The following is a 144,179-nucleotide window of genomic DNA, read 5'->3' as shown; positions in this document are numbered from 1 at the left end:
TACTTTGGGTTGTAGGCGGTTCTGCATTTTAAATGCATTTTGAAGTTCTGTGAGTACATTGTGTGGCATAGCAGAGCTTAGTAGCTGCAGAAGAATCTGGTTGTGTGGGAAAGATAGATCATAATGACTGTCCCACTGGGTTACAGAAAACACGGGTCCTGGGAACACATTCTCAGAACTTTAGAATTATTCAGCTCAGGACTATGTGGTTGGTGCTAAAAAGCCCCACCTGTCATTAAGGGGAAGAAGAAGAAGAAGAAGAAGAAGAAGAAGAAGAAGAAGAAGAAGAAGAAGAAGAAGAAGAAGAAGAAGAAGAAGAAGATTATTCATACATGTTTGAATATATTTGTTTAATCTTTGTGCTTTAGTCTGGCATTAGCATTTGAGAGGACTACAGAAGTAGTATATGTCACTTTTAGAATATCATGTAGCAACTAAGAGCTGCTCAAGACTGTAAAGTACCGGTAATAGAAAATGTGTTCTCTTATAAGTCTTTATGGATCCCTATGTAGCAAAAACACTGTTATCCACTCACAAGAGGGAGGTATCACTAGCTATGGAGAATCACCTTGGAAAACTGAGGGAAAACTCCAAGAGGGCTTCAAAACAACCTAATGAGGATTCAACTTTCAAAACCTTCGGAAACCAAGGAGCTGCTTCCAATTGGCTGCAGGAAGCTCCTGCAGCCAATCAGAAGTCATGCCAGACGTTCAGGTTCCAAAGAACGTTCACAAACCAAGACACTCACTTCCGGGTTTGCGGCGTTCGGAAGCCAAAACGTTCGACTTGCAAGGCGTTCATCAACCAAGGTATGACTGTACATAGTTCTCTTTATGGAATCAATGAACAGCTTTCTCCCTAACTGGAAAAAGTCCAGGTAGCATAATACTATGTGGATACAGTGGTGGCAAAGGAGAAATATCTTTCTGTCATCATCATCACCATTTCCAACGGGCTTCCTAGGAATTCTGGGCACAGATCCGTACCACGAGCCCTCTGTCTTTCTTACTGCAATCACACTGGGCGAACTGCATCTGAAGGCAGCCTCTGTCATTGCTCTCATTATTTTTAATACATCTAATGCTAGAAGGAGTCATATCTGTGGTCTGAACACATGAACAATGAGCTTTGCAGTTATTCATTTTTGCAAGAATATTTCTATTAATTCATTCTTCTCCTCCTAACAAAATACACTGAATTCAAATTTTGGGGGAAAGGAAAAAAATGGTCAATGTGTTCATATCACATTTCTAGGACTCCTTCTGGACACTCAAGGTCTTTCTGCTTTGGTTCCTGGCTAGCAATTTGGCAGAAGCCATCTGTTTCCATGGAGACTGGGCACACACCTTGCTATTCTTATCTCTATGTGTGGCTGAATAGTTCAATAATTTGTAACTTTGACTATTTCATTGGAACAGCAAAAATAATAATGCACACACGCAAAAATGCCACTCTCTCCTGCAAAGCCTTTTTCTGCAACATCTGAGGTCTCTGCTTTCACATTTATAACCTTTATTTAGCATCAGCAAACTGCTATGTTGTACAGAATGAAGACAGGAGCCAGGGCTGGTTTACATTAGTCTTGCTGCTTGGATATTGTTCTGCTATATGACTCCTATATGTCATTATATATTTTGATAGTAAAATGTGTGGGGCTATGAGATTTTCCTTGGCCAAGGGGGTAGTCTTTCCATTCAAGCCAATAGCACTTTATTCCCCATTGTTTGCAAATGCAACTAATTAACATTTCCAGAAACAGTTTGACAAGTTCTTACTTGTTGCATCCTGATAACAGTGTATTTTTGTGTCTCCCAACTAACCTTCCAATTCCATGTGTGTCACATTGTGGGTCTGTGATTCTAGAATATAGAGTCAAACAATCTTTTAAATGAAAAACATGGGCTAACCACGACTTTCTGTCATTCATTCTTAAGAGCTAGGATTTATTCAATTTTTACCTACTTGGTAAAAAAGTTACATTGAAGTGAAATGTGCATGACATCACTAATAAGCTATGAATGAAAAAGTGGCACATGCTTTCTAATGACTTTCTAACTTACCATTCATTCATAAGGATCACACAGAAGCTTAGTCAGGCTTTTCTGATGAGATAAAGTGTTATAAAATAAAGGGCGTATCACAAAATATACATATTAATAATATTCCTTAATACCTATATAGATCTAGGTAACCTCCCCATGAAGGAATGACAACTTTTCAGTAACATTATCAGTAACCTTCTCATACTGACCTAAAAAAAAGTTATGCCGCCAGTTGAAAAATCATCTCTCCTGTTCTAGCAGCTTAACAAATGAAATAGGAAGCTTCAGCATAACTGTCATGCCATGGGATCTTTGCCTCACTTCTGAAAATAGGTTAGATATTAGGGATTAGGGGAACCCGGCCAGATGGGCGGGGTATAAATAATAAATTATTATTATTATTATTATTATTATTATTATTATTATTATTTGTTGGTATTGCAAAGAAAATTTGACATTAGCAACAATCTTCCAAAGCCTTGGGCAAGATGACAAACTCACGAACCAAACATTCCACAAGCAAAATGGCTACTTTTCTGAATGATGTGCATGTTAAGGCAGATGTTAAAATATATCCAATAGAAGAAGTTGTTGCCTATCTTCTGCAATTAAGTGAGTGCATACAGAGGTGTACCTAGGCTCCCTTGCACCCTTGGGAATCACTGTCTCTTGTCTCTCTGACTTTCGCACCCCCCTGGGCCTGCACCTTTGATGGAGCCCAACCTGGCCAATGTCTAGGTATGCCTCTGAGCAGTGCCATAGCGTGGGTTGCCAGGGGCCAGGGGGCTATGTGGAGGGGGGCGGCAGGAAAATGGACAGTGTAACATTCGACTGCCTAATAGCGTCCACATCACCCAGAAGATTGCAGTGGCAGAGATAAAGAAGAGAAGAGTTGTTCCATTGTCTGAAGAGGTCATTTCCAGGTTCTAATGGAAAAACCATTTTCAACGGAGCCCAGTTATGGAAGTCCACAGCTGTATTGAGGCAGCACTGGGTGTTAAAATTTTGTGCCCCTAACAATTTTGTGCCCGGAGCAACCACCCCTGTGCTACGCCCATGCTACGCCCCTGCCTGTGCACACAGATTAGCTACAGTTTTTGTGGTTGGCCCAGAAACTCTTTGTATTCAGCTTCTTGCCTAGGGTTTGCTGCCAGCTCAGGTTTTTCCATGTGTAAATCTGCACACACTGACCAAACTGTTTCCGCTGACACTAAATATTGTTATGGTGGCCATTTTATACTTTCTCAGTCAAAACTCTCTGACCTTCCGCCATCTCTCTATATCTGTCAGCCCATTAGCCTATATTTATAAGTCAGGGAGAGCTAATAATGAATAATAATGTTCATGAGCTGGCCTATCAAAATGTGGCCTTCTGAGTCCTCCTGTCCAGCATATAAACTAGCAGGTCCAGCTGTGAAGTAGTAATGCCAATGGACAACTTGGAGATAACTGTAGGAGTCTAACTGACAGTTGCCAGTGTTTCTGAACTTTTTCATTGCCATCTGCCATTATGGGGCACCATCTTGTATCCAATCCCATGCAAGCCCTGCTGTCATTGGAAAACGATACCAATCCAAATGTTAAGCATAAAGAGTTGGTCTTCTTTCTTGTGACTGCAGCGAGACACATGGTTGCTTCCAACTGGGAGGGGGAAAAGCCTTTCCCACCACAGAAACTTTGACCCAGTACAATATAGCACTTATGGAATGCTTAACTCACCATTGGAGGGCGATAAGAGGAATAACAAAGGAAGATGGGGTTTGGCTCTGTATGGGCTTGATTTAGATCGTTTATCAGCAAGAGTACAGTAATCTCCTTTCTGTCTCAGTTGCTGCAGCCACTGTGGAGAAATTATCTTAATGCTTGAGATTGAAGTATACCCTGCGGGTGTGAGCTGAATCTGTAATGCAAAAAGATTTTCCAAGTTTGCTTTGATGCCATGCAGAGGACTGCACGCAAGATTTAACATCTGTACAGGTATTTGTCTTGGAAGACAACTGTGTTTGGTAATTGTTTTTTAAAATTTCAATAAAGTTTGTAAAGAGAAAAAATAATAATAACTGACATTTGGCAGACTGCCCACCTCAAGGCTGGAATGCAAAGTAACAGGCTTCATAGAAAAAAAAATTCCTTCAGTAGCACCTTAAAGACCAACTAAGTTTTTATTTTGGTATGAGCTTTCGTGTGCATGCACACGTCTTCAGATACTAAAGGTCTTTAAGGTGCTACTGAAGGAATTTTTTTTCTATTTTGCTTCGACTCAGACCAACACGGCTACCTACCTGTAACAGGCTTCACTTTGAGATAAACTTTTAGCCTCTTGCTGTCGCTCATTTCTTGCTCAGCCTCACCAGGGCAGCTTACAGCAGCGCAAAAAATGCAAAATTAAAATCTTTTAGAACTATTTACAATTAAAGAACATGGAAGGTGCAACACACACACAGGCCAAGGTAAACATATTCAGCGTGTGATGAAAGCTATACAATGGTGCCAAGATGCACCTCTGTGGAGAGGGAATTTCACAGCTTAGGGATTGCCACAGAGAATGCTCTCTACTGAGCCACCACTCCCTGAATTTCTAAGATACCGCTAAATTAAAATGAAATATTTGTCAGGAAGCCCAAGAAGCTCCACAGGTGGGTATTGAAAAACAGGTGGGTATGGAGATATAGGTAAGAAAAATATATATGAGGGAAGGGAAAGTTTTTTGGGGGAGGGGGGTCTTCCTTAAAACTGTAGAGTTTGAGAACTCTCTGTGAGATCTTGACCTTCACCGTACTGAAATCAAATGCTCATTTCTAATAAAATATACCTGTACAATGTTTTTTTCAGACAAGACACAGCAGGTAGGTTATATAAATAGTTGAGCCCTGAAGGGAAGGAGGAGAAAGAACATAATGAGCAAACATTCAGGAATAAAATAAACTTGAATTTTCTTCTCAGAAAAGGGCTGTGCTCATATGCCAGTGGTTTTCTCTTCCTGAACAGAAAGCTGGTGAGATTTGATTAATCATATTTCTATCCTGTCCTTCCAAGAGGGAACTGAAGGTGATTTGCATAGGATTGCCACAGCCTTGTGAGATCGGCTACGATGAACGAGAATCTGACTTGCTCAAAGCCTCTGCTGCGTTTCACAGCTAATGGGAGATTTAGTTTCTGTGTCCAGGGCAGCTGCCTACCAGCTCCATCTGGTACGCAGGCTGAGACCCTACCTGCCTGCAGACTGTCTCGCCAGAATGGTGCATGCTTTAGTTATCTCCCGCTTGGACTACTGCAATGTGTTCTACGTGGGGCTACCTTTGAAGGTGACCCGGAAACTACAACTAATCCAGAATGCGGCAGCTAGACTGGTGACTGGGAGCGGCCGCCAAGACCACATAACACCGGTCTTGAAAGATCTACATTGGATCCCAGTACGTTTCCGAGCACAATTCAAAGTGTTGGTGCTGACCTTTAAATCCCTAAATGGCCTCGGTCCAGTATCCCCGAAGGAGCGTCTCCACCCCCATCATTCTGCCAGCACTTTTCGGTGCCCATAGATGGGCAAAGCGACACCGGAAGTTGCGTCTACGCAACATCCGGTGTCACACGGCTGCCGATCCCGGATTTTGCAGTCCAGGACTTGGCAGGTATGCGTGACTCTGGACTGTATCCTGACTGCTGACCACGGACTGTGTTTCCTGATCTTTGGACTTTGCTTGTGGCCTCTGGACGTGGAATTTCGTCTTGGCACACTATCTGTCTGCCAGGTAGTCCAGGGGATCAGGACATGAAATTCACCCCCAAATTTACCTCCAGGGTGGAAGTTCTCACTAGACCCATTGAAAGCCTTTCTCCCAGGTCTAAGAAGAGCTTGTGGTGCCAGGAGATTTTCATCAGCACCAAAAAAGGGTTAACTTCCCTCTCCCTAGGCTCCTTGTCTTGCTTGGAGCCCTGCCTGCCCCCTCCATGGCAGCTATTTAACCTTCAAAAACGTGCATGGCAATTGCTTGCACACAATTAACATCACTTCTAGTATAGTTCTCAGTTGGAGCATCATAACACATATTGGCATAAGTAAGAGAGAGAATGTTTTCTTGCTCCACTCAGTGCTGTAATGCTATGCATCTTCTCACGGAACATGGCTGTTGATAAGGCGTGTTCACGGAGAGAGGCCCTTTCAGAAGTGCCTCGGGAGAGCATGAATTTCTACTACATTATTTCCCAGGAATTAACTGCCTCGGAGGAACAACTTGTCCATTACTCAACTGTCACGGGATTTTTGATTTAGGAGACGACATTTTCCACCTCTTTCCCACAATTACAGCTGCTCTGCTGGCTGGTTGGGCAACAAGCGTGATAACAGCTATTGGAATGGGGGGGTGGAATATAAAGAATGACCTAGCAACACAATAAATTCCGAAGCACAGACATAGGGTTACTTGGTCGTTGCTAGCCCACAGGCTCTGCCTGTCACTAAGGGATCAGAGGCGATGTTTGAATGTGTGGCCTGTTTCTTTGATTTCCCCAGTTCCCCAAATCACAGAGGGTTAAGCAGTGGGAAAAACCACCCCTGGCAAAAATTTTCATTTGGTGCGACTCAATAATCCTACCTGCTACCTGCCAGGGGATGTTGGCAGGGTAGGGTCATAATTACTAATGATGGAAAGGGAGGGGAGAGAGAGATAGTAGCTCAATGGACAGCAAGCACCAGCTTTGCCTGCCAAGCTTCTAGTAGGGTCATCATTAGAGTTAGGCCTGGGGGACTCCAAGCCCTGAATCTTGGGTCCTGATGCCTTTATCTCCTGCAGATCAGCTGCGTGGTCTGTGCAAGTGTGTTTCAAGCAACTGAACTGTTGTGCAATGGAGAGCACAGCCTTGTAAGTCTCGAAGAAGGCCACCAGCTTAACGTGAAAAGAGAGGTCCAAAAAGGTGTGGGATGTAACATAAGCAGTCAAATACAACATTTCCTGTTTGCCCAGAGTGGACATGCAGGGGAATGTTGGTCCAGCCAGTTGAACTCCCTGTTACACCTGGTCTGGAGCATCCTTCCTTTGTATGTGACCAGGTAGGTGGGCGTGACCTAATAAAGGTCCGGTCATGCAGCCATCTCCCTCTCTCTTGACTCTTCTTCCTCGTGATGCCATGCTCTCTTGATACGGATGTATTTTGCTCTCTGCTGGCTCTCAGCCACCAGGACATGGGCTCATTCCCATATGGGATGAACTCAAACCCTCTTCTGTAACTCTAAGCTGAAGAATGCCTTCAGGGACCCAGCTGTGAACTGAATGTGAGTAAACTTCTTATTACTTCTAAAAGAAGCTTCTTGTGTCTTTATTCTCTCTAGGAGGGATAAAAGGAGACTTACCAGGAACCAAACCAAATCTGAACAAAGCCAGATTGGATTGCTTAAGTAAAGAGATTCTAACGAATCTGCAACTAGCTTCCTGCTGTGTAAAAGGGGGGATGTATTCTGCTGTATGAATAAACTCACTAGCGTGAGTTAGGAAGGATAATATTTAATCAATATATCCTCTCCTGCTACCCACATTCCCCCAAAAGGTACCACGCCTTAAAGAGATGAGAGGAGATGGTCAGGCCAGGCTGGGCCACGAATAACCACCATGGGACCACTGTTTCCTTGCTCAATTCCTGCTCTCTCTCTCTCTCTCTCTCTCTCTCTCTCTCTCTCTCTCTCTCTCTCTCTCTCTCTCTCTCTCTCTGAGCTGAAACTTCCTCATGCTCAAAACAAAACACTGAGGCTCCTTTTTGGGAATCTTAGTGAGCAGAAGGGAGACAACTTTTCATAAGCAGCTGCAAGAAGTGGATTTTAACAGCACTTTTGTTGACTCCTGCACATCCGCAGGGAGTCTCACTAAGGGTAAACCACCAGTATGTATGCCCTATGACATACATAAAATTGGGGTACCCCAGGGTCCCCGATGGGGTTGTGGCATGGCCCTAGCCCACATCCAGGCTTCGGACAGCACCCATACCTCCAGATCCCTTTAACAGGATACCCTTATCAAGGAGGGGCAGACGGAGGCTACAACCTCCTCTCCCATAAACAAAGGTTTACCCAATGCCTAACCTCACAAAGTTGTGACGAATGCCACAAGGTAAGTAAAAACCAAATGGCTGGTGCCAATTTGCCAAGTGGAAAAATTCCTACCCGGCCCCATCAATATGGCGGCCAACATATGCCCAGAGCAAGGTCGCTGTCATAGCAACGCATAAAAAGAGGGCGGGTGGGCTGGGGGATCCGGCGAGGAGGCAAAAGGCTGCGCTGCAGTTTAAGCAGACTGGGGCCACGCCCCTGGCTGTGCCGATTGGACAGCTGGGGGTGTGACACGGCCGGGAGTCCCCATGATACGGGCAGCATCCCTCCACTCTCCAGCTGGGTCACTGGAAGGTCCCAGATGGCTGGCCGCAACACCGTCCACCAGGGAAGATGAGCGGACTTTCCCAGTAATCAGGTATGTAAGCAGCATCTCTCTTCTTTCAGTTAACCCTTCTCCTCCTCGACTCACGGCTGAAGTAGCTAATCCCAGAAATTCTGACTTTCCCTTTCTCCACATTGTGTTCTTAGCCAGTGTGCCATAGCCTAGCTCTCTAGCCTTTAATTTTTCTGCTACTTCTTCCTCATCCTTGCTTCCTCCCTGCTTAGATCCCTCTCTAATGCTACACCCTTTATCCTCCAAACAGTTAAGTTGCTTTCCTTCTCCAGTGGGGCTGCCCTGCCCACCTCTTGTCTTTTTGACTAACCTCTGCAGCTGAGAGTGTAAGTGGAAATGCAGCGCCAGTCACTCCTGCAAAGGTAGATTCTTATGTTCACTCAGCCTTTCTGGAGAGTGTCTTTTCAATCATTCCTCCGTGCATTCTGGCCTTGCTGCTGCAAACGAACCATCAATATTCACCCAGCCTCAGCCAGATAAATATTCGTTTAGTGCAGACTCTTAATAGAGAAGGTGTGTGTATATATGTGTGTGTGTGTATAGTTTGTGGTGGAAGACAGAAGCTGCTTTATGCCACTGTAATCTCGGCTGGCTCCAGTTATTTTATGTCTGGTTTTAAAGTGGAACGGTGTAGAGAGGGAGGTTTGAAAGTAAATCAGATTTATATAGTTTGAGACAATGGAAACACATGGACAATTCGCACCGCCACTTCTGATGGAATAAATTCCTCACCGGAAAACTTTAACTTCATTTTCATTTCGGGGAAGAGAAGCGGAACAAATTGAGTGGGATCTCACCTAAAAATTGTCAAGACAAAATGCTAGCTTGGCTAGGCTCTCTCCTGTATTGTAGCTTTAGCAATTTCTTACCGGGGGGCAGGGGTGGGGGGGCAGTGGTGTATTTCATTCAAATGCTTACCCCCAAGGGAAAGGAGGCAGCAAGCCGTGTGCAGATCTCCGCCTTTCAACAGAAAACACAAATACGCTCTCAGAATTCCTGTTTAGGCATTCTAATGCTGTGTAGAGCACCTAGCTGTAGACTTAGCTCAGGGGTAGGCAACCTAAGGCCTGTGGGCCAAATGCGGCCCAATCGCCTTCTCAATCCGGCCTGCGGATGGTCCGGGAATCAGCATGTTTTTACAGGAGTAGAATATGTGCTTTTATTTAAAATGCATCCCTGGGTTATTTGTGGGGCATAGGAATTCGTTCATCCCAGCCCCCCCCCAAAATAGTCCGGCCCACCACATGGCTAAAAAAGGTTGCTGACCCCTTAGCTGATAACATTTTACTACTTGAGGCTGCAATTGTGTGCACATGTCCAGCACAATCCTACAGTCCCTCAGGTAACATAATGTCCCCTAGAGACCTCCCTGGTTTCAGAAGCCTTCTGGCTACTGTGGGAAGGCCCACTGTTGTGGGTGGGGCATTCCTGGGGTGGATCAGGGGAGGTTTCAGATTTCTGGGATCCAAACCCATCCTACTCCCAACACACACACCCCATGAAAACCCCGAAAGCTCCCCACCTCATTCCCCGTGAACAAGAGAAAATACACCTTAAAGCTCTAGCATTTCATGTGAACAGGACAGATCCTCCCAGTGCCCCAATTTTCCAGGGGCAGTCCTGGATTTACAGAAGCCGTCCCGGTTTCTGATTTGACCCTGGAAGGCTCTGCTTTTCCTTAGAGCACCCCTATTTTCATCTGAGAAAAGTTGGCGCGCTATACTAAAGGTAAAGGTAAAGGACCCCTGGATGGTCAAGTCCAGTCAAAGGTGACTATGGCGTTGTGGCGCTCATCTCGCTTTCAGGCCGAGGGAGCCGGCGTTTGTCCAAAGACAGCTCTCTGGATCATGTGGCCAGCATGACTAAAGCACTTCTGGCGCAACGGAACACCGTGACAGAATCCAGAGTGCACAGAAATGCTGTTTACCTTCCCACCACAGCGGCACCTCTTTATCTACTTGCACTGGCGTGCTTTCGAACTGCTAGGTTGGCAGGAGCTGGGACAGAGCAACGGGAGCTCGCTCCATCGCAGGGATTCAAACCGCCAACCTTCCGATCGGCAAGCCCAAGAGGCTCAGTGGTTTAGACCACAGTGCCACCAATGTCCCTGTGCTATACTGTGCTGGTACCAGGAAAGCCAGGTACACTTGCCATGGGCTTTGGAGGGCTGAGCTGGCCAGGTGTGGGTCTCCAGGCACTGGCCACTTTTCAGATTGAGTTTATAACTTTATTCTAACAAGACTCTCGCCCCAGGCCTCAGGCAAGCTCTGCATGGCCCGGCCTATGAGCACGAGCCCTACAGGGCTTTGGATTGGGCGATTTGCCCATCACAACTGCTCCCTACTCCAGCCTTGTAGGATTACTCTGTTACACCGTGGAAGGAAGCTCTGTTGAACTCAGCACATCCGCGGGATTGTGTTGTCTGTCTACCACCTCATGCAGTCCAATTTGCTCCAAAACCTAAGCGATCATTTCCCACCGTGGTCCCATTCATCATCTTACAGTCACAGGGCTGACAGACAATTTGATGTGGTAAAATTACTATGAAACAGGCCATTTTGTCCTCTCTGTTCTGTAACAGAACTGTCTCGGAAACAAACATGTTTATTATCATAAACATAGAGAGCAAAAGTCAGTGCGATTAGCAAGGAAGATTTCTCTCCCCCGTCTCTGTGTACCAGCCTCACTGATTTTACCACAAGGGGAAAATATTTTGGCTCGCTCCGCAGACTGGCATTTTTCTTTTTTAACCAAAATGCAAAAGGAAGTAAATAAATATATATATAAGCAAAATCAAAACATCGCTATCATGCGTTTCTCATAAAACTCAGTGACTTACCACAGCCCTCGCAGAAAAACAACGCCATGTCATGCACTGTACATAAATACAATTTTACAGCAGCAAAAACTGAGCATGAATCTGTTCCACAAGGCCATAACACATTTTCCCCTCAGCCGGTAAAGGCTTTAAATTGTAGAATGATATCAGAGTTGTTTGTATGTAGATAATAAATAGCATTTGCTTCCATATAACATTTGGCGCTCAGGGAAAAGCAGAGAGCGAGCGAGCGAGTGAGACATATTTCTAGCTTAAAAACACTTTTAGCACTAACACATTTCTGATGTTTTCTCACAACATTCAATATGCTCAATAGAGAAGCCAATTGAGCTTTAAAGAGGGCTTTGAAGACAATTTAGACTGGTGCTCAGATGTAGCAGGAAAATGAAATTGCCCTGAAATAAAAAACCTATTTACATTGGCTTCAACAATGGGGCCGGCGAAGAAGAAGTATTTTTTATATATTAAGAAGTCACCCATCAACGGGATTGTCTTCATCTTCATTTCCGTTGCCCCTAACAACCACCAGACAACATGAACATGACCTATATTTTCCTATCGAAATTGCTTCCCTCTGTTTGTTGCTCCCAGATTGTCCATGTGTGCTGGGTTGTGGCCGCTGATTTCTGCTGGAAGTGGAACCGCTAACCACCAAGCACAATAATGAAAGTAGACCTTTTGCGGGGTGGGGGGTGGGTGGGCAGGGAAAGGTACATATGATAGTAGCATAGAATCATAAAATCACAGGAATGTAGAGTTGGGAGGGACTTTGAGGGTCATCTAGTCCAACCCCCTGCAATGCAGGAATCTCAACAAGATGGCCATCCAACCTCTGCTTAAAAACCTCCAAGGAAAGAGAGTCCACCACCTCTTGTCTGTTCCAATGTCGAACAGTTCTTATTGTCAGCAGGTGATTCCTGATGTTTAGTCAGAATCTCCTTTTTCGTAACTTGATTCATTTGGTTTGAGTCCTAGCCTCTGGTGTAGGAAAAAACAAGCTTGCTCCATCTTCCATGTGACAACCCTCCAGATATTTGTTTTTTTTTAAAAAAATATTTTTATTAATTTTCCAATTAAAACCAATTATATCACATTCAATATTTCAAATTATACACCCTCCAGATATTTGAAGATGGCTATCATATCAACTACCGGTGCTGAAGAAAGTGAAATTGACCAATTCTATGAAGACCTACAACACCTTCTAGAAATGACACCAAAGAAGGATGTTCTTCTCATTACAGGGGATTGGAATGCTAAAGTAGGGAATCAAGAGATAAAAGGAACAACTGGCAAGTTTGGCCTTGGAGTTCAAAATGAAGCAGGGCAAAGGCTAATAGAGTTCTGTCAAGAGAACAAGCTGGTCATCACAAACACTCTCTTCCAACAACACAAGAGACGACTCTACACATGGATATCACCAAATGGGCAGCATCGAAATCAGATTGATTATATTCTCTGCAGCCAAAGATGGAGAAGCTCTATACAGTCAGCAAAAACAAGACCTGGAGCTGACTGTAACTCAGATCATCAGCTTCTTATCGCAAAAATCCAGCTTAAACTGAAGAAAGTAGGAAAAACTGCTGGGCCAGTAAGATACAATCTGAATCAAATCCCTTATGAATACATAGTGGAAGTGAGGAACAGGTTTAAGGATTTAGATTTGGTGGACAGAGTGCCTGAAGAACTATGGATGGAGGCTCGTAACATTATACAGGAGGCAGCAACGAAAACCATCCCAAGGAAAAGGAAATGCAAGAAAGCAAAATGGCTATCCAACGAGGCCTTACAAATAGCGGAGGAGAGGAGGCAAGCAAAATGCAAGGGAGATAGGGAAAGATACAGGAAACTGAATGCAGATTTCCAAAAAACAGCAAGGAGAGACAAGAGGGTCTTCTTAAATGAGCAATGCAAAGAAATAGAGGAAAACAATAGAATGGGGAAAACCAGAGATCTGTTCAAGAAAATTGGAGATATGAAAGGAACATTTCGTACAAATATTACCATAATCAAGGACAAAAGTGGTAAGGACCTAACAGAAGCAAAAGACATCAAGAAGAGGTGGCAAGAATACACAGAGGAATTATACCAGAAAGATATGGAGGTCTCGTACACCCCAGGTAGTGTGGTTGCTGACCTTGAACCAGACATCTTGGAGAGTGAAGTCAAATGGGCCTTAGAAAGCACTGCTAATAACAAGGCCAGTGGAAGTGATGATATTCCAGCTGAACTATTTAAAATTTTAAAAGATGATGCTGTTAAGGTGCTACACCCAATATGCCAGCAAGTTTGGAAAACTCAGCAATGGCCAGAGGATTGGAGAAGATCAGTCTACATCCCAATTCCAAAGAAGGGCAGTGCCAAAGAATGCTCCAACTACCGCACAATTGCGCTCATTTCACACGCTAGCAAGGTTATGCTTAAAATTCTACAAGGCAGGCTTAGGCAGTATGTGGACCGAGAACTCCCAGAAGTGCAAGCTGGATTTCGAAAAGGCAGAGGAACCAGAGACCAAATAGCAAACATGCGCTGGATTATGGAGAAAGCTAGAGAGTTCCAGAAAAACGTCTACTTCTGCTTCATTGACTATGCAAAAGCCTTTGACTGTGTCGACCACAGCAAACTATGGCAAGTTCTTAAAGAAATGGGAGTGCCTGATCACCTCATCTGTCTCCTGAGAAATCTCTATGTGGGACAAGAAGCTACAGTTAGAACTGGATATGGAACAACTGATTGGTTCAAAATTGGGAAAGGAGTACGACAAGGTTGTATATTGTCTCCCTGCTTATTTAACTTATATGCAGAATTCATCATGCGAAAGGCTGGACTAGATGAATCCCAAGCAGGAATTAAGATTGCCGGAAGAAATATCAACAACCTCAGATATGCAGATGACACAACCTTGATGGCAGAAAGCGAGGAGGAATTAAAGAACCTTTTAATGAGGGTGAAAGAGGAGAGCGCAAAATATGGTCTGAAGCTCAACATCAAAAAAACCAAGATCATGGCCACTGGTCCCATCACCTCCTGGCAAATAGAAGGGGAAGAAATGGAGGCAGTGAGAGATTTTACTTTCTTGGGCTCCTTGATCACTGCAGATGGTGACAGCAGTCACGAAATTAAAAGACGCCTGCTTCTTGGGAGAAAAGCAATGACAAACCTAGACAGCATCTTAAAAAGCAGAGACATCACCTTGCCGACAAAGGTCCGTATAGTTAAAGCTATGGTTTTCCCAGTAGTGATGTATGGAAGTGAGAGCTGGACCATCAAGAAGGCTGATCGCCGAAGAATTGATGCTTTTGAATTATGGTGCTGGAGGAGACTCTTGAGAGTCCCATGGACTGCTAGAAGATCAAACCTATCCATTCTTAAGGAAATCAGCCCTGAGTGCTCCCTGGAAGGACAGATCGTGAAGCTGAGGCTCCAATACTTTGGCCACCTCATGAGAAGAGAAGAATCCTTGGAAAAGACCCTGATGTTGGGAAAGATTGAGGGCACTAGGAGAAGGGGACGACAGAGGACAAGATGGTTGGACAGTGTTCTCGAAGCTACGAACATGAGTTTGACCAAACTACGGGAGGCAGTGCAAGACAGGAGTGCCTGGCGTGCTATGGTCCATGGGGTCACGAAGAGTCGGACACGACTAAACGACTAAACAACAACAACAAATCATATCTCCTCTTTACCAGGCTAAACATACCCAAGTCCTTCAACCATTCCTCATAAGACTTGGCTTCCAGACACTTGATCACCATGGTCACCCTCTTCCGCACAAAGATTATAGACAGAGGATCTGAGATCACACCCACAAGCTCATTTAGTCCCAATTGTTACTTGTTGGATAGCATAAAAAGGAGTCTCTTTAATTCTGCTATTGAACATCAAAGCTTTAAATTAGGCTAACATTCTGTCGATGGCCATCTGTGGAATGTGAAAGCGTACATTACTAGCATTTTGATTTGAAAGAATTATCCCACAACTTGGCTCCTACACTTGCTAAAAAGGTTTTAGGTACCTCTAGTTAAATACTTCAGTATTTTGAAAGATGGAAGGAACTTTATTTGACAAGTGGATAATTATACAAGTAAAAGAAGTAAATTATTTGACAGTAGTTTCTGCTAGTTTGAAGGCCTGTACCAGATCTATTTTAATAACAATAATTTTAATAATAATGTTATTATTTATATCCCACCCATCTTTTTGGGTTTGGGTGTAGCTCATCAGGCCCTGGAGATTTGCATTCATTTAAAGTAGCTATGTGTCTCCTTACCATCCCTTCTCTAGCTTTGGCTTTCACACCCTCCTTGCATCATTCATTTCTGTTATCACGAGGTTGAGCACTGCTTTCCTTTTGGACGAAGACAGAGACAAAGTAGGCATTGAGCAGTTCTGCCTTTTCACTGTCACCCAAAAGCATTTCTCCGTCTACTCCACGCAAGGGACCTACTATTTTGTATTTGTATTGTATTTTAATATTTTGTTGGAAACCATCCAGAGTGGCTGGGGAAACCCAGCAAGATGGGCGGGGTCTGAATAATAATAATAATTACTATACTTGATCTTCCTCTTCCTTTGAATGTAGCCAAAGAAACCTTTCTTATTATTTTCAACCTCTCTTGCAAGCTTTGGCCCACCTGACTTTCTCCCTGCAACTGTTGGCTACTCCTGTATACTTTTCCTTCTTTCTTCCATTTCTTATGCATGCATTTCTTACACCTCAGTTCATTTGTAAATGCCAAAGTGCATGTCCAATGACACTCAGTTGTCCCTTATAGAATCATAGAGTTGGAAGAGACCACAAGGGCCATCCAGTCCAACCCCCTGCCAAGCAGGAAACACCATCAAAGCATTCTTGACATATGCTTGTCAAGCCTCTGCTTAAAGACCTCCAAAGAAGGAGACTCCACCACACTCCTTGGTAGCAAATTCCTTGCCTCTATATAATGAAACCCAAGAGGACTTGATCACTTCCTCCAAAGGTTCCTTGTACAGTGGTACCTTGGTTTACGAACTTAATCCATTCCAGAAGTCTGTTCTTAAACCAAAGCATACTTAAACCAAGGCGTGCTTTCCCACAGCAGCGGGGGACTCAATTTACAAAGGGAACACTTATCAGGAAGCGAGACATGTTCTTCTTCCAAGGCAAAGTTCACAAACCAAAACACCTACTTCCGGGTTTGCAGCATTCTTAATCAAAGTTGTTCATAAACTAAGCTGTTCTTAGACCAAGGTACCACTGTACTTTCATTTCATCACTAAGTTCCTCCCTGTTGGTGAGGCACAGGTCTAAGAGAGATGACCTCCCTTTTTGTTTCTTCCAGTCCCTTGGAAATGAATTTTTCAGCGAGGCCATTGAGGAATTTGTTGGACTTTTAACATTCACAGCAGAGTTTGAGTTCCAACATTTATTGGGGTAGCATATGAAAGGAACGATTCGTTTTCAAGCGGCCATTTTTTGATAGCAAGTGCTTACCTTTCATTTGCATTTCAGATGATTGCTTATGTAAATATTATGCCATCCCTCAATTTTCAGTTACCTGTGTGTGTGTGTGTCGATACTCAAGGTGAAGTGACTGCTCATTTCCAAGGCTGCCTAATTGATTGCATCTTATAAAGTACAGGAAATAGCTGATTAGAAGTTTTTTCACATTTCCCTGAGGATTTGAATGAGAACTTTCAGTCCAGACTCGCTAGAGTCAGTTGCCAGGACCCAAAAACCATGCAACTAGTTGTGCGAGCCCAAAAGGAGCTTTACATCATGTTTTTCCTGAACAGTATACTTGGCAAGCTGCTTTTGAAACTGAGAATTTCAAAAAAAAAAAAAAAAGTTTGCAATGCGGCACAGTGGCAGGCTATTAAAACAATTCTACAGGGCTGGAGGATCCTCATGTGAATCTAGAGTAGTTCTTTGGATCCCAGCCAACATGTAATATGATTAATGTGCTCCTTTATAGCCCAACAGGGCTGTGTGGGTTTGGAAGCTTACATACAGAGATCACTTTCACACCAATCAGTACCAGCCCAAGAGAGCTTTGGGGCTACTTTTGGATGTGAAGTTGTTACGGTAGTTATTTTTACCTGACCTAAATGTTGATGTATGCAGAATGAACTGTTGTTTTCATTGTTATTTTGTAGTGACATGATACTTTCTATTGCATATTGTTATGGGACAACATCTAGAAATGTCCCTAGGTGCCATTGTATTGTGCTTCCCAAGGAAGCTACTAAGGCAGCAATGAGCGATCACTGTGGTCTTGCAAGGAATCCATTTGTTAAGTCACTGAGCTATGAACATCCTCATCAAAATTGCCCTCCCTGATGCTTCTGCCACTTGCATTGGAAGAAATTTGCCATTAGAGCTGATGGCAACCCCCCCCCCCCATTTTTTATTTGGAAATTAGAGGCCCAGGGCCCAGTCTGGATCGCAACTACAGTAGTACCTCGGGTTACAAACACGATCCGTTCTGGGTCGCAGTTCGTAACCCGAAAAGTTCGTAACCCGAACCGCCATTTTGTGCAAAGCGGCCGAAAATACTTCCGGGTTTGCGCAGTTTGTAACCCGAGGTGTTTGTAACCCGAGGTACGACTGTACAGGAAAGGCAAAGAGTTAACCCCCGCCCCCGTCCTCAGTCCTATGCAAGGGTCCCAATTCAGATTTCTGTTTCCCTTCCTTCTCCCCCGCCACAGCCCACACTGGCAATTTGTTGAAGGAAAAGTTTGCACTCAGGAGCAAACTATGACTGTGTATACAGCAGCAGCAGCAGCAGCAACAACTGTTGTTGTGTACACAACTGTTGTTCTTCTTCTTGTTGTTAAAAGTCCGCCCATCTGGCTGGGTTTCCCCAGCCACTCTGGGAGGCTTCCAACAAAATATTAAAAATACATTAAAATGTGAGTCATTAAAAACTTCCCTAAACAGGGCTGCCTTCAGATGTCTTCTAAACGTCAGATAGTTGTTTTATTTCTTTGCCATCTGATGGGAGGGCGTTCCACAGGGTGGGTGCCACTACCGAGAAGGCCCTCTGCCTGGTTCCCTGTAACCTCACTTCTCGCAATGAGGAAACCGCCAGAAGGCCCTCAGTGTCCGGGCTGAATGATGGGGGTGGAGATGCTCCTTCAGGTATACTGGGCTGAGGCTGTTTAGGTCAGCACCAACACTTTGAATTGTGCTCAGAAATGTACTGGGAGCCAAGGTAGGTCTTTCAAGACCGGTGTTACATGGTCTCGCCAGCCGCTCCCAATACATTTACATTTAAAGCACCTTTAAGCACCCCCTGAATCCTGGGAACTGCCATTTACTTCTCACAGAGCTATAATTCCCAACACTCTTAGCAAACTACCGTTCCTGGAATTCTGTAGAAGGGGGAAATGTATTTTGGTTGTATGCTAGATGTGCAGGCTATATGGGAAACGCCACGTACAGCTTTTGAGAAGTTTCGGTATCTAGCACAGACCTGGAAGTTATATACCGGTACAGTGCATATTTTCCTTTAGAGCAATTTCCCCTGCTGCTTCGGAGTTACAGGTGTGAAGGTGTCAAGACCAGAAGCTCTGTAAACAGAGAACTGAGAGAATCTTTTTGAAAGGCGTTCCCTGTGGCAAGACGTGATTGGACTTACAGAATGATCAAACATGCTCGACCGCTCTGACACTGTGCCTTTTGCAAGTAAATAAAGAAATCTCCCTCGGAATGGATCGGTATTTTACAATTTCCACAAGAGGATTAAACCGACGCAAGGCAAATACCCTGAGAAATGATGCTAAGGCAGCTTCTGCTTCCATCTTGCAAGCATCACTTGGCAATAAATACCGGTAGCAACAGGTTTTTTCTCATTTCTGGAACTGTGATTTGGCATTCGGATTCTTTTTTTTTACGGTGCATTCTGTACGTCAGGTGGATTATTTGTGGAATTTAGGCCCGGATGCTAAATTCTTTTCCTGATGAAAATGTCTAAATCCCATTAAAGCCAGCTGCCCACTAGGTGAAATTATGTGCAGATATTAAAAGGACAAATATGCCCCTTAAGCTTTCGGTAATGTGTTGGTGCCTGAAAGCCCATCAAAAGGAAAATGCTCTGCATTTAGGCTGGCTGCCGTTCATAATATTTGTAGTCGTAATCAAATGTCCTTTACTGTGTGGTTATTTAAACATGGCACTGACGTACATGGAAGCAGATACAGGTGTGCATTAGAGAACCATTCTGGCTTCATTTTGAGCATTTTTCTTCCTTTATACTACTGCTCAGTGTTGCATTTTGAATTACCCAATTCACCATTAGCTATATTAGCTGTTCAGACGTCTTGCAATTTGCTGATAAGGTATACTTTTGCTCAGTGCTTTTTTTTTCTATAAAAAATGTTTAGGGGTAGTCTCATTTTGACTCAAGAAAATCACCATTTTATAGTTCAAATTGGGAAAAATACATACAGTAAATGGACAAAAGTACAAAGATTCATAAAATGTTAAGGGGTATGTGTACCCCTGCATCATCCCCCCAGAAAAAAGCACTTCTTCTGCTTTTGACTTTGGGGTCAAAGTGTCAGAAAGTTTGCCATTTACCTGGTGTGACGACCCGTGTCCCACTCTGCCTTACTATCACTGCGACACAGGAATCCAGAGGGGAAAACACCCACCCTCTTCTCCTGCCGCCTCAAAAATAAACCCCTTTTCCTAATGGGTTTCTAAGTAAGGAGAGCCTTCCAGCCTACGTGGCCTGGTACCTTAAGAAACTCTAGGCTGTCCCCCAGGAATAACCTCTTGCCTCCTGTAAAGGGTCTCCCTCAGTTGGATTCCCCCACTGTAGAAGTTTGCCCTAGGCACTCTGGCAACTTCTTGGCACCTCAGGTTACCCTTCTAAGCCTCCTCCGTGTAACTTCAGGACACAAACCACCACCTCCCTGCCTGAGGTGAGTTTGGCCCTCTCTTGAGTCACCACGGCTGTGAGTCCTGGTACCTCGCTGGAAAAATACAAACGGACCTCTTGTTGGCAAAAACAGAGATGAAGTTTTATTGTGTTAAAAACATAAGTGATTCTTTAACGTGTCATTTATTAATTAGCTTTGTTCCAGTTGTACAAAATAATCTCAGTCAAACATTTAACTTTAAGTTTTCCTAGCCTCTTAACTGTCTTCATATAAGCCACCACATAACATCACACCACACCTTCCTCCCTCTCCCTCCTAACTGACCAAACCGACACTCCCTCCTTTCAAACCGGGCACAGTCCCGCCCCCATCAGAGTTCTATGCCAGTCAGGCTGGAGGTGGGTTAACTCTTCGCCAGCCGGGCAGAAATAAACATTTTAAAAGTGCTTCAATTTGTCACATATCTCCCCCACCACAAAGACATTGCGTCGGCTTGCTCTTAACTAACTAGAGCAATGCCAAAGCAATGGGCTTGGGGTTAAAAATACTCCAATGCATTCTATAACATTCATATTACAAAGTCAACTAAATTAACATCTCATAAACTTGTACACAGATAAACCATGTTTGGCATGTGTCAGATTATAACGCCTAAGCACAAATGATCTGCTAGGGTTCCCGCCATTTCATATAATAATTCGCACCATTCTATACCTCTCAAAAATATACCTGGATAAAGCGTCCGCTATGATGTTTCCTTCCCACTTATGTGCTTACCCTGTGTCTATTTTATGAGTTGCTAGGTTGGTCCTCCCTGGGATGTTTGAGAAGATCTGAGCAAACTGAGCAAGGACTAATTTTAACTGCTCCTTTTGCTCTGGGGTCAGACTTTCATCGAATGACACCTCTGCTAGAGTTGTGCCCTTACTCAGCTCTCCCCACCCAGTTAAATGAATTCCTTGTGTCATCTTCCCCTTTACTTGTAACACCAACTTATTTCTGTCAAAATAAGGCTTAAGTAAATTTACATGAAAGTTTTTACATCGGTTCCCTTCCCCATCTAACTCTACCAAGTAGTTCACCGCTGATATCCTCTCGACCACTTTGAAGGGACCGTCCCACGACATCTCCAACTTCTTTCGACGTCTTGTTCTTAACACGAGCACACTGTCACCAGGCTGGAAAGTTCTGTCTCTTGCGTGTGCATCATACCACTGCTTCTGTCGACGCTGTGCCTGCTGCAAGTTGTGAGCAGCTTGCTCCCGTAACTCTTGGAGGTCGCTCTGCAGCTCCTGTAGATACGTCACAACATCAGGGCTGTCGATCTGCTCCTCCCCTGACCACGCTGCTTTCATCAAGTCTAGGGGTCCTCGTGGCTGTCGTCCAAATAGGAGTTCAAAAGGACTGAACCCTGTGCTCTCCTGCGGCACTTCGCGATAACCAAATAGGAAGTGTTGCAGCCTCTCATCCCAGTCGTTAGGATGATTGATGGAATAGGTTTTTAACATCCGGCTCAGGGTCGAATTAAATTTCTCCGTCAAGCCATTCGACTGTGGATGATAAGCCGTAGTTTTAACATGCTTAATCCCACAAAGAGTTAAAAGCTCTTCCATGGTCTTGGACGTGAAGGATGTCCCTAAATCTGTTATAATTTCCTTGGGGAATCCCAGCCTTAAGAACACCGACATGAGGGCTTTTGCTACAGTCTTTGAGTCAATGTCCTTTAGAGGTATTGCTTCTGGATAGCGCGTAGCATAATCCACTAGGCATAAAATAAACTTATTCCCCCTTTTTGTAACTCTGGAGATAGGCCCGAGGATGTCCACTCCTACTCTGGAAAAGGGCTCAGTAATTACGGGAATAGACTGTAACAAGCCTCGCGTTTTGTCCGCTCTTTTGCCTGCTTTTTGGCAGATCACACAGGACTTGCAATACTCTTTGATGTCTTTGCCCATCCCAGGCCAGTAAAATCTTGCTTGGATTCTATCACTAGTCTTCCTAATGCCTAGATGCGCTGCTGAGGGTGCGTCGTGTGCCATTTGTAGCACTTGCAACCGGTAAGTTCTTGGCAACACTAACTGTTTCTTCCTTTCCCAAACAGCAGCAGTTTTCCTCCTCCTAGAAATTCTATACAATCTTCCCTCAATGGTGGTAAATAAGCAGGGGTTCTCCACAGTTACTTCTGCAGTAGGACTTTGTGCTTTACCCCACAGCTCTTTTATAGTTTCATCCTCTTTTTGATCACTCAATAATTGGGCACCGTGCTCCTGGACCACTGGCACGCTAATCAGCCCTTCACCCTCACTAGGATCTATGGGTGACTCTATAACTGCAGGAGGATTACTCTCAGTGACTTGAGACTGTGACCTAGTTATCACTTGAATACGGTGCTTCTGACTAGCTAGGTCATTCCCTATTAAAAAGGGTACCTCCAATTCATTTAGGATTCCTACTCTCCACTTGCCACAAAATCCTTTGTAGGTAATATCAACTTCAGCTAATGGTACTTCAAAATGTGGGCCCCATATGCCTTTTAAACTATAGGACTGACCCTTGAGGTACTGCTCCTTTGGAACAAATTGTGATTTAACAAGTGAGACTTCTGCTCCTGTGTCCCTCAAACCTAAACAAAACTGACCATTTAATTCAATTGGCTCCATGTAATCTTGGTTGCACTCCTGCTCAGCCCTCCAGACCTGCAAGACCTTAGAAGTAGTCTCAGCTGGACTGTCTGTTTTCTCTGAGCCTTCTGTCTGAGGCGAGCTATTTTCCTGTGACTGCATTACCAGTTTTACTTGTTTAGCTGCAGTAGGTGTAGTTTGCGACTTAACCAGCAGGGGGCACCTGGCACGTACATGGCCCTCACGATTACAGAAAAAACAAGTGATTTTCTTAGACCCTGTCTTGTCAGAAACTGATTCCCTGACAGGAAAATTTTCTTGCCTGTCTTTAATTTCTCTGTTTCTCCATGGATTACCCTTCTGTGAGTGTTTTGGGAATGCTATTTCATTGAAATCACCTTGTAGTTCATCTAAGACCTCGGCAACCTGTGCCACAGTTTTCAGTTTTTTATCCCTCAAGAACCAACGTAAATTGCTAGGGATTTGCTTAAAAAATTGTTCTAAACAAATTAAATGTTTTAACTCATCAAAGTCCTTCACTCCACTCCCTTGAATCCATCTGTCAAGTAATTTATCTAAGCGGCTAGCTAGTTGGGCATAAGTCTCTTTATGCTCCTTTTTTGCCTCACGAAAAGCCTTTCTGCTTTGTTCAGCCGTGAGTCCACATCGAACCCTGACCCTTTGCTTAAATACTTGGTAACTTGACAGCTCTTCTTCCCTCAGGTCAGCATAAATTTCATTTAGTATCCCACAAATTTGAGGTCTTAAATAAAGCATCCAGTTCTCCTCAGGTATTTGAAATTCCACACAAACGCGTTCGAAGGTAAATAGAAACGATTCGACATTATCGTCTTTTCCAAATTTGGGGAATCTTTTTAAATTAATTGCGGTACTATCATTATTAACTGGACTCCGAGTTAATTCTGATCGCAAACGTATCTCTTCAAGCTTCATTCTGTCCTGTTCTAATTGTGCCCTTATCCTCTCTGACTGCATTCTCTCCTCAGCTTCAATTCTAGCTTTTTCCCTCTCACTTTCAGATGCTAACTTTTCCCTCTCAGCTTCAATTCTGGCTTTTTCCCTCTCATTTTCAGCTTCAATCCTAGCTTTTTCTCTCTCACTCTCAATTCTAGCTTTTTCCCTCTCCCTTTCACTTTCAATTCTGGCCATCTCAATTCGTAGTTTCATAAGTTCTACCTGAGAATCTGGGCTTCCCTCAGCCCCTTCCGTTCTTTCATCTCCTTTTGCCTCTCTGGGTTTTCTTACGTGAGTCATTTTCCTCACAGGAAAATCCTGACAGACTCAAACCAAACTAGGCGCGTGAGCTTTTAATTTCGATCACGACGCTGCCACCAAAAATGTGACGACCCGTGTCCCACTCTGCCTTACTATCACTGCGACACAGGAATCCAGAGGGGAAAACACCCACCCTCTTCTCCTGCCGCCTCAAAAATAAACCCCTTTTCCTAATGGGTTTCTAAGTAAGGAGAGCCTTCCAGCCTACGTGGCCTGGTACCTTAAGAAACTCTAGGCTGTCCCCCAGGAATAACCTCTTGCCTCCTGTAAAGGGTCTCCCTCAGTTGGATTCCCCCACTGTAGAAGTTTGCCCTAGGCACTCTGGCAACTTCTTGGCACCTCAGGTTACCCTTCTAAGCCTCCTCCGTGTAACTTCAGGACACAAACCACCACCTCCCTGCCTGAGGTGAGTTTGGCCCTCTCTTGAGTCACCACGGCTGTGAGTCCTGGTACCTCGCTGGAAAAATACAAACGGACCTCTTGTTGGCAAAAACAGAGATGAAGTTTTATTGTGTTAAAAACATAAGTGATTCTTTAACGTGTCATTTATTAATTAGCTTTGTTCCAGTTGTACAAAATAATCTCAGTCAAACATTTAACTTTAAGTTTTCCTAGCCTCTTAACTGTCTTCATATAAGCCACCACATAACATCACACCACACCTTCCTCCCTCTCCCTCCTAACTGACCAAACCGACACTCCCTCCTTTCAAACCGGGCACAGTCCCGCCCCCATCAGAGTTCTATGCCAGTCAGGCTGGAGGTGGGTTAACTCTTCACCAGCCGGGCAGAAATAAACATTTTAAAAGTGCTTCAATTTGTCACACCTGGCAATACTAAACACACTGCAAGCTAGTTGCTATTCACTTGAAAATTTCAGGTGTGTGGTAAGGATGCTTATCATATCACAAGGGATTCCTAGCCTAAGCTGCCCAGTTTCCCAGCATCCCAAAGTCAAAGACTCATGGCACAGGGGCACAGTGTTATTTTGGTGCAAGGCATGATGTCATTAAGAGACGTCAAAAGCAAATGTCCCCAGGGATGTGGTTGAGTGGTAAAGGGGTGGAACTTGTGCAAAAGTCCAGGAAATTTGAAATTTTGCCTTTGGGTGGTAACCTCTCCCCCTTTTCTCCAGCAGAAAAATGGGAAATTTTCAACTTTTAAAAACCATACAATACTGTTTTAGGACTGTGCAACTTTTTATAAAACGAGAACTACTAGAGTCTACTGAACATTCTTTCCATTGCTCTTCAAAGGATGTGCCAATTGATGCCTGATGGTGTCACCATAACACATCATATATATATATTTTTAGATTATTTCCAGCCTGCTTGACTCAGGTCCCTGCAACCCTATTGTAGGCATGCTTGTTCATCAGTAAATCCAACTATATCCTGCAGGGTTTACATTGGGGATGGGGAAACTGTGGCCGGCCAGGTATTGCTGAACTACAACTTCCATAGTCCCTGACCATTGACCATGTTGCCTGGGGCTGATGGGAATTGGAATCCCATGCATGGAGATCCACAGCTTCCCTATCTCTGCTTTACAGTACAGAACTTCCATGTCACTTTTACTCATCAGGTCTCCAAATAAACAGTGTCTTTCCTCTCCAAATCCCACTCCCCTTTGCACGCTCCTCCCAAAGTGGCTGTTACTAAGGTACAGCATTAGCTACTTGCAGATTTTTCCCCTGCAGCCAGGAAAGTGAGGAGGTGGCTGACTGTTTCCCTTCTTTTACTGTGTTCTTCCTTCTCTCCCTTCCATCCTCTCCCATAATGCATCACTGGCTCCAATTTTGCTGTGGTTTTTGCTAAACTAATCCATTTCAGAATACATTACTACAGTGCTACTCATTGATTCTGGATTGTCTTAAAGTGAGATGACATGTAAACACACAATATTCCCCTTTACATGCAAATAGATGTTCAAATGACATTGATTCAAATAGACATGGCAGAGAATTGGCAAAGAGGGAAAGCTTCACTTTTCTTTTTTAAAAAGGCGATAACCTAGTTGAACACTGAAGCAAAATATTGAATGAAGCTCCTACAGCCCAAGGCAAATCAGTCTGTCTAAGGTATTTTTGAAAAATGTTGGCATGCACTTGCTTAGAGGCAAGTTTATTTGAATGCCCCAAAGCAACTGGCTCCACAAGGAATATAGTCAGTAATGCCCTCTGTGTGAACTTGTCGATTGGAAGTGTAGGACACCATGAAATACTAATACTAATAATGACCTTTCAGGCAGTATGTCTACCAAAGTGGTTTACATCAGCAACACAAAAATATTCAGCACAGATTTTAAAAAAAAACAGTTAAAATCACAATGAACAGTATTCAATATAGGTACAAAAGCAAAGTGCTTGTGCAGAGGAGCTCAGCAAAAGGTCTGGGTGAAAATATATGCTTTTTAATTTGTGTTGAAAATGAGGGTCAACACTGATCACATTTGAAGGGGGAAGGAGCTCCACAAATGGGGGAGAAGGTATTCCACCCAATATGTGGGTCATAAGCCATATACGTACATTTGTATGTACACTGAATTTGGCCCAACAGCATATACTATGCAGCAGAAGGGGTTGAGAAATCAGTATGTCAGAATATAACCCATAAGCCAGTTTTCTTCATGTATGGAGCTGTTTTATGCCCTGCTTCCCCCCGTTATTAATATGTGTGTTGATAACAGCATGATTGTAGTGGGTGGACAGGGATTTGAGTGCCTATTTCAGTCTGGGCACATGCAGTGATCTGGGCTTTCACTTCCCAGTGCATGCATTCAGAAGGAAAAACAGGCATTTGCAGAGTGACAGAAGGATTGATGAACAAAGTTAGTTCTCAAATAGCCCCTCTATCTGGCATATAGGAATATGAAATATTACTAGCCCACCTGTCTACACATTTCTACATCAATAGCCTGGAGGAAAAAGAACCAACTTTCTTCCATTTACATAAACTTTCCCTTTTGGAGACCATTTTCATTTGCCAACTAGATTACAAATGTAAGGTGAACATTAAAAAAAGGCATTAAGAATTTATTTTTATTTTGGAAAAAAAGAAAAGTGTTTATTAAACATGTGCGTATTTACAATATTGAGCATCCTGACATATCCAAGTCTTATATTACACAAACATAAATCTGAAAAGGTTTGACAAAGTCAACACAAAATGCACTGAATTGAGCTCAGTATGCCAAATAATGCTTTTAAATAACCCATATAATAAAACACAAGAGGATATAATGTTGCACGTACACAAAACGTTTGCAACAGAAGGACAAGCTGCGGTTGCTGTGCTTAAACCCACTTAAGCTATTAAGTGCAAGTACAAAGGAATAAATATTTGGAAATGAGCTTTTTGGACCTGATTCCACAGATATAAATTGTGCACAATTAATTTTTACTCTACTGATTCCACTGTGCACACAGCAGCTCTGACATACATTGGGTGCTCTATGCAGACAGGGTCTGTCCCATTTTCTTCAACTTTCAGCAATGTTAGGTTTATTCAGGTGCATAGGTAGTCTATAATAAATAGGACAGTCTGCTTGCATGGAGTTTGGGATTGTGGCCCTTGACTAATCCTTGCAACAGGACGAGATTTTAAGACCCCCCCCCCCTGCAAACATTAATTCCCACTGATTAATTTTTCCCGTTTCTCGTTGCTTTTGCAGTGCTGAGCAGCAGATGCCTTGAGAAATATTGCCAGTCATACATTCCTAGGCAAAGAACTAAGCTCAAAGCCCTTATATTCAGTAGATTTGCAGTTAAGAGCTTTGGGGGATCAGAAATAATGTCCATTATAGAAAAAGTCCACAAACAACTGCAATAACAATCCATTCTTAATTACCTAAATAATAATAAAAAAGCCACATGATATGCATCAAGACAAATTTACCATGAAGACTATATTAAATATTTTACATGGCTTGGAATGCAGTGTTGTAGCTGCCAGCATGTAATACATTTTAATAAGATACAATTCTTGACCACTGGATGAAAACTTTTTGTGTTAAAAGTCTTGCATGAGCATATGTACACCGGACTGCAGATCAACAAACCCGGAGCAATTTGTTTCACTCTAAGAGCCAATTAGTACAGTGACTTACTGGCCTGAAACTCCACGGGTCTAAAAATGGTTCCCAAATCAGATTATGCAAAGGAGAAAAGAAGATCAGCTGGAGTGTGTAGCCAACACCAAATTTAGCTGCCTGGGTCATGTGCAACATGATCTGAGAGGCAAACACAACTGAACGTGCTATCGCAAACAGCACTTAGCTGATAGGTATTTTGCACTCATTTTGTATGTACAGAATAGTTCAGGTTCAAATACTATTACTGTACTGTATGCATGCATGTGCCTGATACTCTTGATATTTTCTTATCTGTCTGAAAGCGATGGCATCGTTTTGTATGTTTCAACAGCGATAAGAAGCTAATAAAATCCTATCTGTATTGTGGCATAACCCGAAGCTTTTTGCACATGGGCTATTGCACTGCAACAATATTTTCTAATCAAAGACAGCGTGCACCATTTTAGTGAATGGCCCCACACTGTGGCTTGTAGGATCGGGTCAAGAGTTTCTTTAAGGACTTTTGTTTGACTCTGAAAGTCATGCTAGACTAGAGGATAACAAACTAATAAGCTTTTTTGGAGGGGGCGGGAATTGTGAGTTATGACTTGTGTATTACCTGGAGAAATGCAAAGAACATATGGGAATTTTCCATGACGAACAACAGTATATAAAAAAATCCATTTTAAGTTATATGTTGATTCAGAACAAAGGACTTCTTCACACATTTAATAAAAAGCAAACACCTTAAAGCATCCCTTGGATCGTTTATATATTCCAATGAAATCAACAAACATTACAAACCCTTAAATATTCCAAGTAGCTGGATATCAGACATCTTCAGCAATCGTCGTGTCAAAAACCCGATAGCAAAGTTGCTGCTCTATTCCATCCGTGACATAGTAGGATTTGATAAAACAGTCCAGCCACGGCAAGTTGTCTACAATCAAAAGCAAATGACTGGTTTTAATGTGCGTTTCTGTATTCAAGAATTGTGATTATAAAAAAAAAAACTTGTATAGGCCTCGAAACATTAAGCATAAATCAGAATCACAGCAGTGGGACAGAAATAGTGGCACATACAATGTGGCTATAATCACAAGGGTATTCATGTAGCGCAGAAGGAAACAGCACCACGGACTACAAGACACTATAGTTGCACCTTGGAAGTTGAATGGAATCCATTCTGGAACTCCAAAGTGGAGTTCTGGAAACCAAAGTGTGGCTTCTAATTGGCTGCAGAAAGCTCCTGCAGCCAATTGGAAGCTGTGTCGGATGTTCAGGTTCCAAAGAACGTTCACAAATCGGAACACTCACTTCCAGGTTTGCAGTGTTCGGGAGCCAAAACGTTCAACTCACAAGGCGTTCAGATCCAAGGTATGACTGTATACATATTTAAGATGCCAAAGAAAGCACTTATCCTATTTCATGTGAAACAAAAACTTGGTTAGGTAAGTCATGAAAAATTCAGCTGGGCTTCTGTTTGAAGCACTCTGCATTGAAAAAAAATGACCTTTATACATGAACCGCTGCCAAGTGAAATCAATGTTCCTGTGTTTGCTAGCATGGCAGATATTACTTTTCTCATTTTTCCTCCCCCCCAAATTCGGCATAAAATCAATAAAGTGTCATGGTTGTTGCTGAGTCTATCAGATATTTGCACTATGCACAGTTAAATTCTGAAGGCCAAAATGTATTTCTCAAGTTCTATTAGGGAGGAAAAAAATCTCAAAACAATCCACAATAGTCTCACACTATGAAACTGGGCTCAATAATACACAGGCAGAAGAAGCTAGCATTTGTCATCAACAAACACAAATAGTTTTAATTCAGAAATGCATACAGGCAGTCACATTCTTGTATAGGAAAAGGCAACTTTAAATTACTCTGGCAACCAACTGGACTAAATGTGGCTGGCAAATGCACAGAGGTCCTTAAGGCTTTATAGATAGTTTCATGAGGTTTCGGCATATAAAGAGAACAGAAGGGCCACTGAAGTATACCATCTGTGACTTCATTTGAAAACACCTTTCGGTGCTGCTAAAATGCTAGGTTGCTCTTTAAGGATACAGTTTAAACGTACCATGCTGTACAGAATAGTTATCCTTTGTACCAAATTCTCTGTTTTGAATATTGCAGCCAATGGAGAAATTATACATCTATATCTTTAAACAAAGGTCCGTATAGTTAAAGCTATGGTTTTCCCAGTAGTGATGTATGGATGTGAGAGCTGGACCATCAAGAAGGCTGATCGCCGAAGAATTGATGCTTTTGAATTATGGTGCTGGAGAAGACTCTTGAGAGTCCCATGGACTGCAAGAAGATCAAACCTATCCATTCTGAAGGAAATCAGCCCTGAGTGCTCACTGGAAGGACAGATCCTGAAGCTGAGGCTCCAATACTTTGGCCACCTCATGAGAAGAGAAGACTCCCTGGAAAAGACCCTGATGCTGGGAAAGATTGAGGGCACAAGGAGAAGGGGATGACAGAGGACGAGATGGTTGGATAGTGTTCTTGAAGCTACGAACATGAGTTTGACCAAACTGTGGGAGGCAGTGGAAGACAGGAGTGCCTAAACGATTAAACAACAACAAAACTTTTTTTAAAAAAACAGAGCTACAAACCAGTGTAGAGTTTTGTGGTGCAGCAGGAAAAGATGTAATTTAATTATCTTTCCTACAGAGTGCAAAAATTAAAAAGATAAACTTGTGTAGATTTTAACCATTCTTCCAAATTTATGATAAGTATCTCACCTAGATTTGTGCCTGAAGGGCAAAGTTTGTTCATGATCCTTTCTATGTTCTCTTGAAAAATATTATTGATCAGAACTTCAGAAGCTGGAATTTGGAAGAAATCTTTCTGGAGAACAGGAAAGATGATGCAGATATAATTAAATTAGTCAACAGATATTTGGCAAAGAAATGAAAATTTCATGTTACAAAAACATGTTTCACACATCATGTTTTTAACACAATGCAAATTTAAAAAACAGAAGAGAATAGCATTCTTTATTCACATAAGCAGCCTGATATTTAAATCTGTTTTTAATGTTCTCGTATAACAAGAAGGAGCACCTTTTAAAAAACATCTTCACTTTAATCTAATTCAAAAGTGAATTTACACTCACCCTCTCAAAGGAATTCATGCCAGCCTTAGCTTTATTAAAATTCATAGCTAAAATAGAAATAATCTACCACATTTGTAGACTAGATCTTAATAAAACATGAATGTATGTCTCAAGTGTATGTTGAGCAATTTCTACCACCAATATGCAGTTTAACTCGCAGAATACACTGTAGTCTCGTCTACTACACTATAAGCCCGCGTGCCAACACTTTGGAGTTAAAAATAACAGAAATTACAGGTGCCAATTAGTGCTATTCGGTATGAGTAGATGTAATAACATTATCTCTGTTTTATAGCTTCTATGTAATTGAAGAGTTCAGATTCTAAATATTTTTGTAAGTTATACTGCTGTACCTTGTTGCAACACTTAAGCATATAAAGAACTGGTAAGTTAAAGAGAAATTAAAACATTCCCCCCTGTAATTTTCATGTCCATCTATTTGTAAAAACCTTACAGTGGTGCCTCGCTTTACGAATGCCTCGCATAACTAAAAACTCGCTAGACGAAAGAGTTTTGCGTTGCGCAAGGCATCGGTAAGACAACAAAATTTTCTATGACCGCCGCTTCGTCTTACGAAGTGAGGCCATAGAAAGCGGCTAATCTTCCTTTGCCAGGGGGGACGGAGCCGAAACGTGGCAGTGCGGCGGCTGCCCCTGCCTGTCTTCCCCTTGGCTCGGGGAAGACAGGCGGGGGCAAGCAGCGCCCGCTGCGATTCGGCTCCGTCCCCCCTGGCAAAAGGAAGATACCTCTGAAGTTGCATTCTGTTGGGGGAGGCAGGCAAGGCGGTGGCTAGGAGAAGAGAGCTTCTCCCCCCGCCGCCTTGCACACAGCCGGCATCGGACGGGGCTTCGGAGACCTTCTCCGAAGCCCCGTTCCATGCCACTGCCAGTCCCCCAGAGCCTATAGGAACACATTGATTAAGTTTCAATGCATTCCTATGGGAAACTGGGATTCGCTAGACAAAAAATTTGTTACATGAATTGACCCGTGGAACGAATTAATTTCGTCTAGCGAGGCACCGCTGTACTTGTACATTTTTGTTGAAGCATGCCAGACTGACAAGTTTTTAAATGCTCCCCACATTCTTCTGTGAGGGAGTTGGCCGTCATTCTATATTTTTTTTATAAAACAAGAAATATTTTTTATCTTCTTTCTTCAGCTTTGCTTAAATTCTAACTAGTGATGGGCAAACTGTCCCCAAGTAGAAAGGGGTCGCTAATTAGTATTCCTTTTTTCTTTTCTAGAGAATTTTAAATTAACACAAGAAGAGTCTGCTAGATCAGGCAAGAGACCCATCTAGTCCAACCTCCTGTTCTCATAGTAGCCAACCAAATGTTTGTAGGTTTCCTGAGTGCAAGAACACTCTCTCCTCTCCTGTGCCTTCCAGCAGCTGATATTCAGAAGGATATACTGCCTGTGACCACAGAGGCAGAACACAGACAGCATGGCTAGTAGCCATCAACAGCCCTTTCCCCCATGAATTTGTCTAATTCTCTTTTAAAGCCATCCAAGTTGGTGGCCACCACTGTATCCCATGGCAGCTTCCCCAAGTATTTTTTAAGGAATTCTTTCTAGCCTTTTCCTTCAGCTGGAAAGGAAGGGAGGAGAGAGAAACTAAGACAGAGAAAGGGGGATGAGAGCAGGATACAAAAGGAATCAAGTACAGTGTGTGTAGCATTGTAGTTCCAGCATGGTGGCATGTCATAACACCAGAGAGAGACACTGGGGGAATTAAAATGACAGATGCTCCAAAATGTTCCAAATCTGGGCAAAGAAAAGTTAGCGGTCATCCAGTGTCAAGAAGAACAACAGGCTCAACTGCTTGTGCCCAGCATTTAGCATTGGGGTCAGGCCCTCTCAATGCCGGCCTGATATGTCTTTTGCTGCTGCTGTATATAATCTAAAAATCAAGGTTTGAAAATGGCTATTTTCATTCAATTTCACGTGCGCTTAACTAATGAATTTTTTAAACTAGTGCATAGTTCTTACTGTTTCTACTGTAACTCTGCTCTCTCTCCATGTTGCTTGAGAGAACAGCCATATACAAGCACACACTTATATTCAAACTGAATATTTTCAGAGTACAATTCTTTCATCTCTTACACAATCCATGAGATACACATCCAGGGTTCCGGTCCCATCATCCAGCACAAACTTCATCACGAAGACATATTCAAGGGGCACAAGTCCTAAAGCTAAGCAGGCGGGAAATAAGTAGTTGTATTTAGAGATTGGTGAGATACAGTCAACATAATCACCACTGTCATCCACTGATTTATTTCTGCTGTAGAGGATTCCAGTGTGAATGAAATGAACGGCTCCCAACTAAACTGCTCCCTCTACTGAAGTGAATTGCGCAGTGATGTGCACCCAAGCTATCTATACTGCACCTTAGTAACATAGTAACGCTGCTGTGGAAGATGCTCAATAGCATTTACATACACAATTGCATCCAGTGAAAATTTTAATTTCGTGTAGGCTTTATAAGTTATTTCCCTATAGCTAGTAGATATCTTGGCAGCTTTATTGTGGCTTCATTTTGTTCTGCCCAGTTCCATTCCTAAGGAAATCTGAAAGGGAAAGTGCTACTAATTCTTTGGTAGAAGAATGGTCCCCTGCAGAGAACTGCTCTGCTACGTATCCCGTTAAAATAACCCACCAATTTATTTTCTATAGCTTAAATTCTTAAAGCAGGGTCCAATGAAGATATGAACAGCCACTGAATTAAGTTTTCTGGTTCCATGTGTGTGTTTTTTAACACACAATTCTGGTTTCATTTTTGTTGCTGTCGTTGCTTAGGTAGATTATGGTGGGGCGGGAGAACAGAATGCTGCTGGTTGTGTTTCGCCATTATGTCCTCTGCTAGGACAAGATTCATACGAGTGAATATAGTGCAGGCATGGAGCAAGAGAGAGGAGTTGAGCTCCTCTTGCCTGCTCAAATGCAGATCTTTTGAAAGGTGAATGCTATGCAACAGAGAAACCAACATTTGTTCTTATTTACATAAATCAGCATCAAGGTCATTTCTTGAGAATAAAAGCCACCCTAAATAGAACTTGCGATAATTTGTGAATAATTACATAAATCAACTATCAAAATCAGCTTCCCCTGCATTTATTACTTGTGATGAAGTTAATCATGCTTTATTTTACTTCCAGAAATTCGGGAATTCACATAACACACTTCCATGGGGGCACAGGGACCGCAGCACGAAATGCTGTGTTTCGAACCTAACCATTCCCGGAAGTCCCTACAAAATAATAATAATGCCTACACACCATTGCACTCTGTTTCGGGGCTAACAGAAAAGCCCTATTACTTAATTCAGATCAAATGATTCTGCAGGATATTTTTGGGAAGCGTGCGTATAATACAGCCATACCTCGGTTTAAGTACGCTCCGGTTTGAGTACTTTCAGTTTAAGCACTCTGCAGCCCTGTCTGAAATGGATTAATCCACTTTCCATTACTTTCAATGGGAAAGTTCGCTTCAGGTTAAGTAGGCTTCAGGTTAAGTACAGACTTCCAGAACCAATTGTGTACTTAAACCGAGGTACCACTGTAATAGCACTGGACTCTGTAGAACTTAAAAGCTACATATTTTATTTCCTACGCATCAGAAGTCAGACTAATACGTATCAGATTGAGATTTAGCTAGGGACCTTCCTGCTCTTTGCCAGGAAAGCTCTGTATGCTAAATTCAGGCATTGAATGCTAGAGTTGGAAGCGACCATGAGGGTCTTCTCACCTAGTCCAACCCTCTGAAAGGCAGGAATCTCTTGCCCAATGTAGGGCTCGAACACACGGCCCTGACATTAAGAGTCTCATGCTCTACCAACTCAGCCATTTATTACATCTCAATGGTGCCCTTATTTAAACAAGAGGCCTGTTCACAAAGGGGGTCAGGCTTTGAGCACTGCCTAATGTGCTGCTTTGAGTACCCTGAGTCAATCTAATTTGAGATTAATGCCAGAGACACTTTATTCAACTTAATATAACTTTGCTCTCCTACGTGAACAAGGCACAAATGATGAGAGAAGCATCTTCAAAATAACAATTATTTTGGAATGAAACGCAAGTCTTCCTCTTTCTCCTGGACTCAATAACTTTTTAAATCTTCAGATTTATGCAGCTTTCTCCAAACATGGACTTCTGAATAAAAATACTTATGAATAAAAAATCTGGATAATAGCAAAATCTAACCTTGTGCTATGGTAGAGGGCTCCCACGATGGATCTTTCTCTGCAGCAAAGGGACTCAGGCTTGCTATTGCCTTTGGATTTGAACAGTGTTTGCACCTAATGTTTGAAACAAAACAATAGTATTAACTGTTCTGTATATTTAGGTTTTCTCAGAATCAAACTTGTCAGAAGAACATTTTCCTGCTGCTTTATAGACAGATATTTTATATGGCCTAGAAAAGCAGTAAACTTTTAATGCCTTTTATAAGTTACTGTCGATAAAAATAAATTCCTTGGTCAGTTGAACTGAAGAATGTCAGGCAAATTGATACATTGCTAAGCATATATTTTTTAAACACTGCTCTTTGTTGTTTAATGACACAAAACTGCTTCACACAATAGAAACAATCAATCTGGTACGGTACAATATGTTAAAACATGACTGAATTAATAATTTACCCATGACCTAACAAGTAAATAATTTTATTCTTTAGTACTTCAGCAGTGTTAAAAAAAAGAACATTTTATAGCCATAAAAATCATCAACATAAAAATGGTGTTTGTAGATTTTAAAAAGAGAGCTGCAACAAAACTATTTTTCCAGGTAAGAAAAGTATGCAAATGCTTGTATAGCATGCTTAAAAAGGCATCTTTTAACTTTGGATGACTGCAGAAAATAAACCAAGTGTTGTTAGTGTAGAGAAAGTGAATGTTATTGTCCAGTATAACTGGGTCTAAGTCAAGACAAATTAAGACTGTGATTTCAGTTTCATTAGTCCCACTGACTTCTTCCCTTGTAGCAAAGAAGAGTTTCCTCCCTCAAGAAATTCGCTTTGTTACCATTTCTAATGTCTGATCAAATTCTACCCTCCTATAACTGAAACCTATTACGTAGATCTAACCCTCTGTGGGTAGCAGCAGCAAGCAAGACTTTGCACCCTTTCCATGTATTTGAACAGTGCTATTATGTCCATCCTTAGTCTTCTCTTCTGGAGGTTAAACATATCCAGTTCCTACCACCTTTTCCTTATAGGACTTGCTTTCCTTATAGGATTTCATTGTCATCCTGAACTACTTCTTCAAATGGTTTTGCCCAGAGGTGGACACGGTACTACAGATGAGGCACAACTAATGCGATGTTACCTTTTGTGGCTTAGAAATGCCTCCATAAAATGGCCTTTACCATCTTTGCAGGTTTTGTTGACACGGATTAAACCCTGCTCCAGTGATCTAGTGGCACATGGCACATCTGAGAGTAGTCGTAACGCATGCACAACTCTAGTGCATGAAACAACTTCCCAATTTAATTCAAAGGAGGCAGAAGTTATGCACTTTGCACACTTAAGATGGCTACCCTGCCCATAGCACAGGCATAAAAATAACACCAGCATGTAAATTTCGACCCAGCTAGGAACATATCATCCTGTCTTCTTCCATTTTAATATTTGCTATAAGGACAGATAAAGTAATTAATTTTCCAAAGGTCTAACAACCGATCAAAGGTTTCAGCATCAGAACTGGAGTTAAGAAGCCAGATTTAATATTGGTGTGTATGTTAGATTTACCCATAGTGTTGTATATTCCCTTGCCAAAGAAATGGAGCTGAAAGATCCAGCAACACAAGATTGTCTTCTGTGGCTCTTACGGGTATAATTCCTTTAAATTTTTTCGAGAGCTTCAAGATTTCCTTCAGTGTGCCTCCTATTAATAAAAAGAAATAGCTACATTTAGGTTACTTTAATACTCTGATAACATGCTAAATAACAGCAGTGAGCAAAATTATCAAATTTATCACTGGCCACCCTTGTGTCTATAACGTGTGTACATATATATTTGGATCTCAAGAGAGACAGACAGACAATCATACAATTGTAGAGTTGGAAGGGACCCTAAGGATCATCTAGTCCAGGCATGTCAAACATGCGGCCCTCCAGATGTTTTGGCCTACAACTCCCATGATCCCTAGCTAGCAGGACCAGTGGTTGGGGAAGATGGGAATTGTAGTACAAAACATCTGGAGGGCCGCATGTTTGACATGCCTGATCTAGTCCAACCCGCTGCAATGCAGGAATATGCACCATGTGGGGACTGAACCTGCAACCTTGGCATTATCAGCACCATGCTCTAACCAACTGAGCTATCCAGCCATTAAGCAGACAGGTGGGCAAAGTCCACCTGAAAGTCTGTTCCAGCTGGACGAAGGATTCCAGAAGCCAGAAGGAGCCAGGTGAAGATGACCCCCAGGGCCTGCTCCAGCTGGCCTGTACCCCACTGCCAGCACCAGGCCTCCTACCACCAACTACTCTGTAGAAAGGCACCTGAATAAAATCACAATGATCTTATTAAACTAACATTTTATTGCCAAGGACATAAGAATAACCAGTAATCTGTTCTCACAGTGGGTGGCAAAATGCCTATGGGAAGTCCGCAAATAGCACTGGCCTTTCCTGTGGTTTCCAGCAACTGGTGTTCAGAGAGCGGAAGTAGAACACAGTTGCATTACTTGTAAGCCACCTTGGGATGATTGGTATCCTGAAGGTGGTATAGAAATTACTGAAATAAATGTGCTGTATACCATGCATGGAATGCAAGCTTAAAAATATAAAATACACACACATCCGATACGGTTCATTAAGATTTCATAAACTGGCAAACACAATGAAATGTATTTCATGGAAGATACCAGTGGGTGGTATGTTGCAAGTTCAAGACTCGGCAGCCGAGGACCAATCAATTAATCCAGCTGAACCAAGAGGGACATACTGTATTTTCCCGTGTTTGAGACTAGGTTTTTTTCCTTTAAAATAATGTCATCCTATGACAAACTTAGTTGGTCTCTAAGGTGCCACTGGAAGAAAACTTAGGGGGCGTCTTATACACGGATACATTCCCCCCATTTTTTAAAATATGAGCCCCCCAAAATAGACAGAAAAATGTGGTACTTCTTCTATCTAGCTTCCAGCATAGGTCGATTTGCTTAGTCCACTTGTGAAGCAAGCCGATAAGAGTTGTTGATTTCACATTTTTTGTTTTATATTGTATTTTGAATACCACTTTAGAAGGTGAAGTATGCTCTGAGGGGTGATTCATAAATAATTATACAATGAATATCAAATCTGTTCCAATCATTGTTACTTGCATTTTTTCGCAAAAAAATATAGAGCTCCTGGAACAAACAACTGTTGTTTGAAAAGCTATAATAGAAACAGATGGGCACAGTCCACTAGGAGGTTCTCTCGCAAAAGCCCACAAAATGAATGGCGGCTAAGGAATTCCTTTTCTTGGGGTGATGCCATTCATATAAGAGGCTTGTGTGCCCAAAATACATGAGGTACACCTCGTGAATAAAAACAAAACATAGCTTGCCTACTGCTTTTCTCACAGTACCACAGCTTTATCTCTGTGAAAACACTGACACCCAGAGGATGACTAAGAACAGTATGTTTGCAACAGGAAAGGCTTTTGGGCTTGTATATTATCCAGCTACTAGAAGAAGTAAAGACTTTCTTAGAGGGCAGAATATGAATTCCAACTAAAATGGAACCAAAGGTAAATTGTACAAATACTTTTGTAAAAAAAGAAAAGAAATAAAGCTTTGGATTTATTATTCATTGTCGCATTCACAATTTACTATATAGCAATTCTCTCCTAAGATTATTCTTGTCGTCCCCATTTCTCTTCTCGTGTTTAAATGTATTTCACAGATCAAGGAGTGCTACCTAAATTTCCTGCTTAGTTTTCCGTATTTTACCCCTATATACAAACACCATTAAGTATTTTGCAGAACTATGAGAAAGAAAGCAGATTTATTTGGGGGCAAAATTCAAGGTAAGATTTTGAGGAGGCAAAGACTCCATGGGAATGATTCATGCAATGCATTTTATGCACGAGTCCATTATATATACAGGGCTTGCCAATTAACTATTCCATAGTGCATGAAGTTTGCTCACAAACTGATTTTTTTTTTAAGTGCACACATCAATTTGAAAACAAAACTTGTATATATATGCTGCAAACATTTTCTCTTGTGAAGTTTTTCTGGTTTAGTGGAATCACATGAGGGTAACAACAAGAGACAGATACTTTTTCTCAGGATCAAAACGTTTTAAAATACAGTAGTTAAATATTTCTTAAACTTTTTTTAAAAAAATATTTTGCAGCATACCATCCAATCTCTGACATACAATTGTATTAACTAACCTTCTATCATAATCAAACTGTCTTCTGGGTCTTGCAGTAGTTCATCATGCTTTACAAAGTGAATAACCACACGTCGCTGTCCCTGGTTTTCAGTATCCCACACAACAGATTCGCAGAAAGATGTATTTTGTAAATCGGGCATTGGACACGTAGCTGAAGCCTCTTGTATAATTAGTTCAAGCTCATTCCCATCCGGAACCTCTTGCCTGGGAAAAAACAAAACAAAAAACAAAACAAAAATTACAGCCTGAAGCAAACTACGGAAGCCTGCTCAAAATTATATTGTGGAATACTGTATGCCGTATTGGCCTGAAAATAAGCCACCACCACCCCAAATTCTGACCGTGAAAAGTTAAAGTGCGACTTACATTTGCGACCTTATATGGTATGCAGCCATGAGCGCGGCGCAAACAGCGCCAGGAGCACAGCAATGCAGCGCCCGCCCCGTGCGTAGTCTCAGACCTTTTCCCCAAGGCCGGGAAAGGAGAGAGCAAGGAAGGGGAAAGGCCACTGGCAACGCAGCGTGGCTCCCCACCCCACCCCCAGTATGAAGCCAAGAGCAGCAACGAATGGAGCAACTTATATTTGGGTTTCTTCTTTCTCTCTCTCTCTCCCCCCCCAATCAATTTTAAAGGTGCGGCTTATATTCGGGCCAATATGGTATTAGATATTTTAACGGAACATGCAATTCAGGAGTAGCTTGCCCAGTGGGCAAAGCTGCAGCAATAGGCTCCCAGCGGGGGACTCACTGCCTGTTACTGGAAAGGGTTCAGTGGCAATAAGCTAAGGGCTTTGTGGGCACACTGGATGAAAAGCTGAGTTGGCTCTGCTGGCACATCAACACAGCCCTGACCTTGCTGCCAAGTTGCCCCTCCTGGTAAGCGCCCCTGACTCTGCTGCTGGGAGAATCTTGCTGCAGCTCTGGGCCACCCGGACTAGAAATCCTACATAGAATCATAGGGTTGGAAGAGACCACAAGGGACATCCAGTCCAACCCCCTGCCAAGCAGGAAACACCACCAAAGCATTCTTGACATATGCCTGTCAAGCCTCCGCTTAAAGACCTCCAAAGAAGGAGACTCCACCACACTGCTTGGTAGCAAATTCCACTGCCGAACAGCTCTTACTGTCAGGAAGTTCTTCCTAATGTTTAGGTGGAATCTTCTTTCTTGTAGTTTGACTCCATTGCTCCGTGTCCGCTTCTCTGGAGCAGCAGAAAACAACCCTTCACCCTCCTCTATATGACACCTTTTATATATTTGAACATGGCTATCATATCACCCCTTAACCTTCTCTTCTCCAGGCTAAACATACCCAGCTCCCTAAGCCGTTCCTTATAAGGCATCGTTTCTAAATTTCTAAACGATGCCGTTTCTAAAAACAGCTAGATTTTTCTGTGTGCGTGTTTGGACACAAAGTAATTGGCAAAAGCAGGCTGCGGTCCTTTAAGAAAACGGAGAACAGGCTCAGAGACACCTTGTTCTGAAAATCTGAGCTTCAGAACAACCTTTAAACAAGTTATAAGACACCATTTTATTTTCTCCGCAGTGAACCGTGGTACTGAGGGTGGGTAAAGGAATAATTCAGATTTTCATTAAAAAGTGTTTCTAAATTTAAAGAACTGGTACACACTTCATGTTCCTGAAGGTGTATTGAAGTCCAAAATATGTAGAGGTAAAATAAAAGCCTTCTACCACTAAGTGCTGAAACCTGATCTCTTCTTTGTTTTGTTGCTTTGTGGTGCTTTTCAACCCTCTTTCTGCACGCTGCTGGAATTTTAAGGTCCTTATATTACTCAGTACTGGAGCATTCCACATTAAAAAGGAAGTTAGGACTAAGCATGAATCAAAGTGATCACCCCAGCTTCTTTTGCTTTTGGTTAAAAGTGAGCGCAAAGACTGCTACTTAATAAGGCAGAGTAATTAAGCAGCCAAGTCAATATTAGGGATGGAGGAATCATTCTCTGCCTTCTATACGGAAGTCTCTCAATAAAAAAAAATGGGGGAAGGGAACACCCTGAAATACTTGCAAGCTTCTCCTGTCTGTCAGTCAATTTGCCTGATACCATGAATGTCACCCACCACACAATGAAGCAAAAACACCTTACCCAGTAAAAAAAAAAGTAATACAGTAGACCCTTCGGATACGAACTTAATTCATTCCGGGGGTCCGTTTGCACCCCAAAAATAACGTAAATCGGGTTCTGCGAATGCAAGCACGGTGAAACCCGGAAGTATACAATTCTGGGTTTTCCGTAGCCGTAACCCAAAGATTCCGTATCCAGAGGGATATGTAAGTAGAGGTACAACTGTATTTGCTATTTGTGCAAGGGCAAATTAAACATTTGTTAATAATAAAGAAATCTCTACTGTGCATGTTATATTTTAACAGCAGTGAATTTTTAAGATGCTAATACAGGCACCCCCAAACTTCGGACCTCCAGATGTTTTGGACTACAATTCCCATCTTCCCCGACCACTGGTCCTGCTAGCTAGGGATCATGGGAGTTGTAGGCCAAAACATCTGGAAGGCCGCAGTTTGGGGGTGCCTGTGCTAATATCATGTTCCTTTATCTAGACAGGCACTGCAGCATATTTTTAGGGTGGAATATATAATGACAAAAGGATACGATAACCAGCCCTTGACAGTGCAGTACATCCAAGTTCCACTGATCCAAAAATCTAGGAGACTATGTAAGCAACATCTCCAAAGCAGCATGAGAGAAAAATATATTGTAGCACTTACAACAAATTGCACTGGGGACAATGAAGTTTAACAGACTGATGAAGCTTTTCAGGTTCAAATTGTCTCAGCTTAGCTCTGATGCGATATGGCTGAGGACTCCTGCTGTTCAAAATAGTACTCAGTGCAGTCACTTCAAAATGCTGGTGATCTCTCAGCACTGTAAAGCACAAAGATATCAAGGCTTGTATTGATGTGAACAAACATAAAATGAGAGGAAAACAGCAGCTCGGAAGTAAATTTAAACAAAGCTTTATTTAATTGTTGGATGTTCTGGATTCATTCTGTTGTCTGGACGTGACAATTCTGAATATGCACTTATGTGAATAGACACATCATGTTTTGAAATTAAAAATACACACATCTGTTGTGTCTAGCTCTTTACCAAACTAAGAGTGGGCACACCCTTGCTCTGCACAACCGATGGCCTAACAGGCAGAAATATCAAGTGTTTCGATGGGTAAAACCAATTTATTTCTGATCCATGTCAGTTTTGCATGTGTTCACTCATTAAGTCTGTATATGCAATCTCATCTGCTACTTTTTTTATTCCACCCAAAATGCATCCAAATAAAGGTTTTAAAACCTTTCCCATCTCAAAATGTGGATTTCAAAACAAATTTTCACGTGCGTTTCAAAAACGTATTGTGATATGTTTTGAGCAGAGGACAGTGCTGGGATATTTGGAAAGTGTACCGTATTTTTCGTTCCATAAGACACACTTTTTCCTCCTAAAAAGTAAGATTAAATGTCTGTGTGTCTTATGGAGCAAATGTGTGGTCCCTGGAGCTGAATTGCCATGGGGCTAAAGGCAGATCGTGCTCTTTTTTTAAAAAAAAGAAAGAGCTAAAGGCTAACAAGAGGGAAAGAGAAAGGAACCCACTCAGCAGCTGATTGCAAGAGATCTGGACGGAGATAAGAGGGCTAGCTCCCTTCCCGGCCCCTCCCGGCCCCTTGCCTAGGCCTCAATTGTTGTCTGCAGAGGGAGACATGTGACTGGCTGATTAGATTATCTGTCTGGAAACTGTAGAAATGGGTCCCTTTCCTAGAGAAGTTGCAGAACTGTGAGTTGAACCCCATAAAACAGGATTTTCCCCCTTTGCAAGGAAACTCAGCAACTTTGAGCTGATCCTAAAAAATAGAGCTTTCCCCCTTTCCAAAAAAGATGCACAACTCTGAGGTGGACCCCCCCCCCAAAAAATCGGGCTTTTCCCATTTGCAAAAAAAGCTGCACAACTAAATATATATATATAATGGAGCTTTCCCCCTTTGCAAAAGAAGCTTCCTCAAATATTTAATTGGAGGGGGGAGGCACCTAGGCCTCTAGGAGTTGGCTGCTATGCCTAGGACACTTAAAGAAAGCAAAAAAAATTTTTTTCTTGTTTTCTTCCTCTAAAAAACTAGGTGCGTCCTATGGTCAGGTGCATCCTATGGGCGAAAAATACGGTAAATCTGATGGATATTATGTTTTGATCAGCATGTTAGTCAGGGAGATATGGAACAGGTCAGTACCTATCAAAATTCACAAAGTTCAAATATATCAGGCCTCCCTGCAATCAATAAAAAAGATGCCTTAGGTGAGCAGGGGGTACAGCCTGGAAAAGTGGGCTTGGTGAAGCACAGAGTGCTTCAGGGGAGAACACTTTGCAAGAAACAACACTATGCTAGAAGAGCTTCTTTGAATCAAAGGTATACTGCATCTATGAGTCCTACCTGTAACGGATAACTGCTGGCATCCTTCTAAACAAGATCCTACTTTAAAAAAGAAAAGAAAGGGGGAATTAATTTTGTCCTATTTACATTTCCCTGTAAACTGCAAGAGACATCAATATGCCACAACAAATTTTAAAACAGACTGAAACGTATTGTTTTAAGATGACAATAAGCTGTATGTTTGAGCAACAGAATCCATGAGCTTTGACTACTTACAGCGTTATCACTTATTTTTTATTTATAAGGGCGTTTCTAAAATTCCAACTCATTAAATTATTCCTGCATTGCAGGGGATTGGACTAGATGACCCTTGGAGACCCTTGCAATGGTACAATTCTATGATTCTTACAAGGTATGATAATGTACAATGAAATCATTAACATATTATAACATTAGGTAAAGGGACCCCTGACCATTAGGTCCAGTCGTGACCGACTCTGGGGTTGCAGCGCTCATCTCGCGTTATTGGCCGAGGGAGCCGGCGTACAGCTTCCAGGTCATGTGGCCAGCATGACAAAGCCACTTCTGGTGAACCAGAGCAGCACACAGAAATGCCGTTTATCTTCCCGCTTTAGCGGTACCTATTTATCTACTTGCACTTTGACGTGCTCTTGAATTGCTAGGTTGGCAGGAGCTGGGACCAAGCAACGGGAGCTCACCCGTCGTGGGGATTCGAACCGCCGACCTTCTGATCGGCAAGCCCTAGGCTCTGTGGTTTAACCCACAGCGCCACCTGTGTTATAAAATCTTAAAACACCGAAAAAAATCTTTTTAGATATGATCAATCATGCTTCACACGTAGATTACATATTCCATTTGGTAGAAAATGTAATGTGGTCCCAAATAACCTGATATGAGGTGCAAAATGTTGCCACCTGCTTGTCGCTTAAACTTCCTACAATCTTAGGATACATTTTCTTACCAGACATGACAGAGAAAACAATATTGAACATTAACAAAGAAAGCAAAACTATATTGAGTAATTCAGCCATTTTTTTAATCAGCTGTTGAGATCAAAGAAGTCAGTGATGGGCTACAGCTCACATACACACATTTTTAGGGTTCCCTGAATATTTTTATCTTGCGTAAAAAGAAACAGTAGACAACTCCATAAAAAGAACATGGAAGTACTATATTATAAAGCGAGGAAGACAGAGCTGAGTGTTGTTTTCAAGTTTATTTACATGTAAAGTAAGCATTCTCGGGTTCTGAAGGACTTTCTGAAGACTCATCTTCCATCAAGTCTACAGAGTTCAGGAATCTGAAAATGAAAAAGGTTTTGAAGAAAATAATCAAAACACAGAAGTAAACAAATAAATGGCCTTGCAGATGGGATTTTGTTTAACTCAGATAAAATCTACTTTGTGCTTCTCATTCCATTGTGATGGGACCATGTTCAATAACAGAATTTGGACACGCTGCAATGACTCCCTGAATTCACATGCTAATACAGCCAGATTGTTAGTGCTGCTGGACTTGAGTTTCAAAAATACAAAGTAGTACTGGCATGCACTGATAAAAAGATAGCATCCCCCTAAAAGACAGGGCCTCAAAACACAGCTATTTTTCTGTGGTTCCTTAATGTTTTTTTATTTTTATTCTATGCACAATCATACCACAACAATGGCTGTTATGCATATTGATTCATTAGAATAACATGCGTATAGAGTTTAGAAGTAACCATCACTCAGATTACTGGGAAACAAAGGCTAACCATTAGTAAAATGAAGGGCTTCTCTCATTCCCTACTCTTCTTCCAAATGACAGCTGTCTTGAATTAGGGTTGCCAAAGTTGTTGAACAATTTAGATAAATCGTCAAAAGCAACATGGGTTGCCATATGTCCAGATTTTCTGGGACGCTTTTGCGATTTCTCCCTGGACACTGCTTCCAACTGCAGTATTCCAGCTATGTCCGGGAAATTCCGGGCATATGGCACAACCCTATCTTTAATTCTATTTACTTACTTCTTTAGATCCTCAACATCGGCGTGGCCTTCCGGCAGATTTGTAATCCCACGGCCGTACGTGGTACCACCATGAAGATTAAATTGTAGATATGAAACATCAGGTTCACCTTCCGGACTTTGAAATTTTGCATGCAAACTGTACAATCTAATAAAGCTTCCAACCTTGAAATATATAAAACAGTTATTTCAGAAGGCAAAACAAGACTCGTTGTTTTCATCTATAAAAGAGAGTTAAGGAAGATGATGCCATGCAACTAGGCCGGACTGTGCCAGAGACAACTTTTCTGAACATGTTGTCTCCTTTCTAGTATGCAAACTGCTTTCAGAACTTTTTTTTTTCAAAACCAGCACGTCAATAAAATAAAATATGAGTTTATATCGCACCATCTCTTAGAAAATTAACTTAGAATAGCTTACAAAAAAGAAACGTAAAATACATTAGCACACCATAAAACAGTTCAAATTACTAAAATTGATTTTGCATGTTAAAACCAGGACCAGGATAAAACAACTCAGTATAAAAACAGGGGTGCAGAATTTTCACCCCACAGTAGACGGTCAGTTAAACAAAATAAAAGCTCACCTAAAACTTAAAGGAGAAAGGACCAACCGAATCTCTATGGTTGTGGATAAGATTCAGTCAGGGTGCAACAATAGAAAGGGCCCTGTCTTTTATGCATCAAGCAGCAGTCTGCTAATTTTTCATTCAATTGTCATTCAATTAAGTTTTCATTCAACTTCCTTCTCTGAAGTCAGCTTCCAACAGTTCCTATAGGAACCCAAGGTCCTCTAGTTGCTGCTGGACAAGCAAGGCCAATGGTCAGGGATGGTGTCTAGTAAACATTTATTTACGGTACTCAGAATTGCATTAATTAACTGGAGATGTTTCTTTATTGCTGTGGTGGATTCTTAGTCACCTACATAAAGGTGAGACCACCCCTTTCTTTTAGCACCATGCCAAAGGAACTCTCTCTAAAAGGTACCACATAAAAATTAGGACTCTTGGATTTTCAGCAACTGGCCTTTTTTAAACTCAAAAATCCTACTTTATGGACAATTCGTGCGGTAGAACAAAAATAAATATCCTTAAAGGGTGATCTTTATAGCTGCCAGGCAGGCCTTGAAAATGGAAGTTTGCAGGAATGTTATTAAAGCACATCTTATGGCAGCATAACTCAAAGAGAGAGGTTTGCCTCTACAGGAATCTATGTCTCTGAGGCAAAGAACCATGCAATTAGTCCCATGTGTGTAAGGGGATGCAAACTAAATGTTGCATTTCCCCCTTGTGGCAATGCAAATATCTCCAGAAGCCAAGGGGGATTTCATAAGCCGTTTGGCATAGGTTTCTGTCACTCAATAGGGCGAGGGAAGTTGAAGTCCTACTGGCGCACGGAAAGTGGAGGTAATCTCCCTGAAACTTTGGGGCTTTGCAGGATAACATGCAGGAGTTGTAGCTCAGCAACATCTGATCATCCTCTGACAACAGGTCCAACGGTCAGGATGGGCACTGTAATTCAACAAAATTGGTGGTGGTAGGGGGCACCATGTTTGCTCGGCCGGCAAAGTAATCCTCTGGACCCTAGTCTATAAAACTTCATTCATTCAAAGCATTTGTATCACACTCTTCTGCCGGAAAGGCTTGCACCTCAATTTAACTGGGAACCACAAACTAGTGCAATCTAAAAAGTTACAGCCCAGAAAAAGGGGGCAGAAGGGAAGATGAAGCAAGCAAACTTATGTTACCAGGTTCTCATATTCATCAATTGGGGTGGAAGCAGACTGCTCAAAGTTCTAAAAACAGGCCTGGCTGGGCCCTTGAGAAGAGGCATGGTTGCCCTACCCTCCTTTAGGGGTCTGCAGCAGGAGGCTGTTGCTCTTACAGAGTGGGGACTTGGCCTTCGGGAGCCTAACTGGAATCTGCTGGCCTGGCTTCTCTTTACTTTTTCCAGGAGATGGATAAGTAATAGAAGAGCTTCTTTAATCGCACCCAGCATGCCATTTTAATGCCTCCCCATTTTTAAACAGTAGAGGCCCCACAACATAAACTGCTTTTGAAGTTCCACTCAGTTTTGGAAGATACTTGCTGTGCAACATTGAGAATTCACAATTATTAAAGAATAGTCATTCAAACTATAAAATGATAAAATGGTATTTTATTTCTAACAGAAATAAATGTTTCGTGTGTATCTTTTTTGCTATGTCTTGTTTACATCTAATTAAGCTGGTGCAATCAGATTTTTTTAAAAAATGTTCACAATCTCATAACATAGCCCAGCAAATCAGCAGAGGCTGTAGTCATGTAGCAGTATGTGCTATGTAAGTATTTTCCATTGGAGGGCAGCATTGTATACTCCTAGCTTGCAAAGAGCAAATTCTAATCATGAGTCTGCATACACCCACCCACCCAAAATCAAGCTAGTTTTATGTTTAAGAATTGGGTTGGATGCAAAGACAATAACCACCAGTGCTATTCCACAAATGCTTGTACAAATGCCAGGCAGAAGAGTTAGCTCAGGATGTTGCTACAGTTACATTAAGTGGGATGTCAAACAAAATTTGGCAGTGTGGAGTGTACCTGGCAGGATCGCTGTTCCAGCCTACCAGCCATGTTCTCTTTGGTAAAAGCCAAAAAGGGGGAACCCATACACACAAAACAGTTAAAGGACTGAGCGCACTCAGTGGGCATGGAATGGCCACAGACCGTTGCAGGGTGGGTGAGGAATGGATGCTTTTAGTTGAGATTCCTGCCTTTCAGGAAGTTGGCCCAGATGTGCAATCTCCACATTTAGAACAAGGAGGTTACAGCTGAATTCCCATGGAGGTTGTCTGGTGCCTTCTCTCTCATTTTGTACTATGCCCTGCCCAATGTTGCATTGGGGCCACATCCCCACTGCAGCTATTTTGTGAGTGGAGCCCACAAGATTTTCTGAAAATTCGAAATGGGCCTGCTGGTCCAAAAAGACTGGAAAGGTCTTCCAGCTGTAATGGACCACAAATCTAATCACTCTTGACTATTGGCCATGCTGTCTGGGAGGGTGTTGGCTACAACCAGCCTTTACCAATGATGCATAAATACTAACATACAGCATGAGCATATGCTGAAGCATGGGTCTACAAATACTAAAATAAATATTATTCTGGTGCACAGCATATACAGGTGCCATGCAACACGAGGCTGGAAAACATACAAGACCCGAAATGTAAATATAGTCATCAATACCGCTAACCTATTTTCATCAGTAGCAAATAAAAATCACCAACATAATTTACCATTCAAGTAGCATGCAATTTAGTGAAATTAAAGTTTTGTATTGCATTCAATATGCAGTGTTTTAAGACAAACTGCTGTTGGCAGGAACACAGCGATATAAATTTCACACTGTGGTGTTATTAAGTGAAACATAATGTACTTCCCACCACCCAGTTTTCCAATATTTTCTGCTTCCTATGTGCCTTCACACTGAGCACCAAGTTTTCAAGTATGTATAATTTAAAACTAAAATTAAACATGTCATTTTCATACAGACTTCGCTATTGTCTTTGTGGCAGCATGACAGCACAAAGCAGTTTTATACATTAAACCACCATTTCCAAACTCCAGCTGTTACTGCAAAAATGAACATGATGCTATTGAATAGAGTCACCTGCCATTTGACAAACAAGTTACACAGCAACTCAATCCTGAAGAAATTCCAAATGCAGAAAAGAGGTTAAAAACCACCCCTATGGCTGTGGCCTTTGTTCAGGAAAACAGTTTAACATGTATATTTCCGTTTGGGGGAAAAACAAACACAAAAGTATTGCGAAGGGTTGCTACCATGCAAGAACCTTTTCTGCTTCCCAGAAGAAGCAGAAAAGGCTGGAGGGAGCAGAAACACCGCCTCCCGATAAATGAAGCAATACGTAGAGCAAGACGTCTAGCATAAGCGACTGGCATAGCCCACTGGTGCTGATGCACACATCCTGTACTGAACATTAGATTCTGGCACTGGAAAGGGAAGCAAAGTAAGACCTTGGTGCTCGAACTTAATCTGTTCCGGAAGTTCGTTCGACTCCCGAAACCATTCGAAAATCAAGGCGCAGCTTCTGATTGGCTGCAGGAGCTTCCTGCACTCAAGCGGAAGCCATGTCGGACGTTGGGCTTCTGAAAAACGTTCACAAACCAGAAGACTTACTTCTGGGTTTGCCGCGTTCGAGAATCAAGGTATTACTGTACTGAGTTTGGTGGCTGCAAATGTTTGCTATCTTTATGCCCGCCTGCCCCACTATGGCTTGAGGCCTGTTCCCTAACAGTGACATTGTGTCGGGGCCCTGAGGAGTTGTGGACAAATGAAAAAGGTGGCGCTGCAGCCCTCTGGCTCTTTTCAGCAACGGGCTCTAAAGTTCTTGCTTGCTCCTGCCCAGTAACCCTAATGGGGGTGATGCAGTTGCCAAGATGATGCCAGGGGATTTATTTATTTATTTATTTTGGCCAAGGTGGCACTGCCAGAGCCTACCGGGGCAGCTTGCCTAAGGCCCTGGGAGAAGAGGGGACAGAGAAAGGAAGCCAATGGCTTTTCTTTGGGCTGTATAATTTCTATCCCTTCCAGTGTTCTCCGTCCATGTTTGGGATTATTACAGTAGTAGTAGTAGTAACAACAACAACAACAACAACAACAGAATTTATATACCGCCCTATACCTGGAGGTCTCGGGGAATTCTTAATACAGAGCTCTCACACGGTGAGCACAATGTATAATGAGAAGCATCTTACCATTAAGTTGTAAGGAAAGTCTGTACGTAGGAAGTATTTATATGGAATAACTAGTTGGGGGCCCCATTCAAATATAAATAAAAGACTTATTTGGCTCTGTGAGGGACAGGAGCTATAGACTACCCCCTCCCATCATGACAACCAGTTCTTCCCCGAGCACAAGCGGGAGCGGGGAAGGGGATGAGTCTAGCGGAGAAGCAGGAAGTAGAGGGCAGGGCTCTGACAGGGTCACAGAGCCCCTGCTCCGCCCGGGAGAGGAAGGAAGGGAGAGGGAAAAGGGGAGGCAGGAAAACACGGCTAGGAGACCCCTCCCTCCAGTTCCGGAGCTGCGCAAGAAGAAACGGGGGCGGAGATTGGGGATTCCCAGACTACTTTGTTGGAAAAAGACGCGGGAATCACCATTCCGGGGTACTGACCCAGACTGAGAACATGTACGTTGTACAGCTTCTGCACTGTAAATAGTCTGCACATAATAAAAGCATGAAAAGGCAGCGTGTCGGAGAGTCGTTACTCTAGAGTAGCCGCCAGCGCTCCTGTGACAGGCTCATCCAATAACTGCATCGAGGGGACCTCATGCAATAATAATAATAATAATAATAATAATAATAATAATAATAATAATGATGATAATATTTATACCCCGCCCATCTGGCTGGGTTTCCCCAGCCACTCTGGGCGGCTTCCAACAGAAAAATAAAATACAGTGCAAATAAAATGCAAGTGAGACTGGGCCTTCAAGGCGCCCTCTCACAGGCAATTCCAACTAACAGAGGTGTCAAACAAGGATGTATACTGGCACCCTTCCAATTTAATTACTATATAAATAATCCCTGATATGGCATCCCCTCCTTTTTTGTCCCCAACCTTGGGAACCATAAAGTGCTAAATCTGCTCTACGCCGACGACTTAAGTTTTGCTATCTCAGAACAAAATCAGATTTAAAAGAATGCTGGTTAAATTGGGAGAGTTCTGTAAAAAAGAGCATCTACTAAAAATTAACTACGATAAAACCAAGGTAACTGTATTTGGCAAGAGGACTACCAAGTCCAGGTGAACTCTAGATGGTCACACCCTAGAACAAGTACCCAGATTTAAATATCTAGGATTACTTATTGATGGGAAGTCATCATGGAAACCCCACCTGGAAGCAATTAAGTTAATATCTGGCCATTCTACTGGGCAGCTATATAGGTTCTTCCATTCAAATGGCGGGCAGCTAATCAACCCAGCTATTAAGAGCTTTGTCTCTAAAATCATCACCCAACTGCTCTACAGGGCTGAGATATGGGAAACTGGCATTAAATCTGAAATAGAGATCCCACAAAATAAATTTAGGAGGCAGATTTGGGGGCTTCCCTGCAGGACACCGGCAGCTCACTTCGGAGTCGAGTTGGGATTCCCCTTGCTTGCAGCAGCCAGAATTGATCTAGCCTATCTGATATACTGACATAGGCTAAATGCTTTCGAGGATTATACTAAACTCTGCAGGTTAGAGCAACTAAGGACAGGGGACTGGGCACAAAAGTGCCAAGATACACTTCAGCAACGTTAGTTAAAACTGTTCTCGTTCCTTGAGAATTATCAATATTGCAAAGCCACTTAAGAAATGGTGGACTGCACATTCAAACAGTTATTAATGGCAGTTTTAATGAGCAATAGGCTTTTAAAGAGTATAAAAATATTGCTTATAATGGGGACTACAAATTAAACTATGTTTTATCTCATTTACAAGAAATAATTTAAAGTCATGGAAGACATTTCACATATGTTCACAACATGATACCACAATATCTGGAATAAAGCTGCTTAATTAGGAGAACACTTATTTGTAGCATATTAAAGCAATTAGTCTTTTGCGGGCGGGTGGCAGGTTAGAAGGTTTGGCTTGGTAGGAGGATTAAACAAGATGTAAGTATGCAATTTAAATAAATATAGAGCTGGGTAGCTAGCTTCTGGTGAGATCACACACATAACGTAAAGCATTGCCGAGGACTTACCTTCAGTGATTTTGCCAACTGGACATGATTATCGTAAACAACAACATCAACGGTCAGGTTTCTTAGTCGATGAATGAGAATGCTGTCACCTTCAAGGTCTTCTTCTTTAACAAGCACCTTCCAATAAGGAAAGGGACATTTTGTGCCATCCCATACCTGGTATGAAACAAAATTCATTCTCCTTTTAAAACTGGCACATTTTTATTTTTCCAGATTAAGGCTGCAATTCTAAGAACATTTCCTTTAAAAGGGCTGACCAAAGCCAGTTTAGTTCACTTTGAACTAACTGCGCTTAGAATCACAGAATGGTGGAGAAGTAGGTTTTATTTACCCTTCTGATCTAACTATCTTTTGTGAAGGTCACAAGGAGCTTTGAGATTCCGGCTTCACCGGATCTCACCCCATCTCTCTGTGCTGAGAGTCGAAACAGTGTTGGCAACAGGGTGGAATCAAAGAAGGCTGCTGGAGTCTCTAGCAGAGCTCTAAAAAGGCTCGTTCAAGACTGGCCCCAAAGGATACACTTTCCTGTTTTTTCTGGACCAAGATTACACAAAGAATTGGCTGACTAATTGATCATCTTTCTTTAGTTTGAAGGTGAAATATAAATGGTTTTAAATAATGAATGAATCTCCTATTCAAGTAGCATTTCTCAAAATGTGATAAGCTCCTAAAATATTAATATTTCTGGGAAACTCAGCCAGATGGGCAGGGTAATAATAATAATAATAATAACTATTATTGCTATTGTAACATTCCTCATACAATAATTTTTTAAAAGACGCTGCTGTGACTGGCTTTATGCAATCCCCTTACTACAATCTGGATCTTCTGAGTCATAAAGTCATGAAGACCAACAATCCAAATAGAGGACATCATCTGGTTATGATATTACACTTGGTCTTAGCCAAAAGGCAAAGAAACAGTGTCATGATGTGAACACTGTGCCCATGGATCAAAAAGATGTGTGTAATAAGTATGTGCTGTCTGTGAACAGAGACCTTAAGTGCTCCCTTCCATGCATGTGTGGGGAATCTCCCTATTTTCAACTTCTGACTGAAGGCCCTTGCGTGGTTCCTGAGGGTCTTATTTCTAGGTTACAAGATGATTCTACAGGAAAGAATTTTGGTGGCCAGAACTTCCAGTGAACACATGGAAGGAAACACTTGGACCTTAGGATCTCACCTTGAAAATGAAGCCAAAGAGATAACTAGAACATGCATAATATATACACAGAAAGGACCTTCAACCATTTTTTTTTATCTTGCTAGTGATAATTCCAGTTTTTAATAAGTTGCATTTTCAAAGGGAAGGGAAGGTCATCTCCTACCTAAGCATTACAATATTTCAATTTACCAGTTCAAACAAAGTGTGATAGGACTATCCAGCACTGTGATGTGACCAGACACAAGGAAAAATAAGCTTTTAATCACATTACCTTCAGCTTGTTTGTGAAGTAAAAATTAACTAATCGGGTTTCATGGGTTTCTCTGTCCCCCTGCCTCCAAAATTATTACTTCTTTTAGATAACTATATTTATTTTCTGCTGTTTGTTCCTATGAAATTATTTACTTTAAAAAAGTATATAAACCCTAGCAGTTAGTAAATTCCTGGCTGCATCTTGTTTGATTTCCCCCATATTCATTTGTGTATTTCAGAATAAAAATATCCATTGACACAAATGCCATAGTACGCTAATAATCTAATCAATAGTAATCATTTAACAAAGCAAAATTCCAGCCTCCCCTCCTCTGTACTTTACAACTTTGGGTTTGAAGAGCCAAGGACTGTATTCCTTTTTTATTTATCTTTTACTGAAATTTTCAAATGTATGGGTGAATGCCCAAAGGATGAGGCTATCGCCACTGAAAATGCTGAAATTTCTGCAAGTGTCTGGTTAATGTTCCAAAATACAGAAACAGAGCACTGAATGTGGTCAGTCACCCACGGTGCAGCATGCATCTGATGTTTTGTGGCATCTCATGGGCAAACTACATGTTACACCAGTCACGTGACGTGGCCTTCAAGTGCAATTTTAATTGCATGATCCAGTCTGCACTGGAAGACAAAGGGTTACTCCTATGTACTTCTCCTTACTCCAGGGTTTCAATCTGGATCAATGCTTGCCCGCCCTACAAGCTATTTGAAGAAGGGGTGGTGGGAGGGAGAATGAATTGTTCTGCTCAAATACTTCACATTAAGTTAAGGGAGAGTGGTAGCTCAGCGGCAGAGCACATATGTTCCCTGCAGAAGTGTTCAGGTTCAATTCCTACCATCTCCTGGCGGCACCAGGTAGGAGTCTTTATTGAAAACCTGGACAGCTGCTACTAGTCAGTGTAAACAAATACTACAGCTTCTTATATTCTTGTGTAAAGCATGGCTGGCTGAACCATTCCTCTTAGGGTAGGGGTCAGGGAACCTTTTTTCAGTCCAAGGGTTGGATGAGGAACTGGCTATCCTTCTTCAGCTATTTTTGACAGGTGGTTAGGGGAAGCCCGCTTGTCCATCATTTGATGTCATTAGGTTGGCGGTCGCTGTTGAAGCCAATCAGCTGACTTGCACCAAAGCAAGCCTCTCTGAAGTCGTCTACCATATTTGCAGGTGAGGTTTGGATTCCAGGCCGAATTAGGCCTACAAGACAGAGGTTCACCACCATTTTCTTAGGGGCCAAGAATACACTCTCTAGAAGTCAGCTGAATCTCCATGCTCTTTCCCTTATTCCCGCTGCTCCTTGCCAAACATTCCTAGAACAGTTTGAAGGCATGGACTTGAAAGTAAAATGTGCAAAAACCAGCAGATACATATAAATTTCCCATACCAATCTAACTACAGAGTTTCAATGTCAAGATTTGAATATAGCAGCTCTAGGAGTGGAAAGTAAGAATTGTTTGGTTCTTGGCAGTTCAGCTAAGAAGGGAGAAAACTTACTGTGCATTAGTTATAACATACTGCCTTTATACTAACATGAAGGAGCTTTTGAATTAACACATTTTGGGGGGAGCGGGGAGAGCAGCAAACCTTGAGAAGGTAGGAAGATCCATCTACTTTTGCTTTTCCTACAAGCTGGCAAGTGAGATCAAAATACATAGGCGGCTGGATGCCAGACAATTTTGCTGCGACCGCAGAGTTTAAAAGATTAGATGCCACCCAAATGCGCAAGTCTTCTATTGTTTTTCTGTCTTCATCTGTAAATGTGTACAATTTGCTGGATGTTCGAGGAACCACTGGTGTTCCTACAGTGCCATCAAAGGTAAGTGCTGCAAATCCACTGCTGCTAATCCCTTGCAACTGCCCGCTGAACTCTTTGATCTAGGCAACAAGAACAAAAAGGCAACACCGTAAGGAAAAATAAAAGTGTACTGCTTTTTCAACTCAGCGGGGGGGGGGGGAGCCAATACGTAGGATGATTATCACATGCATTTGAACTAATTATTGCAAATTACAAGATGAAAGACATGTACCGGCTTAGAAAGCAATGAATGACAGTCCATTCTTCTTTAAACACATTGTTTTGTAACATGCATTTATTTGAAAAGTCTGACTCTCAACTTTCAAGATATTAGATTGGCAAAGTGCTCCGCTGCCCAACATTCTTGGGGGGCACCAAGTGGAATCCAACCCATGCAAACCAGAGGTTAGTCCCAAACGGGTGGGGATGCGGGTGGCGCTGTGGTCTAAACCACTGAGCCTCTTAGGTTTGTCGATCAGGTCGATGGTTTGAATTCCTGCGACGGAGTGAGTTCCCGTTGCTCTGTCCCAGCTCCTGCCAACCTAGCATTTCGAAAGCACACCAGTGCAAGTAGAGAAATAGGTACCACCATGGAGGAAAGGTAAATGGCGTTTCCATGCACTCTGGCTTCTGTCACGGAGTCCCGTTGTGCCAGAAGTGGTTTAATCATAGTTTGGCCACATGACCCAGAAAGCTGTCTGTGGACAAACACCGGCTCCCTCGGCCTGAAATGCGAGATGAGCGCCGCAACCCCAAAGTCGCATTTGACTGGACTGTCCAGGGGTCCCTTACTTTTTTACCTAGTCCCAACCTTAATTTGAACCTTAATGTGACTCTAATGAAAACACTGCTAACTTATTTGGTGTGAACTCGTTGCAGTTTATTCAAGCTTCAAATACATGGTAAGGAGTATTTTATGAAGGTCATTTGCTGGACAGTACAGAATGGCTGGGTGAGCTGGTCCCAAGCAAATGTTTGTCAATTACTAGGGGTGCCCAAGCTTCAGAAGGCTAACATTCCTGACTCAAACATGAGCACTCTAATAAACAAATGATCAGAATATTTTAATTTTTCAAAAAAAAGTATCAAAGGTGTTATTCAAAGAAGCATAGCAATTTTAAAATTACTTAACTCCTAGGTAAAGTAAACTAGGTAAACTCTCTCCCTTACTCCCAATCTCTGACACAGCAAAAGAAAAAAGAAAACAAAAAGCAGCTTCTCTAACAAATACTGTGAAGCTGTGATAAATGGGTAGCTTCTGATTCTTCAGCTGACTTCAGCAATATATTCTATTACTGCTCAGGAGTGTATACTGACCAAGAAAAAGCAAAGTCTTGTTTCATCAGCTTTATGTATTTATTTGCAACAATAAGATTTGAAATAAATTGTCCCCTTTTGCTGCCTCCTAGTTCAAACTGACCCTCTAGACACGTGTGTAGTGCTACATCTCTTCTCCTCTCAAGACGCTTGTCAAAACCCAGAGTTTGCACAATTCCCTTACTGTCATTTTCTTTCCTGCCCTCCCTTCCCAAAGGAGCCCAGTGCCCCTACTGAAATTAATAAGCATGACAGGCGAAGGTAACAGCTCAGTAAAAAAGCATCTGCCTTGCATGTAGACAGCCCCCATTTATATTTTCTTTATTAAATTTGTATACTGCCCTTCATCCATAATTCTCAGGGCGGTTCACAGCATAAAAATGCAATATAAAAAACAGAAAATACATAATTAAAAACAATCACAAGACAAAACAATACCCCCCAAAAAACACATTTAAGAGGGTAATGGATGTTAAGTTTTTGCCTGGCACCTAAAGATGTATAATGAAAGCCCAGCCAAATTTCAGGGAGAGCATTCTGGAAAAGCAACCTGGAGCAGAATTAAACCCATAAGGTAAAATTTACTTCTGAGGTATAATGGACTCCCTGTAGTGCTTTGTGATTTATTTGTTTTTGTGATTTATTTGTTTGTTTGTTTGAATATAGTGGCAAAACCAAAAACAGGTGAAAATGCTAAGTTATATTTTGAGAAGTTGATGGGGGCAGAATAGAACCCTGTTAGCTTTGAAAGAGAAATAATTACAGGTTCAGAGAGCAGTTTCCCTAAGGCTAGCAAGGTCAGAGCTGAGGCAATATTTTAACCAAGGGCTTTGCAGCTTGCAATTTCCGCCGCTAAAGGACACCACCTCAATTACATGTGCCTTAGGAACATAACAGAAAGAAACATAGTTAAGGGATTTGCAAGCAAACGGTCCCAGCTTGGCATCTCCAGGTAGGGTTGGAAGAGGCTTTGGTCTGAGACCATGGGAAACTGTTGCCAGTGTAGACCCTATTGAGCAAGCTGGGCCAATGGCCTGCAATATAAGGAAACTGTCTATGGTGCTACTGTTAAGCATTTTATAGAATTTACTGACACAAAGAGACAACTCATGCAGTCAAACCCACAACCAAGCCAGCGCAGCTAATACACTTTTTACCTTGGTTACTGAACGCCTTGGAAGTCGTACGTTTCGCCTCCCGAATGATCGAAAACCGGAAGGAAGTGTTCTGGTTTTTGAATTATTTTTTGGAAGCCGAAAATCTGGCATGGCTTCCACGGCTTCCGATTGGCTGCAGGATGCTCCTGCAGCCAATCGGAAGCTGCGTCTTGGTTTTCAAACAGTTCCAGAAGTCAAAAGGACTCCCAGAACGCATTCTGTTCGAGAACCAAGCACAGGCTTTTTTTTTTTAATTAAAAAAATTATTATTACAAGACATTCCAAAATATATGTACTGAGAGAAAAACCTTTTATTTTTATTGCAAGAAGAATGTTCTGAATCCAAGAAAATGAAACTTTCTCAATAGATTGGGATTAACATATTTAAGCCTATACATTTAAAACCGTACTAAATAACACTCCAATCTGGGTACCTTTAAAAACTTTTGACTCTGATTGCGATTTACCATCATGTGTGATAATGGGATAAGAAGAAATTCTATTACAGAATATATTTTTTCTCTTGGAAGCACATTAATTAACTGAAATAATGGGCAGATATTTTACGTGTAACTTTCAGGCACTGAAAAGCAGGAAAATTATAATTTACTTAGGCAGCTTAAAACTATAATATTTAAGTAGCTTAATTAAACTTTTACTATTCTAAATTTGGCTGCCAGTTGAACCCTGACCGCAGCTAAATTGCATTCTCAGATAAATGGCTGCAAGATACTTACCCAGATACAACTGCCTTGAAGTGACCAAAGCTACACATTTAGAAACACAGTAGGAAAGCTGGTAAATATTTTTTCCGCTTTCCACATTTTCTTAATCAAACAATTGTGGTTGAGCTAATGGGTGGGACTCAATTTATTGTAAATGTTTTGCTTCTCTTATAAAGAAAACACAATATGTGAACAGTAACGGAACAGAAAAATGAAGTGCAGCACCCTGCTTTAAAAGTGTTCAACATTTGTTGCCATTTAAAAGCAACAAAACAAATTTGTGTTTTGTTTCATTGTGCCTTAAATTCTGGGTTATATCCAATGTTATGGGGGTGGAATGCAAGTTGGTGCAAGGTTTCTTTTCCTCCCCCAATTCCCTCCAAGTCTCTCCTTTTTTTAGTGTATTATTATTATTATTATTATTATTATTATTATTATTATTATTATTATTATTATGAAACACTTTATTTTAGAATGATGAGCAAAGGGATTTCCGAAACTGCATACAGGCATCCCGATACACACTTACGCGCCATTGGCTTTTGCGTGACCACATATACATGTGGCATCAGGAAATAAATTAATGAATAGGAATTCATACCAGGAAATGGTGGGAAAGTGCTGGAGTCCTTGCGGCTCACGAGAAGACCCACCCCAGAGCCTGAAGGGGACACCAGTGAAGGTGGAGGAGGCCCCTGAGGTGCAGTGGAGCTTTGTTTAGGCTGCTCAGCTTCCCCACCTAACAGCTGGCGCATGGGGTAGCACAGCAGCTGCCACACACACTTTCCTACACATCCTCCAGCCAGCCCTAGAACTTCAACTCTAGCTATTTTGGTCTGGATTAGAAAGAGAGCTGGAGAGCAGGAAAAATGGGTGTTTACAGGCTTTTTAGAGGGTGCTCCCCCCCACTTATGCGATTGTCGTTTATGCGCACAGGGGCCTGGAATGTAACCATGGCATAAGTGGGGACTTAAGACTCTGCACTTTATCAGCTCATTATAATTCCCCTATTATAACGCTATACACGGTACAACTCTAGATTGCAAAAGCAAGATGTACCTCTACCGCTTGGGAGGGCACTATCACAAGAGAAGGAAGAAGGCTTCAATGCCTTCCTTGCTTGTGGCTTTCCTCTCATTCCAAAGGACCGGGAGATTATACAGACCAACCTAATTTTGCTGCCATCCAATTCAAACTGTTGCAAATCTGTTGGATCCAAGATTCCAAAGCAGAAATGCAACTGATGATAGCACAGCTTCTGCATTTGCCAGATCACAAAACAAACAGGATACTCAGGGCTTGATGCTGGGAAGGTACCTTCAAATGTTTTAGAATACAGAGAATATATTTGGGTATCTGGCAAAGGAATACAGACTGGGATTGCCTGCTAAGCATTCCTAAAACATGGTTGCAAGGACCTCTTTGTACAACAAATCCTCTCGCTCCTCTTGCTTCTTACCTTCCGCAGCATGTAAAAGAACCTGGTCTGTGTTTGGGAATGCACCAAATAACCTGACATGTGAAAGGACTAACCTTCAGTTTTAGAAGTCCATGATAAATATGATGACAAATATTGCAGAAACAGAAACGGATAGTGATAATCAGAAAAAGGCTGAACGTAGTGTTCACCGAGTTCTAATAAGGCTGGTCTCAAGAGATAGAGAGAAGTTTCTCCATTACTGTCAATTGGATGCAAAACAGACATTTGCACCAACTTCTCCCATAGGCAACAGTGGGAGTCCCACATTTACATGGAATTGCAACTCCTCAATTTGGATGTAAAAGAATGGCCTGCTTTGTTCACAACATACAACAGTCCAGCTTCCTCTCTACAAGAAATGGCAAATACAGCAAGGGTACCTTTATTCTGTGAAATCGAACAATGTCACCATTTTTGTAGATCTGTGGAAGGGCATCTCTGTTCACGTTAAAAAGTGAACATATCAGCTTGGCATCCGATTGGTCCACAATGGTTATCACTGAGCAATAATCTGTAGAGGAGAAAATACAGATGTAAAAAAAGTTGGCACCATATTTCTAAAAGCATAGATTAATACATAAAGGATCATGATGTCAGGTAAAATCATGAGAATAAATACAGGGATGAGATTATAGGATTCCATATGCTTTTAAGAAAGCAATACAATTTCCTAAGATTAGTCATGCCAGAAATTTCACACCTACCTCTGTTTAAAAAGTGCATGCATTTTTAGTAATCTTGACATGTCGACAGATGTGAATGGGTTTGAAACTTTCATAAAATATTAACATTGAAGAGAAAGTATTTTACTTAAATTCAAGGTATCAAGTACAATGGTCAGCCAACTCTTTAATTGGCCAATGGTGACAACAACAGCACTTTCTTCTGTGACATGAGGCAAGGAGGAATGATTGCCTAGCATGCAGTCTAATTTTCATTCAGTACTGCTCCATTTCTTCAAATCTAGCTTAGGTGTTAAGTCTCCGGAGAGCTAATAATTGCCAGTTGTTTGGCAAGTCTCTTTTTGCTTAGCTTTGCCCTCACTGAAAACAGTCATATTAAAAGGGCAAATGGCTTAAACCACTTCCTATTCATGCAGAGTAAGAAGCAACAGACTGTTTAGACTTTAGAGAGAGGTAACCTGTTTCTCCGAAAATAAGACGTAGCCATAAAATAAGATGTAGCAGGATTTTTAGGCATTCAAGGTATATAAGCTATACCCTGAAAATAAGGCATAGTGATAGGCACAGCAGCAATGCCGGCCATGGCAGGAGGAGGAGGAAAAAATAAGACATCCCCTGAAAATAAGCCATAGTGTGTTTTTTGAGGAAAAATAAATATAAGACAGTGTCTTATTTTTGGAGAAACACGGTATTGCAGGGGGTTGAATTAAGATGACCCATGGGGTCTCTTTCAACTCTATGATTCTATCAGCACTCAAATCTATAACAGGTTCGGAGCACACCCTCATTGATACACATCTTCAACCCCTTTAAGAAGACCAAGCAGTTGGGAGAATCATGTATGTTCTGCAAAAAAAATATAACTTTAATACACTAATATCCTGCCCTTCCATTCAAAGGAGCACACAGCAGCAAAGGCATCAGTGATTTAAAAAAAAAAACTAATTAAAAATAAAAAAACATATTTATTACATATAAAAATATCTTACTGTTATAACACTTATATTCCACATTTCCTTCAAGGTGCCCGTCTCTCCAAGTTATTCTCACAACAATCCTGCGAGTTAGGTTAGGCTAACCAGAGGTGGTGACTGGCTAAAGGTCACCTAGTCAGCTTCAAAGCAGATTGAAGATTTGAAGGTCTTCCAGGTCATGGGTAGGCAAACTAAGGTCCGGGGGCCAGATCTGGCCCAATCGCCTTCTAAATCCGGCCTGCGGACGGTCCGGGAATCAGCGTGTTTTTACATGAGTGGAATGTGTGCTTTTATTTAAAATGCATCTCTGGGTTATTTGTGGGGCATAGGAATTTGTTCTCCCCCCCCCTCCAAAATATAGTCCTCCCCCCCCCAAAGGTCTGAGGGACAGTGGACCGGCACCCTGCTGAAAAAGTTTGCTGACCCCTGTTCCAGGTTTTAGTCTAATAGTCTAACCCAGAGTGGTCCAACATGGCTCTCAAACTGCATGCAGCCCTCAAGGCCTTTTCTGGCGGCTCTCAGCAACTTTTGATGCCCCAGCCCTCATGGTGCCTTCGCAAAGCTGGGTAAGTGAGGCACTGGGCTTTGGGAAGGAGGCTTGAGGGCTCTCTGTCAGGTTCCTAGAGTTCTCCCGCCTCCTTCCTAAAGCCTAGTTAGTGCTTGCCCAGTCATTGATCCTCTAAGCACTACATTCCACAACAGTATTGGGTATCAATGCCAATTTTCATATTCAGGACATCATCCTTTAAAAAATGAATTTCTAATGCTAAGGACAAATCTATTGTTTCTATAGGCTCTGGCAGAAACAACATGTAACATTTGGGCTAAAACAACACCACGTTTCGATGTACTAGATTTGCCCATCATACTGGAAACCATTAACATTTTTAGATTGGATAGTGCTAACTAGATCTTAATGTATAAGAGATGAAAAATTAAACTTCCTGTTAGGTATTAGAAAAAATCTTGAGCAATTCACCTAATTTCCTCTGTAAGATTAAGTGCAAATTGCCTTGGAGTTTTATTGCAAGGCCTGCTAGTATCTCTAAGCCAAGCCTTTAATCAAAGAAGCCATGAATATAATAGTCTACAGTGTATATTACAAATACTTATTCATAATTCTCTGCCACCATTGCACAACACACTCTAGGATTACAGTTTATATTAGTTAACTTTGAGACAGGTATGTCATGTTCAACAAATAGTTAGGGAATACCAGTAGTTCCAATGAGGTGTTTTAAGCCAAAAGCTAATACCAGAAAAATATTTATAGTTTATTTTTTTACTTACTGTAAAGGAACTATTCTCAAAGGATTAGTCCCAAGATACAAGGCCTAAGAAGTATGACACTGAATTAGCTGGTTGTTTAACTTTGCAAATTATCTTCAGGAAATAGCATCAAAGTATAGTTAGGTGTGCCACAGAGGTGTAAAAAGCAAGTAGGAATAATACATTTTAGCAACCTCATTAAAATCTGACAACTTGTTTTAAACCTATATATTGTGTACCTCACTTTAATTAAAAAGGTGAAAAAATGCATGCTGGCAAGATATACAAGTTCTAAGGTAACTCAAATTTAAACCTAATATTTCCAAAACTCGACAAATATACAGGCTGTTTCAAGTTACAGCTCTGTGCGTCACTACAGGGTTATCTCAGTTCAGACAAGCAATACAGTACATAGTGTAAAATACTTTCACAAAACATGGGATCTCCCATCGCTTAAGGAGTGAAACCGTGTCAGTTCAACAGTGCAAAACTAATGCTAATACATCCTCATGGATTACCAGAATCTGGCACTGAAGTACAACAAATGCTTATAAAAATTCACTCTACCATATTCTTTTATAATGTGTTGGATAGAATGCATCTCCAAGGTGACTTTCTTTCCATAGCCTGAAGGCTCTTCCTAGCACTCTAATAATCTCACCTTACATTTTTGTTTCAAAACATGTGGGGTTGCAGAAGAAAAAAAAACTTGAAAGCAAACAGCTTGCATGGCTCACAGACCTGACAACAAAGGAAGATTCCAAACAATATATTATTATTATTATTATTATTATTATTATTATTAGGACATGCATATTCTCCCCAACCCCAGGCGACCCCGGAGCAGAATAATGACCCAAGACAACGTGCTATGGGATTAAAATTGGACACAACTTTATTAAGTTTCAGATGTAGGGAGACCTTGGCTCAGGCATTGGGCGTTTATCCTTACCAGTCCCCAGCCAGGGATCTGGGAGATGTCAGGGTTATCCAGAATGTGTGGGAATTGGGCTGGCTCTGGAGAACATACATTTAAGCAGAGAGAGCCCCCCCCCCCGTTTTGCCGCCGTCGCAGAGGAGAGCATTGACAACCTCTTGGCATATGGCCAATGCCTCCCCTCAAGACCCCTTTAACAGGGAACCCTGGGATCACCGCCGCAAGGGGGGTGTCACCGCTTCACGCCCCCATTTAGGATAGACTAAAGGATTCCGCCCAAGGCCTGAAACCGCCACTCGAGGCTACAAAATCGTGGTCTCACCGCCAAGACCTACCTACACCTGAAAAGGTCCTTCACCATTCCGAAAGGCCATGCCTAAAGATTCACCTTCTGTTGTGTGAGCAGGGTGGTCTTCCCCCTACTTGGCCGACCCCCTGGCAATGCCTCCTTAGGCGGGATTGGGCGATTGGCTGAGGTAGGCGGAGACCTCCAGGTATCCAGCCTGGGGAGGGCAAAGCCAGCCCATACTACCGGGAGCTGCACTGGGATCCGGAGCACTGCGTGCAACCACGCAAAAGGTGCCCCCCCCCCATTTGATGTGGGGAGTGGTCATCATCATTATTATTATTTCTGGTTACGGATTGAATTCGTTTCGGGGTACTGTGCACACCCCAAAAAAATCCGTAACTAGAGGCGCCGCTTCTGCGCACACGCACGGCACAATAGAGCGCTTCTGCGCATGTGGCAAAACCTGGAGGTTTCGCAACACGAAGTACCACTATATCTGCCCTTCGTCTGTAGATCATGTTCTCATGCCTTAACTGTTAAAAGAATCTGTCTCATGATTTTGAATATAGGGAGTTAGCCTGTCCCAGGTACCTTATCACATAAGGTGGCTGGAATATTTATATCCACTTATGCTTGTTACAGCATATGAAATTGTATTTTTAAAGTCCTACACTTCTGTGATGATATGCCAAATGTTAAGGTAAAAAAGGTAAAGACCCCTCCTGGACAGTTAAGTCCAGTCAAAGGCCACTATGGGGTTGCGGCGCTCATCTTGCTTTTCAGGCCGAGGGAGCCGGCGTTTCCACTGAGACCAACAGATACCTACAGTTTTATATGTATGCCAGAAGCAGCTTGCCAACTGGGATAGACCTGCAACACTAGCTTTCGAGCAAGTGGATCACAGTTGCTTACCAGCATGAGCAAGGTGACAGGATGGGTTCTGCTGGTCATGTCAACTTTCCTATTACATTGCCCTTCCAGTAAGCAGCAGCGACTCAGCTGCCAGGAAGTCAGTGTAGCAGCTCCACACCAAATTGCAAGCCATTGCTGATCTATGTATTTTTACCAATCAATTCAATGGAAGTGAGCGTTAATCTTTATAAGATATCTCAGCTCTCTGTTCAGGCCACTGAAGCCCTTTTATTTAGAACAGCGCACTTCCCGACGATAACAAGTTTGGGCTTTTGTGGAGTTCCAGGTTGTATTGCCTGTGATTTTGATCAATTGGGTTAGGTTAGTTTATTCTGTACTAAGTCACAAACTTATGCTACCATGAAATAACTTAATTGTATTAGCATTGTTTAAGAATGGCAAAAAAAACCCCTATGGAAATGACTTTAAGCAGTAAGTTGTAACACCTGACAAAATTACTTAACAGCTACTGTAAACTTGCTTGGCTTAACTGCAAAAGAAGGAACAGGGAAATATTAAACCCTCACAGCAGTAGTTGGAGCTACAGTTACTTCTATGTCATTAGAGACCTTAGCCTGGATCCAATTGCCATTTCATGGATTAAATTTTCTACCATTAGCTGAGAAGTCTTCAGATATCTTAATAGGGGGTTGCCAATCTTAAATTTCCATTTGATAACTTCAGTCGAGAAGTGCCTTTTCTGCAAGTGATTGTCTACATGCCCTTTTGGTTTTGACCATTTTACATTTAAAAGCTACTAGTGGTGAGGAAAGAGAAATAAGAGGATATCTGCCTATCCAGAAATAACATTTTAAAAATCAGCAACACCTTCTGCAATATCCTAAAGGACAGAAAATCATAATCTTTTCAGCTCTCTGCAGCTCTCCAGAAGGGGAAAAATATCCCCATTAAAATTAAAGACTGAAAAATCTCACAGTGAATGCAGTTTCCTCAAACATACAGACCTAGCATAACTAAGCATCAAAAGATGCTGAAGTATAAGGATCTAAAAGTTTCATCTTAGCTACAGGAAGATAATTCCTATACAGAAAGAACTTGTAAATGTTAACCATAATGATATAACTTGTATATCAGAATTGTATTTGGCTTTACATACTTTTTTCTTACTGTTATACAATAGTATACAATGTTATACAAACTGCCTAGGAGAACAGCATAGATACAATATAAAATAATAATAATAATAATAATAATAATAATAATAATAATAATAATAATAATATTTTATTTATACCCCGATATTCCCGGTTTAGAAACCGGGATCAGGGCAGCTAACAACAAATATAAAAAAATCAACCAAAAACAACTTAAAAACGTAAAATACACATCAATATAGCATCACCAGGGCAACTGGCCAAGTTAGTCCTGCTAAGGCCAGCAAGGAGACCAGGGAGAATTTTGATATGGGGGACCCAGAAGGGTTTCTTCATAAAAAAGGAAAGGGGAAAGGGATGACAGATCAAGCTAAATTGAAGGCCAGGCGGAATAACTCTGTCTTACAGGCCCTGCGGAAGGAGATCAAGTCCTGCAGGGCCCTAGCCTCATGTGACAGAGCATTCCACCAGGTCGGTGCCATCGCTGAAAAGGCTCTGGCCCTTGTGGAGGATAGTCTGGCTTCTTTAGGGCCTGGGACCCTTAAGCTGTTACTATTTGTGGACCTGAGGGTTCGCTGCGGGGCATACCAGGAGAGGCGGTCCCGTAAGTACGAGGGTCCTAGGCCGCATAGGGTTTTAAAGGTCAAAACCAGCACCTTAAACCTGACCCGGTACTCCACCAGGAGTGCAGCTGGTAAAGCACTGGGTGAATATGCTCCCATGGCAAGGTCCCCATAAGGAGCCTCGCTGCAGCATTCTGCACCCACTGGAGTTTCTGGGACAGTTTCAAGGGCAGCCCCTTGTAGAGCAAGTTACAGTAGTCAAGCCTGGAGGTGACCGTCGCATGGATCACTGTGGCCAGGTCAGGGTGGGAAAGGTAGGTGACCATGTAAGATATGAAGGCCTTGTTCACACATAACACTAAGCCATGGTTTGCTTAACAAACCATGAGTGAAACCACAGTTTCCCCACAAACATGTTTCTCCAAAATTTAGTTTGTTTTCCAACAAACATGGTTAAGGAAGGGTACTGCATTCACACATAGCACCAGATCATAATTCACATACACTAAGGTTTGCAAATAATCAGCAAACAATGGCTTCAGGTTGTTGTCAGGAAATAAACCATAGTTAAGCTGCTAGGTAGGATTCACACACTGTTAAAGCTATGGTTTAGCATTAAGTTTGAAGCAGATGATTGTGTCCTAATAATGGCAACACTATTTTTCAAACATCTATTTTAAATCTATTTCTATTCCTAAATTTAACTCAAGAGGAGAAAGATGGCAATAGCTGGTGTGCTTTATGAGCACCCCAGTGATGCAATGATGGGGGAACAGATAAGTGGGCTTTTTATAAAATTTACAAGCCACAATGCAACTCATTCCAGTTTTAGCCAAAACAAGATCTTGAAGCATTCTAAAGAAACCCCAGTTAGTAAGGGTTACCATCACGAGAAGGTAGTTCTGTTTTAAAAAACAAAACATAAGAAAATAAACCCAGCACAACCATTTCCCCAAATGGTCAAACTTAATAAATTGTGTCTAAAATCATCATCTACAGAAGTATTGCTTTTGTTCCCCAAGATCCTGGCAAAAGGAATAAGATGGGTTCACTTTTTAAAAAAAGTTTCCCTGGGAATTCTGGATAAAAATAATTTTCATTACTGCCACAGTCTGCCTTGGCAGGATACAAGATCACCGTTATGAAAGAAGTTGACTAGTTTAGAAAGTTCTTTCTATGACAGTAAGCCTTCTATCATCAGCTCAAATTATCACAAAACTAACGACCAATATGCAAATTGCTCCATTCCCCCCAAAATTAGAGCAGACACATTATTTTCCAGGTTCATGCCTGCAATATAATTTTAGTTTATAAGTGAATATGAGATGAAATTAATGATATTCATTTTAATTTCATTTTGTGGAAAAATAGACAAAGCATATGGTGTAATATCTGTAATAGCAGATGGACCGTTACCAGTTCTTGATACCAAATTTAATTACCCAATCCATTTTTTAAAGGTCTGACATATAAATTATTGTACCTCATGGTGCTTTATTCATTTTTTTTCTTAACTGGGATGTGAAAACACTTATCTTTCAATATTTCCAACAGTTTTATGTTTAAATACCATTACCACAAACTATCTTGAGTTTGTGTGTGCATGCATGCATGCCTTAACTAAAGTTATGTTCATTTTTAAACAAAAGTGAAAGAAGCAGATCCATTTTTAAACACCATGACCAAAGACTATGTTCCTCTAGCTGTCAATCCCAAAGAGCAAAGAAATCCCTCTTAAGTTTCTCACCGTTGTATCAAGTGGTGTGCAACTGTGCATTGAATAGGCAGGTTTCCACAGCTTCTCCACAAAGGAATAAAACCTTCAACTATCGCCAAAGACACTGGGCTGCCCAATCTCCTAACCACGCTAGCATGAATTTCTTTCCTTTTCAAAGCTGGAGAGCCAGTGTGGTGTAGTGGTTAAGAGTGGTAGACTCGTAATCTGGTGAACCAGGTTTGCTTCCCCGCTCCTCCACATGCAGCTGCTGGGTGACCTTGGGCTAGTCACACTTCTCTGAAGTCTCTCAGCCTCACTCACCTCACAGAGTGTTTGTTGTGGGGGAAGAAGGGAAAGGAGAATGTTAGCTGCTTTGAGACTCCTGCGGGTAGTGATAAAGCGGGATATCAAATCCAAACTCTTCTTCTTCTTCTTCTTCTTCCCATGGTCAGGGTTGCATCTGCCCTAACCACTATAAACTCCAAGTTACGATACAACAAGCTCACCTTAATCACCTTTCAAAACTTTGATTTGGAGTTAAGTGATAATACTGAGCACATCAGGCAACCCCCATTTTAGGCGCGAACAATATGTGCACAATCGAACACAGCACTGAACCCAAAAGTTTATGTGGGAACGTCATAAAAGACGTCACTGAAAGGGTGGAACAGACCAAGGTGAATCTGAGCAAGGGTTCTTTACATGAATCCAAGCATCCAGGAAGCATTGAACAGTTTATCAGAAATCATACAATGGCCCATAATCTACTTCTTGCTCACATTTGCTATGAGCATTTTTTTAAAAAGCAGAACAGTTTGTGAGTTTTATATATTTAATTATACATACCAGTTCCTTTGCATTTATATGGAGGCTTGAAGAATTTCACAGCACCATAGAGGTTGACAACAGTCCCGCCTTTAACAAGATTCAGAGGGGTGTATGTGTAGCTGGGGGCAACAGGCTAACAAGACAAAACAGAAAGCGATCACATTCAAGACAAATTCTGTAGCTATTTTAAAGTGGCGAGCTTCTTATTCTTCTCTCTCTTCTTTTCTTTTGCCAAAACTGTTATTTCTTTATATACAGGGCCTAGATATCAGGTCCATTAAGAACATCAAACAAAACATTTTTCTTTGCTATTGGACATTCCATCAGAATACTCCTTCCTCCTTTCGAAGAATTCCCCTACAAGGAAAGGTGACAACCATTTGGAAAATTCCTACATTTTCTCTCTGTATTTATTAATAATTGGTATCATTGCTGATCTCCATTTTTCTGCCAACAAAAGTATTGTTGCCATCACCATACAATGACACAGATTCCTTATGTTGCTATGTAACTAAACCATTGGTATCGGGGGGGGGGGAACCACCGGGTCCAATCGTAAGTTAAATGTTTCTAGTACAAGAGTCCTGATTAATTTCCGTAGTTTTAATAGTTATCACACATGCTGATTGATCATTTCACAGGATGTTTAAAAAACTCATTTGCTGTACATTCTGTGGTTGGAATAAGTGTGTAAGCTACTTACATGAGAAGAGAAAACACATGGGTCCAACATATAGAATGAGAAAGCAAACTGATTTTTGATCTATGCCAATTGATTTTTTGACACACTAGAATTTCAGTCTGGCCCTAGTGAGTATAGATCTTGTACACATGTCAAAAAATCTGCATTGTTTGCCTTCTCCCGATACAGCAAATTTGCTTTAATAAAGTTTTGGAAAGGCTGTTGGAACACATGAATTTTTGTACTTTTTCCAGCAACCAGCAGAAGGTGCCACAAGTGTTTTAATTATTTCTGTCATCACCTTGTTCTGCTGGCTAGCCTAATAACAGTCGTAATACTTGCAGACCACCTCCAAGATGTTCAGGAAATTAGCACACTTGCCAGAGTTTCTGAGACTCTACAGCCTGGTGTATTTTTTATTTAGCGGGGCTGCTTGAAAAGAATTTCTCTATATATGTAAGACAAATTAAAGTACTGTAGCTGGAAAACACATTCATAAAGCATTCCCAGCCTCACAGTGTAAAAGCAGGTGTCCAAAGGAGGAAACGTAGCATGTGTTTGGATTTATTCAAAATTTCTGGACATGTCTCATTCCTTTTGTAACTGTGTTCCCTACAGCAGCTAATGCAAAATTATTTTGAGATCTATAGCCATTTCTACAGTCCATCTTAAAGTTGCTGTAAAACTTGTTTCAGGCACTTGAACCCATGATGCCTTCTGCAATTTAAAACAAAAATAAAAGAAACACCAAAACAAAACTTACCATGGCTACAGTTTCTGAACCAGTAGTTGTACTGGATGACCTAGTACAGACCTGCAGAGAAAAACAGAACTGAAGATAGTTAGAACAAACTGGAAGACAATAGGGACAATTTCAGATTTCTTATTCCAATACGTTAGGATGAACATTCTTTGAACAAATATATGCTGGAAGTTAATCTATTATGTATAGGTAACTTAATAGATAGAAATACTAAATGTATGCATTTTTATTACATTGTAATTTAAGTGAATTGTCTTAAGTCAAACATATAGCAAATGCTACCTAAATATTTAAACCAACAATTCTAATCAACAAACATTTAGATTTTTATAGACTACTTTATCTCAAACATTTGGGGTCAGTATAAAACCCCCCACAAACAAACAGAACAGAATAGCTTAATAATGCATATTTCTATTATGGCCAATATCAAAATAAAATTGAAGTAAAGAAAATTCACTAAAACCCCTCCAACTTTTCCCAACTTAGCCCTGAGCTCAAAAAGGCAGATCAAATGGGTAGGATTTAAAATATTCCTAAAGGTTCCCAGGCTGTACTGGGATAGACTGAGGGATAATTCTTCCTTTGGTAATTTAAATTTCTGTATTTTATAAAACATATTGCACAAATGTACTCTGTGGCTACCAAGGACCTAGTTTGCATGTCATGATAAGCCAGTTTACCTGGCTTTGTTTATGAGTTACAAATGGATGTGCCTTTATTCTGCCATGCTGGCCCCAGAATGAATTCTTCCCATCCACAGAGCTCAAACAAGCCATACTATGGCTTGTCATGTGATACAAACCCAGACAGTGATTTGTTTGAAAACAAACCATGGTCAAGGTTTGGATGACACAACAAACCATAGCTCTCTCTTTTTTTTACACTGCCACGTGGATCTCGAAGTAGCTCTTTCAATTTAAAACAAGTCTTTAAGAAATAATATGAATTAATTTATTAACAGCATTTTTTTACACTCAATGCTACAAAGATATAGGAACAGAATACTTACTTGGTGGGTGCTTTCTCTGGTTTTAATTTTCCTCTTCATTTTTATCTACAAAAGCAACAACAAAATGACTTCAAAGCTAGCCCAGCCTACAATGGCACAAATGAGAATCCATCAAGAATTTCAAATTTAAATTTTATACAAAATGTGTGCATCTCATTTTTCATATTTCAGTTGCATTTGTCGAAACCACTTATCCTTGGGTACTTAGAGCTGCCTCCTTTTTTATTGACCCTTCTCCTGATCTTAAGAAAAGCTTTATTTACTCAAAATTGTTTTAGGCTGCTGCTATAGGTGCAAGGGCAAGACCAGAAAAGAAGTGGCAACACAATCTGTGGTCAATGGAATTCTGCCCAAGGTTTTCACTCCTCGCTAATTACATTTCATAAAGATAATACATGACTATTCATACTGGACTCATACATTTTACAGCATTTAAGATTTGTACAAGTTATGGTATTGATTTTACATTGGTGCAAATTTAATCACTATTGTATTAAAGATGGGCATGTCTTATCCAGCTGCCTAAATGGTTAATGTGCTTTAGGGACTTCACAGATGCCTACATCCCCCTGAACTATATTTTGTGCTTTCTGAATTGTAAAACAGCAAACTGGATCTTGTGGGCACTCATGAGGTAAAGGTAAAGGTAAAGGGGGCCCTGACCATCAGGTCCAGTTGTGTCCGACTCTGGGGTTGCGGCGCTCATCTCGCTCTATAGGCCGAGGGAGCCGGCGTTTGTCCGCAGACAGCTTCTGGGTCATGTGGCCAGCATGACAAAGCTGCTTCTGGCGAACCAGAGCAGCACACAGAAACACCGTTTACCTTCCTGCCGGAGCGGTCCCTATTTATCTACTTGCACTTGTGCTTTCGAACTGCTAGGTGGGCAGGAGCTGGGACCAAGCAACGGGAGCTCACCCCGTTGCAGGGATTCAAACCGCCGACCTTCTGATCAGCAAGCCCTAGACTCTGTGATTTAACCCACAGCGCCACCTGGGTCCTCCACAGGCGCTCATGACCGTGAAGCCAAATCCTTCAACAGAGAGAGAATCCCTTTTCCAAATCCTTTCTACTTTTGAACAGGCAGTTTACTTTGGGCAGCAGACACTTATCTGGACATCTGGGATGCATGCACTTAAGTACATGCCTAAACTCAGGTCAACTCAACTGTAGCTGTAGTATTCCCTTGTCCTTCCCCTGCACCTTGCAAACTGTAACCTGCTTCCCTTAACTCTCCATCCCACCCTTACTGTATCTTTATTGTTTAGAAACAAAAACTACCTTAGGGCTCCCCTTACCTGTCTGTCAGGCAGGCAAAGGGCCAAAACAGGCTTCACACTGCTATTGGTGGTCTTCCAACTCCCCCAGTATTCTTGGTTTTCTCTTATGAAAAGATAACATGTGGCTTCTCTAACCAACATCAACAATTCCCAAAGTAAGAGGCGCTAGAATTCCAGCCTGCCTTTATATCAGACCATTTGTTTATGGGGGCCTTCAAATGTATGTAAGCTGATTGTGGTCACTCAGTGGAAATTCTGCGTACACTTAGGGCTGATCCACACTTACTTTTCCCTGGAAAGAGCGGGGCAAAAGGTAAATGTGGATAAGCCCTTAAACTCACTTCACATGTTAATAGTTCCATGGCTGAACCCTGGCACTGAAAATAGATTAGCCCTGGTGAATGAATCCTGGTGTAAATGAAATAATGTTTGTAAGAACAGACTTGCACAAGTGCCTTTTTAAAACAATGGAATGAATAAACTCTGGCCGCTTTTATTAAGTTACACATTACTGTTGTAGAAAACATCACAGGGTGCTCCAGGAAATTAAAAATGTAAACCCCAGGAATACATGCAACTGTAAGAATCATTTTAAAAATAAAGGTTCTGCTAATGTTCATACTGCTAAGCTAATATAGCATGATTGGGTCTTTAATTCCAATCTACAATGAACTTTTCATTAGTGGCAGCAAACAGCACATGTGCCTTTTGTTTTTCTCAAAAAGGCCTTGTGAGAAATTCCATGTTAATAAAAATAAAATATAACTAATAGCCTTCCCTAACCTTGTGCCCATGAAATATTTTGGACCACAACTACCATCATCCTTGACCACTGATTACGCTGGCTGGGGATGATGGGAGCAGTAGTCCAAAATATATGGAGGGCAAAATATATGAAATTTCAACCTAGTTATCCAACACCCAACCTGGTGAAGCTCCCTCAACATTCTGACTGTTGTGTCATATAGCTGATAAAGGCATATTCTAATTATAATTAACTACACGGCAAATAATTAACTAAACATTAGGTTCAAGAGAGTACATGACGAATTGAAAAGAAATTTGTCTCCCTTTGGGCATGCAGAATTAGTTGCATAGCTGCAATACCCGAGTTGCCTTTCAGTTTGGCAAATATTCTACACAAATTACAAAAACCATCCCTTCAAGTACTATAAGACGGGCTTATGGTGACATGACTTTTTGAAATCAGAGCAAAAATCCATTGACTCCATAGAAATATTAGTTCTTTTATCCATTCTCCAAAATAAAGCTATCACTATGTAAATATATTTACAACATATTTGCTATCCCAGAGAAAAGACATGAAGCATCAAAAAGATAGGTTTCACTCTGCCAACTCAGCACAATCACCAACTTTCCAAGTCTATGTCAATTCAAGGGTAATATTATTGGAAATCTGGCAAGGGGCCTTTCCTCCTTAACTAGAGCAGCAACACTATAGATTGCTACTACCATATTGGCTTGAATATAAGCCTCAATCTCCCCCCAAAAGTTAAAGTGAAAAGTTAAAGTGCAGCTTATATTCGCAACCTTATGGTATGCAGCCAGGAGTGTGGGGCAAACAGCGCCAGGAGCGCGGCAAAGCAGCGCCCGCCCCATGCGTAGTCCCCGTCCTCTCCCCCAAGGCTGGGAAGGGAGACAGAGATGAAGGGGAAAAGCTGCCGGCAACACAGCCTGGCTCCCCATCACCACCCAGCATGCAGCCAGGAGCAGCGAGGAATGGAGAGGCTTATATTTGGGTGGTTTTTTCTTTTTTTTCCTTTCCCCCCTCCAATTTTAAAGGTGCGGCTTGTATTCGGGTGTGGCTTATATTTGGGCCAATACGGCAATTCAATACAGCACAACTGGATTGATAGGCCCAAGTCATAATAGTTAGGGTTGCCACAGGAACATCCAATACTCTCACAGGGGTGTGTGCATATACGGTAAAGGACCCCTGGACGGTTAAGTCCAGTCAAAGGTGACTATGGGGTTGTGGCGCTCATCTCGCTTTCAGACCGAGGGATCCGGTGTTTGTCCACAGACAGCTTTCTGGGTCATGTGGTCAGCATGACCAAACCAGTTCTGGCCCAACGGAACACCGTGACATAAGACAGAGTGCATGGAAACACCATTTACCTTCCCGCCGCAGTGGTACCTATTTATCTACTTGCGCTAGTGCACTTTCAAACTGCTAGGTTGGCAGGAGTGGGGACAGAGCAATGGGAGCTCACCCTGTTGTGCAGATCAGCAAGCCCGAGAGGCTCTATGCTGTGCATATACATCCACATATACACATATAGAGACACAAAAATATGAACGCACCAAACAGTATTTCAGACAAGTTTGTTTTGGATCCTGATAGGATGCAGCTAATCACTAAAACCATGTATTTGTTGCAGCGAGTAACAAAACAGAAATTTTGAATTCTTATAGCAAAATGTTTCCATGTCTTCCTTGCTTAGATATAAAGTGAGGCTCTTTCCAAGCTGGCTGCTTAAAGCACTGCGACTGCCTAATTTTTTATCAGAGCAACTGATGAAGGTGGTGGAACCCAAGACATTTTGTTACAGTAATGTAAAATTTCTGCTTCATTAGTCACTGTGATAGACAGACAGACAGACAGACAGACAGACAGACAGACAGACAGACAGACAGACAGACAGACAGATATACAGATATACAGTGGTACCTCGAGTTACAAACGCCTCAATGGATACAAACGCTTCAGGTTACAAACTCCGCTAACCTGGAAGAGTTACCTCGAGTTGAGAACTTTGCCCCAGGATGAGAACGGAAATTGTGTGCCGGCAGCGCACTGCCAGCAAGAGGCCCCATTAGCGAAAGCAGGCCTATAGTTAAGAACAGTTTCAGGTTAAGGACGGACCTCCAGAACGAATTAAGTTTGTAACTAGAGGTACCACTGTAAATATATATGCTTCTGCCCCTGCTCACATTGCTTACCAAGCTCCCTGCTGCCGCCACCCTCCTTGCTAGTCCCATCCCTCCCTTCACACCTCACCCAAATCCGCCATCCCCACAAAGCAACTCCGGCCTCTCTATCTCTGCAGGTCCGCTCCCTCACTGCACTCCCTCACACCCCCTTACCTGCCCCAGCTCCTCTGTGTCCCTCTTGAGCTTTACTCAAACTTTTTGCTGTTGTTTAAAACTCCACCTTAAATCCTGCCCTGTGTTTGCTCCCCTGCCCCAACATCATGCAAATCCAGGATTGTGATGTGGCTCGACAAACCAGCAATGGCAGCCTTACATTTTTATGTAGAGAAAGAGAAGTAAAAGGACTTTACAGATTTCCAAAACTACCCTATAAACACTGCTTAAGAGACAGAGCTGTATGAGCTACACACATTTTAAAGCATTTGAGTAATGCTAACTTTCTTCCCTTTGGGCAGCAGCGGCCCGCATAGTGTGTCAGATTGCTTAGAAACCCCGTTCAGTATCAAAAATAGTTTTCCACATGCCATGAACTCTATGATTCCTGCCATCTGATTCTTTATCACCAGAGATAGCTCATTCGGTAAAGCATGAGACTGTTAATCTCAGGGTTGTGGGTTCCAGCCCCACATTGTGCAAAATATTCCTGCACTGCAGGGAGTTGTACTAGATGACCCTTGTGTTCCCTTTGCAACTCTAATTTTTCTGGTGGGTTACTGTTTGATACACGAATGCACCAAGTCTAAAGCCCCCTTAGACACTCAGCTGTAGCCAAGGGTTTTCCTCTGAATCCCAGTTGTTAGTATGCTGAATGGTAAAGTTCTTCTATCTTTTTAAAGTAGACCTTGATGTGCTTTTCAGTAATTAACAGCCTCTCAGACTCTCTTATTAAGATAGTTTTGGAGTGAAGGGAGAGAAGAAAAGCTTGAAAAACATACATAAATAGTTGACCCAGCTTCGTCAGAGACTTCTAGCCGACAGCAATGCCCATCAGCTTCACTGGTGGACTTAGCCATGCTGAATCCAGCTACCACCATCAAGTCCTATAGAGAGAGAAAAATGCATCATTATTGCTATTAGTTATCATATTTTCAGAGTCCTTAATGATCAGATCATTTGATGAAACATTTCCCTGGATCTTCAGAAAATATGGCAAATCCCTGCTGCTCAGGAAAGAAACATGTAAAGGTGTGATGCAACCAAAGTTTCAATATGAAATATTTATGTACAGATCTAAAATTTCCACTGAAATGTATCATTAACTTTAGCTGGGATAGTGTTTGGGGAAAACAAAGGCCTTAAGTGATCTCCATCGAAATAGTTTAAAACAAAAATTGCATGGGTAAATAGTCAATGTTAGTCATATTCGGAGCAGACCCACTAAAATCAATGGGCATATCTATAGATTTTAATGAATCTACCCTGAGCATTAGATATTACCCATTGTCAAAAATCAAATGGTATTAATCATTTCATAATTAATCCTTGAGATTCCTGCATTTGCAGGGGGTTGGACTAAATGACCCTTGCGGTCCCTTCCAACTCTGCAATTCTATTATTCTAATTATATATTTTAGCATACACAGGTGTTCCAATGATCTGCAGGTCATCAGTGAACTTAGATGTTGCATTACGAAAACTTACAATTCATCTTTCATAAGACTAGGGCAACATGGTCTGAATGTTGCCAGTTTTTACATAACAAAAGAGTATTTAAATATTTTATCTGTGACAAACAAGAAGTTGATAAATCAAGAGCAGGCATCCCCAAACTTCGGCCCTCCAGATTTGGACTACAATTCCCATCATCCCTGACAACTGGTCCTCTTAGCTAGGGATCATGGGAGTTGTAGGCCAAAACATCTGGAGGGCCACAGTTTGGGGATGCCTGATCAAGAGGATCGATCATATGGAACTTAAATGGCACTTTTTGAAAAATGCACCAAAGAACCTGGTTTCTGATTTCTGACTACTAGAGTGAGCAAAATGGCCTTTTCGGTACTGTGAAGATTGGGGGGGGGGGACAACTCTCCCAACAAAACAATATTAGCAAGCTGAAAGATTCAAATAGCTTGAAAGGTGATGAACAATCTAAGTCACTTATAGAAGATATTTGTTATAAAAATTCTGAGATGAGTGCAAAACTCAATTCTAAAAGGTCTCTTTGCGAGGTATAAATCAGAAAGAAAAATAGTTACTGCAATCTCTCCGCTTCCTCCTATACAAATAAGGTATTTGCTCAACAGCCAAGCTGACGTTAACGTCAAAGGATGTCATTTTATGGAGACTGACTTTTGTAATGGCACTTTCCATTATAGCATTTTAAAGTAGTTTTTTTAAAAAATAAAAAGAAATAAAAATGTTGGTGATTTGAAATCTAAGCTGAAGCAATAATGGAATAACACTAGCATAAAATAGTTCCAGATAGGGGGTGGAGGTTATGTACTGGTTTGCCAGAATAAGTAGTGTAGAAAGTTATTATTCAAACAGAAAAAGTAAAACACATACACACATTTTCTGATTTCTACAGGAAAGTGACAAAGGAAAAACTCTTTCTGTGCACGTTTTTTTGAAGCTAATGTCAAAAAGGGGGTGTAATCTACATAAAGTTAGGGATATGCATTAAAATCAATATAAGTACAGTTCAACACTGAAATCTGATTCATTTCAGTACAACATAGTCAAACTTCACTCCCAAATCAGAAAGAATAGTTAGCAAATCACTATTATGTGATTCTGTCATTATGAGGTCCCTATCCGATCCATCCAACTGGCAAAGGGAGACTCAGGAGGGTTGTGTACCATTTGCCGATTTTTAGTTTAAAATAAAAATGGGGGAATATGATAGAGCAGTGGTCCCTGATTGGGGGTCCCCGGACCCCAGGGGCTTTGTGAAACTCACCCAGGGAGTCCGCGGCACCATTGACAAAACAAAAACTACCACAGAGTAGTTACTTAGATTTTCCGACTCCAGAGGGATGGCGGTATACCCAAAATTCAATATTTACTTATAACACAGAGGGCTTAAACAACAACACTGCATATTAGTCAGGCACATTTTACACCTATTGGCCACTTGTGACCAAGTGAAGATGCCTGGGTGCCAGGATGGTACCTGAAATCTCCACCATCTGGAGGTATGTGCTTGGGATCATTGGATCTTGACTGTTTTGACACACTAATACTGCATCCTCCAGAATTCTATCAGTTACATTTTATCTGCACAATCATAATGAATTTCAGGAACCAAAATGGCAACTAGGCATTCCGTTTTGGCGACTGTAACCTTGGTTTAAGGAGCCATTTGGCACCTAGCTTATATATCTGAATTTCTAACACTAATTGCGGAGCACATGGTATTTAAAGCTCACTTTTAACAAGAACAGGGAAGAAAAACCTCCAGCCATTATAAAGCAAGGGTGGAAACCTGTAGCTTGCCAGATGTTTTTGGACACCAAACTGCAATCAGCCCCAGGTAGCATCCTCTTGCCAAATGTTAACGATCTATCACTCCTCAAAGACTGACGTGCTGAATAATCAAAATCAAATGTAGTAACATATCATTTATATTGATGATACTGGGGAATGAACAACAAACTGCAGAACTGTTAAATTAACACATCATTCAAATAGATTTTGACTATGCAGATCAGGGAGAGGAATCTGTGGTCCTTCAAATGTTCTTGGGCTCCACCTCCAATCATCCCCAGGCAGCATGAGTGGGGATGAAAAGAACAGCAACAGCCAGTGGGGCCACAGGTTCCCAGCCTGCGAACTTAAACAGAAAATGTGTAGAGAATAAAATAGAATACATTTACATTCTGTAATTGTATTCCCAAGTTACTTATCCCTCGTGCTAAGAAACACGGACATAACTTTCAAAAGGCAAGCCCAAAATTTTAATTACTGCTTGAAGATCTCTGTTTCTTAGCTCAGGATATCCCAGAAAATTACCTTGCACCAGCACCAACTGCAACTTTTGGAATAGTACACCTGCAAGTTTTGCACAGCTATATTCATTTCAGCTTGCCTTCCACAGGTAAAATTATGGATGGGACAGGCTTTGGGTCCTTGCTACGTTTCGAAAACCGTATGTGAACTGTGGCTTTCTCAGGGTCACAGCCTTCTTTAGTAGAAAAGCAATTATGCAGCAGGGCATCAAACTACTGAAATACTGTTTCTCTGCTTTCTTGTTATGTCCAAACATACCACCTTGTTTATTCCCATTGACTCAAAGGAGTTACAGCAACAGTGCTGTTTCCAGTTAAGTCAAGCCAAGCTGGTGGGCTAGATATAACCGCATACATCCTCTCTCTCTCTCTCTCTCTCTCTCTCTCTCTCTCTCTCTCTCTCTCTGTCTCTCTCTCTCTGAGAGTCAAATGCCTCGTATCTTAACATCTTCAGTGCTGGCCCAGATCCATCTGCTTGCTCTGTTTGAGCAGCTGGGTATCTTTCAGGACTGAAGATGTTAAAGGTACTGGATTTTCCAGCATGCAGCACTTGCCATCTAAGATCGCAGATGTCAGCAGTTACTGGACCATTAGCAGTCAGGTTAAAGAGAAAGAAAGAGGAAAAGAGAGCTGTCCACGTTGCCTCTCGTCCCTCAGCTTATTACCCGGCAAACTCCCATGGAAGCAGGGAGGGGGAAAAGAGAAGGTTGATAGACTGCACTACTGACAGGCAGGGAAACTAAGCTAACCTAAGAAAATGAAACTGAGCACAGGGAATTGCAATGCAAGTTAAAGGCTCCTTTACCGTAGTTATTTCTGGCATTGTCTGAGTTTTAAAGCACCGTCTCAATTTTGCCTGTGCCCCCTAAGTACTTCCAGATGGATGTGCTCTTCCTGAGAAGCATTTTAGCCTCAGCGCTTCATCTTTTGCATTCAATCTTGTACCAACAACACTCCCGTTAGCTTTTACTGCATGTCTTTTGTCCGTGTGTTTATTTGATTACAATAAATAAAAGAGCTTTCTGATTAAAGCTGACAGTTTTTAGCAAACTGTGGCACTATGATTGCTCTTTTTGCTACTTCAGCAGTCTCTGATGATATTCTTTTAAATGACTGAATACCCCAAACTTTAATGTTTTCCAGGGTGGGTGGGAGACTGCTAACTTAAGTGATACAGACAGATTCAATTGTTTAAAAAGGATTAGAACAACTTCAAACAAAGCTTAATGTGCAATGGAATTACCAGGGTGCAATGAATTATATTCCGTAGCAACATTTTGGGAGGGGTGCAGGAGAGTTAGTTATGCCACTGTTCCATCTTCCTTTCAATAAAAAATGAGAAATAACTCTGTTAACAAAAGAACTAAAAAAATCCCTGGGTAAAATTTCTTACATATGACCCACAACCTGCATTTGTGGTGTAGTGTGGTGTAGTGGTTAAGAGTGGTAGACTTGTAATCTGGTGAACTGGGTTCGCCTCTCTGCTCCTCCACATGCATCTGCTGAGTGACCATGGGCTAGTCACACCTCTTTGAAGTCTCTCGGCCTCACTCACCTCACAGAGTGTTTGTTGTGGGGGAGGAAGGGAAAGGAGAATGTTAGCCGCTTTGAGACTCCTTCGGGTAGTGATAAAACGGGATATCAAATCCAAACTCTTCTACTCTTCTTTAAGAAATGGGGGGGGGACCTTAAGCATTTGTGGACAATCTTCCTTAGTTATCAAAAAGGCACCTAACTCAGGCACAATTTCTCTGCTTGATATTTCAAAGAAGCAATTTTAAACTGTCTTTTGTTGAGCCTTAGGCTAATTTAACAATCTGGCCGTTTAAACTGGGTGAGGGGGTGTTGTTTTTGCTTGTTACCATGGTTTGTATTTTTGTGTTTTTATATTATAAACCACCCTGTGATCCTTGGATGATGGGCAGTATAGAAATTGAAAGAATGAATGGAGGAATCTCTAATGAACTCAATGTATGTTCTGAAGAGCCACATACAGAACTGCACTGTATATTTCTAAAGTTGGTGTAAAGTAAGTTATAAACCAAAAGAGCTATGCTCCTGGATATTTCATTCCTGTTCCAGCATTTTGAGATGTTACTGCATGCACACGTTATTTTGGAGCTTGGTTGCCAAGTCCGAGTTGGACAGCTGACTAGACTAAATCCCCCAATTTAATGGGGATAAATTTTAGACTGGTGCAGAATGAAGTAGTTCAGAATGTAATCTAAAAAATTTGTAAGTTTGACACCAAGATGGCTCTGCACCTTGAGTGTATAGTTCACAAAGAATGGTGCTTTTGCTTTTAGCACTACGTTATGAAATGCACCCATTACCAATACAGTGGAACCTCGGTTTATGAACACCTCGGTTTATGAATTTTCGGTTTATGAACACCGCAGACCCATCTGGAACGGATTAATTCATTTTCCATTACTTTCAATGGGAAAGTTCGCTTCAGTTTATGAACGTTTCAGTTTATGAACAGACTTCCGGAACCAATTACACCCATGCTTCAGTTTATGAACGCTTCAGTTTAAGTACTCCGCGGACCCGTCTGGAACGGATTAATCCACTTTCCATTACTTTCAATGGGAAAGTTCGCTTCAGTTTATGAACGCTTCAGTTTATGAACAGACTTCCGGAACCAATTGTGTTCATAAACCGAGGTACCGCTGTACAGAAATTCATAACACGGGTATATCTTCTACATATGCCTAATATGCAAGCATCACACATATGGTGCTATATAAATTTTGGAAAATAGTGGTATTCATAGGAGCAACAATAACATGCATATACCCTTTCTATGTTACCGTTTAGGTCTCCCATTACGGAACCCCCAATTCTGTGCATCGCAATTTACTATTTAAATCAATTACTTTTTTAAAAAAAGAAAGATAATTCAACAGGCTTGCTAAAATGGCCAGATCACTAAGTTTTGTGGTTTTTTTAAAGGAACTGAGATTATCTTCCCTCTAAGCTTCTTAAAAACCACACACACAAGTCCACATAACCACGGCTCAAGACACAAGGGAGGCGTGAATACTCTGATGCTAGTTCAACTCTGTCTGAAGTTTCCAGCTCAAGGGCTGTACTGGAAGTTTCCAGTACAGGTCCTCAGTACTGATCTCTGTGATCTCCTAATTGGTGCTTTGGGCCTTGTTTTACTACTACTCCTTTTATCAAGAGGGGCTCAAAGCGCTAATTAAGTTTCAGACACTTTAAACGAAGTGGTAGAAGAGTTAACTTGAAATCATTTCTCAGCGCCCAATCTATACTATAATACTGGCAGGCAGACCACCATTACCACAGGGCCTCTTTTTCTTTTACACATCTTCTGCTGTGCTGGGATAAAAGTCCGCAAGCAAAGCTGCTCATTACAAATGGGGGGGGGACTCAATAGAAAGACAGAGACATGACTGGTAATTCTCATAAGTTTCAACTGGGCAGACAACTACAGTCTTAAGATGTTTACTTATAAAGGGCATTTAGGAAAAAAGGGGTGTTCAGCTATCCAATACCCTTTTGAAATGTGGCTCTATTTTTTTTGGGGGGGGGTTGTTATTGGGTTATTGTTCTTATTTTGATTTTATATATTGTGATCTTTTCTGTGAACCACCCTGAGACCTCTGGGTATAGGGTGGTATATAAATTCAATAAGTAAGTAAGTTTTCTTGGGGTTGACCTACTGAAATTCATAGACCTAACTTAGTCATGGACATTAATTTCAATGGGTCTACTTTGAAAAGAACTTAGTTGAAGACTACCCATGGCTCATACTGGACTTCAGAAAGAGAGGCTAAATAGATATTCAGGCAGTTAAAGCTGGAAAACAGTTTTAAAGGCAATCCCAGTTGCTCCAGAAAGTGTAGATAATGGGTATCTGCTGCATCTCAACAGGAATGCTGTTCCATGGAACAGGCAGCCCCACTAACCAGTGTTAGAACCTCAAATATATAAGCTGGGAGCCAAATGGTTCCTTAAACCAGAGTTACAGTCGCCAAAATGGAATCTCTAGTTGCCACTTGGGGGGCCAGACGGATCCAAAGTCATGTTTTTCAATAACTTTTTGGTTCCTGAAATTCATTCCGATTGTGCCATTAGAATATCACAGATAGAATGCTACAGGTTGTGTTGCTAGTGTGTGAAAACAGTCAAGATCCAACGATTTCCCAGGCCTGCAGTTCCAAATGGTGCAGACGTCAGGCAAAATGCGCCTGGCGACTTTTGGATGTTGTAAATTGACCTGCTATGCTTTACTGTGGAGCAGCCTTCTGAGATCTATGGGCCTTGAAGGAGAAACTGCCCTGCAGAGCAGATCTCAGTGACCTGTTGGGTATGTAAGTAACTACAAGCAAGGGTTGGAAACTTGTGCTCCTCCCCAACCACTGGTCATGTTGGCTGGGGCTGATGGAAGCTGGAATCCGACAACATCTGGTTCCCTGTACCTGAGGTGGAAGGCAAGAGTACTATTTTGAAGAGGTGTTTCTATTTTGCCATTAGGTGATGCCATAGTGCTGTTCAAGCAAACAGTGCTATATCAGATTCCAGTGACAAAAAGCAACACAAATATAGCTTTAATACACGAAATACGTGGGTGAATAGCACCCAGGGATTTCGGGCCACAGAGGCTACTCATTTGAACACCGGTCAGCACCTTAACTCGGTCAAAAAGGCAGCCGCATGCATTGATCATGTAAACACACTTAGGTCAACAAGATCAGTAGAAAAACAGTTCACAAGAAGAAACAAACATCTAAGAATGAAAGAAAGAAAAGCATTTACCCCTTGATGTACTACGCTGGCACAATCTTCTGCTAACTTCCCAAACATATAAGTATTGATAGCACCGGTCTCAGAACATGGGTTTTCTGACTCTGAAAGACACATAGGAACAGTGACACTATAACATTTATCTAAATATACTAAAGGAAAGCCTTGCAGCTCTGATTTCACAAGGGTATCGCAAATGCTGAGAGGCAGGGACATTAAAACACACTCACGCCTGTGAGCAATGAAACTAAGGGGAAAAAATCTCTGTAAATAAGGTGGCTCCCGAAAGGCCAGAGTAAGGACCACAGAATGAGGTCTAGTCTACCAGGCAATCAATGAAGCACACAGCAGCAGGTTGTAGTTGAAAGCCCAGATAACCTTGCTGGCCAGGACCGACATCAAAAGACAAGATGTATGATAAGGAATGCAAAATTTTTAAAAGGGCAGAGGAAGGCCTAGCCTCTGTTGTCTATGCTCTGGTAACTTTTAGGATAGATTGCTGCAATGCATAATATGTAGGGCTGTCTTTGAAGATGGTTTGGAAATTACAGCAGGTGCCGAATTTAGCAGTGAGATGGCAAGATGGCAAGATACCAATTCGTTTCCTGGCTTGATTCAAGGTGCTGGTTTTGACCTATAAAGCCTTCTACAACTCAGGACCCCAGTAACTCCAGGACAACCTCTCCTCCTATGAACCAACCCAGAGCAAGAGCTTATCATTCAAGGCCCTTCTTTGTGTGCCCCCTGCAAGGGAGTTATTGACAAAAGAACAAGCCTCCTCAGTCATGACTCCCCAGTTACGGAATGCTCTCCCAAGGGAGGAGCCACCATTACTTATTTAGGCCCAGGCAAAAACATTTCTTTTTTCAGCAGGCCTTTAGTTTTTGATAATCCATGGTCTCCTTCAGTGAGTTGGGATGTTTTAGGCCTTCCTTTTTAAAAAATATGAATGCTTCAGATTTTGCTCTCTTAGTTTCATGTTGGTTTTAATGTATTTGTTATTCTTTTTCTGTTGCAAGGTGGTTTGAGGTACTTTGTTTACAAAGTGAACAGTAAGTTAAATAAATATTTTAATTTGCAAAATACTTCTTTGAGTTCAGAATTCCAGATGCCTCCTCAAATAAATAATCTCTCCCATTTGTAAAAGCATATGACACTGGATTTTTTTTATTTTTAGATCTTCCACTATATCTGTTATTATCCCCTTTATTACAGTCGCACAACTTTCGCTTGTGGTGCACAACTAGCACAACCGAGAACTTTGTGTTAAAATACCTTGAAGTGTAATCTTGAAGAAAGATGTCCCGTTTCCCACTTTACTTAATGGATAGGAAGCAGCAACTGTTCCCTGAAATGAGAAATGGGTGGTGTTGGTGGTTTAATCAGCAAGTCGAAAATATTTCCAATAAACAATATCAATCATATTCATTAATTGACCCAGACCTTTCGGATATGTACATTATCTCTGCAACAGCAGCGTCGCATCAGGTTTAAAGTGGCAGAACAATTAACAAAGTGCTTCATAAAATATACAAATCTATAATTGCTTTCTTCATCTGTATCTAACAACCTAACTGCAATCCTGAGCAGTCAATGATCAGTCTCATTTTACAGATGGGGAAGCATGGTGGGACCAACTGCTTAATATCTGTCCACTACAACCTAGCAGTCTGAAAGCATGTCAAAATGCAAGTAGATAAATAGGAACGCTACAGTGGGAAGGTAAACGGCGTTTCTATGTGCTGCTCTGGTTTGCCAGAAGCGGCTTTGTCATGCTGGCCACATGACCTGGAAGCTATACGCCGGCTCCCTCGGCCAATAATGTGAGACGAGCGCGCAACCCCAGAGTCGATCACAACTGGACCTAATGGTCAGGGGTCCCTTTACCTTACTTTCTGGACCAAAGAATGTTGGTAGAACAGAGAGTCCCGTGCCTCTCAAGAGAGTCCTCAATAACTTCCAAATAAATGGCAACATTCATTTTTATGGTTTGCAGCTGACCATCAAAAACAAGGCTTCCAGTTGCATGATGACCACTCCTCCTCCAACTACATCCCATATTCATTTGTGCTCTGCATAAAACATGACAAACTTAAACCCTCTTCAGGTGTTCAGCCTCCACTCTCAACCCTTGTGCCAGCCCCATGCTCCAACATCCCTGTGGGAATGTCTGAAGGAACTTTTTAAGCACATTTGGTTGAACAAGTCTTGAGCAGAGGTGGGGAATCTGTGGCCCTCCAGAGATTGCTGAACTACAGTTTCCATCATCCCCAGCCAATAACTGCCAAGGACAATGGGAGGAGTAGTTCAGATCTAAACTAGGTCACAGGAGGGTCACAGGTTCTTCACACCTGGCTTAGGAAAAAAATATGGCCCATCTGAACCTATGCCACAATGCATTGGGCAGCCTTTAACTTTTAAGGAGCCTGGTGTTTTTAATTCAGTAAATGTTTATTTATTTACATGAACAGTTCTCATGTAACCAAATAATAGCTTGTCAACCTGTGCCGTGTTTCAATACTGTTATACAAAATATCTTTAAAAATCGCTGGGCTGGATCTAGAGTCAATCTGTGAATGGAAAGGCTCCTTCAATTTGTGGGAGGAACATTTGCCCAGCAATTCCCACTGATTCACACTGTAGCGACTAGCAAAACCTAGTCCCAACAATCCAGAGCAGCTTTTCGGGGGCAGGAGAAGCAGGAATTTATTAAAAAATCACCTCCCCTTTCTTCAGCAGAGCATCACATAAGCATAACGCCACAAATTTCGGCTCCAAACCTAGCTTCTGCATTTGTTGTCTCCTTCCTTTGAAGCTTCTAAGCAGAGGTTGGGTGGCCATTGTCATGGATGCCTTAGCTGAGATTCCTGCATTGCAGGGGGTTGGACCAGATGACCCTTGGGGTCCCTTGCAATGGTATGATTCTATGATTCTTTAAAAAAATGTTTTGTACAACTCTAAGATTCTATGATTTCTCAGGATAGACCAACCAAGGTCCACAGTTTTAAGCTTGTCATGGCAAATTTTCCACTGCTCTCTGCGGATCATGATATGCCCAACCTTTCATCCCAGAAGAGTGGGCAAACATTTGTCCCTGCAGATCTTTTTCACTTTGTACTTGGGAGCAGTGTTCAAAATTCGCCAGGCATGTTTTGCACCTGGCTATCGGCCACTTGTGACCAATAAAGATGTCTGGGTGCCAGGATGGCGCCTGACATCTGCACCATCTTGGAGGGGCATGCCTGGGGATCCTTGGGTCTTGACTGTTTTCACATACTAGCAACACATCCTGTGTAATTCTATCTGTGATACTTTATCTGCACAATGAATTTCAGGAACCAAAAAGTTGTACTGAAACGACGACTTTCGGTCAGTCTGGCCCCCAAAGGGTAAATAGGCATTCTGTTTCGGCAACTGTAACTCTGGTTTAAGGAGCCATTTGTTGTTGTTTAGTTGTTTAGTCATGTCCGACTCTTCGTGACCCTATGGACCAGGCACTCCTGTCTTGAACTGCCTCCCGCAGTTTGGTCAAACTCCTGTTCGTAGCTTCGAGAACACATTTGGCACCTAGCTTATATCTCTGAGTTTCCAACACTGCTTGGGAGTACTGCAAAAGAGCAAGGTAACTGTGGGGATGGTCCAAGCTACCCAATTTAGAATGTAGGCCACATCCGGAAATAATTTTCCTCCCCTGGCTTCACACATGGCATATTCTCTCTCTCTCTCTCTCAAGAACAGTGGAATTTCTTGAACGTTGCACATGTTACACACAGCTGAAGGAGTCAGGTGTAGTTAACAGCCCTGTGTATTAAACTGCCTGAATTGCAACTTCCCTTTTTCCTCTGGCATCTCTGCTTGTACACCAAGGATATATTTGTCTGTTCTGAGCCTATGTATTACACGGCAATCACACTTGAACAACAGTAAATATGCAGTACAACCACTGTGATCATCATAATATATTTGAAAGCTGCTTCCAGGTAGAAAGCAGATGTGCGTCCTCCAGAGCAATCCCTGGCACATTAGCAGATGCCCCAATAACTGCTTCTGTCAAATTAACAAGAGCTAGTTTCCTTGTTAACCGTGTTCTTTGTGCCAGCCTTTCACAGTCACCTAGTTTGTTTGCTTCTTCAGGCAGCTTTCAGATGCATTAAATTCTCTCCTCACCGTGAGGCAAGTTTCCTCGGAGGAAATTATCTATCACAATCAAATGGAGTACTGAACATATATTTTGCGCCAGCACCAGAACAACGAGGAAATGCTCTCCTTTCATACACAAACCAACTGCGGCAGTGATCTTTAACAACTTTAAACAGCATTCCCCCCCCCCTCTCGCCCTCGGCGCCCCATATCTATTTTAGAAATCAGTCAGATTATATTCCTGTACCAATACATTCCACAGGACTGGGCTGGGTTTCTTGTTGTTGTCAGATGTGCCTCGACAACTTGGGGGATAAACAACAACTCTCCTCCAGATGCTCTTAGTAAACAAGCTAAGATATAAGGGTTTAGGTGACCCATAAGGTACCCTGGACTTAAGTTGTACAGGGCCTTGTAAATTAACACAAAGACTTTGAACCTGGCTCAGTAGTAGATGGGCAGTCAGTGCAGATGTTTTAATAATGGATCCTTAAACCAACGTTACAGTTGCCAAAACAAAATGTCTAGTTACTATTTGGGGGTAAGACAGCTCCAAGGTCTGATTTTTCAAATGAAGGACCAACTGTGATTAATTCTCAGTTAAACATCTGGCTAGTTCAGATGATAACCTTGAGCTAAGTTAAGAACTTTTGAGGACTTAAAGAAGAAAAGTCACTTGATCCAGGTCCTAGTCCGATCTCTTTTTCCTAATGGCGACTACTCCTGCTCAGGCTGGACAGAAAAAGCATTTTGGTTCCTGAAATTCATTCCGATAGTGCAGATAAAATATATCTGACAGAACTCTACAGGGCGGGGTATGAGTGTGTGAAAACAGTCAGGATCCAATGATCCCCAGGCATGCACCTCCAGATAGTGGAGATGTCAGGCACCATCCTGGTGCACAGGCAGCTACAATTGGTTGCAGGTGGGCAAAAACCAGGTGCAAAATGCACCTGGCTAATTTCGAACACTGTTGTTTATATGCCCCCCTCAGCAAGTGACTAACGTTTCTTGACCAGAGGGTTCACTCTTGTCCTCCTGCTGGGGGGGGGGGACGCGCATGCTGGCAGGTGCGGCCACAGTAAAAAAGGGAAGAAGAAAAAAAGTGCAGCCTTTTTGCAACGATGTAGCTTTCAATCCAAGTAGAATTCGCAAGCAGGAGACACAATGTATACCCTATAACCATTCTCCATGCCTCACTGCAGGAAGGTGGAAGTGGCAGCTGAAACACTGATATGTTGCCAGGGCCACTGTCAAAAAGCTCTTCTCCCAATCTGCAGCTTATTAATAGAAAACTGGTATTGAGCCTTGGACCTCCTTACACCCTCCATACCTCTCCTGAAGCACTGCATCCAAGGAATGTCTCCAATGTATGAAGATAACTACTGTGATCTCCATGCACTAAAGATAAAAAGGTATTCCTGGAGAAAAGAGCGTGAATTAAAAATACCTGACATCACAAAAATTCACGAGTCTTTTTAACCTCCATTTTACCCTACATAAAGAGTAAAAGGTTGTACTGATTTTTTCTTTTGTAATCCTCAGTTTGCTGTGATGCGAAAATACAATATTTGGCTTTATGCTGTATATGCAGATAAAAGTAGCAAAGAAACAATAATGATGACTGAATTGCATGCTTTCGCTGAAAAGCTTTTTTCCACAGCAAACAAAGTTTAACAGTACTATTCTCAGCTTATATCCCCAAGTGCCAGTAATGATGCAAGGCTTTAAAATTAAATTCATCATCATCATCAAATTAAAGCAAACATGTTGAAGAAGACTGGTCTCATGTGTTCTACTCTGTAAAGTTTATACAAGAGGCCTAATGTACCACCAGCACTAATCACTTGAATTTAGAACACATTTGTAGCCATAGATGGTGCAAGACAATGAGTATTCCTTGTTTTGAAACAGCTACTCGACAGCTGAAAATTATTGCTGCAAACTGTGCTGATTTTATGTTGAGGAAGTAAAAAAGAAAAGTTAGATTGTGGTGCAGTCCCTCCAGTTTTTTGAAAAATGCCCATAAATCTGGAAGACTCCATTGATTCTTTTATAAGAAAAAAAGAACTCCATTAAGTCACCAGACTGGAAAAAATTTATCACAACACTTTTTTAAGTTTATGTCTTAAATGAAAAGCTCCCAAGCCATCTATATTTTTCTTCCAAGTTTACTAATGGTTCCAGTAATAAAAAAGCAATGCTAAAAAGAGAGAGCATGCTATGACTATATAGATAAGACAAAGCACAGGATATATTTTGATTAAAGCAACACTCAGTTAAGACTTACTTCTAATAAGCTTGTTCAGGATCTGACTATTAAGAGTAGGGCTGCCATGTCTCCAAAAAGGAAGTGAGAATAGACAGGGAGCTGTATACAAAATTAATAAATAAAATAAATATTCACAAGTACAGTGGTACGTACCTTGGTTGTCAAATCTAATCTGTTCGGAAAGACCGTTGGCCTTTCGAAACATTCAACAACCGAGGAGCAAAGGGCGGTCGGCAAAGTCAACGGAACAAATAGAAAAACACACAGCGGAAGCCGTTCGACTTCCAAGATGTGTTTGAAAACGGAAGCAGTTACTTCCGGGTTTTCGGCATTTGGGTTCCAAATCGTTTGGCTTCTGAGACGCACGAAAACCGAGGTATCACTGTAACTTGTTACAATTTTTAACAAATTTTAATTTTAAACTACAAGCTTCTGCTTAAAACGTCTACAAATCAGGAGTGGTTTAAATGTATATGGGAGCCTTCACATCCATAGGGCAGGAAAGATCAGTGGAGCAACTCCCAGGAGTGTTCACCTAATGGAACTTAAATATATAAGAAGCTGGTTGCTACAGAAAGAAGGCAGGCAAAACTATTGCATAAAAGAAAATTTGAAGCAACTGTCACTGAGAAATGTCACTAGATCTTGCTCAGCACTAACCTAGCAATTGACTGTGCTAAGTCCCTACCTGTATTCATTGTATACATACGATTGTGTATCATCTGACCCGTCTACTGCAATTATTAAGTTTGCAGATGACACCACCATAATGGGTTTAATAACAGGTGGAGGCGAATCAGCATATAGAGGGGAGGTCCAAAAATATCTACATGGTGCCTAGAGAAGAACTTGCACCTTAATATCAGCAAGACAAAGGAGATAGTGTTGGACTTTCGGAGGAAGAGAGGAGAACTAGCCCTGCTGTACATCGGGGGCGGGGCTGTGGGGAGAAAGTCTCTTCCTTTAAATTCCTAGGAGTTTATCTCAGTGAAGACCTTACTTGGAAAATCAATACAACCCAGGTGGTTAAGAAAGCCCGGCGGAGACTTCATTTCCTTAGAGTATTGCGAAAGAACAAAGTCAACCAACATTTGATTATCTCCTTCTACCGGTCCATAATAGAAAGTGTCCTTTCATACTGCATCACGGTGTGGTATGCTGGGTTGACATCAACAGATAGGAAGTGCCTATAGAGGGTGAATCCGCTGGATGACATCGTGGAAGACCGTTGCCTCAGGAGAGTGAGGAAAATTCTTAGGGATGATTCACACCCTGACTGGCACTTTTTCCCTCTCCTGCCCTCCGGCAGAAGACACAGAAGCATGATTAGTCTCACCAACAGGGTAAAGAACAGCTTCTCTCCGTGGGCTGTTAGGCTGCTGAATGAAAAGATAACAACAGGGCAACTGACTTTCGGGTTTGGTGTGTGTGTGTCAGTAAACGAGGGGAATTAAGACTAAGAGTGGGGGTGCTTGTGTAATCTCACTGTATACAAGTTGTACAAGCATACAAGTATACACTGTATACAAGTTGTATACAAGTTGTATACAGTTGTACACTGTATACAAGTTGTACAAGTGACAATAGTGATAATTTCATTGTTTATCTTTTTTGTAAACAGCTTTTAGGGTTGTTGTTTTTTACCAATAAAGCAGTGTATAAGTTTTATGAAATAAATAAATATTAAATAAATAACCTACGGTAAGAACAACACTTCTGGCTCTGACAGAAGGCCTATCTAGTCTAGCATCCTGTTCTCACAGTGGTGAAACAGATGTCTACAGGAAGCCCATTTTATCCTGTGAACAACCCCGAGATCTTATGATATAAATCAAATTAATAACCAGTCCTTTTTTCTGGGGGGTACCTGAACATTATTTAAAGAGATACTATAGTATGAAGAATCTGTGAGCAGTATTTGAACTATGAGCAATAGAAAAAAAACTGGTTATTATTGTGTTATGGTTATATATAAAATATATTTGGATTTTTTTAAAAAAAAGTTTACTTGAAGTCGATATGTCGAGAGATACACACACATATATGCATTTATATACATATGCATGCATACACAAACACACACGCTTATTGGAATTCTATGTGGTATCTGTAGAAATGAAATAAAATATATTTGGAAATAATAATAATAATAGTTTACCTGGACATACTTGCTGGCGCAGTCACAGCCCACCTGCAAATGCTCGAAACCAACTTTTTGGAGGCTTCCCCGCAGAGAGTTTTCAAACACCCTGAAGGACCCCCTTATCTGTTCAAGAGGCATGGCGCTCCCGCTTCAAACCCAGATTTTGAAGGCCAGTCAGGCCTCGTAGGAAGGCGACCCCTTCGCCCGTTAAGCAGCCTTATTTACATGGCAAACCGGGCCCGGGGGCTGAGGAGCGTTTTAAGCGCTCCGCGGGTGGCCAGCCGCGCGTGCGCAGCGGCTTCGTTCTTCTCTATGGTTCGCGGAGCCCAGACGTTACCAACGGACCAGACGCACGCGCACTGTGCTAAACCGAAGCTCCGCAGCGCCGGGCAACGCGAGCGGAGTTTCTGAGGCTTTGGGAGGGCGGAAAAACGGTTGGTCCTGTTGTCGGAGGGAGGTTTCAGTGCCGCCAACGTTGGACTACAACTCCCATGATCCCTAACTCGCAGGCCCAGCGGTGAGGGACCATGGGAAATGTAGTTATTTAGCTGGAGACCCAAGTAAGGGAAGCAACTGGTTGAAATGCGCAAACGACATTCTTACTGAAATCAGTGGAACTTGCTTCCCCTGAGTAGAAACACATAGGATTGTATTGGGAAATGGGTGCACAAAGACAGGAATATTTATTTCTCTACTTATAGATGTACAGTATATAGTTTTAATTCTGTCAGCGTTGAACTGTCCATGTTGTGCTATTCTAATAGATTGTTGAATATTATGTTTTATTATGAATTTCTGTATTGGATCAGATTGTTATAAGGCGTGTGTTCTTTGCTGTATATTTTGTTGTTGCTGAAAAACACCTTGGGTATAGTTATATAGAAAGGCAGTATACAAATTAAAAATGAAATGAAAACCTGTATTTTTAGTTTTTTCTGTTTTTAGTGGTTCTTGTTTTTTAATCTGTAAGCAACTTGGAAATTAATAATAACAATAATAATTCTGTTGCAAGATAGAGCAAAGAGTCCACATAAATTTGAAGTTTTCATATTGCTATTTATTAAATTTGTTTACTGCCTTTGTCTGAAGATCTTAGGCAGGTTCACAGCATAAAAATACAAAATAAGGCTATCGGCCACAACCCCAAAAATTCTTTCCTGAATAGTTACAGCCAGTTCACATCTTATCAATGCATTTATGAAATTGGAATCATTATTATTATTTAATCCCAACACACACCACTTAATGATGTTCAGTCTCACCCATTAAATAGCTCTTTCTTTCCCCATCCATCTGCAGTTAGTCAAGAATTACTAATCTAGTTTGGGGCTTGCTGTTAAGAAGAGTATTTAAACCATTGCAATTATCGTTCAATCTAATGAAAGGGGTAGAATGAAATTTGATTAACTTGCATCCAAATTCTTATAATGTTTACTCAGACGCAAGTTCTGCTGAACACAGTTGAAGTTCCTTCTGCATAAGCATGTTTATGGCTGGGCTGTTGAATAACATAATTTCCCTACTCTCTGTAATTTTGATAATGTATTCGGTTTGTGTAAACATGCATAATTAAGTTGATCTAGTAATAGAATAGAATGTTGGGTTGTGTTTTTGGCTGTTCCTGGATGTACTCCAGAATTTCAAGCTCATGGTTAACAATAATGCCCAGATAGTCCTCAAATTCTGAACCTCCAGTTGCATATTTCTGCGTTGCAGAGGGTTGGATTAGATCAGGCATCCCCAACCTTCGGCCCTCCAGATGTTTTGGACTACAATTCCCATCATCCCTGACCACTGGTCCTGTTAGCTAGGGATCGTGGGAATTGTAGGCCAAAAATCTGGAGGGCCGCAGGTTGGGGATGCCTGGATTAGATGATCCTCAGGGTCCTTTCCAGCTCTAGGATTCTATTATATCTATGAACTGCACACCTAAACACACTAGGTAGTGAATCCCATTGGACATGGACTTAAATAAGTATGCAGTGAACATCCTTAGGACTGTGCTATAAACACCTTTATATTATGAAGGCTACAATCCCATACACATACCTTACACTTACCGTGGGTTTTACATCTAATCTATGCATAGGATTATGCATCCTAGAATCAACCAAACAATATTGTTCAATGTAGTTGCACATACTGTAATATTTAATGTTTGTTACATTTAACTTTCAACAGAATTAACAAAATGGATATGCTGTGAAATTGCAGTCCGCTGCTAAACTATTTAAGGCTTCAATTTTATTCACACTAATCTGGAAGTAAATCCTACTGAAGTCAATGAGGCTTTTTTCCTGAGTAGAGTTGAATAGGATTACACTGTTTAAGACACTAAGAAAACCATGTTTACAAGTTACATGTGGCAGAGTAATGATGTTGTTATGTACTGAGCTGAATCCTGGAACAATAGGATTCAGAATCAGCGGGAGCTACCCAATCCAACTCCAGGTGGAAGTGAATCCGCAACCTGATTGGCCTGCTGGAGCAGCCAATCAGGCGGCTGGCAGAAGTGAATCTGCTACCTGATTGGCCTGTAGGAGCAGCCAATCAGGCTGCAGGCAGAAGTCAATCCACAATATAATTGGCCCACAGGTGTAGCCCTGAAGTAGCCAATCACGCAAGGCCCATTGTGTAAATAATGTATATAAGCAGATGGTTTTGGGAAAAGAGCCATTCGTCTTCTCTTCTTCTCCTTGATGAATATGAGCTGAATAAAGAGCATGAAATTCACTCTCGACTCCGAGTATATTTCAGATGTATTATGAAATCTTCAGGAGCTGAACTCTTATTTTTTACCCAGAATTTATGGCTCCAAAGAACCTAAATATTTAATATGTCTAGTCCTCCTTTTCTGCCAGTTAGGAATTAAATCACTTCGGTTTCACTGAAACTTAGTTTCATGGTCTGTGACTATAAGTGGTGGGAGGTAGAGAGCCTAGGGTCAAGTTATTTCTCAACTGTTATTTCATTCACCACAACTGTGAAACATAGGATTGTCAAGGAAAGTCAGTGGAGGAAATTTCCTATTAAGTTTCATTCTGAAACGTAGAGGCCCAGTACCATAGGTAACAATTTCCCACATCCTTATTAGAAATCTTCTGATTGCAAAAGCTTGCTTAAAGCCCTCTGTCACAAAAGGTTCTACAAAATGGATTCTTTTTTATATTTTGTTTGTTAAAAGAAATCTCTTGTCACTCACAGCTGCAAATGCATTCAAAAACCATTAAACTAAAAGCACGGGGGCATTTCAAATGTCCAAATTAATTCAAAAAAGTGGTGTGCCTTTTAGTGTGAGCATATGAGTTGGAGTAATATGTTCTGCAAAGCTAAGAAGCCTATATTGACCTAATGGTTCAGAAACCAAATAAAAAACAAGTAAATAATAAAATAAATCTAACGTAAGGAGAGGGAAACTAAATGATTTCATCAAAGAATGTCCCAAGAGAATCTGCAATAAATTCATTAGGGCATTATCTGAAGGCACATGAGCTAACCAACTTGCTCTAAGTAAAAGGTAAATGGATGGTTAAGTCCAGTCAAAGGCAACTATGGGGTTGTGGCGCTTATCTCGCTTCAGGCTGAAGGGAGCCGGCATCTGTCCACAGACAGTTTTCCAGGTCATGTGGCCAGCAGGACTAAACTACTTCTGGCACGACGGGACACTGTGATGGACACCAGAGCTCATGGAAACGTAGTTTACCTTCCCGCCACAGCAGTACCTATTTATCTACTGGCACTGGTGTGCTTTCAAACTGCTAGGTTGGCAGGAGCTGGGACAGAGCAACGGGAGCTCACCCCGTTGCGCGGATTCGAACCACTGACCTTCTGATTGGCAAGCCCAAGAGGCTCAGTGGTTTAGACCACAGCGCCCTTTACCTCTATTTCTACATGCTGGCTGGCACACAGTGGTTCCTGACTCCCGCCACCAACTATGGTAGATCGACTAAATCTTTTGGCTAAGATAGTGTTTACTCAGGGGCATCTTGCCTATAGAGGCTAGTCGCGCGGGACGCCAGGGCACCAAGTTCTGGAGGGTGCCGAGGAAGAGGTTGGACATGGTGCCTCCCGGCATCAGCTCGCCACCCTTGCCCGCCTCCGCCATGCCACGCCAAAGCAGCGCCCGGAGCTTCAGTCTGCCATGGCCACCGCGGCATGAAGCGGCCAGCTGAGCCGGGAGGCGCTGCGTCCAGCCTCCTCCTCTTTCCCACTGGAGAAGCAGCCCTCTAGCCGCTGCCTGCCTCCTCCAACCCTGCCAGCAGTGCTGTCCTCCCTAAAAAAACTCTGGGAAAGGGGGGGGTGCCGGAGGAAGCTTTGTGCCATGGCGCTGAATATGCTTAAGACGGCCCTGTGTTTACTCTAGTGTTACCGACAGCTTTAGGATCATCTCTCTGCTGTCAATGAGGAGTTGTTGTTGTTGTTGTTTAGTCGTTTAGTCGTGTCCGACTCTTCGTGACCCCATGGACCATAGCACGCCAGGCACTCCTGTCTTGCACTGCCTCCCACAGTTTGGTCAAACTCATGTTCGTAGCTTCGAGAACACTGTCCAACCATCTCGTCCTCTGTCGTCCCCTTCTCCTTGTGCCCTCCATCTTTCCCAACATCAGGGTCTTTTCCAAAGATTCTTCTCTTCTCATGAGGTGGCCAAAGTGTTGGAGCCTCAGCTTCACGATCTGTCCTTCCAGTGAGCACTCAGGGCTGATTTCCTTAAGAATGGAGTACATGACTCGTATTTCCCTTGTCTACCCATATAAATTTGGGGAAATCTGGTTGGCCACTAGGTAGACCTATGTTGCAGGAGTCTTCTGATGCCCTGATACGGATCTCATGATATTGCTGCAGGTATTGGCCCTGTTTACAACAAGCAGTGGTCCAAATTTAAATCAGGCTGGAATTCTTCCCTTCATTTACTGAGTAGATGAGCTGAGCACTATCATTGCTCAGAACATTGCCTTAGAATAAGAGTTGTAGCCTATTTCTGTTCCTCGAGGATGAAGCTACTTGCCTGGGTCTTTCCTTCTCTCCCCAGCCTTTGGCCCCAAAACATTTCTATGCTTTTTTAAGTATTCTTGTCAAACAGGTGCCCAAAAGTAACCATACTTTCATGTTTCCTACAGGAGAAGAAAACTAAAGAAAAATTTCCTTTAATCCGGATGTTGACTTGTTCTATGATCTCAAGTGACACATATGAAGGCGCATAAATTCACATGCACACATCTGGACAATAAAACCTGCTTTTCTGAGTTGCATTTGCATCATTCATTCAACACCATCACTCAAAGTCCAGTTTTTAGTGGCGTACCATACATAACCTAACATGGATGTAGTAGTTTAATTCTAGGCAAGATTTTGAAAAGTAGGACATATGACAGCCCACTGCCGAAATGTGAGAATGCTAAAGGAACAAATGTCATTTGGCTTCTGTAACAAAATCCCAAGAGTCATGGAATTACTGCATGAAGAGAAATACGGCATGTGGGCACTTGGATGATTAACCATGGCAGTCCCCTAGACTGAGATTGTCCCACCCAAAAGGACTTCTGTGGCATAAAGTAACATAAGGAAGAGTGCTGCTCAACTAGTCCAGGGCTTTTTTTCAGCTGGTACTCACTGGAACTCAGTTCTTGCACCTCTCAGGTGGGCACCATGCCCATTCTAAGAGAACAAGGTGTGAACAATGGTGATTTCCAGCACCATTTTTTCTACAAAAAAATAGCACCGACTAGAACAAAGGTCCATCTAGTTAGAATTCTGTTAAATTGATTTCTTGCCTTCCCTTCACTATAAAAACCTAGGGCAGGTTACAGCAAGTGAAAAACACCGCGTGTGAAAACACATAGCCATGTCTAAAAGTCAAAGATATTGGCTTAAAGCTGTCTGGGTCTGGACTAAGGAGGAACGGTGGGGACCGCCTCCCACTTCTCCTGAACCTTCTCAAGAACAGGAGGACAGTATAGATTTAGAACAGTGGTTTGCAGAAGGGCATAGTTCAGAGGCTGCAGAGGGGAGAAGCTGGGAAATATTGGAAGAGGAACAGCAGGAAGAAGAAGAAGCACCAGGGGAGAGACAGCTGACAGATTCATCATCATTATTCTTTATTTGACCGTCAGTCAGAAAAGATACATTTCTCAGTACAAGAGTAAAACATCTAAGAAATCTAAAAAAAAACACTAAAATAAACATGGGCAGCACTAATAAAAACTATACAGATAAACCCACATCAATGCAGTCGATTTTAATCTTACGACGCTTGAGAGGTAGGAAGAGAAATTTGGCCACCAAGAAAGTTGTTTTCCCAGTGGGATTATTCAACAAATATACAACCTGACTTTCTCTGGATAGACAGCTGAGCTGAGATAGGCATGGGGCTATGAGATATTGTCTTAAATCTACATAGAAAGGGCAACTCAGGAGGATATGTTCGGTGGACTCTCCCAAGGCACAATGGCAAGTTCTCTGGTCGTATGGAACTCCCCTGTACCCTCCCCATAATACCGCAGATTCAAGAATGTTCAATCTGGCCACAGTGAGGAGTCTACAGTATTCCACATAGTGGATTTCCACAAGATAAGGAGCTGGTGTAACCTGATAGATCTGCTCCCCCAGGAACATCCCTGGTATCACGAGGGCTATGTCCTCTTGGCTGACAGATTCAGTGTCCTTGGAAAGCATTCCTGACCACCACCCTCCCAAGACCAGGTGGGCATTGAGGGTAGTTGGACAGAGAGCTCAGAGGCAGAAAGCGCCGATTAACCGTTGAAGGGCTGGCGAAGAATAGGGATGATGTAGGGGGTGGGACTTTCCTTGGAGCAACGCTATTTCTAGAGAGACCACATTCCATTGTCTCTTGCTGTGATTATTGATTAAACCAATTGGTAAGAACTCTTCTCTGTTTTTCTCTGCGTCTTTTCTGCCACCGTGTGAGGGATCTGATTTCCCGAAGCCTGACAAAAGCCACCACAGAGTTAGACATAATCATGCTTTACTCCATATTAGGTTTGGGCCATTGGACTTTAGATTCTTGTTGTATCAACATATACCGGTATATTTTTCATTTGAATCTGGAATTTGGACTGCAGTATCTGGCATTAGCATACGTAAAATTTACATCGCACAGCAACTGTTCATGAGTCATGGCATACTGTTAAATGTTTCCGATTATATTGTATGCCTAAAGCAATTGTTTTTAAAAAGCACAAATGGTTAAAAAGGCAGAATTGGCTGGATGTGTTAACTGTTCCCTACTTTTGGCGCAGCCTTTCACTGCTTGGCACTTAGTATGCGCTGCTGTTCTATGTCCTGTAGGCTGGCCAGCTGGAAAAAATTATCTTGGAAAATTGGCCATATTTTTGACACTAATAAATGACTGAATGTTGGCACGGAGTTAGAGAATACTTCTATGGTAGGTTAAAATTACGGTATATATAGATAGGCTTTAGGTTGAGAACCTAAACGATTACAAGAAATGGAAGCCAGAGTCAACAATTGGGCATATTAAACTTCTGGGTGCCAAAACGAACATATTTTTGGTTTTTGGTTCATTTGTTTCGATATCTTACATAGAGAAGCAGCTTAAGGGTAGCTCTTTCAGGTTAATTGACTATTATATCAATAAGCATACAGTATATGTAACCCTTTGTCAAAGTGTTTCAGCAAGAATTAGTCGGAAGGGACCCTGAGGACCATCTAGATTCTAGTCGAATCCTTGAAATGCAGGAATATGCAGTTGTCCCATACGGGGATTGAACCTGCAACATTGGCGTTATCAGCACCATGCTCTAGCCAACTGGGCTATCCAGATAGAAGTGAGCACAACTAATGCACTGACCATATCATGGTATCTTCCCAGTTCGTGAGAGCAATTTTCAGATTATGCTAACTACATGCCTAGCATGTACAAAGCCACTTTAGCCAACCTGCTCACAGCAGCCACCATCCAGCCAAAGTCAAGGATTTTCAAGTCCCATTCAATTTCAGTTGGGGTGGCGGCAAAGTATGTGCTTTAAACTCTTCTGTTGAAATCAATGGGACTTGACAATGCTTAGCTTTGGGTCGAAGATGCCAAATGGGTATGGAATCAGTAGAGGTTCTTTTGAGTTCATTAGATTTGGGATCAAGTCCTTCAGGAGAACTGGAAAGCATTAATTTAAAATCTGAAAATGCTTTTTTCCATCGTACACTAAGGCAGTATCAATGTCTTTGTTTAAAATGAGATATCTCCTTTGCTAAATTAATACACTTGCTAATTATCCTCCAGTTGCCGTTCTGTACTTGCCTAATTAGTTTAGCTGTGTCATCCTATTGTCAAACTCGCAAATGATTCAATTAATCTTATCTTGTCGTCCCAATAGCCCTCTGCTAAAATGAACAATAGTCTAGTTTTTGTTTGTATCTATCTTTGGGTATAATAACTGTTCTGCATTCTGTTGTAATATTCCCTTGCTGAGAAGATATTTCTGTATAGTTCTTTGTACTAAAACTTCAGCTGTCTCAATAGTGACAGTAGTTTTTTTCGGTTTTGTCACTGATGAAGCAGCCTGTGTCCTTAAATTGGTTACCGAAACCACTGCATATATATATATATATTGGATCGCTTCCCATTGAGCAAATGTCCCTGTGTGATGCATATCCTGGGATTACAATAACGGAACGAAGAAAACAGTTTAGAAGCAATGAATTCTTTATTTTCCTTGCAAACTCAGGAATAAATGTAGCACTGCTATATGTCAGCTAATTAAAATCAAAATGGTATTACAGAATACATTTAATTTTTAAAATTCCTCTATAGTACAGAGGTGCATCCATTATAATGACAGGTGCATATGGCATGAGACATTTAGCAAGAACATGCAGGTAGTAAAGTACAGTAACTGAAACCCCAATAATATAATGAGTAAATTCAATAAAGTATTCACATAAAAAGAGTCTTCCACTCTCTAATTTTTTAAGAAGGCTATTTAAATGTTACTTCCCCCCCCCACCCTAAATATGGCTGTTTTTTCACTATTTAGTTCTAGAAATTTAGGAGGATTGGTGTATCTACTTTATAACTATAGTTCAATGTTTTAAAACATATATAGCTGTAAGTATCAGTTGTGTATGCGGCGGTATCAGTTGTTGTCATGGACGGAAGCAATGCTTATTACTGAACATGCTTCAAAGGAACCAATAGCAGAATAACTAACCTGTCAGGTGATCCTAGCAAACTGACTTTCTTTTTATTTCAGCGACACGAAATCAGAGACGTAAGAAGACAATGAGAAATTTGTTCTGGGGTGGCCCGATGTTCAACATATCTGAGGCCAATTTTGAGTTTTCAGTAGACAATGTCCACCCTGCTGTTTTTTGTTTTTTGTTTACCCGGCTTGGGAACTGTAGAACGGCATTCCATCTTTGTGAATTGTCAGGGGTACCTTCAAAAGATTCAGATACTGAATAAAAATGTTGTTATTTGCATATATTGTCGATTCGGAAAGAATGTGCAACTTTGGACTTGAGGTGTGAAAACCCTGTTTAGGGAAGTTTTTAATATTTGATGAATTATTGTATTGCAATATTCTGCTGGAAGCTGCCCAGAGTGCTGGGGAAACCCAGCCAGATGTGTGGGGTATAAATAATAAATTATTATTATTATTATTATTATTATTATTATTATTTGAATTATGGTGCTGGAGGAGACTCTTGAGAGTCCCATGGAGTGCAAGAAGATCAAACCTATCCATTCTGAAGGAAATCAGCCCTGAATGCTCACTGGAAGGACAGATCGTGAAGCTGAGGCTCCAATACTTTGGCCACCTCATGAGAAGAGGAGACCCTGATGTTGTGAAAGATGGAGGGCACCAGGAGAAGGAGATGACAGAGGACGAGATGGTTGGATAGTGTTCTTGAAGCTACGAACATGAGTTTGACCAAACTGCGGGAGGCAGTGGAAGACAGGAGTGCCTGGCGTGCTCTGGTCCATGGGGTCACGAAGAGTCGGACACGACTAAACGACTAAACAACAACATTATTATTATTATTATTATTATTATTATTATTATTATTAGCAGCATCAACAACATCATCACCATCATATACATGTCTGAACTGGGGGATGAAAAGCCAGCTGGCTTGGCCCCAGCCGGAGCATCTCCCTTCTCAGCCTTGCCGCTGCAGACATCCATCAGTCATCCTCCTCCGATGTGTGTCCGTGACTCAAGCTGCAGTGCAGGCTTGAGCACACATTACTCAGCAGAGTAAACACACAACAGCTCCGGCTCGAGGCGTGGATACTAGACTACATTTATTGTACATAAATCAGGACAAAGAAAACAGGGCTTCGCTCCTTGTTGTTCTTCTCGGAGAGAGAAAAAAACAAAAGCAATACAGAGTGGATGTTCCGCTCACAGGACTCCAGCAATCTGTGCTGGAATGTAAACAGACATGTGACATGTAACAAACCCACATATCTGCAGCAAGGGTGGAATGGAATTCCCAACAATACAATGCACCAACCCAAGTGCATATAAGCAATGTGGATCTTAGACTGTTGCTTCACTGGTTTGCTGATGTTGTATGTATCTTTATGGGCTGGTAATAACGTCGTATTTTAAATGGAACCTATGTAAGTAAGGCTGAGGTCCTATGCACAGTTACAGGTAGGTAGCTCTCTTTAGCACCTCAGCCCAGGACTAATTGCAGCCATCAGCAGCCATTAACAGCCATCTCCAGGTTTACCACTCCCATCAGCCCACCACCCATTCCCACCCACCCCCACCACCCTCTGTATATATATAGGGTCTGACACTTCTGTTTCTAGTGTATCTGAAGAAGTGTGCATGCACACGAAAGCTCATACCAAAATATAAACTTAGTTGGTCTTTAAGGTGCTACTGAAGGAATTTTTTTATTGTCCTATGCACACTTAGTTAGGAGTGCATTCCACTGAATTCAATGAGCTTCCGAATAACCATCCATAGCCACCCACTGTCAAAGTTTTTAGCAGGTTCACTACACAGATTAAGCATCTCACCCCCAATTCATAATTTGAATGAAGCTTGTATGTCTCCGTTTGGGCAGGTGTTGATTGGCAAGAAATGTGTTGCTGTTCTTGTAAAGGAGTATGATTCACCTAAACAATATTGTGGCTCTGCTCTGATGGATTTTCCGACTCCAGACTGTTAAACGTATGTAGTCCTCTTCCTCAAAAGGTCTTCATTGCTGTGACATTTTATCTTGGTCAAGATAATGGTTATGCTGGGTCGGCCACGTTTGTTAAAATTCTGTCTTCGGCCATGTCCTTGAAAGAAGCCAGCTGGGAATCTGATGAAACTGCAAAGGTTGAAGAGTTCTTCAAAGCAGAATTCACTTGAAAGGTTTGCTTAGGGAGAAGGTCAGAGGATCACTGCTATGGCTTGATGACCTCATCGGTGGGGATTCTCCATGCTTCTGCATACACCTGTTGCTTAGGGTTGCTTGGGTGTGATTAGGGCTGGCACCCTTCTAGGATGAGGAATCACTCACTTTACATGACCGGCAGGAATCGAGCGCTGATGCATTCCTTAGAACCATATCTCCAAGCTGAGAGAAATCCCAGCGCAAAAACAAAACTATGCCGTGATAAATCCCTGAAACGAGATATAGGTGAGGTGAAAAAACTCAGCTAATAATTACTCAAAGAAACATAATAGATTTAAATGTTCCAAAAGAAACTTTGATATGGAAAAGAAATAAATATCTCAAAATATCTCAAAAAGCAGTCTGAACAATGGAGACACACCATCACAACTAGGAGAGCTTTTACAGCCCTTTATTTAATCTTTTCGAAGAGCAATGATATTTCTCAGCCCCTTAACATTTTCCTTCTGAGAAAACAGATATTTTCCAGTGAAACGAGTCTGATAACTCCACACCCTCCAACATTTCTCCTATGAAAGTAGGGGTGTCCTAAGGAAAAGTGGGACATTCCAGGATCAAATCAGAAACCGGGACAGCTTCTGTAAATCCAGGACTGTCCCTGGAAAATAGGGACACTTGGGGAGGTCTGTAGACCTATGTTGTTCTCTGAAAAATATTAAGTATTATTTATTGAATTTAAATACCACAGGTATATATTTTATAAGGGCAGATAATGCAATGTAAGTATGTACCAGGACAAAAGTAAAAGTTACCAACCAGAAAGGAAGAGCTGTTACAAAAATAAATAAATGTCCACCCCAAGTTGGGTCACTCCAGCACTCTGCTGCATAACATCTGGTAGAACGTACCTAATATTCTTTTCAACTCCCTGCTCTCATTCAACATCACCGGCTATCGCTGAGCATAACGACATCAAGACATGCAATATACTGTACCCAACGGTGACAGTGTGACTCAACACAGGGGTGCCATTTTCAGTGGCATCCGTGTTTCAGTATATGAAACTATCTTATAACTGAATTGGATTACAGTGGTACCTTGGTTCTCAAACGCCTTGGTTCTCAAATGCCTTGATTCTCAAAAGCTGAACACCCAGAAGTAAGTGTTCTGGTTTTCGAACTTTTTCAGAAGCCGAACGTCCAATGCGGCTGTCAGCTATTGTTTCCAGGGCGCCTGCACCAATCAGAAGCTGTGCCTTGGTTTTCCAACATTTCGGAAGTCAAACGGACTTCCGGAACTGAGTAAGTTTGGCGCTTCTGTTTTTGCTATTTATTTTGTGGTGTTATTGGTTTTTTAAAGGCTTTTTCGGTTAATTTGTTTTTGTGACTGTGTGGAACCCAGTTCACCTACTGATTGGTTGGTTGGTTGATTGTGTGACTGCAGAAATGCATAAATCCAAACAACGACTATCATCAGTGCAGGTAAGGAAAAAATGTAATTTTAATTTCTATCATCTACAATACTGTCTTATTTATTTTATAGTACAGTACATTGATTATTGCTGTCATTTAATGGATCAATGGTCTTGTTAGATAGTAAAATTCATGTTAAATTGCTGTTTTAGGGGTTGTTTCTAAAAGTCTGGAACGGATTAATCCGTTTTGCATTACTTACTATGGGAAAGCGCACCTTGGTTTTGGAACACTTTGGTTTTGGAACGGACTTCCGGAACAGATTAAGTTTGAGAACCAAGGTACCACTGTATTGGTGCATTTGGACCAGTGTTGTCGACTTTGACTGGCAGTGGCTCTCTTAATTAGATATCTTAATTAGATATGAACTTGGTGCAAAAAAAAAAAAAGTGTTTTGACACCTCTCCTCTCTTCCCCTTTGCAATGTTTAGTTACATCTTTAGTACTGTTCATATCATATACATATATACCAGCTGCGGAAACTCTGGTTCTGGAGACGTTCCCAGACTTGTGTCTGAGCATCTTCCAGAAGCAGTGTCTGTCTTTTAAATATTCCAGCTGGCTTTCGGTTGCCATGAACAATGTGTGATGAAAATGCAGGTTTTGTTTTTTGTTTTGTTTTTTAAACCCCACAAAAATACTTATATGAAACATAAATTAGGTACATACGTGTATAGGTAGATAAAGATACTTTATTGAAAGTGGACGAAGGAACTATGCCACTCTTGTTTAAAGGCATAAATTAAGATGATTAAATTCTTCAAGGAGCAAGAGATGAACAATAAGGAGTTAGGGATATTGATCATTTAAGAAGTAGAATCCCCATAGTGGGGTTTTAATATTTTATAAACCTGGCATGAAAGCTAAAAGATGTAAACAGCTGGTGGGCCTTGTGAGACCTCAAAGCTGAACTAAAAGTCTGACCGAGATAATACATTTCCATTAAATCAATATAAAAGTAATTACAGTCTCCTTAACTACATTTAAAAAGCCACCACCAAGATTCAGAGAAGGAAGATTACATCTACCTTGGCTGCAGAGCAGGGGGATGAGACAGAAAAAGGGCTGCCCTTGATTATGTAGTTCTGTCCTTCCCTGGAAAGGTGTTGCGGCTGAATCAAAAGTTCATGGTTCTAAAATTGCCCAATGACTTCTGTGAACATCATCTCTTCTCTGTTGGAGATTCATTCCCTATGTGCAGTCATAGGTTTGGTTTGTCGTCTGTCATATGACTGTATGCGTTTTCATTCCACAGAGTGGGAAGTGACATAGGCAGGGTGTTTGTCTTACTGTGTTCCTGAAGTGGAACTGTTGTTCTTTGTTCTTTTTTCTTTGCTGTCTGATGCTAGAGAGAGAGGGAGCCATGTTACAGTGCTCCGTGTGTGTTTATATGTAAACAAAGTACAGTGGTACCTCGACATCCGAATGCCTTGACTTCCGAGGGTTTCGACTTACGAAGTCAGCAAACCAGGAAGTCTTTTTGCGCTTTGAATATGCGCAAAACAGATGCTTCGACAACCGAAGGATTCGACTTACGAAGAGCGCCGCGGAACGTATCACCTTTGTAAGTCGAGGTACCACTGTATATTAGCCAAGATGCTGTGCTACTGAGTTCTGTTACGCAACTGTGCAAACCTCTGTGGATTCCTAAAGTGTGCTGGTGTCTTTTGGCACCAGTCGCTGTGATGTTTGGGCTGGAGAATGCTTAAGAAGCTCCTGGAAGATCGACCAGGAGGGAGGGAACATGCCACTTGGGCATATGTCTCTGCCAAGGTTCTACTCAAGAGTAGGCAACCTCCTGACATTCTCTTCTCATATAAAGATTCACCAAGCTTCCATAGTCAATTGTTAGACTTGGATTACTGCATTCAGAACCCATGCTTAGCCATCACCAAGACCACCTGACAAGTGACTGCAATTAAACCTCATGCATTAAACATTTCTACACAAATTCACTTTCTTGTGGAAAGTTATAAAAATGATAATAATAATAATAATAATAATAATAATAATAATAATAATAATAATACCCCACCCATCTGGCTGGGTTTTCCCAGCCACTCTGGGCGGCTCCCAACATAATATTAAAAACAGGATAAAACATCAAACATTACAAACTTCTCTAAACAAGGCTGCCTTCAGATGTCTTCTAAAAGTCAGATAGTTGTTCATTTCCTTGACATCTGATGGGGGGAACATTGTACAGGGCAGGCACCACCACTGAGAAGACCCTCTGCCTGGTTCCCTGTAACCTCGCAGCAGGGCCGTCTTAAGCATGCCCGGCGCCCTGGCACCATGGTGTGACGGATCCCTCCGGCACCCCCCCGCCCCGTTTCCCAACGCAGCGGGCGGGCGGGTGCAGCTGCCCCGGGCGCAGCTGCACTGCACCACCCAGGCGGCCGTAGGGCCGGCCCTGGGCCAGGGAGCGCTGCCCGCCCCTGTTGCGACGCCCCTGCGCGAGGCGGAGGCGGCCCCAGGCCCGCGCGCCTCCGGAGAGCGGCCTGAAGCCGCTGAGCAGCGGAGGTGCGCCTGGGGCAGCCTCAGCCGCTCCTCTCAGCGGGCGCAGCGGCGCCCCTGGTGGTCTGGCACCCTGGCGCCCCGTGCCACCGGGGGCGGGCCTAGAGCCGGCCCTGCCTCGCAGTGAGGGAACCGTCAGAAGGCCCTCGGCGCTGGACCTCAGTGTCCAGGCTAAACGATGGGGGTGGAGACACTCCTTCAGTTATACTGGGCCAAGGCCATTTAGGGCTTTAAAGGTCAACAACAACACTTTGAATTGTGTCGTGGCGGTCAGGGCTGATGGAAGTTTCGTCCACTGGAGGCACCCATTGGCTAGGGTTGCTTGCATCTACTTGAATGTTGAAGACCTTAAGTCTAATTGACTTGACCTATTACTGCATATGATATGCCTTAAGGCTTGAGGTGTGTCATATAATAGGTCAACCTAATAAACAGAGTTTTCCAATAAAACCAACGTGACAGTGAGGATGCCTTTTGTCTGTGATCGGCGGGATTTTTTGCAAAGGTTGAACTGCACCCAGCAGCAGTTTTTGAGAAGCAGCATTCAGAGACCAGAGCTGACAGGAGTTCTTACAACACAACCACCATTTTATCCCTGGGTAACATTGCCCAGTACATCTTCAAAGAAAGGTCTGTCAGCTTGTCAAATGTTTTCCCGAAAATGGCTTTCACATGACTTCTTTTGTCAAACAATCTGACTTTATGTGCCAGTTCAGGCTTGATAAATTTGGCAGTTTCTCCTGAGTTTTCATAGTCCATCAAATCAACGGCAATCTGCAGGAACAGCTACTTCTTAGGAAGCCCCCCCCCCCCGAGGAAAACCGTGGTGTTGGTAGTGTTTATAAAGCTTTTTTTAAAAAAAGGAGTGCCAGGCACTCACCTTTAGACTTAAAGAAGCAAATAGGTTAGAGGCCAACGTGCTGCACTTAGTATCAAGAGCCACTAGAGGGCTGGAGAGCCATGTCCTTTTAGTCACAAGCTGAGAGCTTCGGAGAAGTAGAATTAAATAAATCAGTCACCTGTGAACCAATATCAAATCATGTTCCAATATTCTGCTTAGGAGGCAGTCGACTAATGAGAAATAGTATTTTAAAAAGGTATAACAGCTGCTAGCCCAGTGGTCTGTCTCCAGCGAGGACAATATTCATATGCATGAAAATGTTTATGTCACAATATCTTATTAAAGATTTTTTTTAAACAAATAGGAAACCGTCCAGATTTAAAGTGATCACTTAATTCTTTAATAGAATGTAAATAATAATAATAATAATAATAATAATAATAATAATAATAATAATATGTGACACTAGATGGCAATGGTGAGCTCATGGTAAATTCAATATATTTTTGCAAAATGTTTTTTTTTTTAAAGAAAGCATTTTCACAGCAGTTTTTTTAAAATATGTGTTTAGATTCCACCTGGGACCCTGTAAATGCAGCAAACGCACAGAGAAATGATGGGATTCCCTCCCTATTGATAACAGGAAGGTGTCAAACGTGCAAAGTTTTCAGCATGTGCTCAAAACATTTTTGCTTGAACAGACTTTCCTGAAATGTTGCCGAACTGTGCACCTTTGATTCTGAACTTATTATTCTGGTGTTTTATTGTACTTTTAGGATAGGTTATGATTTTTTTATTATAATAATAATAATAATAATAATAATAATAATAATAATATGTGACACTAGATGGCAATGGTGAGCTCATGGTAAATTCAATATATTTTTGCAAAATGTTTTTTTTTTTTAAAAGAAAGCATTTTCACAGCAGTTTTTTTAAAATATGTGTTTAGATTCCACCTGGGACCCTGTAAATGCAGCAAACGCACAGAGAAATGATGGGATTCCCTCCCTATTGATAACAGGAAGGTGTCAAACGTGCAAAGTTTTCAGCATGTGCTCAAAACATTTTTGCTTGAACAGACTTTCCTGAAATGTTGCCGAACTGTGCACCTTTGATTCTGAACTTATTATTCTGGTGTTTTATTGTACTTTTAGGATAGGTTATGATTTTATACCATTCATCACTTTGCTGTTTGTATTTATTTATTCATTATAAGCGATATGCACTTTTGTTTATATTAAAAAAACGATGTACCATTCTACTTTGCTTTCACAAATTCATTCCAGGAGTATGAAAAGAACACCTGAGCAATAAAGCTAGCTATTTTTTTGTTTGACTTTGTCATTATAAAGTGCTTTCAGTGTCAAAGCAAGTTAGCGAACTCTTCATTAAAAGGAGAAGCCCTTTCTATACATGGCTCTCTTTCATCCTGTTATTAGCAGCAATGTAAGCTAGTGAGCTCTTAAACAGGCCTACAGAGAAATGTCATTTGATATAGCCATAAAAATCAACACAGTTCTTGAAGGATTTGCAGCCCTGTGAAGGCCGGAAATGTGACTTGCAATTTTGGACCCAATTGCTTCTGCCCAAGAGCCAGAGCATTAACCAGCATGCTTGGCATTACTGTGTCAATTATGTGTCAAGAAGCCCAAATGTCACATGAAATCCTTTTTCTCTCGTTAGCTGCTGTGCAAATGTTATTTCAGCCATTTTGACTTGTGCCACCATCGCTGACATTTCCTTCTGCAGCGCAGCGCGGCTCCCCGCTTTCACAAATCCAGCCCGCTCCTGCTCAAAATATTTCACAGGAAGTTGGGAATCAATTCTGCCACGTCCCCCAGCAGCTCTGTAAATACCAAAAGCTTGACATTCTGTCCTTGCGATCGAAAGCAGAACAAAATGACAGAATTCTGCTTGGTTCGTGGCACCCGCTACAATGGGAAGTGACTTGTTCACAGAGGCTTCAACCATTCCCCCCGAGACCCCAATCTAAGCGGTCTGCTTCACATATTTTTCCAGACATAGGATGACTCCTGAGAGGTGCCTGTTTTCTCTGAACGAATAATACCACCGTGGCTGCTCTGTAGGGAGCAGTCTCAAGTGAGAAGTTGTAGGACAAGCCAGAAATCAGTTCCAAAGAGCGAATCAGACCTGAAGGGCAAGGCTCTATGCGCAAGACAGAAGACAGAACCAAAGAATAACCAAGGATACAAGAATCTGCCAGGGTTCAGGAAGACCATGTTTCTCAAGCAAAAAGCAATGGCTGAACTGGAACAGGAAGCACTTTATGGCTGGATAGGTGTGGAGAACCTCAGGTTTGGGCACACCTGCCAAGTTGCTGCCAGAAATAGCAGACCGGAGGTAGTGCTGTCGCCATTTTGGAACTGGGCGGAGCAGCATCAAAAGTCGCTTCTGAGCATGCTCCACCCAGTTCCAAAATGGCCGTCGCGCCAGAATAAACCGGGGAAAAACAAAAAAAATCCGTTTTTTTCAGCTAGGAACAGCTGGAAAAACGGGGATTTCCCGGGAAAAACAGGAGACTTGGCAGCTATGGCTTCGGGGCCCCAACGTGTATTGGTGTGCTGTGGGGGGCCACAGGGGCACTTGCCCCGGGTGCAAAATTTGTAGGGGGGCGACCCACGCTATACCACTGGGCCACAGCAGTCCTGAAGGTTCTGCAAAACGTGGAGGGAGGTGGCTTCTTTTCCTGGCCTGACAATGTGTGGCAAGCAGGGAGCAGGGGGCTGGCCAGGCCCTCCCCTGTCAGAGCGGAGCCCCCTCTCACTGTCTGCCCCCTTCAGTCCCTCAGGTCCACATTTTTCGCTCGCAGGCGACACACACCACACGTGTCTCATGACTGACATTGCTGTTAGGTGCGATGGGTTGCTGCTGTGCCGGACAGTCCTCTTGGCTTCCTCCTGCCCCCGCTTGGGGATGGAGGTGGCCGGGGCCCCCGCAGCGCCACAGAGCCCCCAGCCCAGACCCTTGTATGGGAGCAGGCAGCCGCAGTCACAGAGTGGCGCTGCCGGAGCCCCTGGCGCAGACAGAGAGATGACCATGTGGGCCTTGGCTAGCAGCACACCAGTTCCTGGGCCAGACAAGCAGAGCTTCCTTTGGGTGTGTTACGGAGAAATGAAGTGGCTGGTGTTGGGTGAGCCACAGCACAGAAGGGCTGCTGGAGTCTGCATCTGGCACCTCCTGGGAGAGCCTGCATCTCAGCGGTGGCTCTAAAAATGGAAGAGAAGGACCCACAGCAACACACTAGCCCCCTCCCCCATGGTGATGCCGCAGCTTTTTTGTGCCTTGCCCCGGACACTGCCAACCCACACTATCCCATTGCTAATGTGGCCCTCCAATCATCTCTGTCTGGCCCCTGGGACTCTCCCCAAGCCACACTTCTCACTGGCCTAGCTTCACATCCCTTTTGAGTGCTTTTGCCTGTCTGGAAAGTGTCACGGAATGCTGGTAATTATCTCTGATGAAAATAGAGACGTCGTATTCCACAACAACAACCATTTTATTATTTACATCCCGACCATCTGACTGGGTTACCCAAGCCACTCTGGGCGGCTTGCAACATATAGAAAAACAAACAAACAAACATAGAAACATTAAACATTTAAAAACTTCTGTATGCAGGGTTGCCTTCAGATGTCTTCTAAAGTTTGTATAGTTACTCATCTCCTTGGCTTGGGGGGGGGGGTCGCGTAATTCCATACCCTCCAACATTTATCCGTTGAAAATAGGGATGTCCTAAGGAAAAACCAGACATTCCGGAATCAAATCAGAAACCAGGAAGGCTTCTGTAAATCTGGGGCTGTCCCTGGAAAATAGGGACACTCGGAGGGTCTGGAAGGATGTCTTCTCAAGACGTAAGCCCCACTAAATTTGAAAACATATGCAGAAACTTTATGTGCAGCTATGTTCTTTTCCTTACACATGTTGGCATGGTCAAACATGGTCTGATTCTTCCAGACACGTTTCCCCATGTATGAGGCTTTGCGCCGACTTTGAAATGAGAGTGAGCTGAGAGTCTCAGAGTTGTGACAGAAATATCACCTTGGAGGTTGAACAAGGCCTAGTATATAGACCTCTAAAATTGAAATATTTGGTTACCTCTGTTCCAGGTCATCTTGTTTGTTGAACCAAACAGAGGATGGCCATGTGTGACGTTTTAAAGAAAGCAAAAGTTGTATAACAGCAAGGTAGTCATATTCAGCAATTTCTTTCAGGCTCCATATTCTTCCCTGGAATTCACTACAAAGCACTTTGTTCTAGAGGTCACCTTACTCCCTTCTTTCATCCGGTTACACCTGAAACCGCACAGGTGCTTCTGCACCTTATTTAGGATTCTGTTCTGTTCGAGGCACAGAAGGCGGCAAGTTCAGAAGCGATGCCATGAAAATCACATACCGTTGACCTGAATGACATCTGAAAAGCATTAAAGACTGTTATTTCAAATAACATTACAGAATGGCATTAGGCCATAGCCTTGGAAGAGCACTCCATTACATAAGTAATCCTAATAACCCGCATTGGATTGTTAATGAGACCGACATGCACATCTACGGATCTTTCACTGTGGTATATTGGTTACTGTGTCAAAGTAGGGCTGGATCTACACGGACCTGTTTAACGTTATTTCCCGCTATTAGGACATTGTTAGTTATTGTTAGAGGGTCGTCATGGCTACTCTAGAGTAACTTCGCTTGGGTCCAGTTTGTCTTTAAATACTTTTATTGTGCAAAGTATTTACAGTGCAGAGATAGCTTAAAACATCTCAGTCCGAATCAGAATCCGGCAATGGCGTACGTCTGTTCCTACGCCAGAAAAGTAGTCGGGGCACCCCAAAACGCCTCCCCCTTGACCTGCATCGCGGTGCTCTCCTTAACTCTTGCGCCGGAAGGAGTGATGCCCTCTCAGCCTCCTTCTGCTCAAGGCGGTGGCAGGGCTCCCCCACATCCTTGAGCCCTTGCCTACATCTCTCCTCCCCTGAGCTTTCCCATCGTTCCACACAGTGGCTTCTCTCTCCCTCCGAGTCTCTCCCCTCCCCTCTGGCTGCTTCAGACCCACTGCTGCTCCCTGTGCTTGGCGAGGTGGACGTTAGGATGATGGGGGCTGGCTCCCTGTAGGGAGCCACCCTTACAGTTATGGTGTTCTAAAACATCACAGGACATATTTGTTAATTAAAACTTTTTTACATTGGCTTTTTTTGGGGGGGGGTCAAATGTAAGTAATACCTGGTTACACCATTTCCCAACATTTCTTTCTTTCCTTGCTGGTTGCTCTGCTTTGTCCTCTTTAATTCTTCCTCCCTCACTCAGTTTCCTTTGTTATAAAGATTTTTTTTAAAAAGGTAAAGGCCCCCTGGATGGTTAAGTCCAATCAAAGGTTGCGGCACTCATCTCACTTTCAGGCCGAGGGAGCCGGCACATTGTCCACAGACAGCTTTCTGGGTCATGTCGTCCTCTGTCGTCCCCTTCTCCTAGTGCCCTCAATCTTTCCCAACATCAGGGTCTTTTCCAAGGATTCTTCTCTTCTCATGAGGTGGCCAAAGTATTGGAGCCTCAGCTTCATGATCTGTCCTTCCAAACTCCATGGACAAAGACAACAGGCAATAACGCATTAAGAACGTAAAAAGTAGGAGCTGTGTTATCAAAACCATTCCTTAACCCTCCCTTAATGTTAAAAACCAGGCATCCCCAAACTTCGGCCCTCCAGATGTTTTGGACTACAATTCCCATCTTCCCTGACCACTGGTCCTGTTAGCTAAGGATCATGGGAGTTGTAGGCCAAAACATCTGGAGGGCCGCAGTTTGGGGATGCCTGTTAAAAACCATGAGTGTAGATCTGTGCTAAGACTGTGAAGAAATAGGTTCAAATCACTACTCTGTGATGAAGCTCTTTGGGCGACCTTGGGCCAGTTATGATACATAAGCTAAGCCTACCTCTCAGGGTTGTTGTGGAGACAAAACGGAGGAGGGGAGGATCAGAGGCGCTGTTTCGATCTCCGTGGAGGAAAGGCGAGATGTAAATGTCAGGCGGTGACAATAATGAGGGTGGGAAATGGCAATATTCAGAAAGGAGACGAAAGCTTACAGTGTCTTTCATCAACTCAAATTAATAAACGTAGAAGCTATGAAAGCCTTGAATTAAAAACTATATATTACCATAGGAGTGTGGTTTGCCATTATTACAAAAGGGAGACGGAGAAGGAGTCACTCTCAGGTCTCATTTAAAAACAGAAGCCAGCAGCCTGACCTCCGTGTCCCAGAAATTTTTATGTAAGGAAGACCAGAGATATCCCTTCTGAATTTTACTTCAGGTTTTAAAATTTTAATTTACAGCTCTCTAGTCATTAAATTGCATTTTTCCCCCTGAAAGGAACAGGTAAGGATTTTTTATGAAACAGCAGAGGTGACTTATAAGCGGCTAACCCTTCTAACCTACTTTGATGTTGTTTTATTTTACTGTCCTGGGTTTCCCGGAGGAAGAATAATTGGTAGGAGAAATTCAGAAGTCGATTGATTCTTTTCAAGGAACCTTAGGATGACACTCACTGGACCTGTAGCTTTTCTCGTGATGGTTCAGTATATTTGAAAATAATCCTCTGGGGCAGTATTAAGCACTAAGGGGAGAGCAAAATAATATGTAAATGGTCCCACACTCCCTGTTATAGGGGCAGTAGCTTCTGGCTATACATAAAACAGTTGCTGTGATACTACAGTTTTAAGAAGAAGAAGAAACTGGAGGCCATTTTGTTGCTTTGGATAGTGGCTCCTTTAATTTGTACTACTGACACTCCCAAGTACGGATGCTCAAGGTATTCAGGCTGCGTACACACCATACATTTAAAGCACATTCCCCCATCCCAAAGCATCCTGGGAGCCAAAGTTTACCTACCAAAGAGCAATTAATTAACAACAACAACAAAACCCACAAATTTTGTCAGCGGTTTTGACAATTATACATCCTTGTGCAAGCAATTGTCCCTGATAGAATGCATTTTGTGCTGTTTTCACTAATGTGTTCATTTAAAGGCATAGGCAAACTTGGCCCTCCAGATGTTTTGGGACTACAACTCCCATGACCCCTAGCTAACAGGACCAGTGGTCAGGGATGATGGGAATTGTAGTCCCAAAACATCTGGAGGGCCGAGTTTGCCGATGCCTGCTCTAGGTATTATCTTCTGCTCACCCATGGTGTGATCCTGAAACCACACCCTATGAGCTGGCAATATAACTCCAAACATCAAGGTTACCAATGTGGGTCCTGCAGGTGAAAGTGTACCTGACCGCAACTTCTATGGTGCCCTCATTTTTCACATGTGTGAGGCTGTTTGTTCTTCCTGCCCAGTTCCCGTTGGCACCAACTCACCCTCTTTTACACTGAACATGCCCCCTTAAAGGTGGCCACATTTCTGTGGGTGCCAGGACTGGATGGCCACATGACACGGAAAGCTGTCTGTGGACAAATGCTGGTTTCCTTGGCCTGAAAGCGAGATGAGCGCCACAACCCCACAGTCTCATTTGACTGGACTTAACCATCCAGGGGTTCTTTGCTTTTTGCTTTTTACCTTACCTATTGGCTCTGATACAGCCCATTACTGAGTCCATTTGACTAATGATAATGATCTTATCACAAATTGGTTTGGAGCACGTTCCAGAACATTTGGAGCAATTCACAAGATTGGTTCAACATATGCACATTTACTCCAAAAGTTATTTCCCTTGCGTTGATTTCTTTTTAAAAAGTCACAAGAATCCAATCTTTCTCTACCATAGAAGTCTGGCTGCCTCTCGTGTGGTTCCCTTTCATGCTGTTTCCAAGTGTGTATATATCCAGACACTTCTTTTGAAATCACATCTGTTCAGAGCTATACAATTGACTTCAATTTTGCTGGGAGAGATTGTGGCATAAACATGGACCAACTCTGAGGTTAAAGATATGTTATTTTCTGTGCTCTTCATAACATCCTGCAGATGCCACTATACTGAGCACCAAAAGCTCAAATTCACATATTCTTTGAAATGTACTAAAATGTGGGGTAAGCCAGTGACATTGTGTATCCGAATGCTAATTTTTCAATATTCAAAGGCACCTTAGCACACCATCAACTTTCAGGGCACATCTATACTTGTAGATCCAAACTGGTTTTTAATACCCTGTTCTTTTCAGTGCAGAGAACTTAGTAGTTCTATGAGAAGAAGAAGATGAAGAAGAAGAAGAAGAAGAGGAGGAGGAGGAGGAGGAGGAGGAGGAGGAGGAGGAGGAGGAGTTTGGATTTGACATCCCGCTTTATCACTACCCTAAGGAGTCTCAAAGCGGCTAACATTCTCCTTTCCCTTCCTCCCCCACAACAAACACTCTGCGAGGTGAGTGAGGCTGAGAGACTTCAGAGAAGTGTGACTAGTCCAAGGTCACCCAGCAGCTGCATGTGGAGGAGCGGAGACGCAAACCCGGTTCACCAGATTATGAGACCACTGCTCTTAATCACTACACCACACTGGCTTAGGGATAGCTCTAGCTAACGGAATTCTCAGTACCTTTACCATAGCTGCCAAGTTTTCCCTTTTCTCGCGAGGAAGCCTATTCAGCATAAGGGAAAATCCCTTCAAATAAGGGATAACTTGGCAGCTATGACCTTTACTGAAGAACAATTCCCAGAATTCTTGGGGGAACGACATGGAAGTTTAAGTGAGATAAAACGGATACAGATTTGTGGAACAGAGATCTCTCTTAAAATATCTGTACACGTTATAAGAATTAGGGCTGAGACATACGTTGCCGGAGCTACCGCTTTGTTGTGTGTCCAAAATCAGTTTCATGACTCCAGTGCTTTCAGTGTTGTGTTGTGTTCATTGGCATTCAAACAAACTGAGAGATATCTGTCCAAAACGAAGCACCCATTTCTTTCCTTATGATGCTTAAGTCAACGTATTCCTTAAACTGGAGCATTGGAACAAATGGGGTTATTTTGGCATCCTTCTAAGACTATGGGCAGCTGAAAGATGACTTGTGCTGTCTTTTCTTGTGACCTATAAAACAAACAATCCTCGGCGGTTCAGAAGAATACAAACCCTGTGTGCTTTGCAATAAATAGATACATCCATCTGTGTAACAGGGTTTTTTCCCACCCTATCTTGGTCTCACACCACCTGTCTGGTATTTAAAAGGAAAGATCCATCTGAGAGAAAAGAGACAAGCTGTGAAAAGTGAAGCGTAGGTGGGTTCAGGCATGACCCAAGACCGCATACAATGCCCGCATACACAACAAAAAGTACACCAAAATCATTGGAATAATTACTGGGATGACTATTAAATAGCAAGGGATATAATTTTCTTTGTGATTTGACAGATGAAAAGAATGCAGGCTGTATCAAATGAGATGCCTCACACCATCCGATACAGAACATGGTGCATTTTTTTTATAAAAAAAAATCTGGGGTGTGAAGGAGGTGGTGTAAAAATTCCATGAAATAAATAATAATAATATGCATGCTCTAGTTATCTCTCGCTTGGACTACTGCAATGCACTCTACGTGGGGCTACCTTTGAAGGTGACCCAGAAACTACAATTAATCCAGAATGCAGTAGCTAGACTGGTGACTGGGAGCGGCCGCTGAGACCACATAACACCGGTCTTGAAAGACCTACATTGGCTCCCAGTACGTTTCCGAGCACAATTCAAAGTGTTGGTGCTGACCTTTAAAGCCCTAAACCAGGCACCCCCAAACTGCGAGCCTCCAGATGTTTTGGTCTACAACTCCTATGATCCCTAGCTAAAAGGACCAGTGGTCAGGGATGTAGTCCAAAACATCTGGAGGGCCAAAGTTTGGGGATGCCTCCCTAAACGGCCTCGGTCCAGTATACCTGAAGGAGCGTCTCCACCTACATCGTTCTGCCTGGACACTGAAGTCCAGTGCCGAGGGCCTTCTGGCAGTTCCCTCGCTGCCAGAAGCCAAGTTACAGGGAACCAGGCAGAGGGCCTTCTCGGTAGTGCCACCCACCCTGTGGAACGCCCTCCCACCAGATGTCAAAGAGAAAAACAACTACCAGACTTTTAGAGAACATCTGAAGGCAGCCCTGTTTAGGAAAGCTTTTAATGTTTAATAAATTATTGTATTTTAATATTTCTGTTGGAAGCTGCCCAGAGTGGCTGGGGAAACCCAGTCAGATGGGCGAGGTATAAATAATAACTTATTATTATTATTATTATTATTATTATTATTATTATTATCATCGACCACAGCTGCTGTCCCCTCCCCAGCTTCCCTCTCCCTGCTGGGAAGACCCTTCCTCACCACCCTTGCCACCAGGAATCACAGGTTAGGGGGCAAAATACTTGCCTTGCCCACGCTACACCACTGGCAGCCCACGCTACACCACTGGGTCAAGGATAGCCAATGTAGTGCTTTCCATATGATGTTGGATTACAACTTTCATCTTCCCTGACCATTGGCCATGCTGTCTGGTGCTGACAGGCATTTGAGTCCATTAATATATGTGAGGCATCTCTAGCATGCAATCGTTGGTCAAAGGAATGTATTCCGAATTGAAGGTGCAATCTGAAGAGCCTGTGCTTGTAGCTTTTAAGGACATGTAAGGATGCATTAGTACATATAGGATATATTAGTATATATAGGATTGTGACTTTAGAAGGCAAGCTATGGAGATAAATAGTCTCTCGTGTAATCAAAACGGCTCTGACCATCTATCAATTGGGCATGCAATTTGGTAGCATATATTTTATGAGGCTTTAAGCGTCTCTCCACCTATGAGCTTTTTTCTAAAAGTGCAAAATAACCGAGAATGGGCCTGCCAAAATCCGAAAATATGTAAACAATAGGGAACTATACCTGCATGAAGCGAATGAGCAGAGCTTAATGTATTCTAATGCAACATAACCTTTTTGAGCTGATGCCACGTCTGAATATAATGCTTACTGACAGTCTCTATTTGGGTGATTATTTTTAAAAGGTCTGTTTCTCTTCATTTTATTAGTGCGTAATAAAAGCCAAGCCCCAAGGCATCCAATTTCTCAGCTAAATGATGAAATGCGGTAGTTACTGAAAGATAACTAAATGAAAAAGATAGGGGAAAGAAATGATATTATGTTTCTATGTCCATGGGTTTGTTTTTAAAAATTCTTTTAGAAAACAGGAAAGGCTCTTCTGTATGTAATTGTGACAACTTTGTTCTCAATAGCTCTTTAGCTTTAGAAGGCAAGCTTGGTGCTTCTTGCTTTTCTGCACATGAAGTGTATGTGCTATGTGCACACATATTCATACCTGCCAAGTCTCTCGCGGAGAAATCCGGGATCGGCAGCCGCGCGACACCGGAAGTTCCGTAGACGCAACTTCCGGTGTCGCTTTGCCCATCTATGGGCACCAGAAAATGGCCGGCGCCGGTACTGGAAGTAGCGTCTATGCATGTCCGGAAGTGCGTAGATGCACTTCCGGTACAGGCGCCGGCCATTTTCAGTGCCCATAGATGGGCAAACCGACACCGGAAGTTGCGTCTACGCACTTCCGGACATGCGTAGACACGATTTCCAGCGCCGGTGCTGGCCATTTTTCTGGTGCCCATAGATGGGCAAAGCGACACCAGAAAAATGGCCACCGACAGGAGCCAAAACAAGGGAGATTAACGGGAGAGGAGCTCAAAGGGGAGACCAGCGGGAAAGGGTAAGAAAAAACGGGGGTTTCCTGGGAAATACGGGGTACTTGGCAGCTATGTACATATGTCTTGTTCAGGCACAGTGAAATAGATGTCCACTGCCATCTTAGGTACAGATTCCCTGATACCTCTCCTCTCCTGGGCTAAAAGAAACAGCATTGCAGACCAGCATTAACAGCCCTGCATTGTCAACAACCCCTCAAACCCTTTTCAGATTCTGAATTCACTAGTCAATGTACACATACCATTCAACATTTCTCCAGTGAAAATAGGGCCATCCTATTAAATAATAATAATAATAATAATAATAATAATAATAATAATAATATCCCACCCACCTGGCTGGGTGGTCAGTCTGGGCGGCTTCCGACATATATAAAAACACAATAAAACATTAAACATTAAAAAAAGCAACCTTCACTATACAGGTTTGCATTCAGATGGCTCGGTGGTCTGATAACTCCACACCCTCCAACATTTCTCTGATGAAAACAAGGACGTCTTAAGCAAAATAGGGATGTTACAGGATCAAATAAGAAACTGGGACAGATTCTGTAAACCCACCACTGGAAAATAGCAGCACTTGGAAGATCTGTGTACTGCTGACACAACACAGTTTCAGTAAATGTGAAATAATAATAATAATAATAATAATAATAATAATAATAATAATAATAATATATTTATACCCTGCCCATCTGCCTGGGTTTCCGCAGCCACTCTGGGCGGCTTCCAACAGAAAAATGAAATAAAATAATCTATTAAACATTAAAAGCCTCCCTAAACAGGGCTGCCTTCAGATGTCTTCTAAAAATCTGGTAGCTGTTTTTCTCTTTGACATCTGATGGAAGGGCTTTCCACAGGGCAGGCGCCACCACCGAGAAGGCCCTCTGCCTGGTTCCCAGGTTATGAATCCAGGTTAACCCACACAATGCTTTTGAAGCACATTTAACACATATTTAAAGCACACAGTTTGCATTTGGAGACGGAAGATCCAGGTTCTGCTCCCATTCATCCATGAAACTCTGTGGATGGCTGTGGGTACATTATTCAGCCTAACCTATAAGCAGCTTTGGGGATTACTAGAAGCATAATGAACCAGATGCCAAATCCTCTACGCATTCAGTTGGTGTCAAGTATGGAAGTTCCCCTCTTCCTTCTGGTAGCTCACCGCTAAGAATTAACAAGCATTTACCGTAGTAGATTTATAGTCCTTTTATTGCAGCATTATGTTACAAGCACAAACAGGCAACCCTCCGCAAGGATATCTGTTACCTACCCTGACTCCTCCTCACTTCCGCAGCAAGAAGCGCGCCAATGGGAAGTCCCTCCCCCCTGCGTCTCCTTTGTTCTCTGACATGCTCAGACCTCTGATTTCAGGGTGAGGGAGGGGGTTCCCCCCACTCTCAATACATGCATCACTCAGCTGCTCCCTCCCTTCTGGTTGCTTAGCTACTATCTCATAGCTTGGTAGCTCCTCTCTCAACAGAGCCGCTTCTGTGTCTGCCTGTCTCTCTGCTTCTGGAAACGCTGGAAGCAGGGAAGGCAAATATTTCCCCTCCTCTGCTGTTAGGAGCTGATCTCCCTGCGATTGCATTCCCCAGTGTTCCGATCCAGACCAGCCCCTGACAGATGGCAATGCTTCTTGGCAGCAAGAGAATAAAGGGAAGGTTGCCACAGGCGTGAAAAGCTAGAGATGTCTTTTACAGGGGTTCCTCTTCCTATTACAAAAAACAGTATGCATTTGACAGTGGAGGCTGGTCCATAAGGAAGAATGGGGTGCTGCCCCTTCAAGCTGAGCCAGCCCCCACCTACCTGCCTTCTTACCTTCGCCTCAATGTTGCCATCAGCAGAGAGGAGACTGGGGACAAAACTATAATCAGTGGCTTTACCTATAATTGACTCTGGCTCCACCTTCCATTGGCCTCTCTTCCTTCCACCTCACTAGAGATGGCAGATTGCCCCCAAGATCAAGGGGACAAGGTGTGTGTTGTATCCACACAATGTCATGCATATGGCACATGGTGCAAGCGTTCGCACACACATCACATCTTTAAGAGGCTGAGCGCACTGGGGCAGCAGGCCACTGAAGCCGTGACCCGCATTGCACATTGCACGTGATTTCACACATGTACGCAGCATGTTGAGGCCCCTCAAAATTGAGGGGGGCTGCCCGCTTCCGAGAAATATCGAGGGGGCCAAAGGCACCTTGGCCCCCTAGCGCTGGTGTGCCTCTGCTCTACCAAGCCCAATGGGCACCACTGGTGACTGCAATAATTTATATCTGCCCCCACTCTTTCTGTGCACACATATGCAGAGGGTTCTTGAATTAATCCAACAGCAGAACTTTAAACCTTGCCCAGCTCCTACCTCTGCTGAAATCTGAAGCAACATCAGGCTTCTATCATCTGCAAAAAACCGATAGCTATTATAGAGTTGTGTGTGTGTTTCAACTTTCCATATCAAATTCCAGCCTATAGCTACTTTAAGCCTTTGGCCAGTCACAGACTTACAAGAGACACTGGCCAATGTGGAAATCGTTTTTAAGCGCTGTGACACCACTGCCCAGTCATGGTGTCATCAAGATTAAAATATGCAGTTTGGATTGACTATTTTCTGCCATAATCCGTTTTCTTTTGTGCCTGAAGATTACCATCTCGGCCGCCTGCCCTCCCTACCCACTGTATGTGTTGATTAAATTCACCATGCAACACAGCCATGCGGGGAGAAATTGAGATTCTAAATGAGAGCATAAATGTCCTTGCATCTCTGAATTTAAAACTTACCCCTTTTGTTATTTGAAATAATAAATGTAGGAGAGAGATATTTTCGTGAAACATTCACTAAATCTTTTTTATAAAAAAATAAAAAAGTGATTTAAAGAAAGGTCTTTTAGTCTCTTCCAGTGCCCTGTTTTCAAGTGCCTATAAAGCAGAGTTGTAATGATCACCAACCCCTGCCTTCTGCTTCATCTGAGAATGTGTGGCTTCCCTTAGCCCTTCTCACGGCGTGAGTTCAGAGAGAATATTCAAACCAATAAGAAATGGAAATGATACACAAGCAGAAGTGTTGCCAACCACTTAAGAAATGTATGAGGGGGGAAGCATGATCAACATAGAAGCAGACGGTGTGAAATTTGTGTATTTGCTGTTTGCCTGTGAACAAATAAACCCAATCGCACAAACTCACCCTAAAGCCTGTTCATTCCTTCTATTAACTTTGCAAACGGTTAGATTTAAAAAAATAAAATAAATCTGTAAACATTACTGCCATGCTGCGTGCTTGCCAGCCTCTCTCAATGTTCCTTCTCCATTATTATTATTGGCTGCCTCCAGGCTGCTGCTATTTTGCAGGGTGGGTGGGATGGGATTCAATAACATGCCAGAAGTTTAGGCTTGTGCAATTGAAGTGGATGTAAGTGTTCTTTTGCCCTAGCACAACAAACCCTCTTTTAAATAACAAAACTGATTTGATGTGGCTTAGGAAAGAGCAACATCTTCAGGCTGATCATAGGTGTGTGACAACATTATGATATCTTCCACTTATTTGCCCCACCCTCCCTGCTCCAAACTAAATAGTCACATAGACATTTTCTGAGACCCCTTTCCTGCACATGCAGTGAGAAATGTCAACAGTATGTGAGTTTCCTGCCACACAACATTCCTTGTCTGTTGCGGGAAGCCTTTTGAGTCCTGAAAGAAAGGGACTCTCCAATAGGGTGGAGAAGGGAATTTGGCAGTTCCAACCCAACTGAGTATTTCTTGCATCTGACCGTATCAAATGCCCGCTGATGTCCAAGCTGTTTGTGCATTGTCAGTAAAAACACATAAAATCATAACATTGTAGAGTTGAAATGGGGCCCAAAGATCATCTAGTTCTGTAATTAATGCAGGAATCCCAGCTAAAGCATCCATGACAGATGACCATTCAACCTCTGCTTTAAAAAACTCCAAGGAAGGAGAGTCCACAATCTCCCGAGGGAGAATTGAACAATTCTTACTGTCAATTTTTTTCCCTTATGTTTAGTCAGGATGCCTTGCAACTTGAAGCCATTGGTTTGAGTCCTACCCTCCAGAGCAGGAGAAAATAAGTTTGCTCCATCTTCCATGTGATTAACTCTTGAGATATTTGAAGATGGCTATCATATCTTCTCCTCTCAGTCTTCTCTTCATAACACTTGGCTTCCAGACCCTTTATCATCTTGTTTGCCCTTCTCAGCACATGAATATGCACATGAATATGTACCCCCTCTGAATATATTCCAGCTTGTCAACATCCCTCTTAAATTGTGGTGCAAAGAATTGGACATTGTATTCCAGGTGTGGTCCGACCAAGGCAGAATAGAATGGGACTATTACTTCCCTTGATCTGGACACTATACTTCTGTTGATACAGCCTAGAATAACATTCACTTTTTTGCTGCTGCATCACACTGTTGACTCATGTTAAGTTTGTGGTCCACCAAGGTCCCTAGATCTTTTTCACATGAACTGCTGGTAAGCCAGGTGTACCCCATCCTATATCTGGTTCGTCCAACCTAAGTGCAGAACCGTACATTTGTCCCTATTGAAATTCATTTTGTTAGCTTGGGCCCAGTTCTCCAATCTGTCGTGGTCATTTTGAATTCCAATTCGGTCCAGTGTGATATTAGAGTTACTACACCCAAGTAACTCAGTGCAAAATTGTACATGCAAGTTGCTTTTATTATGTTGTGACACACTATAAGAAACATTTCACTGTAGGCAACAATCTTAAATAAATAAGGATAAAAATGTGCACCCCACCACCAAGACTATTCCATTGTAACTATCCAACATCCCAAAATTTCAACACCTCTTGTGATGGTTTGACCTCTTTCCGTTTTAACAGTACAAATTCTACAAACACCCCCATATCTCCTCAAAATAATTTCTCCTGCACATTCCCCACCTTACCTTAATGACACATGTTAATTTATCATTAATAGCTATATCCCACACCTCTTTATTGTTGTTGTTGTTGTTTAGTCGTTTAGTCGTGTCCGACTCTTCGTGACCCCATGGACCAGAGCACGCCAGGCACTCCTGTCTTCCACTGCCTCCCGCAGTTTGGTCAGACTCATGTTCGTAGCTTCGAGAACACTGTCCAACCATCTCGTCCTCTGTCGTCCCCTTCTCCTTGTGCCCTCCATCTTTCCCAACATCAGGGTCTTTTCCAGGGAGTCTTCTCTTCTCATGAGGTGGCCAAAGTATTGGAGCCTCAGCTTCAGGATCTGCCCTTCCAGTGAGCACTCAGGGCTGATTTCCTTCAGAATGGATAGGTTTGATCTACTTGCAGTCCATGGGACTCTCAAGAGTCTCCTCCAGCACCATAATTCAAAAGCATAACTCTCCACCTGGAGAAGGAACTGGCAAGCCACTCCAGTATCCCTGCCAAGAAAACTCAATGGACAAAGACAACAGACACCTCTTTATACCATTCTTCTATTTTATATTCTGCTTGCCCCTTCCACTTCCTAGCCATAATAATTTGTGCAGCTGTCAATAAATTTGTGAGCAAGTCCTTCATAGCCTACAAACCTCCCACCCCAATTGATAATAATGCTACCTCTGGACTTTCAATAAGCTTTAACCCAGTGATTTCTGTTATCTCCTTAAACACCCTCTGCAAAAAAGGTACATATTTACACCCCCACCACATGTGAACATAATTCCCCGTTTCCTGGCATCCCCTCCAACATAACACCAAATATCCCTTGTTTATTTGATTTAATCTGACTGGTGTTAAATACCGTCTCCAAGCTAATTGATAACAATTTTCTTTTATTCTTATAGACAAAATTTTCAATGGACATTTCTCCCATATTTCCCCCCCAGCTTTGACTATCTGCCTGCCCTATTGTCTCCTTTTCCCACACCTCTTTTAATCTTAATCAGCCCTTGTTAATTGCCTCTCATTGCTGTACAGATCCTTGGCACGGGCACTGAGGGTTTAAAGCAGGAGTTGGCAACCTAAGGCCCATGGCTCATCTATCCGGCTCATGGCGACCCCTACTGCCCTCCGCCGCCCACTCTTACCGGTGCGGTGCAGTGCGGCGCGGCGTGGCATGGTGTGGCACGGTCATAGCTGCCAAGTCTCCCGTTTTTCATGGGAAACCCCCGGATTTTAATCCGTTTCCCGCTGTTATCCCGAATAGAAAAAAATCCCGGAAATCCCTTGGATTTCCTACCTGCCAGGGAGGCTCCATTTCGGGTGCCGCTCTGCCCATATCTGGGCACCGGAAATTGGGCAGCGCCGGCACCGGAAGTTGCTTCTATGCGTAGAAGCGACTTCCGGTGCTGCGCCGCTGCTGATCCCGCATTTTTCAGCGGGAGACTTGGCAGCTATGGGCACGGCACAGGGACTGACTTCCAGGGTGATGGCGTCTGTGCACCGGAAATAGCATGTGCGCACGCGTGCGGGACAGAGAAGCGCCCGTGCCCTATTTCCGGGTGCAAATCCAGGTCGGAGGAGCACCAAAAATAGCATGGATCGGCCCATCGTCCGGTAAGCTTGCCGACCTCTGGTTTAAAACATGAAGGCACATGAGGGACTGAGCAAATCTGTTCATTTTGACGATGATCTTTCTGCAGACACTGATATATTTTTGTGAGTGCAGCTACATCGGCAGGGCTGACAACACACGGGATTGCTTTTGTTTCCTCCCCCCCCTTCTTCATCCGACATAAACCGCAAAGTCAAACACTTTCACCTGATGCTTCGAGAGACAGAGACTGCTAATTACTATCTTTAGGACCACAGGAATCCAACTGCTGACTCCTCAACAGCTGTAAGGTCCTGAGGTCAGATTTGCTGAGTCCCTCATGTGCCTCCATGCAGAGTGGGATACGTAAAATATTGGACTGAAATGTCCTACACTCCCTCATAAGTGTCAAAGCCTCTCTTTATAATTAAGCCCAACGGTGTCCCTACTGAACTCCCCCCTCCCTTTTTTACACAAAAAATATGTTTGGGTTAAAGCGAATATTTATTATTCTTTTTGTGTGTGTGTGACAGAAGGGAGTGCTGTTTGATTTTCCTCTTGGCTGACAACTTTAAAAGGGGGAAAGTGAATTTGCTAATCCCCACAACTCCTTTTCTTAATATCCTGTGTTTCAAATAAAAGCACTTGATCCTTGTTATTTCTAACAACAGCCTTCCTTGGAGACGCCGGCATTTGCACATTATAATGACTTGCGAGCAGTGGAGTCTCTCATCTTCAGTCTAGAAAATAAAATGGAAAAGTCAGACAGGAACTGAAGGGAGAAAAAAACAACCAGATATAAATATGAGTCAAACTTGGGAACACGTGTTTGCTTTCAATCAAAAGGTTTCCAAATATTGCCTTCTGCTAAGGAAATAGGTGAGGAAGGGAGACAAAGAGTCATGTTTGCGAGAGAGTTCTTAAAAAAAAACAACCCATGGGTTTAAGCCCCACGCTGGGCTAAACATTCCTGCATTGCAGGGGCTTGGGCTAGATAATCTTCATGGTCTCGTCTAACTCTATGATTCTATGACAGGCAGACAGACAGACAGACAGACAGACAGACAGACAGACAGACACAGAGAGAGATTAAACCTCTCAGATAGGCCTCCAATCAACCTTGATTTGTTCAAAGCAAAGCCAAAAGTTAATGAAATAATTCAAGTAGCTAGAAGTAAATGCAATTCCTCACATTGCAGGAATTGATCTGGTGTTCTGAAGGGCCCCTTTCTCTCTCAGCAATAAATTTCACCTGAAACTAGCATATTCAGTTCGTACGGCAAGAATAATCCCAGAAACTACTTGCATGGACTGGACTGATAATGGTGGGGCTGGATAAGTTTTGAAAAGCGCCACAACGCCTCATTTTAAACGGAGAACAGAAGACCCAGGACCAGAGCCAGGATTGCATGGCAGCACTTTCATTAACACCGAGTCTGTATGGTACAGAAGCTGACAACATCACAGGGAGATCTCACCTATACCAATGGCTATGAGTGAGTATATTGAACTCAGATTGGGCATAATTCAGACTCACTTTGGCCAATTTTATTTCAAGCACCACCAATGACAATAGGACAGCAGTGCATGTTGTGCTCGTGTTGAACTTGCAGGCTTCTCACATGCATCTACGTAGTCACCTTCCCTTATCCCCACAGCGTCCCTCTAAACGTGGTTGTAATAAGCCCCTTGGTATAACAGCTCTGAGTTCCCCCAGGGGCAGGTAGACGATTGGGCTCTAACAGTAGATTCTGAGTCAATCTGCAGGTCCTCCAAGTCTCCCTATTTCCAGGGACAGTCTCGGATTTACAGAAGCTGTCCCAGTTTCTGATTTGACCCCAAATGTCCTGCTTTTCCTTATGATGTCCTTATTTCCATTGGAGAAATGTTGGAGGGTTTGGAATTATGTGACCCCTCATGCCAAGGAGATAAGTAACTATACAGGAGACTATGCAGCCCTGTATAGTATTATTCTGTTTTTATGATGGAAGCCACCCAGAGTAGCTGGGGCAACCCAATCAGATGAGTGGGGTATAAATAAGTAAAAACCTATTATTATCATGGATCAGGGCACCCCTATTTTCATTGAAAATGTATACCTGAAGGAGCGTCTCCACCCCCATCATTCAGCCCGGACACTGAGGTCCAGCTCCGAGGGCCTTCTGGCGGTTCCCTCCCTGCGAGAAGTGAGGTTACAGGGAACCAGGCAGAGGACCTTCTTGGTAGTGGCGTCTGCCCTGTGGAACGCCCTTCCATCAGATGTCAAAGAAATAAACAGCTATCTGACTTTTAGAAGACATCTGAAGGCAGCCCTGTTTAGAGAAGTTTTTAATGTTTGATGTTTTATCGTGTTTTTAATATTCTGTTGGGAGCCGCCCAGAGTGGCTGGGGAAACCCAGTGAGATGGGCAGGGTATTTAAAATTATTATTATTATTATTATTATTATTATTATTATTATTATTATTATGGTTATTATTATTATTACAGTGCTATCCTCAGGTTACAGACGCTTCAGGTTACAGATGCTTCAGGTTACAGACGTTTCAGGTTACAGACTCCGCTAACCCAGAAATAGCATCTCAGGTTAAGAACATTACCTCAGGATGAGAACAGAAATCGCGTGACATGTTAAGCTACTGAAATGACCAGAGCTGACTAGGAAAGCCCATTACCCTCCATAGAGGATAATGGGGGTTGCAGAAGAGCTTGAAGAAATCTGGGAGGGGGTGGGCCGTAATTTAGGCTGAGTCATGGGGGCGTGTAGCAGCATTTGATGGACAGGATGACCCCTACTTAAGCCCAGCTACTTTCGATTCTAGCTCACTCTCGGCAAGCCTTCGAATCTCCCGCCCGCCCACCGCTTTTTCTATAGGTTTTAGCCTGACATTGCTTTGCCTTTCCAGGGGTCACCTGTATTCAGGGGCCCAGTAGGAATTTTGCCACTTGGCTGATTGGCCACTGCCATTTGGTTTTTGCCTACTGCTTAGCAAATCGTCACAACTTGTTAGGTTGGCTGTTAGGCTTTGGTTGATAAATTGGTTGTAGGAGGGGTATGGCATTAAATTGCCTACCCCCCTATTTTGCTCCTCATAGAAGTATTCCGTTAAAGGAATCCTGGGGCTCAGGGACTCTAGTCCATTCATCCCCGCCATAGGCCATAGGTGGGGATGATGGGCCATTACAGAGCCGAGCCTTGGGGAACATTCCTGGCTCAAGGGGAGAGTGCCTGTGAACAGTACCTCCACTCCCTTGGGGTGTTTACTTGACTTACCTACGCTTAGATAAGTCGGAGCTGGTCCTGACCCAAAGGGGGTCAGATGGAAATGGTCCTGTCCCTTAGAGGGAACAGATGGATTAACCAAAGCCTAAGCCAACACTCAGAATTAAATTGTATTTTAAATAAAGTTGTGGCCAAACAATGCCAAAACCCCAAACCTAAAACAATGTGCGAGTTGTGAGTTATTTAGGGGGATTTCTGGGAGCTTCGTCACGCAATAGGTTTTGTGTGAAAGAATTGTGGCCCAGTTCAGTTCTGGGTCCAAAAACAAATTCTTAAGCACATAAAGGTGTTCAGAGACACTGCTCTCATTAATTCCAACTGTATGTCTTTTTTACCTGGCTCTGGTTTTTTTCAAAAAAATTAATCTTGGGGGTCCTAGTTTAAAAAAATGAAATAAAGGAGAGGCAACAAGCTTGAAGTCTACCTATTGGCTGCTCTGTTGCAAATGATGTCGGAATGCTTGAACGACATATATTGTCAGTTGCAGCTTTTACATGAAGCTCAAAACAAAGCTTTTGCCTCGAAACAACCCTAGAAGTTAAGCTCAGCAAAAAGACAGCAACTTCTCCAAGACCACCCAATGAACATTGTGACAGAGCAGGGATTAGACAAGGGATCTCTAATATCCAAGCCCTACATTCTAGTCAAAGAGGCAGAATAAACGAAATGCTGCCGAATCAGAATTTGCTGCAAGAAACATGCTGTGTCGAATAGCTCTGAGCCATTTTTGCCTCCTCAATTTCTGGGGGAAATGGAAATCAGTCGTTGACCTTGCCTCTTCAGCTGGTTGTCAGAGTTCCCAGCAGCAACCAGTGGAAATGGAATCTGGCTCAGTATTTCCCCGGTGAGTTAATTAGTCGATGGCAGTTTGCAGATCCCTTTCCCTCTGTCTTTATTCATATTCCAGTGTAACGTTTTGTGGCAAGGCAACATGGCTTTCACGGCTGCGACATGAAATTGGGCAGCCTATTACAGTGGCCTCAGTGAGATGGCTTGCATGCAGATAGCTACCTGATTGAATAGGAATACTTGCGCCCTTAAATAACTTGGGCATTTTGGAAATCTTTCCCTTCGGATGTGGTTTAGTGCAGCCAATATTTACTGGCCAGAATAATAAATCCAGCCCATAGTTAACCAATGCTACCATAAGCTATTTCTTTCAGGGCGCCTGTAGAGAACAGGCCTATGAAAAACAGAATCGCCACTACCTTATTTCTAGCACTTCCTCGCCGCTTGTTCTGGCTATGAATGCTGAGGCGCAACTCAAGGTTTGGAAATGGGCATGATTTAAATCGGCAAGTAAAAGGGCCAATTTAAATCAAGTTGCCCGTACGTCCTAAACCAGGGGTCAGCAAGGTTTATCTTGCCTGGGCTGGATCTGTCCCGCAGAGATCCCTCTGTGGGCCAGATCGCGCCCGCACCCACGATTTTTGGCATCCGCATGCACGCAGAAATGATTTTCGGCGCCACAGAAGCAAGTCCCTGCACTGTGCTGAGCTTGTTTAGCGTAGCGTGTGAGTGGGCAACTCAGTTCAGGGGCGTTTCGGGGGCCAGTCAAACAACCTCCAAGGGCCACTTCCAGCCCATGGGCTTTAGGTTGTCCTAAACAATTGTGCCAATCTGTCCACTGAAGAAAGCTCATTTCTTATGAAACCCCAGAATAATTTACATTATTGTTTCATAAGGCCTCAATTCTACCACACTATACATTTCCCATGCCTCTTCTTCTTTAACTAAATAGCAAAGATAGCCAACATGGTGCCCTCCAAGTGTGCTTGAACTACAAATAAGTTTGAGCAGGGACCCCCCTAAACCCTAGAAATGGATGACTGGTAGGATTTTGATTATTTGGGCTGTGAAGGGAGGAATACAAGCTGCAGAGGAATTCCTGAGCCAGCCTATGCAAAATGACCTGGCCAAGCTATGACCGTTAAAAAAACAATACAAGGCCATTGAGGGCCATTAGCAATGCAGGGGAGCGGTCCTTACCTTCCACCCTTAGGTGTGAACAGAGACTGGGGATTCGGCAGATAGCCAGGGTAACTAGGTGTGAGGTGACAGGAGAACAGTCTTTGGCAAGGTGTGCTAAAGAAGGAGAGAATAATGGGAGAGCTCCATCTTGGGCAGGTTTGCTGAAGGTAGGCTGGGAGAGATGCCTTTGACTCCAGGAATTTTTTTGTCCTCTTTTCAGAGTTCCTCTTTTCTATTTCACCCTGTCTTGGCCCAGCCACACAAACACCGTAACAAACAAGAATGAAATTCTATAGCATACCTGTCAGAGGGTCGTCGTGGCTACTCTAGAGTAACTCCGCCTGAGTCCGGTTTGTCTTCAAAGACATTTATTGTGCTATTTATTTACAGTGTAGACACAGCTTAAAACACGACCTCTCATCCCGAATCAGAATCCGGCAATGGCGTACATCTGTTCCTATGCCAGCAAAGTAGTCTGGGCACCCCCAAAACGCCGCCCCCTTGACCTGCATTGCAATGCTCTCCTTACTTCTTGCGCCGGAAGGAGTGGTACACTTTCAGCTTCCTCCCTAAGTGGTCGGTGCCCTGGCTCTGCAACATCCCTGAGCATCTGCCTGCATCCCTCTGCCCCCGAGCTTTCCCATTGTTGCTCCCTCTGATTTCTTTCCTCTTCCAAGTCTCCCCCTCCCCCTCGGGCTGCTTCAGAACCACTGGTGCTCTCTGTACTTGACGAGGTGAGGGGGAGACTCAGCCAGATGGGTGGGGTACAAATAAATCATCATCATCATCATCATCATCCTGGAGATAATGTATAAGGCAACTTCTCATGTTACAATGACCTTTCTGGTCTGGCAATGCCTTTCTTCTACTTTATTCCTTACATATTTGGCTAGGTGTTCACAGTTCCTGTGGACCCTGGTGTCCCCTTCTACCAGCTTCTTGGATCTGCAACCTTGGGTTATAGTGCAGATGCTGTTGCAGCCGAGTTCCTACCTTAACCTCCTTATCCAGCAAGGCCAGTGGTTAAAGATGGGAGATGCAGTCCAATGATTTCTAGAGGACCACAGGTTCGCCACAAGTTTCATAGTGCTATATTGCCTTGGACCTTCATGGAAGTAATGCAGAGCAAGCATTCCGTAATGACTGGGATGAAAACATCAAATGAATTTTCATTCCAGAGCAGAGCAGCAAATTTGATGCAAAGTGATTCAACTATGTATACATTTGAGGGGGAGGAGGACAAATGGCTAACCAACAGTGAACGTTTATTACAAACAAGTCTTGGCAAGCAGATCTATCGTCTAGTAATATCCTCAACAAATTACTGATTTATTTGATAAACGGAGCAGAGTGGCTCAATAACGGCCTTCCAGCACGACATTTGATAGTATGCCATATAGTAAATTTATAAATACCAGCCGAATAAAAATACTTTAGCATGGATTAGAAATTGATCTTGTGCACTATGGAGGCAGAGTGTTAATGGGAAAAGACCTCTAAACCTACACAGGGATCAATCTTGGGAATGGCATTTTCTCTAGCGGCCAAAGGAAGTATAGAAATAGTGCATTGAAATAGGATAAATGAAAGGGAGTGGCTAGACGAAGAAGGAATGGTGCAAGGCTAAGCTGGGGAAGCATCAGAGTGGGAAGGCCCCAAGCCAGGAGAATGGTGGTGGGATGCAGGAGACAGCTCAGAGGAAGAAGGAGGTGCGGACTGGTTGGAGGATCAGCAAGCAACAGGTTTGAGGAAGCAGAGGAGGAGGCTGAGGCTGCGACGAATCCACAGCAACCTGCCAGTTCCACTGTTGTCCTCTTCCCTCCTCCCCTGTCTCTAAGAACGAGGAGGGTGATACACAAATGAGTTTGTGACTGGGGGGTGGCAGCTGGCTGGTGAGGAGCTTTAGGAGGAAGTGGGCATAGCTGCCAAGTATCCCATATTCCCCGGGAAATCCCCATTTTTCCAGCTGTTCCTAGCTGAAAAAAATGGATTTTTTTGTTTCCCCCCCGATTTATTCTGGCACGGCGGCCATTTTGGAACTGGGCGGAGCATGCTCAGAAGCGACTTTTAATGCTGCTCTGCCCAGTTCCAAAATGGCTGCAGTGCGACTTCTGGCGCGGCGGCCATTTTGGAACTGGGCAAAGCAGCATAAAAAGTCACTTCTGAGCATGCTCCGCCCAGTTCCAAAATGGCGGCAACGCTACTTCCGGTCTGCTACTTCTGCCCGGTCCCTTATTTCTCCGACAGCAACTTGGCAGGTATGGGAAGTGGGAGCCCCAGATCCTCAGTTCTGGCAAGCGCTTCACGGGCTAGACCTGTCCATGGAGTTCTCTACTTCTGTTTTTGTCTCTGTGAATAAAGAATCAACTCTCCAGCTGCTTCTTCTGCCTCTGGTTGTGGATTGCTCTCTGCCACAAACCCTTCCTGCTCATGAAAACCCTGCTACCTCTTCAGCTTCCACCACCTCCTCCTGTCAGTCTGCTTCCTCTTCTCCCTCCGACCACCACCAATCTGCTGGCTCTCAGCTGCCTTCACTTTGGAGTTCCCCTGCTGCTGCCTCTCGCCATCCCTCTGCATCCAGCCAGTCCATTACACTAATGGACCATCCGCCATTAACTCAATGACCTACCAGGTCTCCTCTAACTGGAGGATTTATTAAATCATGCTATTGGCAAACAGAATACCTGGAATACTCCTCTTTTAAAAAACTCATTGCTGGCATATCTTTTGTTATTCAAGTCACCTTTCCCGTGGAGGGGCTAAGTTCTCTTAGTTCTCTAACCCATTCCAATATCATCTTGCAGGAGACTGTAAACCAACACACCTAAAATACACCCATACACACGCCTATGCTGTCTCCAGCACCAATCACAGCAAGACACAGGGTTCTGCCTTGGGCCCAGTCTTATTCAACATCTTTATCAATGACTTGGATGATGGGCTTGAGGGCATCCTGAGCAAGTTTGCAGATGGCACCAAATTGGGAGGGGTGGCTAATACCCCAGAGGACAGGATCACACTTCAAAATGACCTTAACAGATTAGACAACTGGGCCAAAGCAAACAAGATGAATTTTAACAAGGAGAAATGTAAAGCACTACACTTGGGGAAAAAAAAAATATGAAAGGCACAAATATAGGATGGGAGACACCTGGCTTGAGAGCAGTACATTTGAAAAGGATCTAGGAGTCTTGGTAGACCACAAACTTGACATGAGTCAACAATGTGATGCAGCAGCTAAAAAAGCCAATGCAATTCTGGGCTGCATCAATAGGAGTATAGCATCTAGATCAAGGGAAGTAATAGTACCACTGTATTCTGCTCTGGTCAGACCTCACCTGGAGTACTGTGTCCAGTTCTGGGCACCACAGTTCAAGAAGGATACTGACAAGCTGGAACAGAAGAGGGCAACAAAAATGGTCAAAGGCCTGGAAATGATGCCTTATGAGGAACAACTTAGGGAGCTGGGTATGTTTAGCCTGGAGAAGAGAAGGTTAAGGGGTGATATGATAGCCATGTTCAAATATATAAAAGGGTGTCATATAGAGGAGGGAGAAAGGTTGTTTTCTGCTGCTCCAAAGAAGCGGACACAGAGCAATAGATTCAAACTACAGTACAAGAAAGAAGATTCCACCTAAACATTAGGAAGAACTTCCTGACAGTAAGAGCTGTTCGGCAGTGGAATTTGCTACCAAGGAGTGTGGTGGAGTCTCCTTCTTTGGAGGTCTTTAAGCGGAGGCTTGACAGGCATATGTCAAGAATGCTTTGATGGTGTTTCCTGCTTGGCAGGGGGTTGGACTGGATGGCCCTTGTGGTCTCTTCCAGCTCTATGATTCTATGAAAGGCTTTGCAGGGAAAATAGACTATGAGCATTGGTATATATACCTCGGAAAGAGCAATAGATAAAGAGCAAATGGACTTCACAATGGCACTTTGCTGTGAGCCATTCATTTCTAGCCCCAAAGCTCGGAAAGACAAAGGAAGAAACCTATAACGAAAAGCAACAATAGTATTACCTTACCCTGATCTGAAGAGGAGGAGGAGAGGAGGCTCAGGGGAGGCATCAGCATAGTCTATAAATACAGTCAAGGTAACAGTAAAAGAATGAATGATTGGGATGTATTCAGTCTCAGAAGGCTGTATGACAAGATGCAATGGCCTGGAGCTACAGAAGGAAAGGATTCGGGTGGCTATTAAGAAGGAAAAAAGTCTTTAATGATTACAGCAATTGGGACAGTGTATGGATCTGTCTAGGGAGACATTTAAGGCTCTATCACTGACAGGTATATTCAAGCATCTATTGGCTAACACCTTAGGAATAGTGATGCTAAATGTATACTGTCAGTCGAGCTATCCAAGTGGTTTTTGGTATGACTGTATGATTCTGAAGTTATGGCTCCAAACTACTCAGAAAGAGAGAACAAGCACTGGCTTGGAAAAGAATAATTCCATCATACATTCTAGGCCCAGGCATTTGAAATCAATTTATAGTCATTTCAGGAGATAATAAGGGTTTGACATCTAGAGGAGAAACCATGTTTCTCTCTTTTGAATAAAACGATTGGACTAAAAGAAGAAGACACACCCAAATTTTGCCCCGAACTTCAACTGATTCTTAATTTGGAATAAGCAACACAACTGACATCAAGCAATTTCATCTCTTAAGAAAACATATATAACAATGATACCCGGAACAAATGGATTTGAAGTACCAAAGAACATATATTGATTCAGGATTTTGGATGAATATATAAAAAAGCATCTCAGTGCTTTCTGAATACATAAAATAAAATTCCTTCCTATGCCATATTGAAAAATAAGCTGGAAAACACATAATAGTCAAAGCTCTCCCTGCAGAGTACAGCACCATTTTTGTTCTGGTAAGACAAAAGATCCTGAAATCACCACAAGTAACACCCAGCCATTTTGTATTTACAGTCTTCAACCCAGATCTGTGCTAATAGCTGTACCCATCAAATTGTAGTTCATTATTATTATTATTATTATTATTATTATTATTATTATTATTGGGATGTGCTCATTTAGCGATTATGGTGGAACTCCGGGCCAAAAATTGTAACATTAATCCACTGACCTAGTTTTCTTTAATAAATAGCAACTGGACACGCATGTTCGCATGCACATACAATCTCACATGGATCTGGATTATGACTCCTGCAGCTGTAATGAAGGACAAGAATCACCCAAGGGTCAGTCATGTGACATGCAAAGGCATATGATACGGTGCCTACATTTCGTCTGCTGCTGCTTGTAGACTTCCACTGTATTGTGACTGCAAAATACTTTGGCCATTTGTCATGGTAGTACAGTGGTTCCTTGGTTCTCAAACTTACCGTAATAAATTCTGGAAGTCCATTCCAAAAACAAAGTGTTCCAAAACCAAGGCGCGCTTTCCCATAGAAAACAACCCCTAAAACAGCAATTTAACATGAATTTTACTATCTAACAAGACCATTGATCCATAAAATGAAAGCAATAATCAATGTACTGTACTGTACTATAAAATAAATAAGACCGTATTGTAGATGATTCTATCTATCTATCTATCTATCTATCTATCTATCTATCTATCTAATTACCTGCACTGATGATAGCCATTGTTTAGATGGGGGCCTTTTATCCATTTCTGCAGTCACACAATCAATCAATCAATCAATCAATCAGTAGCTGAACTGGGTTCCACACAGTCACAAAAACAAATTAACTGAAAAAGCCTCAAAAACAAAAACGCAAAATAAATGGCAAAACAAAAAGTGCCAAACTTAATCTGTTCCGGAAGTCCGTTTGACTTCCGAAATGTTCAAAAACCAAGGCGCAGCTTCTGCAACATTAGCCGACAGCCGCATCGGACGTTCGGCTTCCGGAAAACGTTTGAAAACCGGAACACTTACTTCCATGTTTTTGGCGTTTGGGAACCAAGGCATTTGAGAATCAAGGTACCACTGTATATGACAGAAATAGAAGCCATATTAAGGATGCTTGAGTAACGAATATTCTTCCTAAGGCATAAGATGGGAAGAGCAAGTGTCATTCACTATTGGCTGACTTGCAGCATGGCTTGAGTTTTGCAGATCCTGAAACAGGCACCACCCACCACCCAGTGTTCTGTTAATAAATTGCGTTTCATTCTACATACTGCGCATCTCTATTCATGTCAGAACATAATCTTTCATTTTCATTTCAGAACATGAGCAGTCGTCTCAGGAAAAAGCTGAGATTTCCTTTCAAGAACATGAATGACCAGCATTCAAGGTTAGCCTCCCCCTCCAAGCAACTTTCTTATTTAAAATTAAAATAAGTGCCATCAACAAAGTATTTTTGTGCTGGCCAAAGTCTCTTGAGCTCTAATATTTGCATAGAAGACTGGTGGCTCTGAGCTCCTTTTCACCTGGTTTGGAGAGCAAATGATCAACATCTGATCGGTTCTAACCAATACCAAGACTTCTGTCTTTCCTCTTACTCATCACAGAGTAAGAAGCCAGAATACCTGTTTGGGGAAGGTTGATTTTTTTTAAAAGAAATAAAAGATGAAAAGGCAAGTGCATTCGACTGATGAAAGCGTGCATGTAGTCTTCTGCACAAGTTGTCTACATTCAGGCCTGGCTCGCCCATTGACTCTAGTGGCGCAATGCACCACGGCGCCTGGGTGATCAGGGGCGCTGAGGGGCGCCCCAGCAAGTGGGGAAGCTTTGCAGTGGCCTCCCTTTTCCCTCCACCAGCCGCGCCGCGAGAGCAGGGCGGGAAGCTAGCGGAACAGGGGCACTAGGACCCTGTTCCGCTCTGCAGCGCCAGGGTCATCCCTCACCCTGGCGCTGCGTTTCATTGGTAGAGGTGATGCCACATGGCAGCACCTCTACCAATGAAACACAGCGCCCTGTTGGTGGGAAGGAACCCGCCGTGGCCCGGCCTGCCCAGGCACCCCGCTCCACTGGGAGAAGGGAGGAAGGCCATGCGGAGCCCGGCACGCCAGGTAAGAGTTTCCTTTTTTTAAAGAGTGGGGGGGGCGCCCGAGGGATCCCTGCACCAGGGCGCCTGATGACCTTAAGACGGCCCTGTCTACATCCCCCCCCCAGTCCTTGGATCCACTTTTATCTCTAGTCTACAACATGAGACACGTTGCCTTTGGACCTTATGGTGCAGGATGGGTTAGAAATCTTATAATATAAATAAAAATATGTATCTCCCTGTTCTATTAGGCCTTTTTGGCACTATAAGAGCTCCACGTGAATATTTGTGGTGGTGTGGAGTGTCATGGTGGTGATCCTACATGAGGAGCTTCAGGAAAATCCTTATACCAAGTCAGAGTGTTGGTCCATTGCACTCGGTTGTGTCTTCAGGCTTCAGCCAGTGGTCCTCCTGCATCTCACCTGGAGATGCTGAGGACTGAACATAGGACCTGTCAGGGAACCACCAGAGGTCAGTGGAGAGCCCGGTAGATCGGGACAGGGGCTCTTGGACGATGCTGGAGCCCCGGAGCCTAGCGCCTGGCAGCTTCCTCCAGAAGGTGGGACTGGGTCTCAAGAGGAGGTGCAGACCCTAAGGGATGTTGAGGAGACGAGGTTGCTGCAGAGGGTGGACCAAAGCACTCAAGAGGGGGAGGCTCCAGAAGCTACAGTGCCGGTCCCTCAACTGAGCAGCTTTAGTGGAGAAGGCGCTCCATCCACCAGCACCCTCACCCCAACAGAGAAGGGGGGAAAAGAGGAGGGACCAACAGAGAAGGTTCAGGGTGCCCAGGGGGCTGTGTTGGCGGAAGTAACGAAGGGAGGTGCTTCCGGATTCTGACTCGGAATAGTACAGTCATGCTTTTTGATGCTCTGTCTTGAACATATGTATATAATAAAACCCTGTAAAAACCAAGCACGGGGTTTGGAGCTGCCTACTCGTGAGGAAGCAACCAACACCATTACAGGACCTGTTGCATGCAAGGCATGGTTGGTCACCTACAGCCCTTCCCCAAATGGGATGTGACATAGAAGAAAACATGGAGTGTTTTCTGATTGCTAAGCGGACACATAATATGGTTGTAGGAACAAGGTGTATGCTTAACTAGTTAATCCAAAACTCACCTTCCTTAAGATGCTTTCCTCCAAACAGGGAAGGAGATATACAAGGTGTGACCGGAAAGTTCAGTGAATAGTCACAGAAATTGGACAGCGAGAAATATTCAAACATGCATATCTTCCAGGCCTTCAAAGTAGGCCCCCTCTGATACAATGAACCATTGACAACGTTCATAGAACTGTTGGAAACTTCTGGAGAAGTCCTCTTTTCGTACTGCTTTCAGTTCCCTCGTCACAGCAGCTTGGGCGTGTGAAATGATGGAAAATCTGTGCCCTTTCAGTGCAGATTTCAGTTTTGGGAAAAGAAATAAATCTAGTGGGGCCAGATCGGGAGAATATGGAGGGTGGGACAACTCAGCAACCTCAGTAATGATTTCACGCGGAATATGCAATTCTTCCACCATCATTCGGACCTACAAGCACCGATCCCGCATCAATAACTCACAAACTCGGCCGACATTTTCTGTTGTTCTGCTCGTTGGCGGTCTGCCAGACTGAGGGTCATCTTCGATGGTTTGCCGCCCTTCATGGAAACACTTACACCACTCATACACCATCTTTCGAATTACAGCTTCATCTCTGTACACAATTGTGAGCATTTAATTTGTTTCTGATGCCGATTGTATGTTCAGATATTTCTCGCTGTCCGATTTCTGTGACCATTCCCCGAACTTTCCGGTCACACCTTGTATATGTGTTTATGTGTTTGTATGTGACATTTATGGTCAGACTACTTTATTCCTTCAACTTTCAACCTTCCTTCTTTCTATTTAATTGGATCCCTAGTCTAAGTGCTGCGTCACCAAAAAAACCCAACAGAATAAACTGTAACTGGCCCTGGGTTCCTGCTGTAGCCACTGCTCGAGATGCTTCTGCAGCCGGCCTCTCTGCTGATCAGATGCAATTCGTCTGATTGATGCCAGTTGCTTCCTTTCCTTGGCATGCATTTCCAGCCTCCGACTGTTTTGCTAGCTCCTTTGCCAAGTGTGTGGCTTGCTGCAATAACACATCTACTGACAAATTAATATTTTCTCTTGGCTCGAGTCTTATGTTTATTTTGTTCAGCACGTCCGTTTCCCATTCACAGAGCTGTCGTATTCCTAATCAATTGACTTCCAATCGTGAATTTTGCACAGACTTAAAGAGGCGAGGGGTGGGCAGGAGAAAGCATGAATACTAAAGTAGAAGGTTAATGCCATGCAGAGTCCGTCCCCACACACACTTCCTATCCTGGATAGTCAAAAATTTCCAACCTTCTGGCTGGTACTTTATTAGCTTTCTTCAAATGGCTTACTCTTAAGTGCGTGAGGGATGAAATGCTCCGGCAATTTGATATTATTCTCTTGCCACTTTTCTGTAATAAACGCCTTTCAGCAATCTCAGTATTTCTCTTGGAGGTTCTTTCTGCATGTAGACACATCAAAGGATATAGCTATTCTCACACCTTCAATAGATAATTGTTGGATAGCAGCATGAAGAGGAAGAAATAGATCCCTGCAGCTCCTTACCACGATTGCATTGCTTTTATTACACCATTTCAGTAATTCAGCAGGCTTCTACAGACAAAGAACTTAACTCTAGGAACACTCAGTAGGTTACCTATGATTGTGCAGTTTTAGAAGGTCTAGACCAGGGGTAAGCAAAAATTTTCAGCAGGGGGTCGGTCCACTGTCCCTCAGACCTTGTGGGGTGCTGGACTATATTTTGAAAAAAAAAAAAGATGAACGAATTCCTATGCCCCACTGTTAGAGCGTTGTCGTGGCTACTCTAGAGTAACTCTGACTGAGTCCAGTTTATCTTCAAATAAGTTTATTGTGCTATTTATTTACAGCAGACACCCCCAAACTTCGGCCCTCCAGATGCTTTGGACTACAATTCCCATCTTCCCCGACCTCTGGTTCTGTTAGCTAGGGATCATGGGAGTTGTAGGCCAAAACATCTGGAGGGCTGCAGTTTGGGGATGCCTGATTTACAGCGTAGAGACAGCTTAAAACATAACCTCTCATCCTGAATCAGAATCCGGCAATGGCGTACGTCTGTTCCTACGCCAGCAAAGTAGTCTGGGCACCCCAAAACGCCGCTCCCTTGACCTGCGTTGCGGTGCTCTCCTCATTTCTGGCGCCAGAAGGAGCAATGCTCTTTCAGCTTCCTCCCTCAGCAGTTGGTTCCCTGGCTCTGCAGTATCCCCAAGCGTCTGCCTGCATCCCTCCGCCTCTGAGCTTTCCCATTGTCCCTCACTCTGATTTCTCTCCCCCCCCCCGAGTCTCTTCCTCCCCCTCTGGCTGCTTCAGAACCACTGGTACTCTATGTACTTGATGAGGTGGACGTTAGGAGGATGGGGGCTGGCTCCCTGTAGGGAGTCTCCCTTACACCCACAAATAACCCAGAGGTGCATTTTAAATAAAAGGACACATTCTACTCATGTAAAAACATGCTGAATCCCGGACCGTCCGTGGGCCGGATTTAGAAGGTGATTGGGCTGCATCAGGCCCC

The 144,179-nt window shown here is 42.6% G+C and overlaps 1 protein-coding gene across 3 annotated transcripts; it reads right to left on the bottom strand.

Moving 5' to 3' along the window:
• Positions 1 to 27,114: 27,114 nt before the first annotated feature.
• Positions 27,115 to 94,383, bottom strand: POT1 (protection of telomeres 1). Of its 3 annotated transcripts, XM_088652547.1 has the most exons (21): positions 94,018 to 94,287; positions 91,878 to 91,958; positions 86,723 to 86,795; positions 85,460 to 85,551; positions 77,663 to 77,767; positions 72,496 to 72,540; positions 71,484 to 71,534; positions 70,057 to 70,171; positions 61,132 to 61,262; positions 55,862 to 56,152; positions 52,847 to 53,002; positions 46,095 to 46,258; positions 45,313 to 45,389; positions 44,129 to 44,170; positions 42,419 to 42,575; positions 39,675 to 39,880; positions 37,040 to 37,175; positions 35,497 to 35,591; positions 33,398 to 33,489; positions 30,921 to 31,026; positions 27,115 to 29,107 (listed from the first exon to the last, which is right to left on the bottom strand). In XM_088652547.1, the coding sequence occupies exons 4-21, from the start codon at positions 85,505 to 85,507 to the stop codon at positions 28,998 to 29,000; spliced, it is 2,127 nt and encodes a 708-aa protein (XP_088508673.1). In that variant the 5' UTR covers positions 85,508 to 85,551; positions 86,723 to 86,795; positions 91,878 to 91,958; positions 94,018 to 94,287; the 3' UTR covers positions 27,115 to 28,997. The 3 variants fall into 3 exon arrangements, with proteins under 3 accessions (XP_088508673.1, XP_034983138.3, XP_088508672.1); XM_035127247.3 differs by lacking the exon at positions 91,878 to 91,958 and having other exon boundaries at positions 94,018 to 94,383; XM_088652546.1 differs by lacking the exons at positions 72,496 to 72,540; positions 91,878 to 91,958 and having other exon boundaries at positions 94,018 to 94,331.
• Between the last annotated feature and the right edge of the window lie 49,796 nt (positions 94,384 to 144,179).

Source organism: Zootoca vivipara, chromosome 9 (assembly GCF_965207765.1).
Source record: "Zootoca vivipara chromosome 9, rZooViv2.hap1.1, whole genome shotgun sequence".
NCBI classification, from domain to species: Eukaryota; Metazoa; Chordata; class Lepidosauria; order Squamata; family Lacertidae; genus Zootoca; species Zootoca vivipara.
This window is presented reverse-complemented; position numbering and strand designations above follow the sequence as displayed.

Coding starts and splice junctions, on each gene's coding strand:
- POT1 (XM_035127247.3), bottom strand. CDS start 94,140: ATGCCTCTTGAACAGATAAGGGGGTCCTTCAGGGTGTTTGAAAACTCT. Junction 61,263..70,056: donor ATATAAATGCAAAGGAACTG/GTATGTATAATT, acceptor TCTCCTCTACAG/ATTATTGCTCAGTGATAACC. Junction 44,171..45,312: donor CGAGAATGCTTACTTTACAT/GTAAATAAACTT, acceptor TCTTTTTTAAAG/TAGGATCTTGTTTAGAAGGA.